Source organism: Microcaecilia unicolor, chromosome 3 (genome assembly GCF_901765095.1).
Source record: "Microcaecilia unicolor chromosome 3, aMicUni1.1, whole genome shotgun sequence".
NCBI lineage: Eukaryota > Metazoa > Chordata > Amphibia > Gymnophiona > Siphonopidae > Microcaecilia > Microcaecilia unicolor.
In genome coordinates this window covers 86,236,626-86,380,804 of record NC_044033.1, presented here as the reverse complement: position 1 = coordinate 86,380,804, position 144,179 = coordinate 86,236,626, and the positions used below count along the sequence as shown (strand labels likewise).

Here is a 144,179-nt window from a genome sequence, read left to right as displayed (position 1 = left end):
ACGTGCGAGCACCAGCCCTGAGAGGAGACCAGGAAGTGAGAGATAGATTCAAAGAATTAAAGGACAGTGTTAATGACATTCTGAATCAGAGAACTCTGAGAGATATCCAATTGTACAAACATAGACTCCATAGATGGGGAAACAAGGAGGGGAGACTGTTAGCAAGCTTAGTATGTAATAGGCTAGCGAAACAGGTGATTTCCCGTATCAAAATGAGATCAGAAAAGATGAGTGAGATGGAGTCAGAAATCCAGGCAACATTCGTGGAATTATATCAAATGCTATATGACGTGGGGAATTGTGATGTGGAGAAGCGTACTGATTTCTTTCAAGGACTCCAAATCCCGACACTGGCCCCAGCTCAGCTGGAGGTATTAAATGCGCCTATTCAGGGGGAGGAAATACAGGCTGCCCTCAAGAGACTTAAAATGGTGAAGGCGCCTGGACCGGATGGGCTGGGGCCCAAGTTTTACAAGCTTCTGGGGGCACACATGATAGGCCCATTTAGTGAGTTGGGGCAGGCTTTGCTCTCTCCGGGTCAGGCATTGGGCGATTTGACTCATGCTACCTTAGTAGTGCTGCCAAAGCCAGGAAGAGACAAGGAGCAATTGGGCTCATACAGACCGATTTCCCTATTAAACCAAGACATCAAGATGTTTGCTAGTATATTGGCCACTAGGTTGGGGCGAGTTCTTCCCTTGTTGGTTCATGGTGATCAGAATGGCTTTGTTCCAGGCAGATATGCCTCTACAAATATTTTGAGGGCTCTGAGCGCTATGAAAATCAAGGGGGGAAAGCCGGGGGAGGCAATTATTGCTAGCTTAGATGCGGAAAAAGCCTTTGACAAAATACTTTGGGACCATTTGTTCTGGATCTTACCGCAATTCGGCATATATGGGGAGTTTTTGTCAGGGGTGCGTGCTCTTTACAGTAAACCTACAGCCCAGATTTTGATAAATGGAACACTGTCCAATGCATTTGCATTGGAAAGGGGAACGAGACAGGGTTGCCCTTTGTCATCTCTGCTTTTTGTTTTAGTTATTGAACCACTGGCCTGCAAAATTCGTCAGCTGGTAGAGCTTCAGGGGATCCAAGTGGGAGAGCAGGAGTACAAGGTCAACCTATTTGCAGATGACATGTTAATTTTCCTGGGTTGCGCGTCCAGGGGAATCCCCCTACTTATTGATTTAATTCAGCAATTTGGGTCTTTTTCGGGACTCAAGATTAACTTTGAGAAGTCAGAGGCATTGGCGCTGTCTTCCGACTGTGTTTGCAGGCAGCTTCCGAATTTCCCCTTGTCTTGGTCAGCAGGTACATTGAAATACCTGGGAGTGTACTTGCACCTGGATTTCACTGTAATGTACAAAAAGAATGTCAGTGAGAAGCTGGAGGCCATTCGAGGACTATGTGGTAGATGGAAGGAGTATCCCATTTCCTTTCTGGACACAGTGCCCCTGGTGAAGATGGTATTATTCCCCAGGGTTTTATATCCGCTTCAGATGATGCCTCTATGGATAAAGGTTAGGGATGAGAAAGCATTTAGGGGAGTAATTTCTTCCTTTATTTGGGGTAACCGGAGGGTGCGTATTGGCTATAATAAGTTGGTGAGAGACAGGACAGAGGGTGGGGTTAAGCTACCGGATTTGAGATTTTATAATGTTGCAGCAGCACTAAGATGGAAACATGAACTGCATACGGGGATGAGGGTGTTCGCCCGTGTAGATATGTGGGAGAATGAGGCTGAGCTGTTTTCACTCTTTTCGGCCATTCATAACACAGGACCACCAGTTAAGGTGTCCCTGCTACTGCGTCCACTACACTTAGCCTGGCAGTGGTGGCGGGGGAGGGTGGGGGGCGGGAGGAATTTCCCCATTTGTAGAGGTGCGGAATAATCCTAGGTTTCCTGCGGGGCAGGGGAGATCGCATCTGCAAACATGGGTACAATTGGGTTGTTGGTACGTAGGGCAGTTGACGGAAGTAGGAGGAGGCAGGCCCCCCCCCCCGTCCTTTGCAATGTGTCAATCTAAGTGGCAGTTGCCACAGAAGCTATCCTTTTCTCATTTGCAGCTCGTGCACTACTTGCAATCTTTGAGAGGACCAGGTAATGAATATCCCACATTTATTAAACTTGATAATAACTTTATGCAACTGGCACCGGATCATAATAGGTTGTCATATTGGTATAAATTAGGATTGGCCTGGCGCACACTACCATTCTTCACCCAGCTTGCGCAGCAATGGAGCTCACTCATAGGGAAGGAAATATCAGAGCAGGAACTCTTCAGATGTTTTTTCTTGGCCTTTAAGATCACCCCCAATGTGGGGCTCCATGAAATTCAATTTAAAATACTTCATATTGCCTATGTCACTAGATGTAAGGGAAAGATGTGGGGTCTATGGGAATCTGATGGATGCGAGAAGTGCCAACGGGGCAAAGGCACAATAATACATCATTTTTTTAGAATGCTGGGTGCTGAGGGATTTTTGGACGGGAGTTATTGGGAAATTGGAAGGAGCTCTTCAAGCTAAACTAGAATGGTCCTATAGCATATTACTGTTAGGCTCTGATGCTGACCTCGCAGATCAGGGGCTCTCTGCTCAACAATGCAAATTTGTTCTTTTGGCTTTAGTGTTAGCAAAGAGAGTTATCTTGCAACACTGGATTGATAGATTGCCACCTCCCTTGGCCAAATGGCAGGCCAGTATGACACAGATGGCAGAGTAGGAACAGGGGGAAATGAACCCATTGAGTAAAAAAGACGCCACATACAGAGGCCTATGGAGGCATTGGCAGGCAATGGCCAAATAGGTGGCCATTATGTAAGCTCTCACAACTGAGAGAGGAAACCTACTAACACAACACAACACAACATAAATGGATTTAACATCAGTTCCGAAGGATAGGTGTGGGAGTGGTGTGGGGGGGGGGGGGGGGGGGGGAGGAGATGGGCAGGGGGGTGGATACATTGGAAGGATGGTCAAAAAAAAAGGGGGAGAGAAACAACCTGCTTAAGTAAAATGTTGATTTACTACTACATATACAGAATACAGAGGAAGTGAGTAGTGTATATTAGCAATGTTAAGTCAACGGATTGGGCTTCATGTCCATGAGTGATACATGCTTGTCCATGTATTATGTATGGTAAGTTTTCTGTCTGTAACTTTTGGCAATTTGTGGTTTTTGTTTTTCTATCTGTATGGTGTGTTTCTCCACTTAATAAAAACATTTTTTTAAAAAATCCTGTTTAGAAGGAATGGTTCCGTGGAATCTTAGTGGAGATTGAGTGGCGACGCCTGTACTTGGAAACAAAATGGGAGCTGGGCAGACTTCTACAGTCTACGCCCTGATCGTGACTGAATAGATAGGGATGGGCTGGAGTGTAAGTTTTAAGGGGCTTCGATGTTAGCTTCAGAACTTAGTACAAGAACAGTACTGGGCAAACATCTACGGTCTGTGCCCTGAGAAAGGCAAGGGCAAATCAAACTCGGGTATACATATAAAGTATCGAATACCATGTAAAATGAGTTTATCTTGTTGGGCAGACTGGATGGACCGTATAGGTCTTTATCTGCCATCATTTACTATGTTACTATATTATAAGGAATGGTGCACCGTGGAACTTGCCTGTATTTAGATTGTGCAGATTGGACTGCTGCATCAGGATTCTTTAGGACTGGCCTGACTCCCTGTTTATGTCCTGCAGTCCTGTGGTAGAGTCCTTTGGCAATTGTTTCTCCCAGGAATTGTTCCACAGATCTTTCCTCCGCAACCCTGAGCCTTAATCCACAAGTTTTGGCTTCAGATTGCTGAGCTGTCAATTCCGCAGGGGTCACTGCCAGAAGGGTGAGTGAGTTTTGCCTTTCCAGGGATGGTTGCTGTTCAGGGAAGACATGTAAAAGCTTGTTAAAACACATGGGCAAAGCCAGGCTACAGCAGCTTCCTAAGGATAAATCACAGAAGTTCAAAGAGTAGCCCATGATCAAAGGACTGGGGCTGCTTTCATGTTGGCCAAAGAGGTGCTTTGACCTCTCTTGTGTCGTGAGCACAGAAATGGCAGCACTTTTGGAGGGTTGGGAGGATGAGGGACAGTGGCCCCTTCTGTTGGAATGTATTGTATTTTTGCATGCATTGCCTGTCACCTATTATTTCTCTGTGATTACTCTGTGACCTCTGATGTGAATTACTTAGAGAGGTCACACAGCTATGTAACTTCCTGTGGGGGTTAGATGCAGCACATGCAGCACATGGAGCACATGGAGCTCATGATCTCTCCTAACCTGAGAGGATCTATGGTGGTGTGAGCATCCATTACCATCTAAGCACATGGAAGGAGCTGATAATACAAATGTATAGTAATATGTATATATAAGCCTGTCTGATTATAATCTAACTACAAACTGTGAGTAAACAGATGTTTTGTTACTTCAACTTTAAAGTGACTCAGCAGTGAATTATTCAGGGGTGAATGAGAGAGAGATGAAGAAAGAAATTAACATTTCTAAAGCTGAAGCTGTGTGTACTAAAATCTGCTAATTATTTACTACAAATAATCCAACAAAAGGGTTATGGGCCCAGGGCTCAGGAATTGAAAAAGAAGAGAAATATTACCAGGCAGAAAAAAAGGCCACATTTTCTCTTAAGTTTTAAAGGAAAGATTCAGTCTGTCTCTCTCTCCCCCCACACAGCAGACAGAAGGCTAAGAAAATGGCTGAGGGAGGAAATTCACCATTTTCTATTCTCTCAAGGTGCCTAGATTAACTGAGTTTAATTATCGGCAGTGGGAATTAAGATTCATATGTTTCCTTCGAGCAAAAAGATTAGATATATGCTTAGACCAAGACAGAACAGCTGAAAATATGGCTGAATGGGACAATGCAAACTATTATGTGAAGTGCATGCTTTTGGAAGCTCTCTCAGAGAAACAAGCCATATTAGTGGAGGGAAAAGATACACCAAAGGACATTTTATATAAACTGAGAACTATGTATGCAACTACATATGCAAAGCAGCAACCAATTTGGTTGGCAGAGTTGAATGAAACCAAATTAAGGGATAAAAGTAAATGTAATGATCACATTATGTATCTTATGTCTTCATTTCAAAAGCTAGAACTTTCTGGAATTCCCATGTGTGATGCATTGAAAAGAGCATTTCTTTTTACCTCACTATCAAAGAAGTTTGATGTTTTTAGGTCTGTAAATGAGGCCATTGAAGGGCAATCTTTTGAACAGGCAACATCAAAACTAAGGCAGGAATGCATAATAAATGATTCTGAGGAGATGTGTTCTCAAAGCAAGTCAGAGAGAAATGAAACAAATTTCTTGGCAAAGAACAGAGGAAGGCGGAGCTATGGGAAAACTCCACCCAAGGGCAAGCTGATTTGCTACTCATGTGGAAAGGAGGGACATGTATCTAAATGGTGTAAGGAAACACAAAACACTCCCTCTAGCTCACCTAAGCCAATGGAACTAAAGAATTTTCAAACCAGGAAATGTATGAAGGACAAAGATAAACACAAGGGCTTTCTAATGGCAGAAAAATCTTTGACTATGGTAAATAATAATTCAAATGAAAGTACTTGGATTTTGGATTCAGGGAGCACATGCCATTTAACCAATTGTAAGAATTTCTTTCAGGAAATGTGTCCAGAGGAAGGTATTCTTAAAACTGCAAACGCAGGGACTGCTAAGATCCAAGCAAAAGGTATTGGATTCTTAAAATGCAAAGTGTCTAATGAAGTTAAAGAAATTCCTGTAAGTGATGTCTTGTATATTCCCCAAGCAGTTTGCAATATGCTTAGTGTATCTACATTAGATAAGAAGGGATTTGTGATTCATTTTGAAAACAGTAAGTGCACAATCTCTAAAAATGATGAAGTGTATGCTGAAGCTTTTATGCATAATGATGTTTATAAACTGAGCATTTCAGGTGAAGCCTCACATCTGGCGCAAGTGGGGAAGAATGATGGTAAATGTAGTCTGGAAATCTGGCACCGCCGCCTGGGACATCGTGATTCTAAGGTGATCCAGGATCTTTACAGTAAGCAACTGGCCACCGGCATTCAGATAAGTGCAGATGCTGGTAAAATGGAGAAATGCATAGACTGTGTTACTCAAAAAGGTGTAAGACCCTCATTTCCTGCATACACAGGAAATAGGAGTAATAAAGTGCTGGACTTAATACACAGTGACTTATGTGGACCGTTTAATATCCCATCATTGGGAAATAACAGATTTGTGCTAATATTCTTGGATGATTTCTCTAGATATTGTGTGGCCTATTTGCTGAAAGAAAAAAGTCAAGTCACAGACATGCTGAAGAAATACGTAGCCATGGTGAGCAATAAATTTGAAAGAAAACCAAAGGTTCTTCAGACCGACAATGGTGGTGAGTTCACTTCACAAAGCATGCGCACATTTCTAGAACAAGAAGGCATTCAACATATCACAACAGTAGCTTATACACCAGAGCAAAATTCTGTTGCAGAGAGAAAATTTAGGTCACTTGTGGAAATGACCAGGTGTATGCTGTCAGATAGCAATCTCCCTAAAAGACTATGGGGGGAAGCCATTCTCACAGCAGTGTACCTACAAAACAGAATGCCAACTAAAGGCGCTGAGCGCACACCACATGAGACATGGCATGGTAGGAAGCCAAACCTGTCACACATAAGAACATTTGGAAGTACAGCATATGCTCATGTACCAAAGCAAAGAAGGCATAAGCTGGATTCCACAACAGAAAGGGGCATTTTAGTTGGCTATGCTCCAGGACACAAAGGATATAGAATTTTGAATCTGAAAACTGGCATTGTTGGCATAAGACATGTTACATATTTTGATGAAAACAAAAGGGTTGATAAAGGCTGGATTATCCCAGATGAGCCTTATCATCCAGAATATGAAACTAGAACCATAATAGACATGCCAGTGTATATAAATGCCATACCAAGGCAGATGTCTGAAAGCAACTCACCTGTATCTAACGAGGAACAGGCAGAGGAAGCAGACACAGAAAGGATCATTGAAGAAGACAGTACAGTTGGAGAAGGGGAATCAATTGGAGAAGGACTCTCAGATTTAGAGGATGCAGAAAGGTCAGACCAACCTGTTGTCAGACGCTCATCCAGGGAAAACAAAGGTGTTCCACCCCCAAGACTGTCTTACCTAACAAAGTCAGCAGAAGCTCAAGAGCCCTTAACATGGGATGAGATTGAGAAAATGCCAGCAGAAGAAGCTGCTGAATGGCATAAAGCTGCACAAGAAGAAATTGATGCATTGGATAAAAATAATACTTGGATTCTTACAAAATTACCTCCTGGCAAGAAAGCTATAGGATGCAAATGGGTATTCAAGTTAAAAAGGAATGCACAAGGAAAAGTGGAAAGGTATAAAGCCAGATTAGTGGCAAAGGGATATCTTCAAAAATATGGAGAAGATTTTGATGAAGTGTTTGCACCTGTAGTGAAACACACGACAATAAGAACACTTCTGAGCATTGCAGTCTCAAAAGGCATGCAAGTCAAACACATTGATGTGAAAACAGCGTTTCTTCACGGAGATATAACTGAAGACTTGTACATGGAACAACCAACAGGTTTCATAAATACAAAACAAAGAAAGCTAGTGTATAAATTAAACAAAGGTCTTTATGGATTAAAGCAAAGTGAAAAATGTTGGAATGAAAAATTGCATGAAATATTGACAAATTTAGGATTTAAGCAAGGTGAAGCAGATAAATGCTTGTACACTAGGTGCACAAATGGACAATATGCATACATTTTAGCTTTTGTTGATGATCTGCTCATTGCAAGCAAAAGTGAGCAAGAGTACAAGGGCATTGTAAAGTGTTTAAACCAGAATGTTGAGATAAAAGAACTTGGTAATGTGTCATACTATCTTGGTATAGAAATTGAGAAACAAAATGATGGTTCTTATCTTCTAAGCCAGAAGCAGAAAATAAATGAGCTTATTGAAAGTTTAGGTATGCAAGATGCCCAAGTTGTAAGCACTCCCATGATCACTGATTTTCTGAAGGATGAAACAGTAAGAGAACCTTTACCAGATAACATCCAATATAGATCAGCCATAGGTAAGCTTTTATATCTAGCTACCACATACAGGGCTGATATAGCAAATGCAGTAGGAATTTTGAGCAGAAGGGTCAGCTCACCTACCAAATCAGATTGGACTGCAGTTAAAAGGATGGTAAGGTATTTAAAGGGTACCATTGATTGTAAATTAAAGATTTCAGCCAATAGTAATCCAAAACTAATATGTTACTGTGATTCAGATTGGGCAGGGGATCATTCTGATTATAAATCCACAAGTGGATATGTGTTTATGTATGGAAATGTACAAATTTCATGGGCCAGTCATAAACAAAGTATTGTGAGTTTGTCTTCTACAGAAGCTGAATATGTGGCCGTATCGGAAGCGTGCAGAGAACTGATGTGGATTGAAAAACTTTTGCTGGATTTCGGAATAGCTGAAAAGAGACCAATCCAGATAATGGAGGATAATCAGAGCTGCATCCGACTGTCACAGAATGACAAGGTTCAGTCACGCACCAAGCACATCGCAACGAAATACCACAACGTGCGAGAGTTGGCGAAAGAAGGGGTCATCAGTCTACACTATTGTCACACCAGTGAGATGACAGCTGACATCATGACCAAACCATTACCCAGAGAACATTTTGTGAATCTGCGTATAAAGCTTGGACTTTGTATGAATAAATAATTGCATGACAGTTATACATGAGAAGGGGTTTGTTGGAATGTATTGTATTTTTGCATGCATTGCCTGTCACCTATTATTTCTCTGTGATTACTCTGTGACCTCTGATGTGAATTACTTAGAGAGGTCACACAGCTATGTAACTTCCTGTGGGGGTTAGATGCAGCACATGCAGCACATGGAGCACATGGAGCTCATGATCTCTCCTAACCTGAGAGGATCTATGGTGGTGTGAGCATCCATTACCATCTAAGCACATGGAAGGAGCTGATAATACAAATGTATAGTAATATGTATATATAAGCCTGTCTGATTATAATCTAACTACAAACTGTGAGTAAACAGATGTTTTGTTACTTCAACTTTAAAGTGACTCAGCAGTGAATTATTCAGGGGTGAATGAGAGAGAGATGAAGAAAGAAATTAACATTTCTAAAGCTGAAGCTGTGTGTACTAAAATCTGCTAATTATTTACTACAAATAATCCAACACCTTCTCCTCCTTTCTCTACTGCCAAGGGCCCCAATGAGGAGTTGTGGTCCCTCTCCAGGAAGGTGCAGGTGGGGTGTCACCTACACCTGTTCCACCAGGAGAGGTTTTAGAGGTAATTTAGCAGGGCTATGCCTTAGAGTTGGCAGACCTTGTGACAGATGCCATTATGATGTTGCTCTGCAGTTCAGTTCTCAAAAGGAAAGCTACCAGACACACTGCAGCAATTATACAGCTGGAAACTATCAAGCTGGTGCAGGAGCAGGGCCAAGGACATTAGTTCATCTACTTTATGGTCCTGAAGGAAGGGGATATGGTTCATCCCATTTTGGATCTCAAAGGGGTCAACACTTCCTTTCAGGTCCATGCTTTCAGATGGAAATCTTGTAGACAGTTACAGCATCAGTTAGATTGCAGGAGTTTCTGAACTCACTGGAAATCTCTCAGGCTTATTTCCATATAGTCATCAGGGATGCGCAAAACAGTTTCTGTGGTTCTGCATGCTGGGCAAGCATTTTCAGTTCAGGGCACTCCCCTTTTGGCTTGCTAGAGCCCCTCAAACTTTCTCCAAGGTTGCATTGAAGCAATTTTATTCTCAGTGTCACCATGCTTCTGCTTCAAATTAGTGACTTGGGCATCCAAGTTTCCTAAATTAGTTTGGCATTGCTCAGTCTTGGTGGCCAATGGTAGAAGTTCACCCATACATGGACCATTGGCTGATCCAGGCCAAATTGGAGGTGGATTTGCAGGTGGCAAACAACCAATTTCTGGAATGCATGAGCTGAGTAGTGAATTACACCAAGAGTTACCCACACAGGTACTGGAGTATTTAGGAGTGTGCTTTGATACTTGTTTGGGAGAAATCTTCTCCACCCAAGAGAGAGTGGATAAAATCCTGTTTCAGAAGAAGACCCTTTGTGCAAAGTGGGCCCCATGAGCCTGAGATTATCTCCAGCTACTCAATCCATGACATAATGTTGGACAATGCAACTGCAGTGGCCTATGTAAACAAGGGAAGTACCAGAAATGTAACAGTGGTACATGAGGTCAGCAGGCTGAACAGTTGGGTGAAAACCTACCTTTCAGCAGTCTTGGCAGTGCATATTTCTAGAGTTGCCAATGTCCATATGGATTTTCTCAATTATTATGGGAAATGAGCCCAGCAGCATTTCATTTGGTGGTAGAGCACTGGAGTTCTGCTCTTCAAGCTGATGGCAACTCAACATAATGCTAAATGTCCTCTTCCATATCATCTCTCCAGACCAGTCCAGACATATGTGTTTACCTTTCTCTACCAGTAGATGGAACTGTGAACCACTGACTTAATGACTTAACCCCACATCGTCCATAGCCAGCTCAGTCTCCTGCAGATGATATGCCTGTGCAGTCTGGATCTGGTCAAGTAAGACATCTGGGACAGAGTCATGTTGGGGTTCCTGGTCCCTTCCCATCAGGGAGGTAGCTTGAGCCCTTGTTCCTTCTTCCCAACTCTTGGGAGGGGACCCTAAGGAGTGTTAATACCTGAGGCAATAACATATTAAAACAAAGACAAAAAAAATGGTGCAGCAGGAGACAGTGGTTCTAGTCTCTAGAGGGAGGAGGGAGAGAAAGTGAGAGAATCAGGGCAGCTTGCACCATGGATCATAGTTTCTGAGACACCAAAAGCAGGAGCAAGATGTAGCAGACTGAACATGGTCGGCCCTGTGCTGCCTGTGACTCTTAATGTTTTAGTGTTTCAGTGACTGGATGGTACTGCATATGCAAGGGGGAGCACCAGAAGAGTACAAGCACAGTCCTAGGAATCAGTTCTTTGGGCAGCAAAGTGCTGCACAGCAATGGCCACTGTCATTTTGAATGGGGCTATTCTTTTTTTAAGTTTAACATTACATAGCCAAGCAACCTATGTTTATAAAGAAACATGTACAATGAGGCAACATAGAAGCAAGAAATAAAGATATAAAAGAAATAGTTCCTAAATTACATTGTTCCACTAAAGTCCCCAATATCACGTTATTAGCAAGAAATCACAGAAGAAAAAAGAAAAAGGAAGGTCAGTAGAAAGAGTTGCTCCTATGGATATTATCACAAATTATAGCATAACCCAAGTCAAGTAGGTGTAGATGCCACTGGGATCTCCACCTTTTTAGCTACTAAAAGGTTGGAAATCTGAAAGATATGAAAAAAATATTTAACTGACTTATACTTAATAATACATTTCCAAGGAATTTTTAGAAGAAATAGCGCACCCAACTGAGTAACCCCAGAATTTAGCAAGAAAAATTCCCGACTATTTGCTGAGTGTCCTTAATCACATCTGGAAACATTCTGAGATTCAAAAGCTTTTCCTACCGATGTTCAAAAAAAGTTTTCAATGACCAATCTCTATCATATTTTAATAACATAAAGACCACCAAGTTTGCAGAACTAGCCAATACTGTATTAGAATCTCCAATACATCAGTCAGATTGAAAGTCCTGAGAAACTTCTATCCCAGAAGCCTTGCCAACAGTTGTCTTTGCAGTTCGAACATAGAAAATATGAGAAATTGGAGGAATAAGGCTTTCTTCGATTTTCAAAATGTCAGTCAAATATCTATGAAATAGTTCTTGTGGAGACCTGAAGGGTAATTATGGAAAATTAATCAGGTGTAAATTAGTTGACCTGGCCTCATTCTCCAATACTTCTTCCTTAATCCATAGAGCCGAATTATCCTTAATGAAGGCAGCAGCATCTATACTTTGCGTTAACAATTTTAACATCAGCATCACAAAGCTTCTGCTTCAAATTAGTTACTTCTGCATCCAAATTTCCTAATTTATGGCTTCTTTTTTTAAGCTGTGCTAGTGATTCTCGTGCAGCAAATGAGAGGAAGCCCAAAGGAATTGAGGAGTCCTTTTACTAAGCTGCAGCAAAAAGGGGCCTGTGCTTTTTGACGTGCGCTGAGGCCCCTTTTTACCGCAGTGGGTAAAAGGCTGGGTTTTTAAAAAAGAAATGGCTGTGCGGCAACTGAAGCACTTACTGCGCGGCCATTTTGGGGGGAGCACTTACTGCCACCCATTGAGGTGGCAGTAAGGGCTCCCACACTAACCCGGTGGTAATCGATAACTGCCAGGTAAACACTGGCGCTATAAAAATAAAAATATTATTGTAGCGCTGGAAATGGCATTCACTGGGGGTGGGAACTACCACAGGGCTGCTGCGGTAGCCTGGTGTTACTTCTAGTTTAGTAAGCGGTAAGCCCATATTGGGCTTACTGCCGCTTAGTAAAAGACCCCCTCAATGAGCTTCCTCTCATTTTACCGCACCGGGAATAGTAAAAGAGGCCTGTAGTTTGACATTGCTCAGTCTTGGTGGCCAATGAGTTTACATGAGGTATCAAAGTTTGGCCCAGGTCAGTAACAGCCTGCCATCTAGGTTCTAGCATGAATTGCTCTGGATACATGAAAACTGACCTGTGGTCACAATTACAGCTCCCAACACAGCTCCTACCAATGATGTTCCATCTCCTCTGTTGGTCACCAAAAGAGAAATGGCATCTGCTCTTGAATCTGGTCCCCAGAATCAGTAGCGGCATTAACAGTCGCTTAACACAGAGCTGCCTGATTCCACTGGTCCGCTTTGCTCTCCACACCTCGGACTAACAAACCACCAAGGTCATCCATATGTGTTCTCTCAGTTTTGGCATCACTCATTGGTAACACACTAGGCCACATCGGGGGAATGCACTGTTCCAGACTGAGAGTTGTTTCTAAGCCAGGGGATTGAGTTGATCCTCCTATCTCTGCACTCACTCACAGTGACTGCAGACCAGCCACCTCCATAGGATCCCTGCATTCCACAAATTGGTCCACTGGACTGCTAAAGGGGGGATATCTAAGTTAGCTGATGTATATACCCAGAATTTCTCCATACATTTCCCTATGAGCAAGAAAAGAAGTACAAACACTCAGGAGGACAAGTAAAATGCGACCTTCACTCCACCACCATCTTGGATCTGTTGTGATCTCTTGAGTAAGACTCTTCTGTCAGTCAAGCAAGGGGATGGGATCCCTACCTTAAGCCTGACAGAAGACAGAAGTCATGATTTCAGTTGCAGCAAGGAGATGAACTCCATGGCTGAGGCTCATTTTTGCCATGCATTTATTTTATTAATGTACCAGCCCTTTTGAAAGAAGAAAGCCTGGGGACCAGTGGTTTTATAAGTGCCACAAGTGCAGAGCTACAGGCGAAGGAGGATCCCTAAGGGAGCAAGAGACTGTGCCTATTGGAAGACACAGGTTCAGCAAATTCCAAGGATTTCTTAGATCCCATTGATTCCCTAGGTTCATGGAAAACTATAGGGATGAGCCCCTGGGAGATGATGAGGGGAGGATTCTTCATTCATCCACTTCTTCCATAAAAAGGATCTGCTTTCCTTGACCTTGTAAGTGCTAGTAGTCCTGAGGATCTCCAAAGAGCGGCCTGTGGAGACCACAGAGCTAGAAGATCCACTTCTAGAAGGCATCACAAAGTCCACTAAATTCTTTTCAGTACATAGAGCAATACAGGATTAAGGCAGAGTGTATGTGGGCCTCAAGGTAGATAGGTAAATGGCAAGACTGTACCTACTTTCATTCAAACAGAAGGACATGCTCAAATTGGTGGTGACCAAGAAAATGACTATTACTCTGTGGATCTACAAGATTGTTGCATTGAAGACCCTGTTAAAGTAGGTTTCTCTTGGGGACAAAGTCTCCAAATGGGTTATTTTTGTGCATACTATGATAATACATAAGTGCATAAGTAATGCCACACTGGGAAAAGACCAAAGGTCCATGTAGCCCAGCATCCTGTCCACAACAGTGGCCAATCCAGGCCAAGGGCACCTGGCAGCTTCCCAAACATACAAACATTCTATACATGTTATTCCTGGAATTGTGGATTTTTCCCAAGTCCATTTCATAGTGGTTTATGGACTTGTCCTTTAGGAAACCGTCTAGCCCCTTTTTAAACTCTGCTAAGCTAACTGCCTCCACCATGTTCTCCGGCAACGAATTCCAGAGTTTAATTATGTGTTGTGTGAAGAAACATTTTCTCCGATTTGTTTTAAATTTACTACACTGTAGTTTCATCGCATACCCCCTAGTCCTAATATTTTTGGAATGCGTGAACAGACGCTTCAGATTCACCTGTTCCACTCCACTCATTATTTTATATACCTCTATCATGTCTCCCCTCAGCCGTCTCTTCTCCAAGCTGAAAAGCCCTAGCCTCCTTAGTCTTTCTTCATAGGGAAGTCGTCCCATCCCCGCTATCATTTTAGTCGCCCTTCACTGCACCTTTTCCAATTCTACTATATCTTTCTTGAGATGCGGCGACCAGAATTGAGCACAGTACTCAAGGTGCGATCGCACCATGGAGCGATACAACGGCATTATAACATCCTCACACCTGTTTTCCATACCTTTTCTAATGATACCCAACATTCTATTCGCTTTCCTAGCCACAGCAGCACATTGAGCAGAAGGTTTCAGTGTATTATCGACGATGACACCCAGATCCCTTTCTTGGTCCGTAACTCCTAACGTGGAACCTTGCATGACGTAGCTATAATTCGGGTTCTTTTTTCCCCACATGCATCACCTTGCACTTGTTCACATTAAATGTCATCTGCCATTTAGCCGCCCAGTCTCCCAGTCTCGTAAGGTCCTTCTGTAATTTTTCACAATCCTGTCACGAGTTAACGACTTTGAATAACTTTGTGTCATCAGCAAATTTAATTACCTCGCTAGTTACGCCCATCTCTAAATCATTTATAAATATGTTAAAAAGCAGTGGTCCTAGCACAGACCCCTGAGGAACCCCACTAACTACCCTTCTCCATTGTGAATACTGCCCATTTAACCCCACTCTCTGTTTCCTATCCTTCAACCAGTTTTTTTTTTTCAATTTGTTTATTGAGTTTCAATATTCAGAACAAAATTACATTGCCCCTAAACATCTTAATCTTATCAAGAAACTCATCTACCACTACCTAGAACACAAGAAAACTAGCTGGATGAAAACATTACTTACACTACTATAGTCCATTCCATATCTTGCCATAAGTTACTTGCATCTTGGCAGTTTGTTATCCTTCCTGCTAACCTAGAAGTCCCCCCTCCCTATCCCCTCCCCCTCCCACTCCTACCTCCACCCCTGCCCACCCCCGCCCAGGGAAAGACTCTCAGAGAATTCTCTTCTCATGTCCAAATGTCCGGTTTACATATTCAGGATGCGTCCTCTGCCCTTTGAGGGAATGGTCTGCCAAAATGGCGTCCAGATTTTATGGAAGTCTTTCTCCGTAAATTTCCGGTCCCCTTCACCGTCTGCCATTTTCTTTTCGAATCTCATATATTCTATCATCAGGCAACGCCACTGCTGTAATGTTGGCACTTTATTTGTAATCCATTCAGTGAGAATCAGCTTTTTCCCTACCAGTGTGGCCCTATGAGTAAAGCTTTTGAAGCCCCTAGGAACAGGACACACTAATCTCGGCCGCCCGAACAAAGTCTGGGGTCCGCTCTTCCAAGTTGCCCCCCACATCTTGGATGTCGATTGTATGAGGGAGTTCCAGAATCTTTGGATACCAGGGCATACCCAGAACATATGTCCAAGTGTCGCTCCCTCTGCTCCACATTTGGGGAAAGCGCCATCTGGGGAAATTCCCATATGGAACGCCCATCTTGGGGGGATGTGTGTTCTCATTACTAATCTGTATTCCATTTCACTGTACGCGACCATCTTGGATGAATTGTGTATCCTGTATATAAACTCCTGCATGTCTCTTGATGTCAAATTTGTGCCCAATTCCTTGTTCCATTTTTTGGATAAAGTCTCATAATCAGGCTCCACCACCATATCTCTGAGGTGTCGATGGTGCATTGTCAGAGTTACTGTATCCTGAGATTGTAGGGAATAGGCTGACGATAATTCTTCCTGCACATCCTCCGTAAGACACTCCCATGGCAGACTTTTAATATAGTGCCTCAGCTGCCAGTAGTGGAAACGATCCACTGATTGGAGGGAAAATTGTACCTGCAAGTCTTCAAATGATCTCGGTTGCCCGTCTGCAGTTAAAGCGTGATATAGATACACAAGGCCTTTACCCTTCCACCTGCGAAAAACTCCATGAATAGTACCTGGCGGAAAGGCCGGATTATCACAAATAGCCAAAAAGTGGGTGACCTTACTTTTGAAGTGATGATATCTGCAAACCCATCTCCACGCTGCTCGCGCCGCTGGTAATATGTGTGATTGTTGCAAGACCTGGGGAACGGGTCCTCCTCCCATGTGCAACAGGTAGCTGAAGTGTATTCCTTGAGTTAAAGTCGTCTCCAACGGAGTGTCCGAAAAATCTGAGGTTGCTCTATACCAGTCCGAGATATGGCGCATGCCACTGGCTACGGTGAGGCATCTTATACTTAATAGACCCAGCTTTGCGCCCTCTCCACAGGAATCTTTGTATAAGTTTATTTAGACGTTTTTCATCTGCTTGTTTGAGAAAAAGTGGGAGGGTCTGAAACGTGTACATCCATTTGGGCGCAATCAGCATGTTATAGGCTGCTATACGACCCATTAAGGACAATGGAAGATTCTCCCAGAGCCGTAGTCTAGTGCGGGTTGTCTCAAACAAAGGTTCCACATTCTCCTGATACAATCGCGTTAAGTTCTGCGGAATGGTGGTACCTAGGTACCTTATCTTGTCATCTGCCCTTGTCAGAGGGCCGTCCACTCCCGGCTGCGCTTTATCAGGGTATACTTCCATGACCAAGGACTTCTTGATGTTTAGGGTGAATCCTGAGAGTTCACCAAATTCCTGTATGAGCTACAACAGATGTTTTTGAGTGTCTATTGGACACGTGGTCGCAATCAGCAAGTCATCTGCAAATGCTAGCGTTTTAATGACTGCGCTCCCCACCCCCACCCCAGGAATTTTGTCTGTTTTCTTTAAAGCCCTCAGTAAGGGTTCTAGGGATAGTATGAACAGGGCCGGGGACATAGGGCAGCCCTGTCTAGTACCTCTGGCAATTTCAAAAAGCTGAGCGCTCACTCCATTCACTAGCACTAAAGCTTTCGGCTCCGTGTACAAAGTGGCTATCGCATTATAAAACCAACCCCCGACTCCCATATATCGCAGGACTGCGAACAGGTATCTCCACCCCACCTGATCAAATGCCTTCTCGGCATCCAAGGCATATAGAGAGGCTGGCGTTTCAGATATTTGAGCTGTGGCCATAGCTATTAATAGTCTGCGAACATTCCTAGCTGCCTGCCTAGACCGAACAAACCCCACTTGCTCATGGGCGTAGACTGGGGGGGGGGGGCGAGGGGGGGCTTTGCCCCCCCAAACGACGACGACCCACAGCGGCGAACGGGTGGCCGGCAGTAGTAAAAGAAGCAAGCAGCAGACAGGCTCGACTCCGCTTTCCTGCTCTCTCTGCGTCCCGCCCGAAAGGAAATGACACCAGAGGAAGGCGGGACGCAGAGAGGGCAGGAAAGCGGAGTCGAGCCTATCTGCTACTTGCTGCCTTTACTACTGCCGGCCGCCCGTTCGCCGCTTCAACTTCGGTACCAGGGGCTGTTGGTAGCGGCTCTGCAGCGATTACAACAGTCTGCCTCGGCCTTCCCTGCCACACGTCCCGCCTATGCAGAACAGGAAGTTGTACCAGAGGAGGCGGGACATGTAGCAGGGAAGGCTGAGGCAGACTGCTGTTATTGCTGGCTGGCTGCAGTGCCGCTACCGGCAGCGATCAATGCAAGTGAGTGAGGAGGAAGGAGGAAGGAAAAAGGAGAGACGCTGGAACCGGGATGGGGGGGTGAGAAAAGGAGAAAAATGGAGGTACTGTTCAGCTGCACCTTTGGGAGGAGCGAGGTGATGGAACCATGTGGGTAGGGGTGAATGGAGGGCAGAAGGAGGATCTACAGGATGGAGGGAGAGAGGTGCAGGTCTGCTGTGCTGGATATTTTTTTGGGGGGGATGATGAACAGAGAGGAAGAGGTGATGGATTTGGGGGGGAGAAGGGATTGTTAGATGTGGATTAGCTGGTAGGAGGGAAGAAGGGAGAATGGATGGTAGGAGGAAGGGAAGAGAAAAGAGAGTGTCAGGGAGACAGAGAAGCGAGATTGTGGTCATTGAGGGAGCATAGAGACAGGGACACAAAGGGACAATGCTGGACAGAGAGGGGATAAGGGCATACAGGGACAATGCTGGGAGGGAAAAAGGGATATTGGAAGATGATGGACATAGGGTGAGTAAGAAGACAGGGGAGATGCTGGAAATGGGGAGGTAAGAAAATGATGGGGGGTGTGTGCTAGACATTGTATGGGGATGGGGACAAAGAGGGGATATGCTGGACATAGAAGAAATAATGATATAATGGAGAAGCTGACATGGAAGGAAAGGGGACATGGAGGGATCCTGGATTGAAGTAAGGGAAGGAGGATATGCTGGACAGAAGAGGGTGAGAGAAAGAGAATATACTGGTCAGAGGAGTGAAAATAGGGAGAGAGGGTGCTGTATAGAAAGGAGGAAATAGAAAGAGAGGGTGCTGGAAGAGGGGAGAATTAACAAAAAACACAGGAATAACAGGATGAAGATTGGGGTGAGGGACACGTTGAGGGCAGATACTGAAACTCGAGGAAGGGTAGAGACAGGGCTACTGCATAAAGAAGGCACTGCATAAAACAGAAGACACTGGGACCAAAGCGAATAGAAAAACTAAATGATGAGACAACAAAGGTAGAAAAAAGTATTTTATTCAGAATTTATTAATTGGAATATGTCAGCTTTTGGAAATGTGTATCTGTGATATTTTGCATGTAAGTTTCAATTTTTCTGGTATTGCTGCATGCTGAGTCTGTCCTTGGAATTAGTGCTGTTATGGTTTAGTAAGAATATGAGTGTGTTTTTGTACAAGTTTGTGTATAGCGTTTTGCAGTGGAGAGATTGTGTGTTGGCCTTACTGAGGTGGCACCAAAACATCAGAAAGGGTGTAGAGCCTAAATCACGACACACTACCTCTTGAAGGATCTACATATAGAGCCTATGCATTTCTAAGGTCAACACTGGTATGGTATGGGAAAGGGAGTCGGGAAATACTACTGGAGATGAAGAGGGAGTGCTGGGTAAGGAGGAAAGAAGGAAGGAAGGGAGAAAGAGCTGGCTTGATATCTCATACATATTCATTATGGTTATTCCCCCAAAAAGCCAGCTCTTTTTCCCTTCCTTCCTCCATATTAGCATATTCATTTGCATATGTATATATGCAAATGAATATGCTAATATGCTCCACCCCATCCCTTGCCCCCCCAAATAAAACAGTCAAACTACGCCTATGCACTTGCTCCTCTCCTATTACCCTTGGTAGTATCTTAGCTAGTTGGTTGGAGAGGATCTTCGCTAACATCTTTAGGTCTACGTTAATCAGGGAAATTGGTCTGTAGGAATCTGCCTGATCAGCTGGTTTCCCGGGTTTTTGAATCAATGTAATGGATGCTGTGTTTTCATGTTTTGGTAGCCGGCCGTTATCAATCACCTGTTCATAGAAAGCACTGATCACCGGGATAAAGGAGGTGGGTAGAGCCCTGTAAAATTCTGCAGGAAACCCATCTGGTCCGGGCGCGGATCCCATGGGCAGTGATTTTATTACCTCCTGTATTTCTTTGGCCTCTAAGGGTGCCTCCAATTCCTCTTGTTCCCCCTCGGTCAATTTTGGCATCTCTACCTCATCCAGGAATTTTTTAACCTGCTCTTCATCTGGATCTCTGCCTGCTTTGTATAATGAAGCAAAGAATCTGGTGAGGATCTGGGCTATTTCTTCACTCTTATTTTGGATATGTCCCTGCTCGTCTCTGAGTGTCAATATTGGACGACGAGGGCCCCATGCAGTGAATAATTGTGCTAACATTTTCCCTGATCTGTTTCCATATCGACGGAATTTGTATTGCTGGGAAGCTAGGTATTTTTGCCCTCTCTCATGTATTAATGCGTTAAGCGTTACTTGAATAGCTTTCAACTGTTCTCTTGTCTCTGCAGTCTGCTGCCTAATATGTTGGGCCTTTGCTTTTCTTAAATCTTGCTCTAGCCTTACTATGGCTATTGTCTGTTTTTTATTTTTGGCATGCACATAAGCGATTATCTCACCTCTTATAACTGCCTTGGCAGCACTCCATAACAATTCAGGTTGACCCAAGTGCTCTCTATTATTTTGAAGGTAATCTTCCCACTTTTGTCTAAGAAATTCTCGGAATTCGTTATTTTGTGAGAGATAGCCTGGGAACCGCCAATTACGGGCCTGTTGGTAAAAATTTGGTACCTCCACGTCAATCCAGACCAACGAATGGTCTGTTATCTCCTCCGGTCCAATCTTAGAAGCCAGAACCCAGGGGAAGGCCGGTTGGGTAATAAAGATATAATCTATTCTGGAATATGTTCCATGGGCCCTAGACAGATGGGTGTAATCGCGTTCCACTGGGTGTAAACATCGCCATGTGTCAATGAGGTTAAGGGCTCTTTGAAAATAAGAAAGGGCGTGCGCTTTAGGCCCCCTTCTCGAAGCTGCCCCTGGGTTAGAGCAATCCTCACCAGGATCCATCACCAAATTGAAATCTCCCATCACTAAGAGATGAGCAGACTTATGTAAGAGGCACAACCGCACTAAATTTGGGTAAAACTTTGGGTCAAATGTGTTGGGTCCATATACCCCCAATATTAACAGTTCTCTTTGATGCACCCATAGCCGTATCAAAATATAACGCCCATTTGGATCCGCTTCTACCACCTCCGACTTTGTGGCCAGCCCCCTACGAATCAACACTGCCACTCCAGCTTTACGATCCCCTGATGACACGGCATGGACTTCTCCCACCCACTGCCTCTTTAATTTATCATGATCCTCAGGCGTGAGCCTGGTCTCCTGAAGGCAGCCTATATCGACCTTGTGGCGCTTAAGGCTTGCTAAAATTTTTGTTCGCTTGATCGGGGTGGAGACACCTCCTACATTCCAGGAGGCGAACCTTATAGACCTAATATTAAAGTTTTTCTGCGGGTGTATGTACTCCAGCGCTTCTTGACTGTGGTCTCCTCGGGCGCCCAGCCTCGCCCAAGGGTGTATTATTGCCTATTCCTTCCCAGATCCCCCCTTGCAACAAAGGGCACATCTCATCTTCGTGACCTACTCTAGACATTATCAGTGACTTCCCTATTCTTAAAGTCTGCATTTCCTTCTGACAGCCAAATCTTTCCCTTTCCCTGTCCCTCTCCCCCCTCCCAATCCCTTCACTTTCCCTCCAGTCTCCATTCTATCCCCCTCAGATGTCTATCGGGCGAACAGTGGGATCAATGACGTGAGGTCTCCCCCTCCCCCATCAATGATATTTTGATTCCCTCATACCTTCAATGGAAAATGGCAAACTCTCAGGCCCCAATTTCTTTTCTATTCCTTTCATCTTCCTCCTCACTTGAGCTTGCTTTGGTGGCTATTAGGGTCCAAATTAAGGTTTAAATTCTCAGCCATCCAGTCTTGCGCTTCTTTTGGAGAATTGAAGGCATGCCATTTACTCTGATGATTGATCCGCAAAGTGGCCGGATATGTTAACATGAATTTTTGGCTGGAGTCTGCCAGCTTTTGGCACACTCTCCCGTAGGCCCGTCGTCTCTCTTGTAAGGCCAATGAGTAGTCCTGGAAAATCTTAACGGACGATCCCTCAAAAGTCAGCGAGTCTCGTTTTATTCTCACTCCTCTCAAGATTTCCACTTTATGAACAAAGTTGTGAACTTTCACCATGACCACTCTAGGCCGCGGGTCGGTGTTATTCCTCCTACCGACTCGGTGGGCACGCTCCAGGCATACCGCTCCAATGCTGTCCGTCAGCGCAAATTCCGTCTGCAGCCATTTTTCTAATCTGTTAGATAGGGAACGATCTGGTACTGTTTCTGGGACGCCAATTATACGGAGATTGTCTCTTCTAGACCGATTCTCGAGGTCGTCCAGTAACTGTGATTGTTTCCGCACTGTCTGTTTCAAGTCTTCGAGCTCTGCTGCCCTTCCGGTCTGCTCATCTTCAGCGGCCGACACTCGCTGCTCTAACTCCCCTGTGCGCCTCATTGTATCCACCAAAAGGCTCTCCACTGCCGCTAGCTGACCTGAAAGTTGTTGTAGATCTGGTTGCAGGGCCAACTTCACAGCCTCCGCCAGCTGCTGCAGTTGTGGGGGGGAAAACATCGCCGCCTGCCCGTCCGGCGAAGTGCCCGCCGCCATCTTGGGATCTGAAACGCGGGGCTTGTCCGCCTCTTTTTTCCCTGTTTTTGGTGGCATTTTAGGCTCCAATCTTGTAACAAATTGGTCCATGCACTCGCGGGTCCTTCTTGTCGAACTTGTTCGGTATCAGGGGTCGGATCGGCACTTACGAGTGATGCGGGGGAGGGTTCGGCCTAAGAGAGGAGCTTCTCTGCTTCAGCTCCTCTCAACACATCACGTGATCCCCCCCCCTTCAACCAGTTTTTAATCCACAATAGGACATTTCCTCCTATCCCATGACCCTCCAATTTCCTCTGTAGCCTTTCTTGAGGTACCTTGTCAAACGCCTTTTGAAAATACAGATACACAATATCAACTGGCTCCCCTTTGTCCACATGTTTGTTTACCCCTTCAAAGAATTGAAGTAAATTGGTCAGGCAAGATTTCCCCACACAAAAGCCGTGCTGACTTGGTCTCAGTAATCCATGTCCTCGGATGTGCTCTGTAAATTTGTTTTGATAATAGTCTCTACCATTTTCCCCGGCACCGACGTCAGACTCAACCGTCTATAATTTCCCGGATTGCCTATGGAACCTTTTTTAAAAATCGGCGTTACATTGGCCACCCTCCAATCTTTTTTTTTTTTTGTTCTGGTACCACGCTTGATTTTAAGGATAAATTACATATCACTAACAGTAGCTCCGCAAGCTCATTTTTCAGTTCTATCAGTACTCTAGGATGAATACCATCCGGTCCAGGAGATTTGCTACTCTTCAGTTTGCTGAACTGCCCCATTACGTCCTCCAGGTTTACCGTGAAGTCAGTAAGTTTCTCTGACTCGTCCGCTTGAAATACCATTTCTGACACCAGTATCCCACCCAAATCTTCCTCGGTGAAGACCGAAGCAAAGAAGTCATTTAATCTCTCCGCTACGGCTTTGTCTTCCCTGATCGCCCCTTTTACTCCTCGGTCATCTAGCGGTCCAACCGATTCTTTTGCCGGCTTCCTGCTTTTAATATACCTAAAAAAAATTTTACTATGTGTTTTTGCCTCTAACGCAATCTTTTTTCGAAGTCCCTCTTAGCCTTCCTTATCAACTGACTTGACTTGACTTGACATTCCTTTTGCTGTTTCTTCTTATTTTCAATCTGTACCTTATTCCATTTTCTGAAGGATTTTCTTTTAGCTTTAATAGCTTCCTTCACCTCACTTTTTAACCACACTGGCTGTCGTTTGGTCTTCCATCCTCCTTTTTTTTTAATTCGCAGAATATATTTGGCCAGGGCTTCCAGGATGGTGTTTTTGAACAGCATCCAAGCCTGATGTAAATTTTTGACCCTTGCAGCTGCTCCTCTAAGTTTTTTTTTCACCGTTCTTCTCAGTTTATCATAGACTCCTTTTTTAAAGTTAAATGCTAATGTATTTGATTTCCTTTGTATATTTACTTCAAAACTAATATCAAATCTGATCATATTATGATCACTGTTATAAAGCGGCCCCAGCACTATTACCTCCTGCACCAGATCATGCGCTCTGCTAAGGACTAGGTCTAGAATTTTTCCTTCTCTCGTTGACTCCTGTACCAGCTGCTCCATAAAGCTGGCCTTGATTTCATCAAGGAATTTTACCTCCCTAGCGTGCCCCGATGTTACATTTACCCAGTCAATATCAGGGTAATTGAAATCACCCATTATTATTGTGTTGCCCAGTTTGTTTACGTCCCTAATTTCCTTTAACATTTCTGCATCCATCCATTCATCCTGGCCAGGTGGAAGGTAGTACACTCCTATCACTATCCTTTTTCCCTTTACACATGGAATTTCAATCCACAGTGATTCCAAGAAGTGTTTTGTTTCCTGCAGAATTTTCAATCTATTTGATTCAAGGCTCTCGTTAATATACAATGCTGCCCCTCCACCAATTTGATCCACCTATCACTATGATATACTTTGTACCCCAGTATGACAGTGTCCCACTGGTTATCCTCCTTCCACCAGGTCTCAGAGATGCCTATTATATCTAATTTTTCATTTAGTGCAATATATTCTCCCATCTTATTTCTTAAGCTCCTGGCATTCGCATATAGACATTTCAAAGTATGTTTGTTGTTCCTGTTTACATGATGCTTAGTACTTGACAGTATTAATTTGCAATCTTTTGTCTGATTTTTATTTTTATTTAAGGACACCTGATCTACTATGGTCTCCTTTGCAACCTCACTATCAGGATACCCTATCTTCCCTGTTTTGGCGATATCTTTGAAAGATACCTTATCCCAAACCATGCGCTTTTGAGCGACTGTCGGCCTTCCCCCCATTTCTAGTTTAAAAGCTGCTCTATCTCCTTTTTAAATGCCGATGCCAAAAGCCTGGTCCCACCCTGGTTAAGGTGGAGCCCATCCTTTCGGAATAGGCTCCCCCTTCCCCAGAATTTTGCCCAGTTCCTAACAAATCTAAAACCCTCCTCCCTGCACCATCGTCTCATCCATGCATTGAGACTCCGGAGCTCTGCCTGTCTCTTGGGCCTTGTGCGTGGAACTGGTAGCATTTCAGAAAATGCTACGCTAGAGGTTCTGGATTTGAGCTTTCTACCTAAGAGCCTAAATTTGGCTTCCAGAACCTCTCTCCCACATTTTCCTATGTCATTGGTACCCACATGTACCAGGACAGCTGGCTCCTCCCCAGCACTATCTAAAATCCTATCTAGGTGATGCATGAGGTCCGCCACGCTCACACCAGGCAGGCAAGTCACCAGGCGATCCTCACGTCCACCAGCCACCCAGCTATCTATATGCCTAATGATCGAATCACCAACTACAACAGCTGTTCTAACCTTTCCCTCCCGGGCAGCACTTGGAGACATATCCTAGGTGCGAGAGGATAATACATCCCCTGGTGGGCAGGTCCTGTCTACAGGAGTACTTCCTACTTCACCAGGGTGAGGCTCTCCTTCTAGGAGGTCTCCCTCCTCCAAGGTAGCACAGGGGCTACTAGACTGGAGGTGGGACTTCTTTACAACATCCCTGTAGGTCTCTTCTATGTACCTCTCTGTCTCCCTCAGCTCCACCAAGTCTGCTACTCTAGCCTCAAGAGAACAGCAACGTTCTCTGAGAGCTAGGAGTTCTTTGCATCGGGCACACACATATGACATCTCAACAACTGGGAGATAATCATACATGTGACACTCAATGCAAAAGACTGGATATCACCCCTCTCGCTGCTGGACTGCTGACTCCATCTTAGTGTTTTTGAGTTTTTCAATAATTTAAAACTTGCTACAGTATTAAGGATATTAGCCTAATATAGTAACATAGTAGATGACGGCAGAAAAAGACCTGCATGGTCCATCCAGTCTGCCCAACAAGATAAACTCATGTGTATACCTTACTTTGATTTGTACTTGCCTTTTTCAGGGCACAGACCGTACAAGTCTGCCCAGCAGTATTTCCCACCTCCCAACCACCAGTCCCGCCTCCCATCACCGGCTCTGGCACGGACCTTATAAGTCTGCCCTCCACTATCCTCGCCTCCCAACCACCAACCTCTCTTCCCCCACCTGCTCCGCCACCCAATTTCGGCTAAGCTTCTGAGGATCCATTCCTGCTGCACAGGATTCATGTCTTTTAGTTTATATAGTATATTGTATGATTTATTTAGTGTTTCCTTCTTAGATGGTAATGAAATGTATTTAAAACTCTGTAAGAGTACTCCTTGCTTGTTATCCTAATTACAATAACTGACTATAGATGAAGAGTTGTCCTAGGGGTGGGCAGGTATTGAAGAATATAGAATAAGCCTAAATATGGCCTTGTTTTGGTTTTGGCCTAAAATGCCAGTGCATATTCTGTGGAAACTGAAACTCCCTTTCCCGAGACCAAAAGCGGGTCTCACACTGCCTCCCCCTCCCTGACCAACAGCAGGCCCCACTCCACCTCCTCTCAACCAAAAGTGATCCCCACTTTTGACCCCCCCCCCCCAAACAAAATCAGCCCCTGTTCCCATAGGCCTGTCTTGGGCCTACCTTTCAATTCGTGGTGGTCTAGTGGCTTCGTGGGGGCAGGAGTAATCCCAGTCGCTCCTGTCCATGCAGGTTCTACAGTCAAAATAGTTGCTGCAACTTCCCATGGCAGCCTCATGGGAGTTTGTGGCAGCCATTTTGAAACTGTAGCCAGCATGGGCAGAAGCAGCTTAGATCACTCCTGTCTATGCCAGCTCTAATCTCATAATGGGTGCTGCAACCTTCTGTCTCTGTTTGTCTTCAAAGGCTGCTTCCCCCCTGCCCCTGCCTACATTAGCAATCTCCTTAGTCCATACACTCCTTCCTGCACCCTCTGCTTTACTCATAACAGCCTTCTTTTCCTCCCCTCGCCCTCCTCCTATTGCAAGAGCTAGTTACTAGTGTTGAGCAGGACCATGACAGGGCTCATGGTGAAGAAGCAGTAGAATTCCATTATAGAAATTAAGAGAAGTACTTTTTTAAATTAGCAGCCTGAATATGCACATAGTAGATTGGATTCTATATATCACGCCTATAAAATAGGTGCCAAAATAAAATTCACTTAATTTAGGCGTACTTTATAGAATAAGCCAAAATTTCTGTGCAGTTTATAGAATATGCAGAATACTGGTCCATGTGACTAAATTTAGTTACGGCCAATTACGCCAAGTAAAACCTGGTATAAATCCCAACGCCTAAATTAGGCGCATAGCAGGTGTATTCTTTAACAATGTGCATAGATTTTAGATACACCCATGTCCCACCCATTCCATGCCCATGGCTATACCCCCTTTTCAACTATGCAATTTAGAATTTACGTGCACCACATTACAGAATACGCTTAGCAAGTAGTGTGTGAAAATTCTAATTAATGCCAATTAATGCTGATAATTGGTTATTAACTGATATTAGCTGGATAACCAATTACCTCCTGTGCATTGTTATGGAATATGCTTCGATTTCCATGCAGAAATCTCGGTGTGGTATATAGAATCCCAGAGATTATGCTTTCTTTATTATTTATTCATTAATATATAATCTCCCTCCATATTTCTTTTAGGTCGACTATAAGCTTCCTCCATTTCTTCTAGTTTGACTACTGTCCAACCTCAGTCCTCGAGGGCCACAATCCATTCAGGTGTTCAGGATTTCCCCAATGAATATGCATGAGATCTATTTGCATGCACTGCCTTCATTGTATACAAATAGATCTCATGCATATTCATAGTGGAAACCCTGAAAACCTGACCTGTGAGTGTCAAGGCTGGACACCCCTGGTATAATGATTTTTTTATTTAGTGGACGAATGTCACTGTAAATCATTTCTTTTATGACTATATAAATTGCTTATTTTCATTATATGTTTGTTTGTGAACAAAATATTTCAATAAATTGCAAATTAAAAAAAATTTGTAGCTACCCAGGAAATGCTGTTTTAGGTAAGGACTCATTTGAGGCTGATCAGTATGCTGTTCTGAGAAGCTAGTCTTGTTGGTCATAGAAATGTCACATCTGGTCCCTCTGCCAATCCAAGTAAGGAGATCATTTTGGTATCTTCTCAAGGGAATGAATTTGGACCCATTCAACTGGGTGGGCATATCTACTGATGCATGGTTGTCAGTTGGGAAACTCACTGCAAGGGACAATTAGTTAAGGGTCTCTGGATGCGCCAAGATGTCACAGTCCTACAGCCACAGAAAGGAATTTTGCACTGCTTCAGCCATGGCTGTGGGAGGTTTTTTTATGTGCCCATAGGGTAGCAGGTCACCATCTCTGGAGATTATGGTCACTCTAGACTACCGCATACACCAAACTGTAGAGATTTCCCCAACCATTCCACACACACACACACACACACACACACACACACACACACACACACACACAACATCAATTGTATCTAAAACTGCAGAATTATCTGAAAATTCTGTGTTTATGCAAAAACTGAAGACCCCTTAAAATAATTCCTGGGCATAATGCAGATAAAATATATTCCATGACAACGATGGCAATTTATTCTCCTCCACTCTAGCAGTCAAATTCAAAATCAATATGTGATACACCAGAGTACAAAATAAATGGTTAGCATGTGCTAAAAGCACTAACGCGCTTCTAGCGTGTCTTAGTAGACAGGGCCCCTAATGACTAGAAATTTAATGTAAACCACAATCCACTTTTGTACTTCTTTTGCCCATAAACTGTTGAATTAAAACAGTGCAGAACTCACAACATTCTAACTAGAGGTTCTCCTACGTGTAGCTAAGCTCCTTCTTTTGTTGACCAGCGCTGTTACACAAACATGGCACTGGTGTTTTTTTGCTTGCTATTTAAATTGTCAGCTGGTTTGGTCCACCAATCACAGAGCTTGGTTCTGACGCTATCACAATAAGGAAGCCCATTCAATTTCAATGTTCAAACCCACAGGATTAATAATGACACCTAGATCTTGTTCTTGGGTGCTGACTCCTAAGGTGGACCTTAGCATCAGGTAACTGTGATTTGGATTATTCTTCCCAATGTGCATCACTTGGCATTTGTCCACATTAAATTTCATCTGTCATTTGCACGCCCAGTCTTCCAATTTTCTAATGTCTTTCTGCAATTTTTCACAGTCCGCATGTGCTTTTAACAACTTTGAATAGTTTTGTATCATTTGCAAATTTAATCAGCTCACTTGTCATTCCGATTTCCATTATGTTTATCATTGTGGTATGCTTTTAAAGGTTTATTTGATAAAATTATTCTGCCTAGCTTTCATTTCACTAGATGACTTTTACTCTGCTTCATTTGATAATTGCACCCATTGCTCTTTTGTGTATTTGCATAGAAGAGATAACCATTCAATAATGATCGCCTCTGTGCCAAAAGACGTATTACAGTGCCTTTCTCCCATTTATTTATTTTGTTGCATTTGTATCCCACCATATCCCACCTCTTTGCAGGCTCAAAGTGGCTTACAATACATCATGAGTAGTGGAAGAGTGTTAGTAATATAAACATTTAGTATTGCATGATCTTGGTTAGTATGATGATAAAAACAAAGTAGTAGTATACAAGCAGATTTTAAGAAACAGTTCTGAAATTAAATAGGCAAGTTGTGCAGTGTATATTTCACATACAAGTATAAGGAAAGTAGCATAATGGTATGAGAGCAGGTAGGAAAGTATATCATGTGAATATCTTTAAAATGATAAAACTTTCAAAAAGAAAAAATATAGTCAGTCATGAACCTGCTGCACAGATGCCAAGAATGGAGCATACTAAACAGGGGCGTAGCTACGGGTGGGCCTGGGTGGGCCCAGGCCCACCCAATTTCAGCCCAGGCCCGCCCAGCGCCAGCCCCAGCACCCATTGCCGGCCACTGCTGCTTTTCCTGTTGAGCAGCAGGGCCGGCGCTACAAAAAGAAGAAGCGCTAACGGCGCTAAGGACCAGAAATGTTTAAAAAAAAAAAGCGCGGCACCGGCAGGCACTGTCTCGGCAGCCTTGAGGCATTGGCTGCTGGCTCGCAGGCTCCTCCCGTCTGCGGGAGGAGCCTGCGAGCCAGCAGCCAATGCCTCAGCAGCCAATGCCTTAAGGCTGCCGAGACAGTGCCTGCCGGTGCCGCGCTTTTTTTTTTTTTAAACATTTCTGGTCCTTAGCGCCGTTAGCGCTTCTTCTTTTTTGTAGCGCCGGCCCTGCTGCTCAACAGGAAAAGCACCAGTGGCCGGCAATGGGGGTTGGCGCTGGCATGCAGGGCGGGCCTCGTCGAAGAAAAGAGGGAAAACATGGAAGGATGGGGAGAAAAAGAGGGAAAACAGATGGAAGGATGGGGAGAAAGAGGGAAAACATGGAAGGATGGGGAGAAAAAGAGGGAAAACAGATGGAAGGATGGGGAGAAAGAGGGAAAACATGGAAGGATGGGGAGAAAAGAGGGAAAACAGATGGAAGGATGGCAGAGAATGAGGGAAAACATGGAAGGATGGGGAGAAAGAGGGAAACATGGAAGGATGGGGAGAATGAGGGAAAACATGGAAGGATGGGGAGAAAGAGGGAAAACTTGGAAGGATGGGGAGAAAAGAGGGAAAACAGATGGAAGGATGGCAGAGAATGAGGGAAAACATGGAAGGATGGGGAGAAAGAGGGAAACATGGAAGGATGGGGAGAATGAGGGAAAACATGGAAGGATGGGGAGAAAGAGGGAAAACTTGGAAGGATGGGGAGAAAAGATAGAAAACAGATGGACGGATGGGGAGAGAAAGAGGGAAAACGGATGGATGGGGAGAGAGACTCTGGATGGAAGGATGGGGAGAGAAAGGGGAGAGACTGGAAGGATGCAGAGAAAGGTGAGAGACTGGAAGGATGTGGAGAGAGAAGGGACACTGAACAGAAAAGGGTAGAGTGATACAGAGACACTGGTTAGAAAGAGGGAGAGAGACATTAGATGGAAGGATCAGGAGAGAGGATAGATGGATGGAAGGAAGGATGGGGAGAGAAAGAGGGAAGACGCTGGATGGAAGGGTAGGGAGAAAGAGGTGACACTGGACGGAAGGATGCAGAAAGAAAGAGGGGAGACTACTGGAAGGATGGGGAGAGAGAGGGGAGACTGGAAGGATGGGGAGATAAAGAAGAGAGCTGCTGGATGGAAAAGGAGAGTAGTGAAAGACTGGAGAATAAGAGGAAGGGGCATGGGGAGAACAAGGGTGAGAAAAAGATGAAAAGCCATAAGTAGATGAAGGAAATTAAAGAATGGATAGTAAGAATGAATTAAATCAGGACAGAGAGAGAGAGGCAGAAAAATATTGAAGAAAGCAAAGAAAAAGGAGAGAAAAATGAGAAATGGCCAGGAAACCGTGGCAGAAGAGTTAAGCGAAAACGAAGGAAAGCAGAATCTAGAGACTGGGAGCGACACAATGAGAAAAAGTAAATGGCCATACAAGAAAGGTAAAGAAAATAATTTTATTTTTAATTTAGGATAAAGTAATATGGTACCTGTGTTAATGAAGTTTCAGAGACCAATACTTCCTTCCTTAGGTCAGGCGAGGATACCGTAACAGCATTATACTGACCTGAGGCAGGAGGTTTTGGCCTCTGAAAGCTCACTGAAAAGGGTGTTAGGCTATTAAATAAATTTTCTGAAATCTGATGCACTGAAAAGCAGCACTTTACCCTGTGTGACAAATGCATCTGATTAGCGTGACTAAATTTTGCTGGGGGAGGGGGGTAGAGAGAAAATTTTGTGCCCACCCACTTTGGGTTCAGGCCCATCCAAAATTGGCAGTCTGGCTATGCCACTGATACTAAAGAGTGAGATTGAAGGCCAAAGGGAGATTTTTTCAGATGGTGTGTTTGGGATATAAATCTAGAAAGATTTACATATCATATTGCTTTGCAAATGAAAAAAAGCAGCATAAAATGATATTTGTTTTTCTTTGGTACCCCTAAAAGAATATAGACAGAAAACAAACAATATGAGAATTTTCAAAAGAATTTGACCAGGAAACTACACAATTACCTGTGTAAATTCTTTGGGCTGAAAACTTTCTCTTCATTCTGTAATGTATTCAGACACTTTCTGGCCAGATAAACAGTCTCAACTACTTGCTTTACTACACATAGTATATATAAGTACATAAGTATTGCCATACTGGGACAGACCAAAGGTCCATCAAGCCCAGCAACCTGTTTCCAACAGTGGCCAATCCAGGTCACAAATACCTGGCAAGATCCCAAAAAAGTACAAAACATTTTATACTGCTTATCCCAGAAATAGTGGATTTTCCCCAAGTACATATAACTTACAGTAACAACAGGAAGTGATACTACTGTGCACCCTCCACTTCCTAGAGGGATCATAGCAACTTATGCAATAGCCAGCATGACCCATCACATCTCCTTGTCTTTATTTTTGGATTATCTTTATTAAATCAGAAAAGCCTTAAACAGTAGATAAGACAATGAACAAAATGCAATGAACAAAACTCATACAAATCTAATTGAACAAGTGATGACCACAATTTCCCATAATTCCCCCCAACCCCCCCCCCCCCCCCCCACTTTTTTTAAATTTTCCCCTAAGAAAAATACACCTACAAAAAACAAACAAACAGTATGCGTGAAATAGGTGAATACCAAAGAACGCTCTACTTTGGATCCTAACAGCACTAAAGTTCTAAATCATTCAACAAGACAGAATGAACTCTTATTTTTGGAGTAGTTAAATAGGAGTCCCAGATTTTTAGATATCGTTTTTTGTTGTTTTTTTTTTTTGCAGTCCGGCCTTGCAGAACTGCCGTAATCTTTTCCATTCTCAATAAATTATGTATTTAGTTGCACCATTGGACAATAGTATGTGGAACAGAATCAATCCATTGTAAGAAAATGCATCTTTTAGCTATCAAACATGCTTTTCATAAAAGAAATTCGTGTACCCTCCACTATTCCATCCATCACACCCAAGAGCGATCTACTTGGCATGGAGTCCCAGGTACAGCCACACATAGAACCCAGATAATTCCATAAGATTGTCCAAAATTCTAGAATCAGAGGTCACACCCAAACAATGGTTATAAGTAGCATTCTGGGTGGAACATTTCATGCATGCACCATCTCTGGGAAAGCCCATTTTCTGAGCACAGGTTGGATGAATGTACATTCTTAAAAGAAATTTATAATGTAGTTCACAGAGCCGGGTACTCTCCACCAGTCGTAGTCCAGCAATGAACAATCACCAAAACTCTGTATCCACCTGTCACTCACCTGTCACTATCCCCTGAAAGGGGTGAGAACAGAGTGCTTTTTATACCCCTTCATAATAGTGGCCTACCGGACCCTTGGTGAATGCAGACAAAGGCCAATATTCATCAAAACTCGAGTCCTTAAAATCAACATTATAAATAGTGGTTAAATCACACGTGTGGAGGGGCATAATCGAATGCAAACGCCTATCTCCACGGGTGTTTATCTCCGAGAACGGGTCCGTGAAGGGGCGGACCGAACTGTATTTTCGAAAAAATGGACGTTTTTGAGCTGGGCGTTTGTTTTTTTTAGCGATAATGGAAACTAAAAACGCCCAGCTCAAAAACATACTAATCTGAGCCATTTGGTCATGGGAGGGGCCAGGATTCGTAGCACACTGGCCCCCCTGATATGCCAGGACACTAACTGGGCACCCTAGAGGTCAGTGCGGTGGACTTCAGAAAAACCTCCCACATACATAGCTCCCTTACCACGGGTGCTGAGCACCCAACCCCCTCCCCCAAAACCCACTACCCACAAATGTACAACACTACCATAGATCTTAGGGGTGAAGGGGGCACCTACATGTGGGTACAGTGAGTTTTGGAGGCCTCCCATTTACCAGCACAAGTGTTACAGGTAGGGGAGGATGGGCCTGGGTCCACCTGGCTGAAGTGCACTGCGGTACCCACTAAAATTGCTCCAGGGACCTGCATACACGCAGGCCTCTAGGACTTGTTGCTGCTATATAACATTGGCACACCAGTTGACACCTGAAAATTAATCTCTCCGAAAACGTCCTTTATTGGAATAAGCATGCTTACTCACAGTTAACTGCAGATCAGAGGTTGTGCCCCACTGGCAACGAATCTCCCTGGTACTGAGATGAGCAGTAGGTCCGAGCTGGCAGAATGGTGTACAATGCTCTCTGTCAGCCACATTCAAGGTAAGAACTAAGTTCTGTAACGTGGCTAACACGTGAAAGGGATCTAAAACTGGCTTACAAAAATGGCCACTACCTCATGGACTACCGGAAACAAAACAGGGCACACTCTGACCCAGTAAGCAGGGGGAAAAGCACCATAGGAGTAGGGCCTACCAACTACCAACATCGTGAGCATTTAACACAGGCTAGTGGAATCACGGAGCCCAATACCCTACACCCACCACAATGCATTGCTGATGTGACTCTGCAGTGCGCATAACAGAAAAGGTGTCACATTCACCCGAGAGCCACATCAGAACCAGGGAAAGGCTGTCACAGAATAGAACACATTCTGCTGTCATGGAGGTGGGTACGGCATTTGAGGCTGGCATACAGGCTGGAAAAAAGTTTTTAAAGTGGGGTTTTTTTGGTGGGAGGGGTTGAGGTACCACTGGGGGAGTCCGGGGAGGTCATCCCCGATTCCCTCCAGTGGTCATCTGGTCAGTTGGGGCACTTTTTTGGGACCTGTTCGTGAAAAAAAAGGGTCCAAAAAAAGTGACCCAAAATCACGGTAAAAATGCCTTTTTTTTGTCGATTATCAGCTAAAGACGCCCATCTCTCCTCGGCTGATAACCACGCCCCAGTTCCGCATTCACCACGCCTCCAACATGCCCCCATCAACTTTACCTGTTTCCGCGATGGATTGCAATTGGAAACGCCCAAAATCGGCTTTCGATTATACTGATTTGGGCGCCCACGGGAGAAAGACACCCATCTCCCGATTTGGGTCGCAATATAGGCGTTTTTCTCTTTCGATTATAAGCAGGATAATGCCTCAGTTGCAAATAAGGAAACTAATCATGGCTACACAAATCATAACTTTTCTTGATAGTATCATAGATCAAAAGGTTAGGCTCATCATCCTCCAATAAATCAGAAATCAAACCATAGGCTCCACTATCAGTCATACTGGGCTGAAAATCTCCATTACCCACAATAGGAAGATACTTAGAACAGTGGGAATGGAGGCCAAAGCGTTTGCAGAGTATACACCATACCCAACACATTGGCTTAAGCAGCACATGTTTGTATACAGCAAGGAGCAACTGCCACAACCTTTCATGTAACAAGTAAGATGGAGCCAGTACCCTCCCCCCCCCCCCCCCAAGAGAGCTCTCTAAAAAGAGATCACAAAAATGAGACGAGCCACAAATCCAGTCACATACATAGAACAGCTGCAAGCTAAATTATAGGCTCTCTAATAAGGGAAGACCAAACTACCATCCCCCTGCCCCAACTGCAAATGCTTTAAAGCCAATTTCGGTTTCTTGGCACTCCACAAAAAGATACTGATGCTTCTATTCCACAGATGCACATCCTTAGGTCTCAACAGTATGTTGAAGGGTATATATCCATTTTGGTAAAACAATCACCTTCACCAATTGTATCTTACCCCATAATGGCAAAGTTGCCCACCTACAGCACTGGTCCTGAGTCATCTGAAGCAATGGGAGTATATTAAAAAAGTAAACATTTGACAAATCCAGGGGATCATCAAATCCAAACAACACAAATGCGACCCAGCCCACTTTAAGGGGAAGGACCCTTGTCATCTTTTTTCCAGAGTAAACCCTCTGTTAAACTCAAGGCCTCCAACTTACCAGCATTGATCCACAGACCCGAGAAGCATCCATACTGATCCAACGAAGTAAGGACCAGTGGGATAGACCTCTGAGGATCCATAAGCTTAGGCAGCAAATCATCAGGTTCTTCACTTAACTGAAAATGTTGAAGAAAGAACCCCATTAATCAGGACCTGCGCAAAAGGCTGCTGATATATCAATTGTATCCATCAAAGTATGTCCCCAGGAAACCCAAACCGTTGCAGTACTTCCCAAAGATAAGGCCACAAAACTGTGTCAAAAGCCTTCTTTATATTAAAGCTCACATAGCTTCTAAACCATTAGTATGTACAGCTTCTATAGTGAACAACAAATGTCGCACATTTGCCAGTGCATTGCGACCCTTCACAAACCCAACCTGACGAGGTGCCACCAAAGTAGGCACAACAGATGAAAGTTGATTTGCTAAACTTTTGGTGTACAATTTGATTTCTGTATTAAGTAATGAAATGGGTCTATATGACCTTGTAAGCAGGGGGGTCCCTACCCGGCTTAGGCATAGGAATTACAGTAGCTACAGTGAAAGGAAAAACTCCCTTTTCAAGTGAGTCATCAAAAACTGTCAATAAAGTAGGCACCACCCTGTGACCCAAGATCCTATAAAATTCCAAGGGGAGCTCCATGAGGTCCAGGGGGTCTTATGTTTAGCTGAAGCTTTAATTGCATACTGCAACTCCCCTGGGTCCAGGGGAGCATTAAGAAGTTCCAAGCCCACCTCCGTCATGGTAGACAGATTCAGCCCTGCAAAAAAGGAAGCATAATTTTGTTCCCCCAAAGGAGGTGCAGTACAGATTGTCTTATAAAAATTATGGAACATGCAACAAATATCAGTATTCTTTCTAAAAAAAAATCCCTCGAGGCATGCCTGAATACTGGAACAAAATGGGAGCCAGTGGCAGTGTGCACCAATAGCCAGACAGGTCCCCATCTTATTGCCATACTGAAAAAAATAGATGACGGCCCTTCCACAATGTGTTAAGGGTATGTTAATGTAACAACTCATTCAGAGTATGTTGGAGAGAACAATACTGAGCTCTATTTTCCTTTGTCGTAGTAAACGCCAAATCCCACTGTACCTTTTCCAGTTGGGCTTGCAACAACAAAATCTGGTGATTCAATCATTTGTAACAGTGCTTCAGATAAGAAATTATTTCTCCCCTTAACATCGCCTTCCCAGTTTCCCCAAGCAATCCAGGAGTAGTAGCATGCTGACTGTTTTTAAGAAGAAATTTGTGAAAACCCTCATCCTCCATAAGCCCCCGAGGCATTCCCCATAAAGGCGATCTATCATGTCTGGCCAGATGAAAATTCATCATGACCAAAACATGATCAGAAATGCCATAATGCAAGATGTCAGCTGACTCTACCTGCCCAAAGGAACTTTCAGAGACCAATAAATAATCCGATCTACTCTCTGTAAGGTAAGCCAGGGTCACATGAATACAAGTGTGATCTTCTGGGTGAAGCACCTGCCAGATATCTATTAGTCCTAAGCTTGGGCACAGCAAATGGCCTCCCCCCCCCCCCCCCAATTAAAAGCCCTTGCGGAAACAGGAAATGAGGGCGGGACCAGAGCTGAGAGAGAGAGAAGGGAAAACAACTAAGCACCGAGCCGAGCCTGCGTGCTTTTTACAGCTGTTGCTGCCCTAACCCAGACGAGGTAAAATAGATTACTTTTACAATTTGGAGGGAGGGGGCCTGGAACTCGATGGGAGGAGGGAGGGAGGGAACGAACTTCCGGTGGGTGAACAAACTTCCGGTGAGTGAAATATTGGGGGTGCTCGAGCAACCACAGCACCCATGGAGTCGGCGCCTATGATTACAACAGTAAAAATATTCAAATAACAATACAAAGTATGACATAATATATTACTTACAATGTCAACACAATCAGGCTTATTTTTGAAAGAGAAGAGCGCCCATCTTTCGACACAAATCGGAACATGGGCGTTCTTCTCCCAGGGTCGCCCAAATTGACATAATCAAAAGCTGATTTTGGGCACCCTCAACTGCATTCGGTCGCGGGAACGACCAAAGTTCCCAGGGGCGTGTCGGAAGCATAGCGAAGGCAGGACTGGGGCATACTTAACACATGGGCATCCTCGGCCGATAATGGAAAAAAGAAGGGCGTCCCTGACGAGCATTTGGCCGACTTTACTTGGTCCATTTTTTCTTGCAACCAAGCCTCAAAAAGGTGCCTGAACTAACCAGATGACCACCAGAGGAAATCGGGGATGACCTCCCCTTACTACCCCAGTGGTCACTAACCCCTTCCCACCCTAAAAAATTAACTTTAAAAATATATGCCTCTATGCCAGCCTCAAATGTCATACCCAGCTCCCTGACAGCAGTATGCAGGTCCCTGGAGCAGTTTTAGTGGGTGCAGTGCACTTCAGGCAGGCGGACCCAGGCCCATCCCCCCCTACCTGTTACACTTGTGGTGGTAAATGGGAGCCCTTCAAAATCCACCACAAACCCACTGTACCCACATGTAGGTGCCCCCTTCACCCCTTAGGGCTAAGGTAGTGTTGTACAGTTGTTGTTTTTTTTTTTGGGGGGGGGGGTTGGGGGGTTCAGCACCCAAGGTAAGGGAGCTATGCACCTGGGAGCAATTTGTGAAGTCCACTGCAGTGCCCCCTAGGGTGCCTGGTTGGTGTCCTAGCATGTGATGGAGACCAGTGCACTACGAATGCTGGCTCCTCCCATGACCAAATGGCTAGAATTTGGTCATTTCTGAGATGGGCGTCCTCGGTTTCCATTATCGCCGAAAATCAGGGACGACCATCTTTAAAGACGACCATCTCTAAGGTCGACCTAAATGTTGAGATTTGGTCGTCCCCGACCGCATTATCGAAACGAAAGATGGACGCCCATCTTGTTTTGATAATACAGGTTTCCCCACCCCTTCACAGGGACGTCCTTTGAGGACGTCCTCAGGAAAACTTGGGCACCCCTGTTCAATTATGCCCCTCCACATGTAACAGAACATTTTAATAGACAGCTTAGGGTATAGCAAAGATGGAACATATAGATAGGTAAGAGAGTAAGATGAGTTAGAAAATAAGGTGACGTCAGAGAGATGCTTAAATGTTATCTCAGCTAGAGTAGAAGTGGATAAACAGGTCTTGCTGCAGTTTGTTCAGCCTGTGTCACTCCTTGTGTGTGTGTGAGACTAAGAGATTAGTTACTTCTTCCATTAAAGGCCTGATTGAAGAGCCAAGCTTTCACCTGCTTCCTGAAGTAGAGATAGTCTCGTGTTAAGCGGAGCCTTTCAGGGAATGCATTTCAGAGTATAGGGGCTATTCTGGAGAAGGCTCGCTTGCGGGTATCACATTGTGTAATGTCTTTTGGAGAGGGTTTGGTTAGGGATACCCCTTGGGAGGGCCTTAGTGTCCTTAGAGGTGTGTAGAGGGTCATCCTGTTCTTCAAGTACTCAGGGCCAGTTCCTTTAAGGGCTTTGAAGATCAGACACTCTGGCCAGATAAACAGTCTCAACTACTTGCTTCATTATAACTCATAGCAACAACAGGAAGTGATGTATTCTACCCAGGTGCACCCTCCACATCATAAAGGGATCTTAGAGACTTATACAACAGCCAGCATGACCCAAAAAGTATGTACATAGGTTTCATGGCACCTGCAGTTTTTAAGTGCAGGGAAAAAGAATGGGGCATAGGGAGACAGTATGCAGGATGAAGTGCTCAGATTTCTTCCTATAGTTAGGCTACTTGGCTTTTCTTCTCATAGGCTTATCTCTCCTGAAAGTTCACTGGCACTGAGGATCTAATGAGAAAAGGAACAGGACTCAGAATGTGAGAATGAGATAGCCTTCAAATGAGTGTGGCACACTCCTGATGAATGAGACTTGGCTGCATATGCCTGCCCAGGAGGGGAGGGAGCAGGGCAGGTGTAGGCCATGACCATTAGATTAGGGTTACCATATGGCTCCAGAAAAAGGAGGACAGATTAAGCCAGTCCGGGTTTTACTTCCATTGCTTTCAATGGAAATAAAATCCAGACTGGCTCAATCTGGAGGAGTGGCCTAGTGGTTAGGGTGGTGGACTTTGGGCCTGAGGAACTGAGTTCAATTCCCACTTCAGGCACAGGCATCTCCTTGTGACTCTGGGCAAGCCACTTAACCCTCCATTGCCCCATGTAAGCCACATTGAGCCTGCCGTGAGTGGGAAAGCACGGGGTACAAATGAAAAAAACAAACAACCCCTACATTAGATGTCATTATCCCAGCTGCAAGCTCTCAATACAATGTCAGGTTACTTTAACAAAGCAGGAGTGATTGTTTTCTACTAGGGTTTGCTGCCAATAAGAAATGGTTAATTTGCCATGACGGGATATCATTTTGTCTAGGAATTTAACAATTGTTTTTGTATTAAAGTCGCAATAATGTGCACTGCATGTGCAAGCCTAACCGATGCAAATTCTCCTGTGCTCCCCTCAGTCTGAATGCAGGGAGGTAGAAAGTGGCATTCTATAAAGCTTACCACAGGAACACAGAAACTTGTACCAGCTGGAGAATCACTTTCCCCTCAACAATTTTGGAACTGACTGGTATGCTTCCTTTTTTGTTTTGAGGATTGCAAGACAGAACAGTACATACCACCCAGAGGCGTAGCCAGGTTTTGATCTCAGCACCAATATATCTACTATTGTGAAACTGGAACAAGCTGCACTGTTACACATTCCTACACAGATACAGTGATACCTCGGTTTTCGTTGATAATCCGTCCAAAAACAATCAACGAAAACCGAAACAGACGAAAACCTAGGCAATTATTTATTTATTTATTTATTTATAGCATTTGTATCCCAAATTTTCCCACCAATTTGCAGGCTCAATGTGGCTTACATTTGCCGTAGTGGCAATTGCCATTTCCGGTCAATAGGATTACAGATGGTATTACATTCAAGTGCGTACATACATGGTAGAAGAATACATTATGATATTACTTAGGTATCAGCATTATGTTGTTGCATAGGTATCGACATTAGGGTAGAAGTGTTCGTGTTTGTTCAGTAAAAACAATGAGGTAGGTCAGTCATGTAGTGAGAGGCATACAATGAGGTAGGTCAATGTAAATCCAATGAGCAGGAGAACACATCGGTTGCCCTTTGTTTTCGCAAAATTAGCAGCAAAAACTGAGGCAACCAACGAAATTCGAGACAAAATTTTCACTGAAAAAAATCAACGAAAACCGAAACCGACGATAACCGAAGTGAACGAAAACCGAGGTTTCACTGTACTACATGCTGGATGAATCCTTTACCTCAGTCACACATGCAGAACATGGACAGACCCTAATCTATATAACATAAGAGTAGCAATACTGGGTCAGAACAATGGTCCATCTAGCCCAGTATCCTGTTTCCAATGTGGCCAACACAGGTCACAAGCACCTGGCAGAAACCCAAATTGTGACAACATTCCATGTTACCAATCTAATGCAGAATAGGGAGCCACAAACCCCCCCCCCAAAAAAAAAAAAAAACAGAAATTGAAATAGAGACCCCACCCCTGCCCAAGGAAGCCAGACTCTAAACAGTGCGATACTGGTTAAAAAAAGAGACAGAAATGCATTTTCTCCTGTATTTTGCAAAATAAAAATAGAAAAAAAATGTACATTTTACAAAGCAGGTACATCTCTGTCCTTACAAAGTATTAAATAAAAATAATTTTTTCTACCTTTGTTGTCTGGGAATTTGGCTGGTCCCAGTCTTTTTTTTCCATGTTCCATGAGTCAGCCTTACAAATTCTTTTCCAGATTGGCCTTTCCATTTCTTCTCTCGCCTCTTGTCTTCTTCCTTTCCTTCTCTACATCTGTTTGGCACTGATCTTTTGTTTTATGTCCCCACTATCAAATAGCTGTGTATAGAGCTGCCAAGTGATCCAGTTCCAGAAGGGAGATTTTTCAACCAGTTCTAGTGTGAACTCACATCCCAAATTCATGTGGGATTTGCAGTCCCTCATTCTACCCATCAAAATCTGTGCTGCAGTACATCCAAAATGACTTAAGAAAATGCACTCGAACCCCTCTACTGTTGTTTGAACAATTTATTTTCTCATTTGCTTTGGTCCCACTGTATCTTTTCTGTTTTTCTCTGTTTCTTCTGCCTTTTCAGGGTCTCTTGCCCATCTGACATTTCTTCTGTCTCCAAGTGCACCATCCTTTTCTCCTCTGCAGCACTATTTGTCCTGTCCAGTATCTTCCATCCTGGTGTCCCCACCTATCCCTTTTTCTAAATGGCTGGTTCAAATCCCGCTGCTGCTCCTTGTGATCTTGGGCAAGTCACTTAACCTTCCATTGCCTCAGGTACAAACTTAGATTGTGAGCCCTCCTGGGACAGAGAAATATCCAGAGTACCTGAATGTAACTCACCTTGAGCTACTACTGAAAAAGATGTGAAAAAAATCTAAATCTAAATAAACAAATTGTCCTGTGTCCCCATCTTCCCCCTTTTTCCAGCATTACTCCTGTTACCATCTTCCCCATTTTCCAGCGTTACCTCTTTGTCTCCATCTCACCTCTTTTTCACCATTGTCCCCATATCTCCATTCCCCCTTCCAGTGGTGCCCCTCTGTGTCCCTATCTCCTCCTCCCCTTTTCAGTAGTGCCCTCTTTGTGTCCCTATCTCCTTCCCCTCCCATGTGATAATCTTTGAATAACCGTCTATACTTATGGCTATAATATCTGAACATGTGCTATCAATAAAGGACAAACTTTTAAATGCCCAGTTGGGTATATATGCTAATCTCAAGTTTGTTAAATGTTTCAGACATATCCATCTATTTATTCCCATGATATAACTAAATTCTATTATTCTGTCTCACTGTATTTTCAAATGTAAGCCACACTGAATCCGACTTTGCTTGGGATAATGTGTGATATAAATATTTTTTTTAAAATCTTTTATCTTTCACCTTTCAAGACACTGCCTATCCTGCTGGATAGTGATGGCACAAGGAAAGCAAGTTTGGTCCACTGAAGACTAACTCAAAATAACTTGTTCCTTAGCTGGGCCCTAGTATTACCATATTCTACCAGACACAATAATTTTTGACGCTGTTTTAGTGATATTCAACTGTTATTTCTTTACTCCTCCAGCTTTTAAGGCACTGCCTATCCAACTGAAACAGCTTTAGCATTGTTACAGATGGACCAACAATAAAAAACGACAATGTGTATGCAGCAGATCATAAATTTGCTTGCTTTGAACTGAACGGCAATGACAGCTGCGCGGGGGTGGGGGGTGGGGGGAGGTGGAAACAGATTAGTAGTACCCAAATTGGCTTCCTTTTTAAGTGGACTAGATAGGCTCACTTCCACTCCAGTCAATTAAACCACCCTGGGCAGCTTTCTCCCCCCCCCCCCTCCGAGCTTTGCATTTTTCACCTTCTCTTCTGCCCATCTCTCCCGTCTGTGTGGTCACTTTTTACTTCCCTGAAGCTTTCTCCCTCCTGCACAGCACCGACAATTCACAGTCAGCGTTCTGCCAGGGTTGGGGCCTCTCTCTCCTCAGGCGCGTCCCACCTCTGCGGAAAACAGGAAGTTGCAATACAGTAGGCGGAACGCGCCTGATAAGAGAGAGGCCCCGATGCTGGCAGAACGCTGACTATGAATCGCCGGTGCTGCGTAGGAGGGAGAAAGCTTCAGGGAAGTAAAAAGTGACCACACGGACGGGAGAGATGGACAGGAGAGACTGGAAAAGATTAAAGACTCGGGAGGGAGGGAGCAGAAAAAAATATTTATTGGCAGGAGGTGCATAGGTGCCATTTTTTCTAAACAGCTGTTTGGGGGAGCGACCGCTCCCCCTGCACCCCATCTAGCTACACCACTGTTACCCCATCTCCCCCGGCCGCTAGGACTGCACAATAAGAAACAGAAGGGTACAACCAGAGCCAGTGAAAGATGAGAACCTACAGATTGTTACAAGGTTCTCCCTGCATCTCGGCTGAAGGTTTGCAGTCTCACTGAGGCTAACAGCAAAAACAGAGCAGAGTACTATGTCCTGTTTGCTGTGTGCTGGCCTACATGCAGAAGGAAGCCCTTTGATTTCAACTATTTCTGTCCAGTGGCATAGCCACAGGTGGGCCTGGGTGAGCCAGGGCCCACTCACTTAGGGTTCAGGCCCACCCAACGGTAGCACATGTTTAGCGGTAGCTGATGGGGATCCCAAGCTCTGCCAGCTGAAGACTTCCCTCTGATGGTAATTAAAACGCTGCTCTCCATGATACTGGCACTTATGCATGCTCAGTTTTCAGCGCATGCCTGCTGCAGACTACCAAGGTGGAGAGAAGCATTTTCCCACCAGCTGAGATATTATTTTGGTAGTGGGGGGGGGGGGGGGGGGGGGGAGAACATTTGGTGCCCACCCACTTCTTGCCTAGGCCCACCCAAAATCTGCTGTCTGGCTACGCCCTTGTAAATTCTGTCAGAACTGTACTTTGTTTTTCAAAGCTTGTGCCACAAATTTGCAGCTTAGAATCTGCTTTTACCAGGTTACATTTCTGTTAGCTCCAGCACACTGTACCTTCCTTTGCTACAGACTAATTTAAAGCAGGAATCCAGACCCAGGATTCTATTGCTTGGGCCACCTAGAGCTGAGAATGCTGCAATGGCAATGTTCACAACCTTTAGTAATAGGGATGGAGGGAGGGTCTAAGCCAGTGCTTCACAATCCAGTCCTCGGGGCACATCCAGCCAGTTGGGTTTTCAGGTTAGCCACAATGAATATGCATGAGATAGAAATGCATAGAATGGAAGTAGTGCATGCAAATGTACCTCATGAATATGCATTGTGGGTATCCTGAAAACCTGACTGACAAGGTATGTCCCAAAGACTAGGCTGACAACCCTGGTCTATATAATAGTCTATTTTCAGGCTTGCATATACAGTCGCCAAACAGGTTCCAGTATGTGCAAAACACAGCAGCATGCATTTTAGCACAGGTAAAACTATCTGGTTGTATTTTTACAGGTACTGGAAGATTTATGTAAGTTGGCTATTCAGAAAAGGGTGCTTTTTGTACTGATTATGGTGACCCGTATGATACTTGCAGATCAGGATTCTAAGTATCTGTGGAACAAACTGAGTCTGTGTGTCCTAAGAAATAACTGAAATCCTTCCAAGGTAGGTTACCATCATTGCCTTCTGTGGCTGAAATCTAGTGTTATCATACACAGAAATGTGCATTTTCTTATGTAACCCCTCAATTATGGCATTCTATAGCAAAAGACGTGGTTGCCAGAAAATTATTTGTTAGCTTTTGATGGTTTTTCAGAGATAGATGCTTTACATTGAATATTGCTAGTTTAAGGTAGGGTAGGGCCGAATATAAGGTTAACAGAAGCAATTGGTTAGGATTGGGCATGGTAGTTCAAATGCTTGAGGGTTTTGTTCTTCTTTCAGGGATAGTTTAAGGGGTTAGTCAGTGAGGCATTGGCTCGGGACACCCAAGCTTATGGGCCTCAAAAGCCTGCTTCACCGGATTGCTCCTACATAGCAGTGGGAACATGTTTCTTCCCTCCTGCCACTGTGCTACATCTCTTCCTACTATGCCAGTCCAAGATATTTGGATGCTTCATTTTCACATCACACATCGGGCATGTGGGAGGGAAGCACTGGGGCCCCCAAGAGCCCTGGGCCCTCGGGCACTGCCTGGTTGCCTATATGGTCAGTTCGCCCCTACTAGCGAGCCAAAGAAATCTAAGAGGTAGATACTGAAAGAAGTTTAAGCGGGCAGGAGAGGATTCTACCCATTTAAACCCCACTCAGTTAGCTGACCCGAGATATTCAGCAACACTTAACTGCACAGTGCCTCTGAATATCCCCTCTGACTGCCGTGGCACATTGCAGTTAGTGCTGGAATGGTCTGGGGAAAGTCGAGGAGCCGGCAGTTATATGGGCACCAGTGATATTCAGTGCCAGTGCCCACTTAACTAACCTGTCAATAAAATGACACAAAATGGAGTCCTATCTTTGCCTGGCTAACTATGGATGGTTGGTGGATGGTTAGCATTATATGTTAAGGAGGGCCTTGAATCAAATAGATTGAAAATTCTGCAGGAAACAAAACACATTTTGGAATCACTATGGTTTGAAATTCCATGTGTAAAGGGGAAACGGATAGTGATAGGAGTGTACTACTGTCCACCTGGCCAGGATGAACAGATGGATGTAGAACTATTATCAGAGATTAGGGAGGCTAACAAGCTGTGCAACACAATAATAATGGGTGATTTCAATTACCCCGATATTGACTGGGTAAATGTAACATCAGTGCATGCTAGGGAAATAAAATTCCTTGACAAAATCAAGGACTGCTTTATGGAGCAGCTGGTACAGGAGCCAACAACAAGAGGAAAAATTCTAGACCTAGTCCTTAGTGGAGCGCATGATCTAGTGCAGGAGCTAATGGTGCTGGGGCTGCTTGATAACAGTGATCATAATATGATCAGATTTGATATTGGCTTTGGAGTAAGTACACACAGGAAATCCAATACATTAGCATTTAACTTTCAAAAAGGAGACTATGATGAAATGAGAAGAATAGTGAAAAAATTACTTAGAGGAGCAGCTGCAAAGGCCAAAACTTTACATCAGCCACAGATGCTGTTCAAAAATACCATCCTGGAAGCCCAGGCCAAATATATTCCATGCATTAAAAAAGGAGGAAGGAAGACCAAACGACAGCCGGAATGGTTAAAAAGTGAGGTGAAGGAGTTAAAAGAAAATCCTTCAGAAAATGGAAGAAGGATCTGACTGAAAATAATAAGAAACAGAATAAGGAATGGCAAGTCAAATGGAAAGCGCTGATAAGGAAGGCTAAGAGGGACTTTGAAAAAAAGATTGCGTTGGAGGCAAAAATACACAATAAAAATTTCTTTACGTATATTAGAAGCAAGAAGCTGGGAAAAGAAACGGTTGGCCCACTAGATGGCCAAGGGGTAAAAGGAGCGCTCAGGGAAAACAAAGCAATAGCAGAGAGATTAAATGAATTTTTTTGCTTTGGTCTTCACTGAGGAAGATTTGGGAGAGATACTGGTACCAGAAATGGTATTCAAAGCTGACGAGTCGGAGAAACTGAATGAATTGTCTATAAACCTGGACGATGTAATAGGGCAATCTGACAAATTGAAGAGTATCAAATCACCTGGACTGGATGGTATTCAACCCAAAGTACTGATAGAATTGAAAAATGAACTTGCAGAACCAATTGTTAATCGTATGTAATTTATCTTTAAAATCAAGTGTGATACCAGAAGATTGGAGGGTGACCAATGCAACACCAATTTTTTTTCAAAAGGTTCCAGAGGTGATCCGGGAAATTATAGACTGGTGAGCCTGACATTAGAGCCGGGCAAAAATGTAGAGACTATTATAAAGGACAAAATTACAGAGCATATTCAAAAGCATGGATTAATAAGACAAAGCTAACATGGATTTAGTGAGGGAAAATCTTGCCTCACCAATCTGTTATATTTCTTTTGAAGAGGTGAACAAACATGTGGATAAAGGTGAGCGGGTCAGTATTATGTATCTGGATTTGACATTTGACAAAGTACCTCATGAAAGACTCCAGATAAAATTGGAGAGTCATGGGATAGGAGGTGGTGTTCTATTGTGGATTAAAAACTGGTTAAAAGATAGAAAATAGAGAAAAGGGTTAAATGGTCAGTATTCTCAATGAAGAAAGGTAGATAGTGGGGTTCCCCAGGGGTCTGTGCTGGGACCATTGCTTTTTTACATACTTATAAATGATCTAGAGATGGGAGTAACTAGTGATGTAATTAAATTTGCTGATGACACAAAGATATTCAAAGTTGTTAAATCACAACAGGATTGTGAAAAATTACAAGAGGATCTTATGAGACTGGGCATCCAAATGGCAGATGACGTTTAATGTGAGCAAGTGCAAAGTGATGCATGTGGGAAAGAGAACCCGAATTATAGCTACATAATACAATATTCCACATTAGAAGTCACCGACCAGGAAAGGGATCTAGGCGTTATCGTTGATGGTATGTTGAAACCCGCTGCTCAGTGTGCAGCGGCAGCGGCTAAGAAATCAAATAGAATGTAAGGTATTATTAGCAAAAGAATGGAAAACAAAAATAAGGACATTATAATGCTTTTGTATTGCTCCATGGTGCGATTGCACCTAGAATATTGTGTGCAATTCTGGTCACTGCATCTCAAAAAAGATATAGTGGAATTAGAAAAGGTACAGAGAAGGGCGACGAAAATGATAAAGAGGATGGGACAACTTCCCTATAAGGAAAGGCTAAAGCAGCTAGGGCTCTTCAACTTGGAAAAAAGACGGATGAGGGGAGATATGATAGAGGTCTATAAAATAATGAGAGGAGTAGAACGCGTAGACATGAATTACTTGTTTACTCTTTCCAAAAATACTAGGACTAAGAAGCATACAATGAAGCTACAAAGTTGTAAATTTAAAATGAATCAGAGAAAATATTTCTTCACTCAATATGTAATTAAACTCTGAAAGTTGTTACCAGAGAATGTAGTAAAAGCAGTTAGCTTAGCGGGGTTTTAAAAAGGTTTGGATAGCTTCCTAAAAGAAAAGTCCATAAGTCATTATTAAAACGGGGAAAATCCACTGCTTATTTCTAGGATAAGCAGCATAAAATGTATTGTACTGTTTTGGGATCTTGCCAGGTACTTGTAACCTGGACTGGCCACTGTTGGAAACAAAATGCTGAGCCTGATGGACCTTCGGTCTGTCCCAGTATGGTAATATTTATGTACTTATGTAATTAAAGTCTAGTAACGACTTGTCCAAATTCAGTCAAGGGCCACATTTTCAGAATGTACCTAATGAATATGCATTCAGTCTTCAACAACTGTTATAAACATAACAAATCTTTATTTAACCAGTCTTTTACATATAAATAACTCAACATATGTCATCTAAAACACCCCCAATATACACCCATTCATTCAATCCATTCAATCATATATACACATACCATAAAACCTGTTACAACAACATGAATAACTTCAAATGATCCTAGTGCCCCAAAGGTATTTATGAATACTGTTTTACGATACTTCCTACACAGTTATCTGTTCTTGTCCTGTGTGAACTTTCTATAACCAGAATGTTCTTAACCGTTCATAAACAGTTCATAAACACACATCTCTTCCCTCTTTTCTTCTTTGTTGTTTCGTATTTATGTACTTCATCCTTCTTTCAAAAACGAAACCAATTTCAGTCTTTTAACTTCGAGGTGCAATCCCTTTAGGCAACCACACTCATTTGGTAGTCAAAACTCCATAAAGTGCTGATATTATCGGGCAACTTCCACGCCCTTAAATCGGCTTACTCTTGTCCATTGAGGCTGTATTACTCTGAGTGGATTGAATGAATGGGTGTATATTGGGGGTGTTTTAGATTACATATGTTGAGTTATTTATATGTAAAAGATTGGTTAAATAAAGATTTGTTATGTTTATAACAGTTGTTGAAGACTGAGTAGATATATACTACAATTATTTATAGAGAGGAACTTGAATTAGGGGTGTGTTAATGAATATGCATGAGAAATTTGCATGCAAATGAGATGGTGGGCTTGCAAATTTCTCTTATGCATATTCATTAGGGGTATCCTAAAAACCTGGCCTGTTTATGGCCCTTGAGGACTGAACTTGGACAAGCCTGGTCTAGATAGAGCACATTCACTACTCCCCCCTCCCCCTGAGTGAGTTTTGCTAGCTCATGCAAAAGCTCAAAGTCTGTTTGAGAGGATCTCTTTGTAAACAACTATCAGAGTGTTGCTCCATGGTGCTTTTTTTTCCCTTCAGTAAGTGCACCCATAATTTTGTTCGCTATTGAAGTTACATTGACAGGCCAGTCAGCACACGTCTCCTCCTGCTTCTCATGTTTGAGGCATAGAATCACATTCAACCTTTCCCAGTCCCTCAGAATCTCTCCTGGTTCCAAAGGCAAGTTTAACAGAGATTAGAGAGTGCAGCCAGCACTTCCTTGAGCCCTTTCAGGATTCTGTCATATACTTAGGTCTTGGTGCCCAGTTTCCTTTCACTGATCATAAATACTTTATGTACTTCTTTTCATGTTAATAGATTTATGCTAATTTCAGAAGACATTTGTAGCTCCCACCTCTGCCTTTAGGCATATCGCAATCCCCTTGCTCTGTCTATAATGACAACAAGATTTCTGCCTTCATTCCTCCCTTCCTCCTTTTCTCCTCAGCATACATCTCTTCCTTAAATAGCTAAAAGATGGGTTTATCTCTTTTTATTGATTATGTCACTTTTTCTTCTGCTTAGCCATTTGCTCATCCAACTGTCCATGGCGGTTGTACTCTTCCTTGCTTTGGGAGTGGATTCATGTTTGTATACGGCAGTTGCTGGCACTGAGTAATGGGGGGCTTTATTTCTCTGGAACCCCTAGTCCAGTGGTCGGCAAACCGTGGCTCGCGAGCCACATGCGGCTCTTTGGCCCCTTGAGTGTGGCTCTTCCCGCGAGTCCGCTCCCCACCACTGTCCGGCGCTCACAGTCAGTCCATAGGCGCCCGCCCTCAGCTCCCCGACAGCCCTCCGTCCTTTTTCCGTTCCTGCCGGTGGCCGACCAGCGTTTAAACTTCTTTATTTTAAGTTGCAGCTACGGGTCGACGGCTGACCTCCTCCAGCCTTTCACGTCCCGCTCAATGCCCCGCCGTCCTGATGAGGTATTTCCTGTTTCTGCGAGGGCGGGCGGGAGTCACTGAGCGGGAAAGGAAAAGCTGGAGCCTGGAAGTGAGCCGTCGGTCGCTGCGACTTAAAATAAAAAGGTAAGGTTTAAACCCTGGGTGGCCACGGTCGGCAGGAATGGAGAGAGGCGGGCTGTTGGGGAGCTGAGGGTGGTGGGCAGGTGGGGGCGGGGCTGGGTAGCAGTTCACCTCAAATTCATGCTGCGTGGGGTGGGGGTGGAGTTATACAGTTTCCTTGAATGGTTGGTTTTAATGCTGTAATTCTATTAAAAGTAGTGAATGGTAGATACTGTTTGCACAAGTTCCTTGCACTTTGAAATAGCCAAGACAACTGAGTGAGTTCAGTCCTACTGCACAATGCTGGCCAGGACTGAGTTTTAGCAAAGGCCAGCTTAGGAGTACCATAATTAAGTTAATAACAATGTACCTACCTATATAGTTTAAGTTTAAAAAATTTGGCTCTCAAAAGAAATTTCAATCGTTGTACTGTTGATATTTGGCTCTGTTGACTAATGAGTTTGCCGACCACTGCCCTATTCTAATCTGGTCAATTTTTTAAATTCTGTCTCTTTGCACCAGTTTTTCATTCGATCAGCTTTCTTTTGTCCCCAGACAGAGAATTGTTTTCAATCTCTTTACTATAATTCTAATATTCTAAAAGACAAATCAGGATACCCTACTCCAGGGTTGTCCAACCTTGGCTCTTGCCCAGTTGAGTTTTCAAGATTTCCACAATGAATATGCATGAGACCTATTTGCATACAATGGAGGCAGTGCATGCAAATATATCTCATGCATACTCATTGTCCTCTAACTAATGATAACAGTTCTAAAATTCACCAAATACTTTCAAAGTGTAAGCAAAAATAATTTATTCATATTTATTTATCTCTAAATCAAAGTACACAGTCCTAGTTACCCTGCAATTATTCACTCACTCTATCTATCATACTTCACTCTGTGCCAGTATACAATGGTGCTGCTGAATAACACATTTACATTCCTAATGACCTAAACTAATACGAATACAAACTAACCTCTGCCAAACTCTGCATTTACTAATTAATGCTTAGAAGCTTACATATCTAAGCTCTGTCTCAAGGCAGTCCACTTTGAAACCTCTTTATGAGTTCATGCAGACCAGTAAAGGTCACTGAAAACACAGTCTGTTATAAACGTCTCTCCAGTCGCTGAAAAAAACAGTCTGTTATAAATTTATTTATTTATTGCATTTGTATCTCACATTCCCCCACCTATTTGCAGGCTCAATGTGGCTTACATAGATTTGTAACATTGCCAATTCGGATAGTAAATCAGATTCGGTTAGTAATGTGTGGTGATTAGGAAGGGAAAAGAATAAGAAGGAGGAGAGTGAGGCCCAGATGCATCAAACAAACGTAACAAAATCTAAATCGTTAAAGTCCATAACGATTTTGAAAAACCGAAGCATGCACCAAAAAAACAGGTCAAACATGTTCGTTGCGGTATCCAGAAGTACAATGTATCACTGAATCGTAATCCCCGTCGTAATCGGCCCCTAAATCATGCGCAGAGCAGCCAAGCGTTATGCTGGCTGCTCTGCGCATGCCACAAACGTCCCAAAAAAACCCACAACACAAACATGTGGCTCCCCACTTCCCCCTGCACTAACCAAAACATTAAAAAAAATCCAAATAGATCGGGAGGGGGCAAAAGCGCTTGTCAGGAGCGTCCTGTATGGGCGCCCTTGCCCTCCCCCCGAGATCGCTGCTGTTCCTCGCTTCAGCCGGTTTTAATAAAAACAAATCTCCAAATTTTTTCATCCCCGGTCCCCCTCCCTTCCTGTGTTTCCTGTCCATTGCTCCAGGGCTCCACCTCCCGCCATCCTCCGCCTCCATCCCCGTGCCCCACCCCCTGGGATCGTCGCCGCCGCTCCCACCCTCCACCGGGCCCCCCCTCCGCATTACCGTCCCGTGCAGCGCCTCTCACCTATATGCGAAGGTGCTGCATGGGATAGAACATCTGATCGCCAATTGCTTCTCCCTTCTCCGTGAGTCTGTTGTTCCTGGGCCTGCCCTCCATTGACGTAAGTTACCTACGTTATCTACGTAGGTAACTTATGTCAATGGAGGGCGGGCCCAGGAACAACGTCGGAGAAGGGAGAAGCAATTGGCGATCAGATGTTTTATCCCGTGCAGCACCTTCGCATACAGGTGAGAGGCACTGCACGGGACGGTAATGTGGAGGGGGGGTCCGGTGGAGGGTGGGAGCGGCGGCGACAATCCCAGGGGGCGGGACACGGGGGCGGAGGCGGAGGATGGCGGGAGGTGGAGCCCTGGAGCAAGGGACAGGAAACACAGGAAGGGAGGGAGACCGGGGATGAGAAAATTTGGAGATTTGTTTTTATTACAACCGGCTGAAGTGGGGAACAGCGGTGATCTCGGGGGGGGGGGGGCAAGGGCGCCCATACAGGACGCTCCTGACGAGCGCCTTTGCCCCCCCCCCCCCCCGATCTATTTGAATTTTTTTTTTGTTTTGGTTAGTGCAGGGGGAAGTGGGGAACTACTGGTTTGCGTTTTTATATAACTTTTTTTTTTTTTTTTTACATGCCAGCTTGCATTTTTAAGGTGCAGGAGGGAGCGGGGAGATGACAGCTCAGGCCTGAATGACAGGTCTGAGAGCTCGCTAAATTTGTCACGTTAAATGATTCGTTAGAATCGTCGGTATGGTTAGTGCATAGCGAATTGTCCACATTTCAATGGTAGTTTCTGGTTTGCATTCCGTTTTCATTATCTGCTAGTGGCTTCAGAAAAAGGCCTATAATGCATGCAACGGCCGCAAATTTTGTCGTTAGAGGGTCATTAAAGGGTCGTTAGAGTTTTGTGCATCTAGGCCTGAATAGGGAAGTTAGAGAAGGTATGTGTTCATAATTGAGTGAGTTGGTGAGGTGACTTAGTGAGGCAGTCGGTTCTCATTGTAGGCCTTGTTGAAGAAGAATGTTTTCAGAGATTCAGAGAATGTCTCTCCACCAGAAAAAGATTTACATGTCCTGTAGATTCAAACTTATCCTCCACAGCGTCTTCACTCGTTGATGCCTGGTTGAACACGGGTAGCTGCAGACGTCATCAAACAATGCCAAAAAGCACTAACAAACAAACTCTTCAATTGCGTCTCAGCTTACTCCGTGAGCACTGCATACTTGCCCTGTCGGGAAGTGACACTAGATTGTGGATGCATACTCATTGGGGAAATCCTGAAAATTCGACTGGGTTGCAGTCCTCGAAGACTGAGGTTGGATACCCCTAGTCTTATGTGCCTGGGTGATGTCATCCGATAGAGCCACAGGCTCTTCAGCTTAGTTATAAGAACTTTTAAAAATGTTGCACCATGCATGTTTGCATCCTCTCCTCTGCCAGTGTCATGCAGGACCTAGCCAGTCCACATTTTTTCACAGAGACAGCGGTGGAATTTTCTGTGCTCTCCTCAGCTTGCATCAGAATTTGGTTATAGTTAAAACTGAAATTTTTCGTTTACCTAGTGTGCAAATCCTTGTGCAAATCCTGTTGGTCATCACATGAGGACAGTCTGTGAACCCTTTTCATTTCCGTAAAAAGGTTTTTCAGCCATTCCAAGTTTCTTATATTTTCCGCAGCCCGTTCAGGTCATATTTAGGCATTGGACTCCTGGTCAGGTAATTTTCAAAACCAGGTTAGGTGATTTTGCTGCAGCTATTTTCCTGACATGTCCCAGAAAACAAAAGTTCTCATGGGGCTTTAAAAATCATGTCAGGTGTAACAAGACCATATCCATTGAGGGTACCCATAACTGGTGCCTACAGTGCCAGGGATCTGATCACGATTCCCTTTCTTGGCTCCTGTTTTCACAGATGTCAAATACAGGAATTTGAGGTTGAGAAAAACAGCACAATTGTATTTTTGGTGCAGTTAAGTCTGGTCTATTGACATCAGGATCAGAGGCACCAGTATCCATGGCTCCAGGAACTGCATCAGACACTGAGGAAACATTGGTATTAAGAGTGCATTGATCACTCTTGATATCAAGCATTGATAGAAGTCATTGAGACTGGTTATCTTCTGATCCCGTCCCACGGAAGAGGAAGGATTCAACCTAATTGATAATGAGAGAAAAAAGTGATGGATGTTGGATGGAGGACAAGGCACACTGACTTTTCTCCCATTAAGCATGGTGCCAAAAGCATCGAGGCACCAAGAACACTAGTGCCCTTGAAGCACCCCTGATGTGAGGGTCGCTCATCCTCCTCATCATTGAAGAAGGTGCAACAGCCTCCAAAGAGCCAAGACATAGCTTCCAATACACCCCAAGTGTCTTGGGGGGGGGGGGGAATGAGGCCATTCCAACTGCATTATCCCAGTCTGTCACTGGTAGCCTTCAAAGAGCAGTTAAGAACATAAGAATAGTCATACCGAGTAAGACCAATGGTCCATCTAGCACGGTATCCTGCATTCAACAGTGGCCAATTCAGGTCTCAAGTACCTGGTAGAATCCCAAATAGTAGCAACATTCATGCTACTGATCACAGGGACAAGCGGTAGCTTTCTCCATGTCTGTCTCAGTTTCTTCCAGGAACTTGTCCAAACCTTTTTTAAACCCAGATACACTAACCACTGATACCACATCCTCTGGCAACGAGTTCCAGAGCTTAAACTATTCGTTGAGTGAAAAAAATGTTTCCTCCTATTTGTTTTAAATGTATTTCCATGTAATTTCATTGAGTGTCCACTGGTCTTTGTACTTTTTGAAACAGCAAAAAATTGATTTATGTTTACTCATTCTACAGCACTCAGCATTTTGTAGACCTCTATCATATCCCCCCTCAGCCATCTCTTTTCCAAGCTGAAGAGCCCTAACTTCTTAAACCTTTTCTCATATGAGAGGAGTTCTATCCCCTTAATCATTTTGGTCATCCTTCTTTGAACCTTTTCTAATTCTGCTATATATATATTTTTAAGATATAGCAAACAGAATTGCACACAATACTCAAGGTGTGGTTGCACCATGGAGTGATATAGAGGCATTATAATATTCTTTGTCTTATTTTCTCTCTCTTTCCTAATAATTCCTATCATTGTTTGCTTTTTTGTTTGCCACCACACACTGTCTAAAAGAATTCAGTGTATTGCCCACAATGGCACCTAGATCTGAGCATCAGGAATTGCTGGAGGAGTGGCCTAGTGGTTAGAGCACCGGTCTTGCAATCCAGAGGTGGCCGGTTCAAATCCTGGTGCTGCTCCTTGTGATCTTGCGCAAGTCACTTAACCATCCATTGCCTCAGGTACAAACTTAGATTGGAGTGGAGGAGTAGCCTAGTGGTTAGTGCAGTGGACTTTGATCCTGGGGAACTGAGTTTGATTCCCACTGCAGCTCCTTGTGATTCTGGGCAAGTCACTTAACCCTCCCCATTGCCCCTGGTACAAAATAAGTGCCTGAATATATGTAAACCACTTTGAATGTAGTTGCAAAAACCTCAGAAAGGCGGTATATCAAATCCCATTTCCCTTTCCTGGGACAGAAAAATATCCAGTGTATCTGAATGTAACTCACCTTGAGCTACTACTGAAAAAGGTATGAGCAAAATCCAAATAAATAAAGGCACTCTTCCCTCTTATAAGCCAATGCATTGAGGGAAAGAGGGAAGGGATTCTAAAGTACTTCCTGATCACAAAGAAAAAGGGCATCCTAGACCTAAGGGCCCTGAACAAACAAAAATTCAAGATGCTTTCCTTGGGCACCCTCATACCCATAATACAAGGAGGAGATTGGTCATGCTTTCTGGACTTAAAGGATGCTCATAGCCACATACAGCTATATCCAAGTCAAGGGGAAGTATCTGAGATTTGTGCTGTTTGGCCTTGCATCAGCACCAAGGGTAATTCACAAAGTGTCTAGCAGTTGTCATAGCACCTCTATGCAGACTGGGGTGCATGTGTTTCCCTACCTAGACGATTGCCTGGTCAAGAACACATCAGAAGGCGGCACAAAAGAATAAATGTGCATGACCATTCAGGTACTGGAACTATTAGGGTTCATCAAACTGTCCCAAATTACAGTCAAACCCATCACAAAAATTATGGGTTCGTACTTCCTGTGTCAGATAGCTGTAAGATTGTGGGCCATCTCTCAGGAGATGCTTCTCAGAGCCACATACCTGGTTGGAAAAGAGAACTGTTTGGTGAGCAGGCGAAGTCGGATTCTGCAGCTCATGAGTTGTTTTTGTGAGGCACTCCTTTAACAGATCTTGCCACTCATTATAACAACGTCCCTTAGGTCTGCTCCAGACTAGGATCACATGGCAGACAAGCCTTGGATGCCTTCTTCCTTCACGGGGGAGGGGGGGATCTCTTCTATATGCATATCTTCCAAAACCTTTCATAGTCAAAACTTTTAAGGAACTTTGTAAGTCTATGTGCTTTGAAAATGTACCTCAGTACTGTGTCTCAAGTCCTTTTGGCATCCAGAAGAGCTTCCACTAGGAGGTCATAAACTTTAAAATGAGAGACGTTTCCTCTCTGATATAAGGATAAGACCTTAGATCAATTTTCCTGTCCTACACAAAAACTGCTCGAGTACTTTCTACATCTGTCAGTCAGGTTTCAAAGCAGACTCTATTAGGATTCTCCTCAGAGAAATTAGCACTTATCACCAAGTAGAAGGTAAATACATCTCTGCTCAGCCATCAAGCCTTCTGCAGTATTATGGGAACTCAAAGACATTTTAACTCAGCTAATGAAAGCTCCTTTTGAGTCAGTAGATACCTTTCACTTGAAGTGCCTGACCTGGAAAGTCCTATTTTTGGTGACAGTCACTTCAATCTGCAGGGTCTGTGAGCTGCAGGACCTACTAGTTGATTCATCCTACACAACGTTTACAGTAGAGTGATCCTGGAATGTTTTTACGTTTGGGGAGCGTGCCAGGTGCCCTTGACCTGGATTGGCCACTGTCGGTGACAGGATGCTGGGCTAGATGGACCTTTGGTCTTTCCCAGTATGGCACTACTTATGTACTTATGTACTTATGTACTGTACACACATCCTAAGCTTCTTCCTAAACCATTCAATTTTCTTCTAACATTGTATTCATGGCCTCATCCCAATAAAGGCGAAAGCACACTGCACACTCTGGCCTGCAGGAAAGTCTTGGCCTTCTATCTGGAGAGAACTAAACCCCTTAGAAAGTTTACCAAGCTTTTTGTTTGAGACCAAAACAGAATGAGGGCTGCCATCAACAAATGCTTTTCTTGGAACTTGCTGGCAGACTAAATTTTTTTAATGTCCAGGCTGGGCTAACTCTGGAAGGTCATATCACAACTCATGTGAGAGGTGTATGGTGGTGGCAGTAGCCCACTGAGATCAGCTTCCATTGAGAAAATTTGCAGCGATGCAACATGGTCTTTGGTCCACACATTCACATCCCAATAGTCAGTGTGGCCAGACAGTCCTTCAGAATATCTTTGGGGTCTTTAAGCCAGTTCCCCCCTCCCCCAGCTCATTTATTTTCTGTCCCAGACTGCCTTTCAAAAAAAATGTTACAAGTTCATGCTGCAGGCTCTTCTGCATTTTTTCCTTCTTTTGTTGAAGGCAATCTGTAGCTAAGGAGTCCCAGATATCCGACTACAGTATCTTGCTCAGCTTCAGAGAAAACAGTTACCTGTAGCAGGTATTTTCAGAGGACAGCAGGATACATACATACTTTCCTTCCTCTCCTTTGGAGTTGCAATCCATAACCTAATTTAACTGGCTAGGTCCCCTACGACAGCATTGCTGCACAGGCTCCATCAGATGATGTCAACCACATATGTAAGACTATGTATCCTGCTATCCTTGGAGAACACCTGGGACAGGTAAGTAACTTTGTTTTCCATCTGCTGGAAAGAATAACAAGTGGGGAAAGCATACATAGCAGGGATTATGAAATTCTTTCCACCCCCCTGTGTGTCTGTACTTGTGTGTGTGCTTTCTGTGTGTCTGATCACAAGATGAGATGACAGGGGAAGGTATGGCAGTTAAAATGGTGCAGTTCTTTAATCACAATATTAGTAATATTACAGTGAATCAGAATGTCAGCGCTCACCAATTTTTCTGTGGCCACAGCCTCAATTCACTTGGCCATAGAAAGCGCATGACCCCATAGCTGGTGGGGATCCCCAAGCCTCATCAGCTGAAGACGTCCTCCTCCAGCAGCCAGAAACTCCCCGGCACTGGCAGTCAGCGGCACTTTCCATAGGCTGCTGCTGCTGCACTCCCCCCCCCCCCCCCAGTGCATTTTTACGCATGCTTAAAACTGAGCATTTGCAGGGGAGGGGGAGGCAGTGCAGTGGCAGATTATGGAATGTGCCACTACCTCAAGCATTAGGGAGTTTCCGTCTACTAGGGGACCTCTTCTACTGGCAGGGCGTCGGTATCCTTGCCAGCCATAGAAACAGTGCTGCAACTGGGGGTAGGGGGACAGCCCAAAATGAGGTTAGCCTAAAGTGAGGTTAGAGCATCAGGTTCACAACCAGGGGAGCCCAGTTCAAATCTTCCTGCTGCTGCTCCTTGTGATCTTGAGCAAGTCACTTAAGCCTCAGTTTACTTCAGGCACAAACTTAGGAACCCTTTTACTAAGGGGCATTAAGCCCTTATTGTGCAAAACAGGCTACCATGTGACTGTGTTGAGACTTTGCAGTAGTTTGCCCGTTTCTGCTCGTTAAAACGCAAGTTACTGCATTTTTCAGATTTATTTTCCGCAGGGGGTGTGGAATGGAGAGAGTGGGCATGGAAGCATTAGCTAGCTAGCAAGTTACACAAACTCTACATTAGCCGGTGTGCAGTACCACAAGACCAGTTACCACCACCTAAATAGGAGGCTGTAAGTGGTCCCATTAACTCTCAGCATGTACCACACGCTAATGGGAGCATTAATGCACAACCTGCAATCAAAATAGTAGGAATGCCCCATAAGGTGCCGTGTAAAATTTGCAGCGCCTGCCCACTAAAATCCTGCATTAAGCCACGGTAACTGCAAATTTTAGTAAAACAGCCCCTTAGATTGTAAGCCCTCGAGCCACAGGGAAATACTTAGTGTTCCTGAATGTAACAAACCTTGAGCTACTACCAAAAAAGGTGTGAGCTACCTCCAAATTTATAAGTCATACATAGTAAATGCTTAAGTATAAGCTCCAAACCAGAATGAAATCCCTTCTAATTTTTCTGAGCCTTCAGACTGGGGCAAAGAGGAAGCTCTAGGATAAGCAGCTCCAGTCCTGATATCACCCTATTGCATACCTGGACTTAATAAATCTGATCACCGTAAGATAAGCACGTCAGGTCCAAGGGTGCAGAGTACATGGGTGGAAAATAAAACATGGCCCAGATCACCCTTTATTATGAAACAGAGCCAGTTGGGTTTCCCTATTCTCGGGCTTTTGTATCGGTCCCCCCCCCCCCCCACCCCATCACCCTGCATTTCCATCAGTGCATCTCGTACCTCTGCACTCCCCCAGCCATTTGTCAGCGGCAGTCAGACAGATACAGTATTAGCAGCAGCTGCTATGACATAGCAAACTTTCAAAATGGAGTGTCCTGGCACTGCTGGCTGAGAGTACAGTAACCTGAGCCTGTTCCCAGTCCTGGAGATACTATACATGGCATGTTAAGACAGGAAAACTTGCTGCTTCATTTTGACTTTTTGAGTCCCAGCAAAACCAGCTTGGTTAACTCCTGCATCTAGCTCTTCACTGTGGTGCTAGGAAAATGTCAGCACACAAGTGAGTGGACCAAAGGTGGTCTCTTTTTATACTGCAGAAGCAAACAGTAACCATATCTGGAGCGTTTTCAAAATAAAAACTTGCAATTTAGATAAAGTGGATTACAAACAAATCATTAGCAGTCACAGGGATAGATCTTAAGTTTAACATGAGACCAAGGTGAAGTATAAACCTATGATTTGCAGTGGGAGAAATCCCATAATGCACATCTTAATCCCCTGCTCTCCCTCACCCCACTACAAAACCCAGGGTATTTATTCTTTAAAACAGGTTTTACACATTGCTCGATGGATCCAAATGGACAAATTCAACTGCAACACATATAATTTTCTTTTTAACTGTTTATTGTATAATATAAAACTACAAAAAGACTGCTCATTTCCAGGTACATTTGTCCAAATTGTTTTGATTACAGCCCATACCTACATGTGAATACAGTAATCTGGTTTCAGATGTACATGTCTGTAAGATTGCATAGAAAAAGCACAGCGCTAAGGTCTGTGGGAGGGAAAAATACGGCCTCACTTCCTGAAAACAAAGTCACCAACGACCATGCACTCAACTCCTCACTTCATTTACAATTTTTCTAGAATGGCTGCCTAGTGAGTACGGATTGCACTTGGCTGTTGTTTGAAATACAGCTCTCCCCTTATCCAGAGTTTGTCTCGGTTTCAAGCCCAGCAAAGGATTAATTCAGATCAATCGCATAACAAAACAAAGAGGTTATTGATAATAAATACTGCACCTGATTGTTTTACAATAACTTGCGCCCACTGAAGTATTAATTCTCTGCACGGGTAAGGTGACTTATTTCTCAAGCAGAACTTCTCAGGGGTTCTTTTCTCGTGCATAATGCTGAACATGGTCCTGAAGTGTAAAATGGAGAAGCTGTTCCCTTTCATAACCTTGCTAGGGTAGGTGTAAGTATTGTTTTGACTAAAAGTGCAGATCAAGGTCAGGACAGTTTAAAGAGTGGATTCCAGCACGGACACTTCACATACTAAAGTAGTAAAAACTTACATTTAATATTTTGCTACCCTTATGCTTTCGAGTGGAATCCACAAGGCCACCAAAAGACATTAATATGCAACCAAATATTCAATCATTGCAACAACGTTTTTGAGTTTTTAAGTCTTCAAGGGAATACTTAGTATTAATTCTTATTGGGACCCTTTTACTAAAGGGTTGCCATGCGGCAGCCCGGAACCACTGCTGGCCCACCACAGCCGCTGGCAGTAGTTCCGGCTCGAGCATGTGCCGTTTCTGATGCTACAGAAAATAATTCCATTATTTATTTATTTAATTAATAGGATTTTTTTTGCCGCCTTTTTGAATGAATTCATTCAAGGCGGTGTACAATTTCTAGCGTGGCGCTAATCCGGCAGGAATTGGACAGCGCCACACACTGCTCGGTTACCGCTGGGTTACCGTGGGAGCCCTTACTGCTACCTCAATGGGTGGTGGTAAGTGCTCCCCCTCCCCCAGCTGGCCACGTGGTAAGAATAAATCTTACCGTATGGCCATGTCTTTTTTTTAGGGGCTTTTTACCTGCTGCGGTAAAAACGGCCCCCCACCACCACTGCAGGGCCCTTTTTACCACAGCTTGGTAAATAGACCCCATTGTGAATTTTAGGAAAAACACAGTGAAATTATAAATGTAATCAATACCTTAAAGATTTTTTTTTTAAATATTTCTGAAGGTAGAGGTGGCAAAAGGGGAATACTCCAAGTACTTCTGTAACAGAGCACCCATGTTTAGGGAAAGCAGACCTAACAGATGAAATACGCCCCTGTTTAAGCACAAACGGTCACGCCAGCTGTAGAGCTGGTGTACAATAACAGTTTGCACCTAAAATGGCAGAGATGTGTGTGTGGAACTCATAGTAGTCTGTAAGTTATGCCTGTAAATGTCCCATCCACTCCGCCTATGAGTATGTCCACCTGTCAAATAAACGCTATGGAAGATGCGCATATTTCCAGACTAGTACTTAGGCAGAATTTTGGCATTTACATGCGTAACGTTAGCGCCCAGTTTACAGACTTACCCCCCCCCCCAAACTTGGAATTCTTTCACAAGGGTAATCAGGTTGAAGGTTCGTCACACTGGACACATCAACTCAGAAAGCAGTAATCGTAACAGCCCTTTGGTAAGCTTAGCGTGCGCTAAACGCTGCGCATCCTAATTATAGCTAAGGGCCACATCAACGTCTGTTAGCACACGCTAAGCTTTAGTAAAAAGGTCCCATAGCGATCGCACTTGTACAAAAGAACCCAAAGTTTTGGGCACAGTAGCACAACCTCCAAAAAACATTAGCTGTGTTTGTTTTTACCTTTGGGATGAATGTCTGTGTCTCTTGGATGAATGTCTACATATCTTATCTAACTCTTGGGAGTTCCTTTCTTTTTTACTGTAATTTTTGTTTATTTTAACTGTACACCGTTTAGATCCATCATGTGTGGCATATACGGTATAGTAAATTGAATAAATAAACATATGCAAGTTTTTTGTTTTAAGTAGCTAGCTACTGGGGGCAGAGGTGTAGCTAGGTGGGTCGCCAGGGAAATGACCGCTCCCCAAAATGGACTTCCGTTGACACAATCTATCGCGTTTAAAATATGCACCGGCAGCAGTCTGCTCTCCACTCCCCCCCCCCCCCCATGCCCTCAACCTAGCTATGCTTCTGGGGGGAGGCCCCCGCCCCCACCCCGACCCTGGGAACATTACTCTTTCAGTGCCATCATGCCATTAGACCAGATTTTCAAAGCTGAAATGGTGTTATTTTATTGTTTTGCTCTTCCCCACATTATCAATTTAAGGTGGTCCTTTTACTGAGGTGCACTAACCAATTTAGAATGCACAGTGCACTAAGGGGCCCTTTTACAAAGCGGTGGTATGCCTACCAAGGGCTTACCTCATGCCAATTTGGAGCCACCGCCGGCCCAATGCGAGCACCAGCAGTAGCTCCAGCCCCAGTACACGCCATTTCCCACGCTGGGGAAAATAGGGCTCAATTTCTTTGCACAGCGGTTACCCAGCGAAGCCCTTACCGCCACCTCAATTGGTGGTGGTAAGTGCTCCCACCCCCACACCGTTAGTGAAGTCTTATCACATGGCCATGTATTTTTGCAGCCTTTTTACACATTGCAGTAAAAAGGGCCTCAGCACGCGGCAAAAATGGCCACTGTGGCTACCACACGGTCCTTTTCCCGCAGCTTGGCTAAAAGGCCCCCAAATGCCGTACAGCTCATTGTATATCTATGGTCTGCACTTATTTATTTATTTGGATTTTGCTCATACCTTTTTCAGTAGTAGCTCAAGGTGAGGTACATTCAGGTACATTGGACATTTTTCTGTCCCAGGAGGGCTCACAATCTAAGTTTGTACCTGAGGCAATAGAGGGTTAAATGACTTGCCCAAGATCACAAGGAGCAGCAGTGGGATTTGAACCGGCCACCTCTGGATTTCAAGACCGGTGCTCTAACCACTAGGCCATTCCTCTCCACTTAACACACACTAATTCTTGGGATTTAACACACAGTAAAGAATTAGGGTGTGTGTTAAGTGCTATGCAGCCCATGAGTATACAATGGGCTGTGCAGCATTTAGCGCATGTTAACGGTTAGCACATCTTGGTACAAGGACCGTTAAATTTATACTCATTTATTGATGATCACCAAATCTCTTGTAGGTTTTTGTTTCAAGACCTAAAAGTTTAGCACAATCCTTGGCATTTTGAATCCATATTGTTTACAGGCTTGCCTAGAAACGTGAGAAATTGTATGAACCGTGCATTTTGCCGAGACACAATCAGGTTATATTTACTCAAAACCAGAGTCTTATCCCTCTTCTCAAGCAGGCTAATGTCCCTACCATACATTCCATATATATTACAATCCAGATAATGATGTTAACTTCACAATAAAATAAATATATTTACAAAGGAAAAAAAAAACAAAAACAAAGGAATAAATAACTTAGGAAAATAAAACAAAAAAGGAAAAAAAAAAAAAAAAAAGGAAAAAAAATCACTTCAAATCCAAAGCTTCTTTATTCTGCTCTCCTCTTGCCAGGTCATTGCACATCAGTGACAAGCAATACAAAGTCACTGTGGCACATCCTGCGAAACCCACCCCATGTTACACTGACCCCCCCCCCCTTGAAACTTCAATCTATGCTATGAAGGTTGGCAGGTATGTAATTTTGTAAGAAGTGGATTGACCTTCTCATGTGTATCACCAGTCACGTATGTTCTTCACATGCTCCCTGTCCTCACAAAAATATGATTTTTTTGGAAAACAGATAAAAGGACAAGCGCAGATGAAAGAACTGGAAATTACCATCTAGTACATTTCGAAATGAAAGGGACTTCAGCTAGCTACTTGGAAACAAAAGAATCTGATGATCCGAAGTTAGTGCCTGTCTGCAAACATACAGAAAGGCATGAGGTACTGCAAGAGCTCCACAGTCCAGGTGAAGAGTACTGGGACTGCAGCAAGAAAATTAAAGTGGAGGGGGAGGGGAGCAAGCAGTAGAGGGTCTTTGGATACAGCTGCTGCCTGCTGTCTTCAGATCAACAGTTTCAGACAAGTAGAGAAGCAGATAGGGAAGTAGAAAGAAAATCCTTAGTACAGATGATTCATTTGCAAGTGAGCAGCTAATACAGAAGAGGGTGACTAGAAAATAGTTCTGGAGGAGGCTGAGGTTGTGGAGTCTGTGAGGATCGGTTACAGCAACCTACAGCATGCCACACACTAATTCAACAGAGGATGAAATTCCACTAAACGCAGCAAACTGCACCAGTATTGCCCTCTACCAGGCAAAGAAAACAGAAGGGGGCCTTTTACTAAGCCCCTTAGGTGCCTACTTGTGGCCAATGCACGCCAAATTGGAGTTACTGCCCGGTTACCGCGTGGCCCTTGCGCTAATTTAGCGCGTCTGCTACGCTCGTCTGAAAAATATTTTTTTATTTTCTGGCACGCGGCAGCATTACCGCCCTGTTACCACGTGATAACTTATCACCAAGTCAATGGCTTGCGGTAAGGTCTCAGACCCAAAATGGACGTGTGGCAATTTTCGTTTTGCTGCACGTCCGTTTTCAGCAAAAAAAAAAAAAAAAAAAAAAAAAAAAAAAGGCATTTTTTGCAAGTGCACTAAAAAATAATTCTGCACGCGTCTACGCTACTGCAGGCCATTTTTCAGCCCACCTTAGTAAAAGGACCCCTGAGTTTAACTACGTGTTTTACGCATGTAATTCAAAGTGATAAATGGTCCCTAATTGTAGTCAGTAAGAAATACGGAGGTCCTCACGTCAACCTATTCCCAACACAGTTGGACTGTTTCAGTGAACTAAAAAGTGTACTGAGGTTGAGGAGTGCAGGAAGCGTTGGCTGATTGGACATACATCATGATGTGAAAGACTTTGATCCATTTCAAATTGATACAATTCTGTTACTTGGATTAGGTGTTCTTTCACTGCCCACACTCTCTCAGCTGTCCATGTACGTACTGCAAGAAATACTTTGCTTGCCTGCCTTTTACCTCCCCACTTGGGTTGCAGATTATGAGATGCCATACGCAGAAGGCAGGGCATATCTAAAGTGACTCCGATTGCTGCCTTCTCCCAGACAGACCCCCTCCTGTTCATGGCAAGAAGTGAGCAGAAGCTGAATGAGTATTGCAGAATGACATAAAACATAATTTAAAATTTTCTTAAATAAATTAATATAAAAGTTATTTCTAAAGAAGCTATATATGCATTTCAACAATATAGGTTGCAACCTGCACTCAGACAGCAAAAGTACCATTGAAGAGATAAACACCATAGCAATTTCGGCAGCAGGTATGATACACATGGCCAACATTTTGCTTCTCAAAATTTAAAAATAGGTACACCACATAGAGGGTGGGGAAGAGGGGGAAGCCTTCCTGGGTGGCACAGGAAGAAGCGTGCAGAGAACCTGGGTCTGCATAGCCACCTTCAACAAGCAAGTGTAAAGCAAACCCAAGCACATTTGAAGAGGCTAAGTGGTGCACAGAGACAGACTCCAGTTTGAACGGCAATGGATATTTAAGTAAGTCCATCCAGTGCTGACAAGAGATGAGCTTCACTGCAGGTAATACTAAAGCTGCCTTCTTCAGCAGAAAACACAGTGACAAGAAATGCTATGGCAAAGGCGAGTGGAAACTCGCACATACTTGCTTTCAGATACTGCACGTAGTTCTCTTATAAACCAATTAAAAAAAGGAAAAAAAAGAAAAAAGAACAATGAAATCGCTTTGTTTTCCAGAAAACGCAAAGCTAATGAAATGACTAAAAAAGGTTAGTGATGGTTTTAAGTAGCACAATGATGGTGTGTCACCAGATGAACTTTTTGTTCAGTTGATCCTCTATTCCCACCCCTATGAATAAAAAAAGCCGACAATGTGTGGCATTTACTTGGAGAAATACACTTGGAAAGTTTTAATATCAGCAGGCCTTCTCCTTAGCCCACACTACCAAGACAGTGGTTCTAGAATGGGATGCATCAGCTACTCAAGGGTTAATTTAAAAATTGGAAGAGTATGCGGGTTCATAATACAACACCACTCTTTGGAAGGTGCTTGGAAAACGCCGACATTGAAATGGGAGAGAGGGGAGATTGTGGGCATGTGTCTGCCAAAATCCATCTTAGCAGCCCACAATCAGCAAATGGAAAAGCAGTCAACCTGCACAGAGTTTACTGGCCTTGAAAAGGCAGCTTCACAACTACTTTCCTACCAGTAAATTAAACATAGACCCAAATTCTCAAAATCACAGTAATGGGCAAAGTATCAGACTGAAGGAAGAAAACAGTTGTGAACTGATGGCCAGATCTCTCAGCCCTTTCTTAAAGTACTGTTTCTATTTGGGGGAACCTGTTGCCAGGGGATTTGTTTCCAATTAATTCTTTACACCATTCATACATATAAAATTGTTACTACTCCATATAAAAAATGTACAAGCTTTCTTTCCTTGTACATCTGAAGTATTATACAGGAATCAGGTGAGCAAATTCTATCAAAATAGCTATTTTGTATGTAAAAACATTTGCATTTTGGGTTTTTTTTTTTTTTTTTTTAGAAAAAGATCATAAACTGCAGAATCTGTACAAAAATATAAAATAAATTTGGGCAGCTGTTTCTAAACAGCCATGTAAATGCAACACTTAAGAGGAATAGTTAAATGTCTCCGTGATGGAATAACAACCTAAAAATAAGGCGGGGGTGGGGGGGGGGGGGGGGGGGGGACAGACACTGAAATTATCCAAATAAAAATTTGTTACCTCTTGCAATAAAACTTATAGAAAAAATAGACAAATATGCACACACAATGTACAGCTTTCCCCAACATAATCCTTGTGCTTAGCATTTACAATTCAGTTTCTTGTTATGAAAACATAGGAAAGCTCGTTTCCATTCTGTACTTTTTCCTCTAGTGGGATAGTCCATCTTCTTCCATGAGCCACTCAAGCACACATGGACAAGTGGCCGTACAGGAATGAAGGCACTCCAGCTTTGCTAGAAGCAAAGCCTAGTGTGGGATCTTTTCTTCTCCAAAGGCAAGCTAGGGTACAACATGCACAGTGCTGGGACTCTGGGCGGGCTGAAAATACTACCATGTGTATATATGGTACATTAAAAATTACAGTGTTCTAGGACCCAACAAGAACCTCCATTATGTGGTCTAGTTCTGTAAGGTCCATTTTAAAAGGCTGATTTTGGGTCACTGGCTGGCTACTATAGGGGGCTAATGTTTTTAGAAGGTCATCTGCTGTGACTGGAGCCAATTTTGAGGGAACTCCAGCAGCAGAGGTGCAGGGATCAAAGTCATACATAGATGTATCAATGTCAGCAAACAGGATGTCATCCAAGGTCAAGTCTGTAAGAAAACCCGTGGGAGTAGTTATTTCAAAATTTCCAGGTAGAGCATCCGTTAATTTGGATTCACTTGTTCTAATCTCTTGGGTTCCCCCTTCAGGTTTGTGAAGATTTGACTCGGGGTTATCTTTAGAGTCTGCTGAGGCCTCTGTAGAGGTAGGTGTTGGGCAGAGATCCTCAATTTCATCCAAGGCTGAGGAGAAACTATCCTTTACTGGCTGGACAGGTGAAGGTGGTATTTTGGTAGGAACGCTGTGATGGACAGTCTGGGAAGTGCAAAAAGAGTCTTCCTCAAGTAGAGAGGCTGGGGTGAGGCAAGACTCTAGTGGTGTAGTGCTTATTAAGTCAGTGGGGTGAGTAGGCTGTGAGGCAAGATGGCTGAAGGCAGGCTGAGCTTCCTGGTAACTGTCACCAAGAGGGTCAGCTGGCTGTGCAGTGGTGAGGAACACAGGTCTTAAGCTGCCTTCTTGTTTGAGCTCCTCCTGGATTCGCCTCAACATGTTATTAATTAAAACTGTTTTTTGCAAACTTGGCTCCGTTAATGGCCTGTGGTTATAAAGTTTCATAAGGGAAATGTTGAAGATAGTCTGGCGCTGTAAGGTGTATGACACCTTTGATGGACTGTCACTTGGAGACACCACTTTGCCTTCCAGCCCATCTTCATGCTCGTCAAACTTTCGTTTTCCTCCTTTGCCCAACATATATCTGCAAAAGAAAAAGGAAAGTGCTAAGTTCCCAAAATATTTTTACATTAACACCAATTTATTATATTCAAACAATATCGTTCGTATGCACCTCTCAAATCTGAAAAAAATAAGTATATGCACAAGGGGAAAAAAACCCTTTGTTGTTTTTTGGATTTCTGGACAATTTTTTTCAGTTTGTTTCACACATTTTTGTTAATAAAAATTTTTTCAATGCGCACAAATCAACTTTACACATTAAATCTATTTTGCATATGGTAAATTTAAGGTGCGTTAATGAATGCACACATTCAGCTTTTTAGTGCAATCCTTAATGAAACCACGTTAGAAAAATAGGGATTTTGTGGGCAGCAATGCCCTGAAGGAACTTCAGCTTCACACCAAATATTACTACCATGCACAACAGACAGATAGCATCAGAAGGGCACCAATTACATGACACCTTCTCCCAATAATTAGAAAAGAGGGAAATTGTAGTATCTACTGGACTGAAGCACAAGTCAGAACTCCTCTTGGGACCCAGTTACCTTCACTTCTGATGTTTTCAAGACCTTGGGTAAGTCACTATTTCTATTGCAACAGCTGAACCAACTACCCGAGTAACAGTAATAACCGTGTTTTGTCTCCCCTCTGAAAGGTAGTATATAGCATGCTATCAATGGGCTACCAAAGTCATGCATCCCAGGCTCAGATATGCATGTACACAATGGCATATGTTTTTCAGCAACACTGCACTTGGACATCCTGGTAGAGTGAATACACATTTCTCTGACTCTGAATACGAAGATTTCATGATGACCACACATTTTGTATTTCCTAAATTTCTTGAAGATAGTTTTCGAAGAAAACTATTAACGGGGCAAGCTACACTGTTGTTTTAAGGATAAAAGACATCCCTAGTTTTCAGAGATTGTCCTTGATTTAAGAGCTGTGTCCCCCACTCCTTTTTGAGCAGCAACCTTCTAGCCCCAATTTTAGTAATCGTGACTGAGGTGCCATAGTATAGGTTTTGAATGGGTTTACTATTGCTCTGCCCGCTTCCCTCGACAAGATATTGCATTTTCCTTCTTGTTGCCACCTTCCTGCAGTCAGTCCGTCTATCCCCTCAAAACTCCTATTCGGCTCCCGGCACCTTCCCTCCAGTGTCATTACAAAAATGCTGCCGCTTGATATCAACCCTCCACTTGCCTCTATGGCAACAGAAAACATATGTCAGAGACGGCAGGGCCTGGCAGAGATGTGCAGCATGTGAGTAAAGTCCAGCATCACATGACTGTGCTTCGTAATGCTGATCCTGGACTGGCGGGAAAGAGTTGCAAAGCATGGGATGAAGGAAGGATGGGCGGGAGGAGAAAATTTGATGCACCTCTCTCTTCTATCTTTTCCTCTTTCTGGTTCTGCCAGTGCTGGACTGGGTCAGGAAATGGAGATAGAGGCAGACTGGAAGGGGGCAGAGGACAGAAAGAGAGGCAGAGATGGCTGGGCTGGAAAGAGGAGAGAAGGGGAGGGGGGGGGGGGGGGGGTTCAGAAGGAAGAGACTGAAAAGCAATGAGAGTACCCACAGGAGGAATGGGGAAAATGTGGTTATAAAATGCTGGAGAAAGAAGATGAAAAGTGAGAGAGACAGAGAAAATAGGAAGAAGAGAAGAAGGATAGAAAAAAGGGGAAAGCATCAAGGAAAGGGGTAGAAACATATGCAAATACGCACTGATGAAGGAAACAGACAAGGAAGGAAGAGACTGCTGAAAATGGAAAAGAAAGGAGGAAGACATCAGAGAGAAAATAAAAGGAACACATAAGCCCAGAGCAGGAAAAGAGAGACAGACACCAGGTTGGAGACAGATATAGATATACATATAGATATCTATAAGGTACCTGGCGGTGTCGGGAGGGGGGGGGGGCTAAAATGTGCCTCCTCACCTAGGGCTCTGGAACCCCCTCCCGCCGAAGTCTGGCTACGCCCCTGGTACAATCTGCTCTAAAACCTGCAAAGACTAATTGCATTTGACCCCTGAGGCAGGCGCTGTTGAGTGCTGAAACACGGCCCGTGTCGGGTCCACTCTATTAAAGATTGTACCATTGTTCCAGTTCTGGAGGTCCTTTTGTGCTTTTTTGCTGTGCAAAACAAGCCCACACTGAGAAACCTACCCTTGAGAGAAATACACAACCATGACCAATGGCATCAGATACACGGTAAGACAACAGACACAAGATTCTCCCAGTGGCATCTAGTTCTACAAATCAACTGCCAGATGACCAAAACACGGCTGCAAAACTGGTTATGGGGAGGCAGGATGCTACTAGTCCATCTGCTTTGGCTACCCACTAAAGCTTGGGTGTACTTTACATTTTTGACATTCCTACATCATGTGCTACAGGGCAAAGGGTCCTGGTTATTTAGCAAATAGGTGAATTGGTGGCAGATAGGTAAGTGGAGGACTGACCTAATGGTTAGTGAAGCGGGTTGTGGACCTGGGGAACTGAGTTCAATTTCCGCTGCTGCCTGACAGTCATCAGTGGGTTGAGATCCTGGGGAACCAGATTCAATTCCCTCTGCAACTCCGTGTGACCCTGGGCAAGTCACTTAGCCCTCCATTGCCCAAGTACAATATCAGGCTCATCTTTCAACATAAATCACAAGATGGGGGCGTCCTTCTCACAGGGTCGACCAAATCGGCATAATCGAAAGCTGAGTTTGGGCGTCCCCAACTGCTTTCCGTCGCAGGGACGGCCAAAGTTCCCGGAGGCGTGTCGGACACGTAGCGAAGGCGGGACTTGGCCGTGCCTAACACATGGGCGTCCTCAACCCATAATGGAAAAAAAAGGGCGTCCCTGACGAACAATTGGACGACTTTACCTGGTCCTTTTTTTCTTACGACCCAGCCACAAAAAGGTGCCTGAATTGACCAGATGACCATCGGAGGGAATCAGGGATGACCTCCTCTTACTCCCTCAGTGGTCACTAACCCCCTCCCACCCTAAAAAAAAATTAAAAAAATATGTTTTGGCAGCCTCAAATATCATACCCAGCTCCATGACAGCAATATGCAGGTCCCTGGAGCAGTTTTAGTGAGTGCAGTGCACTTCAGGCAGGCAGACCCAGGCCCATCCCCCCCTACCTGTTACACTTGTGGTGGTAAATGTGAGCCCTTGAAAACCCACCAGAAACCCACTGTACCCACATCTAGGTGCCCCCGTTCACGCATAAGGGCTATGGTAGTGGTGTACAGTTGTGGGTAGGGGGTGTTGGGGGGGCTCAGCACATAAGGTAAGGGAGCTATGTACCTGGGAGCTTTTTCTGAAGTCCACTGCAGTGCCCCCTAGGGTCCCCGGTTGGTGTCCTGGCATGTCAGGGGGACCAGTGCACTACGAATGCTGGCTCCTCCCACGATCAAAGGGCTTGCATTTGGTCATTCCTGAGATGGGCGTCCATAGTTTCCATTATTGCCGAAAATCAGAAACGACCAAGTCTAAGGATGACCATCTCTAGGGATGACATAAATGTCAAGATTTGGGCGTCTCCAACCGTATTATCGAAACGAAAGATTGACGCCCGTCTTGTTTCGATAATACGGGTTTCCCCACCCCCTTCGCCGGGACATCCTATATAACTTAGGGACAGTGCAAAGTACCTGTAAAAGAAGTGTAAAGCGCATAGTTGCCTCAGGGGTCACTTGCGGTATATCAGGTGCTGAAATAAAATAAAATAAAAACAAGAATGTCTCTAAGATCAGAACAAGAGGCTCTATTAACCATGCCCTCATTTTTGGTGATAAGGAAGAAAAGGTTAGAAGCTAGAGCTTTTTTTTTTTGTTAAAGGGCCAGAGTTCTGAAATTATATTGCTTTTGGAATCAAGGAGTAAAGATGATCATTTGACATTCTTTAGATTACTGAAGACTTGGTTGCTTGCTGAATAAATGGGCTGGTTAAGATCTCTTTTGCTTGGGGTGTAGGTAATTGTTTTAGAACTTTCTTTATTACTATTATATCTTTCCTAGGTTTCGGTGTCTCTCTCTGTTTATTGGGGTTTTATGTTTTTACCTAGTTATGATTTTTTTTTTTTAATTGTAATGTGTAAACCGCACCAGGCAGCCGACGATGGGAGAACTGTATATAAGAAATAAATGGAATAGCATTTAATGGGATATAGCAGACACATCACAGCCTGTCTTCCTCCTGGGTTCATGCTGGCTAAAACTAGTTTGAAAAGTAAAGGGAAACCCATGCGTATTATCTTTTCTCTCCACTGTTTAAAATGCTTCCCCCCCCCCCCCCTCTACAAAATACAGTTCACATTTTTTGCTGATAAAAAAAAAATGTTTTCATAAAACAAAGGGGCAGAGAAGGAAAAAAAAAAAAAAAAGATTCTCTGGCAATAATATAAAATACTGCCAAAATCTGCCTTGCAGTTACATTAACGCTATTTCTCACTTTGCACAACTAAAGCAAAAATTACATCCATACTTCTCCAGTATGACTTTCCTGTTCGTGAATCCCCCAAATGTTTTTATAGTTGCTACTGTCAGGCACCAAGTTGTCCAAAGACAGATAAGTAAACAGTTTTTTTTTTTTTGGGGGGGGGGGGGGGGGGACGACAGCCAAGAGCTGAACAGGGGTTTTCTGGGGAGCAGGCGCATTTCCGGCCCCAGCTGCCTATCCTGGCAACCAAGGCCACGCCTCTCAGGTTTTTCATACTTAATATTAAAATACCAATTGTCTTAGGGATTTGTAGGCAGCTATCCAAATGTCTGGGCTGACTGCCAGGAGTCTCCATGTCTGAAATCTTTGCCTAACTAAAACTCAGCAATTTAGTGCTGCTCCATGCAGATAGATATATATATATATATTTTTTTAACTGTTAGTCACATGGTACGTTGGTCTTGATTTCTCTCGTCTCTTAATTATCTCATGGCAGTATGCACCAAGATTACAGATACTGTGCAGTGTGCCAGTAAAGGAACATGACAAACGAAGCTACATTCTCATATAGTCCCTCGGGTAGAAACAAGCCAAGATATTTCCCTCAGTTTCTCCTTCATATATTAAGCTTTAATAAAGCAGAAAATACTTTTTTTTCAGAAAGATATGCTTCATTGTTTGACTTCAGAAATGGCATTCCGACTGTAGAGCTTAAAATGGGAGCAGAGCAGAGCTGATCCCCCACCCCCGCCCTGCAACCTGATCGAGATCTCCTATACTATCTGCTTAAGGAAGGACCTGCACCTCCACCATGGGATGAAGAGCTGAACATCTCACCACATTCAGAAGAATTTCATAGACGGATAATCTACATATGTTCTAGAGAATTCCATATGCCTATTTCCCTGATCAAACTGGTCAGACCAGCAGGAAAGCAAAATTAAGACGTTCCACAAAGGAACTAAGCACACAAAGCAAAAAAAAAAAAATATATATATATCTGGATTCTCTTGAATCTCTTGATGTATCTTAAAAAGTGTGGTACAGATCTGGCATCAAGCACAAAAATTATTTGGGAATGGGGGAAGGAAAACAGAAATAACACATTGATAGACACACTCTGAACTCATAAGCTTTCTTCCCTGGCAGCTATTTCAACCAAATTGTCAGAGAACAAAAAGTATATAAACACCCAATGTAAATTTCATCTCCTTCCCCTCACAAGCAAAAAAGTGTGATGTTTTTAAAATTTCACCAAATACATTATTCATTACTGCCTTTGTGGGGGTGGGTTCTCACGTTTATGAATTTTTTGTAATATGTTTTTAATATTTGAGTTGTAACACGGTCAGACATTTGGTGAAGTATGCTATCAAGTCTTGAAAAATAAATAAAATAGGAATTTGAACAAGGTGGCAACCGCAAAGCAGTTTTTCAGGCCACTTTACGTATCTCTCTATATAAAAGGCAACCCCAACGTTCTAATGAAACCTCCACGGAAGTTGAGGCGCCGAGATATCCGGTGTGCCCCTGAGTGTCTGCACCGCCCTCGCGTCAAAACGTGATGACGTCGAGGGTGGAGCAATGACACTCGAGGGCCGAAACGGAAACAGCACAGGCACGGAGGCGCAGCAAAAAAAAAAAAAAACCTCTCCCCACACAGAGCGAACCATGAACAACGTCCGACGGTCACACGGAGGCAGGCAAGCAGCTCGGAGGGACGGGGCCCCTACCATTATAGAACCTTGCTAGCGCCCGTTTCATTGCGCTGAGAAACGGGCCTTTTTTCCTAGTATATGCTTCCATCTCTGTACCTTAAGAACCAGAACTAGCCATCGTTGTCAGAGATTTACCAGTAACTACACAGGAGTCATAGGTACATAAGTATTGCCACACTAGGACAGACCAAAGGTCCATCAAACCCAGCATCCGGTTTCCAACAGTGGCCAATCCAGGTTACAAGTACCTGGCAAGATCCCAAAAAAGTACAAAACATTTTATGCTGCTTATCCCAGAAATATGCAGTGGATTTTCCCCAAGTACATTTTAATAATGGTGTATGGACCTTTCCTTTAGGAAGCTGTCCAAACCTTTTTTAAACTCCGCTAAGCTAACCCCCTTTACCACATTCTCTGGCAACGAATTCCAGAGTTTAATTACACGTTGAGTGAAGAAAATGTTTCTCCAATTCGTTTTAAATTTATTACTTTGTAGCTTCATCGCATACCCCCTGGTCCTAGTATTTTTGGAAAGAGTAAGCAAGCGATTCACGTCTACCCTTTTCAAATCTGCTATATAACAGCGGTCCTATTAATTAGAAAGCCCGATCAGAAATAGCTGCACACACATTCAGCAAGGCCATTAATTTTGGGGTTGTGGGTAGGCGCAAAGCTGGGGCATGTGATCTGAGCCTGCAGACCAACATTTTGTGCATCTAAAAGTCAGGACTGCGGGAGCACTGAAAGTAGAGCTTTTTGCTTTGCTTAACTTATTATCTGTATATTTTTTATTTTCTTTATTTATTGCATTTGTACCCCACATTATCCCACCTTTTTGCAGGCTCAATGTGGCTTACAGAGTGTTGTTATGATGCAGTCATTACATGATCTTAAATACATAAGCTGAAAGTAAATGAATTAGATGCAAGGTCATTACATGATTTAAATACATAAGCTGAATGTAGATGAATTAGATGCAAAGTGCTAGAAAGGTGTTGTGAGAGGCGTTTTTGATGCACCTGAGTGAATTGAGGAATGATTTTATTAAGGATGTCTTTCGTAGGCTTTGTTGAAGAGGTGTGCCTTCAAAGATTTGCGAAAGCTGGTTAGATTGTCTATATTTTTCAGGGCCATGGGTAATGCGTTCCAGATCTGTGTGCTTTTATACGCAAAAGTAGTAGCGTATGACTGTTTGTATTTAATTCCTTTGCAGCTGGGGAAGTTCAGATTGAGGAATTTGCGGGCCGATCTTTTGGCGTTTCTAGGTGGTAGGTCCACCAGTTTTAACATATAGTGTGGGGCGTCTGCGTGGATGATTTTGTGGACGGTTGTATAAATAAATGCAGTATTGACATATGCATAAAATGCGTGGGCTAAACATAAAGGAATCCTGTTCAGAAGGAATGGATCCTAAGAAGCTTAGCAGAAATTGGGTGGCAGAGCCGGTGGTGGGAGGTGGGGCTACTGCTGGGTAGATTTCTACGGTCTGTGCCCTGGAAATGGCAGATACAAATCAAGGTCAGGTATACACATAAAGTAGCACATATGAGTTTATCTTGTTGGGCAGACTGGATGGACCGTACAGATCTTTTTTTGCCGTCATCTAGTATGTTTCTATGTTCTATTGTGTTGATTTAATGGTGCACTTTACTGACACTATCATATTATTTCTATTACTATGATTTAAGTAGATATTTCCAAGTTTACTTCACAGTTCTAATTGTGAATTAAGCTGACATTTCATTATTTTACTATCGTTGTGCTGTTAGCACAATGTAAGTTGTCTACACCTGCCAAACACCGCTTTGGACAAATTTGTTCACGAAAGTGCATCAATGAACATATTTCAAGAATCATTAAGTTTATTTATAAAAGCTTTTATATCATCAAATTGACTAAGGTCATTCTAAACAGTTGACAGAAAAATATTTTATATTAAAAACAGTCACTTAAAATAAAGCAATCAAAATGACAATTCCATGGGATTAGATGTATTTTGGCTTCAACAACTTTGAATTCACTTATCCAAACTATTCTACAATCAAGGGTTATGTCTACCTGCCTCCAAAAGGAACTTTACATTTTCTTCTACCCTCAGTTTTCTCAGCAGCTGGTTCAAATGGAAGGTCTCTTTTTCTCCCCAGACAAGACCCTCCCCACCTCTGTTTTGTTCAACTTGTATTCCATTAATTACTTATTCCACCCCATCCTGTTTTATATCCCATCCCCTATGTTTTTCTCTACTCTGCAGTGACTGTCCTCAGCCAGGGGTTTTTAGAAACCTGCACAGAATCCTATATAATAAAACACACCTCCTACATTCTGAAGCTGACTGCATTGCTGAGGCATTCCTGCTCTCTGTATCCATCTCCTGAATTGACATCACATACTTCCGGGTTTGTCACAAGCAGAAGTGACCAACCACACGAGGTTTCTCGGCTTCAGAATGTTGGAGGTGCATTCTATTAAATAGGATTGGTCAGTTCCTTGAAGCACAGCCAGAGCTCAGCGTCCTGCACAATAACGCTCAGACACCAGAGAGAGGGGGGGGGGGGGGGGGGCATCTCTGTCACACACTCTCTCTCACAGTCAATGTCTTTCTCTCTCTCACTCACTCTCACACACTGTCTCTCACACACTCTATGTCTCACACTGTATCACATTCACTCTCTATGTGTCACACAGTCACTCACACACTCTCTTGGTCTCATACACTCAGTCTCACAGAGAGTCTGCGTCTCACATACACTCTCTCGCACACACTGTATCTGTGTGAAACACACTCTCTCTCACACTGTGTCTCACATACGCACTTGCACACACTCTCATTCTCGCACAAACACTCTCTCTCTCACAGACACACTCGCACCCAGACCCGCTCTCTCTCTCTCACACACACACTCGCACACTCTCTCTCACACACACAGTAACTCTTACATACACTCTCTCAAACATACACACTCCGAGGAAAACCTTGCTAGCACCCGTTTCATTTGTGTCAGAAACGGGCCTTTTTTACTAATATTATAGAATACCACAGAAGTGCACCCAACTTGAGTGCCAGGATTTCACCTGGTGTAAGTCCTCCCACTCAAAGTTGCTATCCTATAAACATCACACTGGAGCCCCCTTTATAGAATAGCGCTGGGTGTGGAGTTTTTTTTACAGGAGACAGTCTACTGCAGAAGAAGAACAGATAACCAAACAGCAGCAGCGATCCAAGGAAGGACAAACACAGCAAGAGCATATCCAAATGTCAAGTTGACGTGGTGGTTAACTGACCTTTGGAATTGGACCAGAGCTTTTTCAGTGCAGGTATTGAAGTTCATGCTTTGAATCTGTGAATGTATTGTGGAAACCTATGTGACCCCTGACAAAGGTTTTTCCTAAATTTGGCCAGGTTGGGTCCTGTTTCCACTGAAGTTTGGATCGATGATGCTGTTTGGTTGTGTGCCCATATTTGGGTGTATTTACTGAATCTAGTCCTATGTGTCCCAGACCCCGATGATCTATTTCCCATGCTGTTCCAAAACAGCGCCCTAAAAATAGTGGAGCAGCGTGGGGAATTAACTCCCCAATGATGAACGCTAATAACATGCAAATTTAGGTGCGTTACTAGCGTTGATCATTGGAGAAAGTGCGGGAGGATTGTGCTTAGAAATGCATTCAGGCACAATCCTCCCGGACCTGTGAAACACAGGAGTTGGAGGTCCGCAGGACCCCTCCGGGACCCCCCACAAAAGCAAGGCCCTGGTGACCAAGTGCCCCCCAAGCCCACACACCCCCTGGACACAAAGGCACAGGGGGTCTGGAGGTCCCTAACCCCCCCTCCAACACAAAAAGTAATTCCCTGGTGGCTCAGTGGACTACATATTCCCACCCGCCCTGGTGGTCTAGCAGCCCCTCACCTCCCCCTGTATCTTACAGTTAGTGACGAGGAGGGAGTAGCACTCCCTCTTCCTTCCAGCGCCGCCTTCAAAATGGCCTCTAGTGCTCGAATTTACTTTTCATCATCGGGCTGCCTGCGACGTCCTTTCAACCCCCGAGACTGAATACTGCCTCAAACTGGGAAACGATTCCAATTTCATTGAGCCATAGGGCTGGCGCTCAAGTATTAAAAAAAGTCTGAGTGGAGGGAGTGAGTGAGTGTGGAATTTGACACCACTTTGATTTTTCCCAACCCAATGGATGCTGGAAAGAAATTACATTTGCAAGGTTAAGAATGTCTGCCTGGGGGCAAAATAACTCTGAAAAACTTTTGATGGACCAGGACCAAATTTGGCATGGAAGAAAAACCTGTGAAAAGAGATTAAAAAATGGGTGAGATTGAGTTCCAAAAAAATAAACTCCCCCCCCCCCCCAAAAAAAAAAAAAAAAAAAAAAAATGGGCCAATGCATTTCTATAAAAGTAATTCCATCTTTTGCAGCATGGAAACTTTGCTAGTGAGCAGTTAGATCATTGTTTCTTTCAATCTGCCTCCCCCCCTCACTCCCCCAATTATATGCATAATTCCATATGAATTTTTCACATGCTTTCTCCCACTATTCACCCCTCTACTCCCCCCCCCCCCCCCCCCCCCCCCCCCCCACTGATGGGCTGCCTTGAGTGAATCAGATTTGTACTTCATTTTATTGTTTATAAATTCTAGCACAAAACCAACTGACTGAGCTTTACAGCTTTTTTTTTTTTACAGGTTGCTATGTGTACTGCCAAATAATAGATGTTGCAATCAGGCTTCTTTAGATTTTTGCATTAACGTCCAGAACTGGTCCAAAGATATGCCTGAACATAGTATAAAACCAGTGTTTACAGCTCTTCGATCTTCCCCTGCCTGCTTCCAGCACCACCAGCAGCCGAGATTATGAGTAGGACCGGCCAATGGGAAGGCACAGGCAGACAGGAAGGTCTTCACTTGGGGGGAATCCTGGGCTGTACAAGTGGGATGAAGAGAGAGAGAGAGACAGAGGGGAATAGAACGATTAGGGTGCAGTGGGGGGTGGCTGCTGGTTGAGGAAAAGAGGGCTGAAGAGGGCCCTTGTGCATACTAAGTGGAAGGAAGTTTTAAGTCTGTAGAATTTATCCAGGTAACTATTTAATAACCCGGGCAAATTCCTCTGGGCTAGTGCTTGACCAGAACAGACTGGTGCTGGAAAATTGTGTTTTGGGTCATTGAATAGAATCTACCTAAAAAGCCACACTTTTCTCTGTTTGGTTTTTGTTTTGCCTTTTTTTTTTTTTTTTAGCAACATGGATGCACAGATAAACCCCTACTTTCCTGATCCTGGGAAAGCACACAACTGCCTCAAAAATAAACCCCTAAAATTCCAAACAATAAACACCTGGGACCAGAAGCCCTAGATTATTATTACACTGGGTTAAGTTATATTACACTTTCCGCCCCATCATTCAAGCCACCCCCTCCCCTCTTCTCTCCATGTCAAAGATATACACAATGTTCTACAAGCTTTCACCACGTGTTTAGACGGCAAAAGATATTTACCACTTCTAATTTGGGTTACAGGACACTGGAAAATTGAGTTTAGAACATTGATTAGGCTTTCGCAGGTACAGCTCTAAGGCAGAAGTACTAAACTAGAATACTATTCATTTCTCTATTTCTGGGTTCTACTGCTTACTATGGTGGGGGGGGGGGGGGGGAATTAAAATTCAGCACGCTGGTGTCTTCCACCCATGGAAGCAATAGATCAGGTTGCAGAAGGGGAGAAAAGTTGGAGAGGAGAGCAAATTATATAAAAATATATGAGTACGCAGTTGTGGAACGCACTACCAACCGACTTGAAAACAATCAATGAAATATCCAACTTTCGTAAATCCCTGAAGACGTATCTCTTCAATAAAGCCTACAAACAGGACCCATAACTTAACTTTAACACCTCACCAATCCACCTCAATCTGAAAATCATCTTTCCATATCTATTCTCTTAAAACTTCTTTCCCATCCTCAATCTCTCTGCATCACCAATTGTATCTGACACCCTGGAATGGCAATGCCATAACAGATCTCTGTAAGCCACATTGAGCCTGCAAATAGGTGGGAAAATGTGGGATACAAATGCAATAAATAAATAAAATAAAATAAATAAATAAAAGGAACATTTAAAAGCTCCCAAGAATTTTAACTGGTGCCAAAGTTTTCTCTGTTTGCCTTACTTCAAGGTTCCCTTTCTTTTTGCCCTAAATATTTTATACTCATGCATGTAACAATGAAAGTGACAGGCACAACAAAATTTTACAATAAAAGGCATAAGACCACATTTTACACTGGATTAGGATGTGAGAAGCTGCATCTGATTTATTAACAGTTATAACGGTAGACACCACTAACCTGACACAGCCTTCAGCATCACCTAAGGAATGAAATAAAATTAATGACGATGCTGTACCATTCACCCAAATTGTCTACTGCCTTACAAGAAACCAGAGAGCTCAGGGGGCAGATAATGTGATAATGTGTTAATTCATCATCTGGTCCTGGGCAAAAGATGTACTTTTTGTACTTTCATAATGCACTTTGAGATAAATGTTCCATTTGCTAGTACAGCAATGCTTTTGAGTCTGCCTCCTGGTGCAAGCAGCAAAGGTTCAAAGACTTGTTCAGAACTGCCCTGGCAAGCAGACTGCTTTCTGGCACCCCATGCTATAGTGTACAAAAGGAAGCAACACATCTGGCCACCAGGCTTTCACATGTAGCAACACTCCTGCAGAAGTGGTCCTAGCTATAGGTGTCAACCAGCAATTAACTTAGTGGAAGGTGAGCAGAGTAGTTAAAGGGGGAGGGGGAAAATCCCTTCCCTCCCTATCTGTTGGATCAGAAACTATAAAATAATTGTGCTTGGTTTTTGTTTTTTACCCTGGTGAAAAAAAAATTGGTGCAGACTGAGTTCCAAGCTGAAATATGCTTTAGACAAAAGACCTCCGATTTCTTGATTCTACAGAGAAAAGTTTCCATTACAGATCTCATTAGATGAGAATATTCTTTTAATTAAAAATATCTTTTAGGAACATTAACATGACAACACTTGTCTTTTATAAATTTTAGTTTTTAAACTAAATAAATCTCCTACAATACTACACACCAGAGTACTAAGGGTGAGCTGCCAAGGGCAAAGGTCACTGAACAACTCCGATCATCATCTGCCTGGGAGGAGGTGCAGAAAGACCTCAATTGTTGTATGGCAGAGCCCTGCTATCCATGTCAATGGTGTATCTTCATTCATCTGATTTTGCCTCTCCCCCACCTTCTGTGCTTCTAAGAGCCATCTTAATGTACGAAAAGTCTATGCACGTGGTACCCTGATGTGCTTTTTGTTCTGTGAGAAAAGCAAACTCATTTATTTGCAGACTTCTTCCTCATGTCATGACCGATGCAAGGAACGATATATAGTACAGTTAAAAGACAATGCAAAGTGTTGTAATACCTAATCTCAAATCACATCAAAATCCAGCAGTAGGAAAGCCAATAAGCACATTATAGTAAAGTAGACTAATATTCTGGCAAATGAAACCAAAACAAGTTCAGCTTAACAGCATTTCCTAAGGGGCCCTGTTTACTAAGCTGTAGGCGTGCAAACTTTTTAGCATGCGCTAACACTAGAGACATCCGTAGGAATATAATGGGTGTTTCTATCATTAGCATGTGCTAATTTTTAGCGCACGCTAAAAAGTTAGCACGCCTACAGCACAGCTGAGTAAAAACATGGCCCTAAATAAAATAACCCACATCTACAACATTCCATAAAGAATTACTCCCCTATAGCTTCCCAGAGAAGTCAACTAGTTAACCTCTGAGGCTTTGACCAAAACAACTTGTGCAACGGGCTCAAATTTAAAAAAAAAAAAAAGGAAAGAAATCTCAAATTTGGTAGCAAAAATACCTTCCAGACAGAAATTCACACACCAGCTCCAAAAGACATTTTCAGAGAACGGTAAATATGAACAGCAAGTGAACAAATTACTTCATAGGCCTGCTGCTCCACAATAGTGGGAGAACACAAGAAAAGGCAACAGCTGTCCTGAGATGGGCAAATATGGAAAATGCCACTCTTGCAAATACACAGGGCCTACACTATGTAGTGCCTTAAAGGCTAAACATAAGTCCTGGAACTGCAGCCTAAGGGAGTAATTTCATACGGAGCCACCTAGAATCAGGCACTAAGAATGGGCATAAATGCCAGTATTCTAGTTATTGTACAAATGTAAGTGCTCATTTAAAGACCTCATAAATGACCTCATAAAATGGCAACTGGTCACCACTAGACAGGATCAGCTTGTTTCGGATGGCGATATTCCCTCAGTGGTTGTATATGTTACAGATCCTTACTATCAGTCTGCTCAAAAAAGATTTGAACACCCTTCACTAAATAGTCTCTAAATTTTGCTGAGAAGGGAAGAAGCCTAAATTGGAGTTGCAATTTTTTAATGGGAAATTGGCAAAATGCAGGAATGGGATTACCTAAGAAAATCTATCATCAGGCCCATCTGTTAAAGCTTGTAAGGGACTGGCAGTTGAATCGACAGAACCATACGCCAACATTAATGGAATTGGCCTTTTTTTTGCCCCATAATCAACTGTAGAAGTTTGCCCAGCACTTTTCTTGTACTAAAAGTTCTGAAGCTAATGTCGAAGCTCCTTAAAATTTATACTCAATCCCATCCATATCTATTCAGTCATGATCAAGGTGTAGACCGTAGAAGTCTGCTCAGCACTGGTTTTGCTTCCCAATTACCGGCGTTGCCACCCAATCTCCGCTAAGATTCTGTGGATCCATGCCTTCTAAAGAACAGTGCTATGCAGACTTCTACGGTCTGTGCCCTGAGAATGGCAAGGACAAATCAAACTCGGGTATACATATAAAGTATCAAAACCATGTAAAACAAGTTTATCTTGTTGGAAAGACTGGATGGACCTTACAGGTCTTTATCTATTGTCATTTACTATGTTACCTGCAGGCCATCCCTTACAGAGCAATGGGCATAGGACTTCTTGTTTCTTCCTTCATCCTCCTGGTAAAGAACAAGTGATATCAGATGATTAGAGCATTGGGCACCAAGGATACAAATCTCTGAGTTCTGTGGGTTTCCTAAAAAATGTCAGAGTGGTCTATTTGTACGTTTTTAAAGACAAACTTCAGCTAAAGGTACCTTTGAAGCTGAATGCTATACAAAACACTGGTTTTACCACCCCAGTGTTAATGAAATGACACCAGCACCCGGAAAGAGGCTCTGTGCAGATATGATCAGTTTGGGGTATTCTAGAATTTTTAGGCACAACTGAAGAAAAGAACAGATGGGGAAAGCATGCAGATCATGAAATCCGTGTAGCTGTGTTGTCTATGTGTTTGACCTTTGGGGGAGGGCTTGAATGGTGTAGTACCCATTGCACAGATTTTACAATTTAAAATCACGTGGAGGGGCATAATCGAACGCGAATGCCCATCTCCATGGGCGTCTATCTCTGAGAACGGGTACGTGAAGGGGCGGGACAGACCGTATTTTCGAAAACAATGGGCGTCCATCTTTTTTTTTCGATAATACGGTTTGTGCCCGGCAAATGCATCGGATTTGTGTGGATTTGAGCTGGACAGTTTTGTTTTTCAGCGATAATGGAAACCGAAGGCGCCCAGCTCAAAAACGAACAAATCCAAGGCATTTGGTCGTGGGAGGGGCCAGGATTCGTAGTGCACTGGTCCCCCTCACATGCCAGGACACCAACCGGGCACCCTAGGGGGCACTTGTAAAAAGTTAAAAAAAAAATTTAAATACCTCCCAAGTCCATAGTTCCCTTCCCTTGGGTGCTGAGCCCCCCAAATCCCCCCCCAAAACCCACTGCCCACAACTCTACACCATTACCATAGCACTTATGGCTGAAGGGGAGCACCTAGATGTGGGCACAGTGGGTTTGGGGGGCAGTTTGGAGCGCTCCCATTTACCACCACAAGTGTAACAGGTGGGGGGGGGGGGGGGGGGGGGGGGATGGGCCTGGGTCCACCTGCCTGAAGTCCACTGCATCCACTAACAACTGTTCCAGGGACCTGCATACTGCTGTGATGGAGCTGGGTATGGCATTTGAGGCTGGCCTACAGGCTGGAAAAAAAAGTTGTTAAAAGTTGTTTTTGTTTTGGTGGGAGGGGGTTAGTGACCACTGGGGGAGTCAGGGGTGGTCATCCCCAATTCCCACCGGTGGTCATCTGGTCATTTAGGGCACTTTTTTGGGACTTGTTTGTGGAAAAAAGGGTAAAAAAAAAGTGACCCAAATTTGCGGTAAAAATGCCTTTCTTTTTTTAATCGGCCGATGGTGCCCATCTCTCCTCGGCCAATAAACACGCCCCAGTACCGCCTCTACCATGCCTCCAACACTCCCCTGTCAACTTTGCCCATTTCCACGACAGACTGCAGTTGAAGACGCCCAAAATCGACTTTTGATTATACCAATTTGGGCGCCCACAGGAGAAAGACGCACATCTCCCGATTTGGGTCGAAATATGGGCATCTTTCTCTTTTGAAAATAAGCCTGATAATGTCACTATCCCACAGGCAGGGTCAGATTTGCATTATATTAGGCCCTAAGCAAACATATATTTGTAGGCCTTACCACGTACCCTGATTTCTTTCTTTTCTCAACCCTCCCCTCAGAGACCCATTCACTCTTTCCCCTTCTCTCCCCTCCCTGCTACAATCTTTGTTTATGGCTTTTCCCTCTCAGAAGTACTTATTTATTTATTTGGATTTATCTACCGCCTTTTTGAAGGAATTTCACTCAAGGCGGTGCATAGTAAGAATAAATCAAACATTAGCAATAGGCAATTATAGCGGTAAAAATAAACATTCAAATAACAATACAAAGTATGGCATAGTATACTACGTACAATGTCAACACAATACGTAATAGAACATTTTAACTGACAGTAAAGGGTATAGGCAAAGATGAAACATATAGATAGGTAAGAGTAAGAGAGTAAGGCAACTAATTTAAAGAAAGTTGCACATGAGGTCAGAGAGATGGTTAAATATTACCTCAGCTAGGGTAAGAGTGGATAAAGTAGCACCGGGAGAACTGCAGGGTCTAGGTCTGGGTATGGCAGCAGCTTGAGAGCAAGCATGGTGTCTGTGCATAAGTACATAAGTATTGCCATACTGGGAAACACCAAAGGTCCATCAAGCCCAGCATCCTGTTTCTAACAGTGGCCAATCCAGGTCACAAATACCTGGCAAGATCCCAAAAAAGTACAAAACATTTTATACTGCTTATCCCAGAAATAGTGGATTTTCCCCAAGTCCATTTAATAATGGTCTATAGACTTTTCCTTTAGGAAGCCATCCAAACCTTTTTTAAACTCCGCTAAGCTAACCGCCTTTATCACATTCTCCGGCAACGAGTTCCAGAGTTTAATTACACGTTGAGCGAAGAAAACTTTTCTCCAATTCTCTCTTGCTTCTTTGAGCGGATAGTGCTGTATTGAGGAGTTTGGACCGAAGATCAATATGGACTTAGAGAAACATTTAGCAATGGAACTGTGAGACAGACGATTTTCAAGATAAGTGGAGAGACTCTTGTACTCCATTAGTGGTTCCATTTTGAAAGCTAACTGATTTGTTGCTGTTTGAATGAGTATGGGTGTTTGATGTTGTATGGTTGTGTATGTAAATTATGGACAACAATGTGTTGCCATTTATAGAATTTTATTCATTTTGTGGAAAAATAATTTTGATATAATAAAGATTTATGATTTGATATAGTTGTTATAATAATTGTGTTGGATGCATGTAGTACAATATCTTTTACCCTGATATTTAGATCTTATGTTAGGAGGGAGAGAGTTCCAATACTGGGGACCAAAACAGAAGAACCAAGTAGGTCTACATGATTCTAAACAGTGGGTTGAGGGGAGAGGGAGAGTTAAATGGTTTTGGTATTGAGGGGGGTCAGTAAGTTGGAAAAACACAGTGGGATCCCGGTGTGTAAAAAACTTTCAGCCAGACGCACTAACTCCACGGAAAGAGCCCTTGCTTTACCAATCCCTTAGCAAATCGGTAAAAAACGGGCATGCATGAAGGAAATTGCATGCAAATGAGCTGCTCGCTGTTAGCTCATTTGCACATGATTTCCTTCCTAAGGAAGGGAAGCCAGTCGGCCAGCTGAGCATGCGCAGAGCAGCCAAGCGTTATGCTGGCTGCTCTGTGCATACCACAGACGGCTTCATACACGCAGACAAGCTGCGCGTATAATAGCCGTCAATAAATTGCCGGGCATTTTGTGCAGCAGAGGGAGAGAGCGGGAGAGAAAAATCGGGGATCGGGACATGCGAGGATGCCCAAATCAAAACTATTCGGACGTCCCTTTTGATTATGCCCCTCCAGGTCTCTCTCAGCCAATCACAGCGCGTTTAGCTGACACCAGTGACAGCTAAACGTGCTGTGATTGGCTGAGACCTGGAGGGGCATAATTGAAAGGGACGTCCAAATAGTTTTGATTTGGACATCCTTGCACATCCCGATCCTCTCCGGCGGTGGTCATTTTGACACCTTAGTCGTAAGAAAAACGCTTCCAAGAGAAGGGCACCCATCACAAAATCTGAAGAAAAGAAACGTCCAAGCGTTCGTCAGGGACGTCCCTTTTTTTTTTTTTTTTTTTTTTTTGAGTGAAGGACGTCCAAGTGTTGGCACTTGAAAGGACGTCCCTGACGAGCACTTGGACGTTTTTTTTTTCTTCCAAGTTTTGCGATGGGCATCCTCCTCTGCATGGGTCCTGCTCACAGCAGCCCCAACGAGAGGTGCAGACCTCCTGTTAGGTTTTCCACGGTGCATGGGGTTGGAAACGGTAGTGCATCGCATCGCATCGCATCGCATTCACATTATAATAGTAATTAGCTCATTTGCATTCCATTTTCATTAGCTGCTACCATGACAGGAAAATGGCTCGGGGAACCCTTTTGTGCATATCCCGGTTTACTACTTGCGCGCTAAACTGGCTAGAACCAGTTTAAAAACCACGTTGCTGGCTCGTTAAGTTTACTGCATCTGGCTCTTTATATACTAGCAGGAGCACCTTGAATTGAATTCTAAAGGTTATTAGACAGCCAGCTAAGAACTTTTAGTACAGGGAGTAATACGGTCAAATCTAGTTCCTCTGTGAAGACTTGCAGCCAAGTTTTGTTTTGGAAAAGGTGTAATCTGTGAATAGACCATTGATTTAGACCATTATAAGAGAGCCGCAATAATCCAATCTGCTTAGTGTGAGACTGACGATAAGGATTTTTAAGTCTTGGAGATTAAGCAGTGTTTGAGCATTTCTTCCTCAATGCAAGAAGAGAACAGAACAGAACGGCAGCGATCTCAGGGTCAAATATTAGTAATGGTTCAATTTTGCAACCACAAATGGCAACATATTCATGAAGTGGCATTAGTGAGTTTCTGATTAAGGGAGGTATGCTTGGAAGAAGGGGGATGACATGAGATCCATATTGTCTTGTATTTTGAGGGGTTGTTTGCCCAAACAATAATAATTAAAAAAAAATACTTTATTTATAACCCACTATCTCTCAACAGTCTAAGTGGGGAACATAAAATACATACATAATAAAATCCAAATTAACAAAAATGATTGATAGCAAAAACATACTTTGTAATGACTAATACAAACTTACACAAGGCTGTAAAAATAAAAACATGCCATCAATCCCTATTAAAATGAAACTTTATCATTCATCTGATGATCTATATACACAACTAAACATATGTGTCCTTAAATCCTTCTTAAATTATGGGGTATGTTTACTAAGGTGCGTTAGCATTTTTAACGCGCCTTTAACATTAAGGCACGTTAAACGCTAACACGCCTATACATTTCTATGGGCATATTAGTGTTTAACACAGTAAACCATTTACACGTGTTAAAAACGCTAACACGCCCATAGTGCCGCTTAGTAAACACAGGTCTAAGTAATTTCTTGCACACAACCAAGTTCCATAGGAAATGCATTCTACAACTTGGGGCCTTTATTTTCAGTAAATGAGTAAACCACTGAGTCTCAAACTCTGAATGATGACTGCCAAAAGGCTGTAGGAATAGACTGAAGTTGGAGCATGAGGATGGTTCCTCACACACTCTCTTGCTCTTCACACACACTCTTTAAATTGCTGCTGCCTGCTGCTCACTCAGCTAGTGCTTCCCCCACCAGCAGCAGCTCTTCCCATCCCATCCTTTAAAGTTCTTGCTGTTTGCAGCCTGGCGCAGCATTCTCCTTCCCTTAATTCCTCTCCTGCTCGTAACCCTACTCTGTACCCCCACATTCACTGGTTATTCAAGGTCAGCCTATTGCCTCTTACAAAGGAGCTCATCTCCCTCCCCCACCACATGCGAAAGCTTTATTTGAACAGCACAGATTTCCTGGCTCACTTTCTCCCTTCCTGTGACTAGAACTGCCTTCCAATTGCCCAACCCTGGTACAATTTTATGGTTTATAATGGGCTAGAAAACCCAGATCTTTGTTAAGTCCTGTCTGGTGGGTGTCAAAATATTGAATCATTCTGACTTCAAAGATTACGTTCCTGTATTGTTTTAAAGTTCCCTTTCAGGATTCTTACCATGAAATCACTGATACAGTGTTCTGGTTTTGTAAAGTGCTGACCCACAGAGATGACATCCTGATTGGTACTAGCATTTTTCATATGGTGGCTATGTAAATTAAATCTCTTCTTTAGCATCTGACTTGTTTCTCCAATGTAGCAGCCTTCGTTGCATTTTTTACATGTTCCTGAAAGGGAACTTTATAACAATACAGGAACGTAAGACCTTTGAAGTCAGAATGCGTAACTATTTTGACACCCACCAGACAGGACTTAACAAAGATCTGGGTTTTCTAGCCCATTATAAACCATAAAATTGTACTGCTTTGTCACCCTCCTATCTCCATGCATATCTCCCTGTCCCTCATCCACCTGACTCTTCCTCTCACTTATCCACCCCATCCTGTTAGACTGTCACTGAAATGCTTTGATGTTTCACTTATATATACTGTCATCTACCAACATTTGCTTATTTCCGATCTGACGAAGGGCAACCTTCGAAAGCTAATCAAGAAATGTATTAAGTTATGTCCAATAAAAAAGGTATCATCTTATTTTCTTTTCCATGTTTTATTTCTATTAATTACCTTTTAAAGTGGACTAACATGGCTACCACACCTGTCTACTTTTGCCAAGATAGAAATGATACATAAGGGTCATGAATGTTTGTCTTTCTAACCTCTGTAGTGTTGGAAAGAGTAAAAATAAAATCTCTTTCTCTCTGCTAGGTAGCCAACACCAGCCTAAAACAGGTTTATGGTTTATTAATTTACATTCCACTTACACCTAAGTGGACCACATATCAAACGTACATAATCATAAATTACGTACAAAACAGAGTAAAAACACATCACAAAAGTAATATAAAAACTGCCTAATTATTATCCCATACAGTATCTGGTCCATATTTACATATACAGCTACTTCTGACTGCTATATTATCCTGTCATATACTTAAGCAAATAGGTGTCGTTTTAGTAGTTTTTTTTTTAACCTAGCAGTATCTGCCTTCAACTGCCTAGTTTCTTCAAAAGTGTATTTTCCTCAAAGCTGGAATATAAAGACATTACGTACTCTTTGATCTCAATGAACAACGTGGGTGATATATATTTTTCTTCCTGTGGAAAAGTACTGATCTGCATCCTGGTTTAATGCTTTTACGTATTAGGTTGATAAACTGAACCATTGAAGGCTGGTTTTCAGTAGCAATGGCCTGCAAGTTCCCCAGGCCAGTTCATGGAAATGTGTCCCATATGACTTTTGGCCCCTGTTGTGTCACAGCAGTAAACTCAGCAAGGTTCTAGAGTACTACAGACTGTTAAACAAAAATGCTCAGCAAAGACAGGAAATCGAGCAAGACTCCATGTCAGATAGGGGCTTTCCCATTTCAGGTAGACAAGTCAAAACTAGTAGGTAATACGTTTATGACACTTGGTCCAGTACGACGGTATCACTTTAGTCCACTGGGATAAATACAGTCAAACACACACAATAACTACATTCCCATTTCATGTCAATAAGAAATTGCTTATAAAGGGGGTGGAGGGAAGCTGTCAACATTCCTGGACTAAGTATACGTTGCATCAGGATAGGACTGTGGACAGTCAGTCGAAATTTCAATTGAGCAACTCCTGCAGTACAGGGTGACCTCAGGGAAGAAGGCGGCCTGCTGGCAGTCATTCCCCAATCTTCCCTGAGGGACCTCCCATTGTTGAGGCCCTTTTCTGAATGGCTTAGAGACCCTTAAATTTTAATATATGCCACCATGGACAGTGCTGCAATGTTATGGGATGTGCACCATAAAATGGCCAGTGCCATATGCCCAAAATCCTATACCTGACACAGAGAAGGAGGAAAAGGCTGCAATAGCCCAATGCAGGAGAACAAGAGCTAAAGCAGAAAGTCTCTTGGCTCACCTCCTCTCATAGCATTAAATGTTAGGCTCATTACACAAAGGACACGAGGAGAGAGTGAACCAAAATTGAGTCCCTGTACCCTATCAAGCCTTTAATACACAAGTTCTCAATTCAGCCCTTGGGACATACCAAGCCCATCAGGTTTTTAGGATACGCACAACGAATATGCACAAACAGATTTACAAACAATGGAGGCAGTGCATGCAAATCCCTCATGCATATTCATTATAGATACCTTGAAAAGCAGACTGGCTTGGTGTGTCCAGAGGACCAAACTGAGAACCCCTGATTTAACAGAAAGGAAAACTTCCTGGCTTTTTCTAGGGTGTGGACTCACCAGGCATAGAGGATTTGCAGTCCTAATCACATTAACCAGCTAACAGCAGCACGAGTCCCAGGAAAAAAAAAAATGAGGGGGGGGGGGGGGGGGGGGGGAAACTTATACCCCAAGTGATACTTGCCAAGGATCCTGTGTGAGGGAGAAGGCTTTGAATCAAGAATCTCTGGAATACATTTACCAGCATTTTTCTTAGCAGCACAAGATATAATAGGAAGCTGAAGTGAGTGAAGCCGAAAAGAAACCTTAGAAGCCACAATGTGTAATCCCTTTACTTCATCAAATTAGGGCTTTAAACCATGCACAGGAGCATTCAGATTGTTTAAGCAGAAACAGCCACACGGCATGTTTCTGAAGTGTTCACAGTAATCTCAACAATTCAGAGGCACAGATTTGCTCCTCAGAGTCCAAAGGTTTAAAGGAAACAGCCAGGAGGGGCTCTTGTGTGAAGCTGTCTCAGCGCTGGGCTGGCAGCAGTTACTTCCTGCCTGACATCCTGTGCAGCTTTAACCGCACCACTTCAACATTTTTCACATGCTTCGTTAGTTCAGAAAAAACCCAGACTTGAAAATCCCATAGCTTCAAGAGAACGGTCCACCTCTATAGAGCAAGGAGAAACCACCAGCACCAGGCAAAAAAGGAAAAAAAACCAAAACAATTCTCCAAGACACGACAAGTTCGGGATAAACGTCAGGTTTTACAAAATGACAAAATGATGAACAAACAAGGTGATCAGATGGCTGCCTCAAACCAGGTCCTTTCAGCTTGGTCCTGTCCTGAATCCCATGCTCAAAGTATGCTGGGAACTGGATTTGATTTTTAGATTAATTGCTTGCCTTTTCAAATTAGGGGTTAAGGTGAGTTACTTTCAGGTACGTAGGTCCCTTGCTTGAGAGGATTTGCAGGATTTGAACTCTGGCTTCTCTAGCTCTCTTGCTGTTGCTCTTAACAGCTAGATTACACCTTCTTTCCTTGAGCTACTCCACACACAGAGCACTCAGGTCCTACCAATTTTGAGAGAACAAGCAGCGTTGTAAAATTTTAGAATGAATTTTTAGGGATGAAAGCCAAGCACACACAAACTGAACGCTGAATATACCTTAATTGCTGTACCTGTGGAACTCATTACCAATTGAGTTGAGGTCTTCAACTAACCACCTGATGTTTAGAAATTCATTGAAGGCCTTTCTTTTTTGGAAGGCATTCCATGATATACTATAACTGCTGATACTATAGAATGTTATGCCATCTTACCCGAGTCGAGGTCCCCACTTGTAGAAAATCACTGAAGCTCTTTCTTTGGAAGGCAATAATTGTTAATACTACTGATATTGAAGACATATTACGACACCTCATAATTTTGATAGTATGATGATATTTTTGCTTTTATGTTATTGAGGTATTTTTGATTGTTTTATTGTTGATTTTCTTATTGAGTATGTTTTGTAATTCGAATTTTAAGATAGTGCAGACTGTAAATAAAATGAATAAAAATACAAATATTTGACTACTGTAACTCACACAGTTACAGTAGTAAAATATTTTTAGTAGCCCCTTTGTACAGCCTATGCACACAAAGAGACTCCAAACCGTGCAAAATACGGTTATAAGACTGATTTTTGGCCTCTCTAAATACGACAGTGTCTCTCCTTTCTATGGCAGACTTCATTGGTTACCTGTTGAAGCCAGAATCCTTTTTAAATTAGCTTGTTTTCTTTTTACAATCATTCAAAGTCTGGTTCCAAGTTATCTTATCATTTTCATTTTGCAGCCTCTCTAAGTTATAGACATAGCAATAGTGCAACTTTTACCTTCCCTTCTGTTAAGGGGAAAAACAGAATGTTAATTTTTGAGAAATCTTTGGCTGTTCAGGCTGCTAGATTATAAAAGGATATTGCTGGATTATTTTTCCTTTCCCATTCTTACCGTTATTTTAGAAAGAAAGTTAAAAATTTCTCTTTAAGAAATGTGTGCTCTAGTTTTCAGGTTATAAGTGGTTTAACGGTTATAATTCCCAGATAATTGCTCTGGCATCTTGATGAATGTAACCCGCTTCGAACTGAAAGGTAGTGGTGGGATATAAGTCATGATATTAATGTTCACATATCCCATGTCATGGCATGTCATTAAATAAAAAAGGAGTAAACCTCCCATACACACACATTTCATGTTTTATTTGCTAGTAATAGAGCACACTCTTCGAAAGAGTGCTGTGTGTGCAAACACTGTGTATTCTTTCCCCAATAGTGCACCCATTCACACCATTGCACACACATGCGCTATCGGGAAGGGAGTGCACCCTCTTTCAAAAGAGCACGCACTCAGGGATCCTTTTACTAAGCTGCGGTAAAAGGCTGTCTTTTTTTCTAGAAAAGAAATGGCCATGCAGTAAGTGAACCAGGGACGCAGCTACGTGGGGCCATGGGGGCACGGTCCCCCGTAGATTTGGCACTGCCCCCCCCCCCCGCTGCCAACCCCTGTGACCCCCCCCCCCCCACTGCCAACCCTCCCCCGCCACCATCAGGTACCTTTGCTGGCGGGGGTCCCCAACCCCCGCCAGCCAAAGTCCTCTTTTCCGGCACAGCCGCGTTGCTGATCTGCAAGGGCAGGCTTCACAGCCTGCCCTTGCAGATCAGCAACGCAGCCGCGCAGGCTTCTGTTTCTGTGAGTCTGACGTCAGACTCACAGAAACAGAAGCCTGCTCTTGCAGATCAGCAATGCGGCTGCACCAGAGAAGAGGACTTCGGCTGGCGGGGGTTGGGGATCCCCGCCAGGAAAGGTGCCCGGAGGTGGGGGTCAAAGGTGGTGGTGGCGGCGGGGAGGTAAAAAATGGCAGGGGGGGGGTCGGCGGCACCAGGCGGGGCTAAAATGTGCCACCTCACCTCAGGCTCTGGACCCCCTCCCGCCGAAGTCTGGCTACGCCCCTGAAGTGAACCACTTGCCACATGGCCATTTCGGTGGGGGGGGGGGGGGTGAGGAAGGAGTACTTACTGCCACCCATTAAGGTGGCAGTAAGGGCTCCCGTGCTAACCCAGTGATATGATTACCACTGGGTAAGCACCAGTGCTACAAAAATAGAAAATACTTTTGTAGCGCTGGAAATGGCATGCACTGGGGGTGGGAACTACTGCCGGGCTCCTTCCGTAGTTCCAGATTGCAGAGCGGCAAGCCTGTTGCCACAAACCAACCCTTTAGTAAAAGGGCCCCTCAATGACTTTGCTCCCATAATGGGCACCTACTATTTTCCTAATTAGGTGGCTTTCTGGGGACATCCCTATGGCTTTGCAGAGGTTAAAACTATGCAACTGTACAAATTATCCTTATTTAGAAGAGCCAATTAGAATAAAATACAAATTTAAGTCACTTTAGCAGTCCATCAAACTGGTGGCAAGTGCGGTGAACCACAATGCAGAAAGCCTAGATTTGATTTCTGGACCAAGACTCTGCTCTCTCCTGAAGGGGGGGGGGGACACGGGAAGAGAAGGGAGTGTGTCTCAGGGACTGTGCACCAGCGACAACCAGAGCCACAGCTTAAGGCCCACGTTATCCAGGTTCTAGAGGTAAGCTATGGTTTCTGAGCATGATAGCTAGGCTGGGCTGAGCAGGACAAGGGAATGCAAAGACAATGGAAATATTCTGGAACAGCTGTGAATGAAGCTTTGTGGGCTGTAACATAATGGAGGCTGGTCCTGATTAAGCATGATGCCCAAAATGGAACAGGAGAAAAGTCCTAGGTAAAAAGCAGTAAATCCTAGCCCAGGAAAGAGGGAGAAGGACTGTCACAGCCCAGTCTAGTCTCTGTCTGAATAGCTGTAGACACTCAAAAGCTGCGGGTCCCAAACCTGCCCCTAGGGACTCCACAGGCCTACTGGGTTTTCAGGATATCCTCAATGAATATGTAGACAATTGATTTTATACACCCTCTCAGACTGGCTAGGGATTCCTAAGGATAGTACTGGGGAACAACTGTGCTAGAGAAAGAACCTCCAGGGTAAGAACATAACATAGTGTCCAACTCCCCCCTCACAAAACTACACTATGGGCAACCTGGACTCAGATGACTCATGGGAAATTCACATGATTTAAAAGGTAATTGCCTGAGGAAGTAGCTACTCTGTGTACTGGGCAAACATCAAGTTGGATTTTAACATCCCCTGCATTTTCATGACTGCATCACAGTAGACACAGACATCATCGCTTTAAAACACTGAAGCACACTGTTCCTTCCTCTCAGAGGACAATGATTTCCAGCAAAGATTTATTTCTGCCCAGCACTATCTCCTCTCCTTTCCAAGTGAACATTTCTGCATTTAAGCCTCCATGTCTGCCCATTTTTGATATATACACACACAGATAGATTTTCTATTGGTAAGTTGCCAAGTCAGGCTATAGGCAGGACATAACCCACATAAGATACAAAACCATAACGCAGACCTACAAAAATCAAAGATACATTTTGATTCCAGATTTATGTAAGTACAAAACCCAGGAAATGACATCTAATAACCAGACTCCTGAATCAGAGCCAAGTTGTACATCTACACATAAGCACAGATTTCTATAGAATAGCCAGTTCAATACCTTCTCATCAGAAAATGAAGGTTTTGCATTACAACCCTTTCCAACGTCACCTTACAAACAAATACATCAACAATGTGAAAAGGATGCAGAGAGTTTCAAAACCAATTTTAAAAGATTTTTGTTAGGATGGAGAAAAGAGACATAACCGTGAATCACCAGCCTGCCCTTTGGAGCTCATTTGACACAACACGGCCTGCTGTTAAGTGGTCAGAAATCAGTGGCGGGCTTTCCTGTAATCCCTGCAGGAGAGGGAAGGCAGAGTCACAGCCCTGGCAGGTGAGTGGCAAATGAGCCTCAACACAAAGATTACAGGAGAGATTCTGAAGAAGCAGTTAACACCAGAGGCCTGGCTGTGATTGACAGTGGCAGGGGTCTTCTGAGAGTGCCTTTAATGACAAACACATTACTGTAAAGGGGCAACATGAAAAAGGCTGGGTTTGGCAGGGGGTGGGGGGGAAGAGGACACATGAAGATAGAGAGACTTCAATAATCTGTACCACATTTGCTTATTTCCGATCTGACAAAGAAGGGCAACCTTCGAAAGCTAATCAAGAAATGTATTAAGTTATGTCCAATAAAAAAAGGTATCATCTTATTTTCTTTTCCATGTTTTATTTTGTTTGATTTCTATTGATAACCTTTAAGAGTGGACTAACACGGCTACCACACCTCTCTACAATAATCTGTATAAACTGGAGCTGCTCAAAGAAAGGGAATTGTTGGTCGATGTCAAATGTATTAAGAACCCTGTAGTAATAACCACGGTAATTGGGAAATAATGCAAAACCTTCTTTAACAAGGAGCAATGCAGTTATAAAGCAAGTTAGTAGTGCAGAGCCAGCCAGTGTGCTACAGTGATAATCGGTATAAACTGGAGCTGTTCGTCAATGCCACATGTATTAAGGACCCTGCAGTAATGACCAAGGCAATTGGGAAGTAATGCAAAACCTTCTTTAACAATTATAAAGCAAGCTAGCAGTGCAGAGGCAGCCAGTGGTATTTTGAATCTGTAATCTGATACTACTGTTTCCACCCTCCTGCCTTGCCTGCTCTCCCTTGTTGCATACTGTACTATTTGAGGCCCAGAGGGTAAAAGGCAGCTTTTGCTGCTTATTAAATGCTCAGACACTGCACTTCGGCTGAGATCCTGAGGCAGCAGCACCACCCACGCTATCCTCAAGACAACTCAGACCTTCCTGGCTTGCTCTGGACAAAACCCCACCAAACTGGCTTTATGGGATCTCTTAACTTTTACGTCCATTCAGGATAAACCAAAGCGTAACTGAGAGCATGCTGAGTTTTAGGTACAACCTCCTGAGTGTCACACTTGGAAAGCACAGCCTTCTTGTGTCTAAATTTCTTGCGACACCAGCTTGGGTATTTGCAATATAACTGCAGTTGTCACACAAGGTCAAAAAAGGCACACGTTAAAAAAAAATCCCTTACAATCAAACAGGGCTGGTGCTAGGGTTTCTGGAACCTCCCTGCATCCTATTAGTCAGCGCCCCCCCCTACCCTTCCAGCATTTCCTATCTTTTCCCCTCCCCCTCATCTAGCACCTTCTCTCTCCCCCCCCCCCCCCCCCCCCCCCAGGGGCAGCAGAATGCTTTTTTTGTTTGGGGGAATCCAAACTCAGCTCCCAGTTTCACCTTCAGTTCCCACACTAATTTACATTTAGTCAATGTTTTGTAAATCAACACGTTATAGAATTAGGGTGTAAAGTTAGGCACCATTTGTGCACATGTTATAGAATACTAGCACATACACACATAAGTGTGCATTATACGCGTGTAAGTGTTAAAGCACTATTCTATAATTTACACGCACATCACTTTGCACATAAGTGCAAGGGGTGTGCACGTAATAAGTTTATATGCTGAAGTGCCACATTTAGCTGTGAATAAATCATGCCTGCTATAGACCTGGCGTAACTGTTCACATCTACATTTAGCTGCATCAATGTCGTCCACTTAGGCTAGCCTCTTGGTGCACAGATGCCGTCACAGAATTGGCGCTTGGTGTGCAGCATTAGCATGCCCAAATTGTGGCGCCCAGCTATAGAACTGTCCCCATGGAGCATTCCCAAATCAACCAATAAAATCTGCAGCAACAGGCACAGAGCAGAAGTACAATTACAAAACCATTCTGTTCAAATTGTGCTGTCACATCAGAGAGAGAGCAACACAAACTCCTCCACTACCAGACACTGAAAAGTAACACAAAACCTTGCAAATAGACACTCAAATTGCAATAACCCTAAAGTCAGCACTGCAAATATTCTCCAACGCCAAAATACCTCCACTTGGGAAAAAAGGAGAACAACCAAACACAAAATGTACATGTTAAAAGAATCCGTGATTACAATAGGAAAACACGCCATCATGTAGTTAAAGAGAGAGAGAGAGAGAGAGAGAGAGAGAGAGAGAGAGAGAGAGAGAGAGAGAGAGAGACTACAGATTAGAAACAAATATCTAGACAAGAAAATGAAAACCTAAGAAACCAGATTATCAGCAGTGGAAAACTGAGAAAACAGAAACAAATGCATTTCCTCCTACACAAAACAAAGTACAAGAAATCCACATTTTCAAAGCTGACATTTCATTTCTCTCAATGGTGAAAGAATTTTTTTTCTACCTTTTGTTTACTGACCATTTTGTTTTTCCACTTAGATTGGTCCTGGTCTTCTCCTTACTACATCCTCATGATGGTCTTCTCCCAAGTTCTTTTTTGGGATTTCATTTCCATTTTCTGCTTTTCACTGTCCATCATCTTCTTTATTATTATATTTATCTCCGACTCTGATCCTTCTGTCTCATTGTCTCCATTTCTCTCATCTGCTTTTTTTTAACCTACAGATAGTTCTAATTATTCCTCCTTCTCACCCCCCCCCCCCCACAAATCTTGTCTCTATCATTCACCTATTTACCAGCTTTTTACTTCTTGCACTTACCTCCCTAGTTCTTCCATTCCTACCTATATCATATTCCTACCTATCTCCTATTTCTAATATTTCACCCACTTTCAAGTTGCCCATTTCCACTTTCTGCATTCTCAGGCAGATGATCAAAAGCCCCGCGCTGTTCCAAACAGCACTCTAAAATAGCGCTGGAACAGCGCGGGGCGCTATTAGACCTATGATCAGAGATAATGCATGCAAATTTAAGCAGCACAATTATCTCTGATTATGGGGTAGAAGTGCAGGAGCATTGTGCCTCAGCATGCGCTCAGCACAATCCTCCCGCACTTGTTTGACAGGTCTGGGCTGGAGACCAATGAAAAGAGAAGGACGCCCATCTTTAAATCGGAAGATGGACATCCTCAACTGCCCTGTTGCAGGGATGGCCAAATTTCAAGGGGGTGTCAGAGGTATAGCGACGGGGCAGTTGAGGACGTCCAAAATTTGGACGTTTCTGTGATGGGGCAGTAGAGGATGTCCAAATTTTGGACATTTCTGCAATGGGCAGTTAAGGATGTCCAAAATTGGATGTTTCTATGAGAAAGACATCTTTCTCATAGAAACATCCAATTTTGGACATCCTTAACTGCCCATTGAAGAAACGTCCAAAATTTGGACATCCTCAACTGCCCCGTCACAGAAACGTCCAAATGTTGGACATCCTCAATTGCCCTCGCTGGCAGGTTTGCTATATGAGGGAATGGGGGCCTGCCAGCACGCAAATGCATGCTGGACAGGGTTCACCATTCCTCCCCAATGATCTGCAAACCCTAACGCCAGCTTGGAGCTGGCGTAGGGTTTGTCGTGGCCAGCAACCTAATCTTTGGCGTGCTGGTCGCTGATCATTGGGGATGAACACGTTAAGCGCTGATTAGCATGCATTTGCAAGCTATTTGTGCTAAGAGCCCTGTTTAGTATGCATTTGCATGCTACTTGCGCTAAGAGCCCTCAAGCGCGTTGTTTCACGCACTTGAGGGCTGTGATCATGGGGCATTAGCAAACGCCGGCTCTAGTATGCCACTATCAGCCTCTAGTGCCGGCGTTTGCTTTTGATCATCTGCCTGTCATTGCCTTCCCAGCTTATCTTCTCAGCCCTTACCACCCTCCAGCTCCTTTCCTGTCACTCATCCCCTCTCCAGTTCCAGTCCCTTTATGTCTTATCCCCTTATTCAGGCTCCCATTTTCCCCTTTAGCGTTCCTTATTTCCACACGTTCTCACCTCCTTCAAAGATTTGTACCCTTCCTTTATCCCTGCCTCTTCTCCCATACTTTCTTCTCCATCCACCTACCTCTTTCTCCAACATTTACTCAATCTTTCCTCCACCTTAACCCCAATATCCATCCCTCTGCCCACCATCTTCACCCTTCCCTGCAAATACCCTTGCTTCTCCACATCCCCCACACAATATCTACCCTTTTCCATCTCCCAACCCCATCTGCTCTTGTCAGACATCAGACCTCTTCTCCCACCCCCATCACCAACCCCAGTCTGATAACGCTGAGCTCCCCTTCTCTCTGCCCCAGCTCGAACATCAGTCTCTTCTTGCATGTGCCCCAAGCATCACACCACTTCTGTCACCCGTACCATCTAGCAGCATAAGCCCCATTTCCCATCCCCAGCCACCTTTTCAGCCCATAGTTCCAGTCTCCTTCTTCCACCTGTCTCCCTTCTCAGTCCCTAGTTCCAGTCCCAGCCCTCTTCTCCCACCTGCCCCTCCTTTTCAGCCTCCAGTTCCAGCCCCATTGTCCCACCTGTCCCTCCTTTTCAGCCCCCATTTCTAGTCCCAGCTCCATTTTTTCCACGTCCCCCCTTTTCAGTCTCAGCCTCCCTGTTCCAGCCCTAGCCCCATTCTCAGCTGCTAGTTCCATCCCCAGTCACAACCCCCAAACCCCACCTGCCCACCCCTCAGCTCCCGAGATAGCTTCCTCGTTCCTGCCACCCTGCATTTTAAAAATCTTTTACCTAGAATTGACAGCATCTGTGAAGAAAGCAGGCTGCCTCTAGCCTTCCCTCACTGTCCCACCCTCATGGAAACAGGAAGTTACATCAGAGGAGGGCAAGACATGGTGAGGGAAGGTTCGAGGCATCCTGCTTACTTCACAGAAGCTGTTGATTCAAGGTAAAAGATTTAAAAATGCAGGGCAGAATGAACAAGAAGGGGGTTGTCTTGGGAGCTGAAACCAACAGCTGAGAAGGGGGCTAGGGCTAGAACTGGGAGCTGCCAGTAAGCATGACGTGGCACCCTCCAGAGGTTGGCATCTCCCTGTCAAGCTTACCATGCTTACTGGGTTGAGTCAGCCCTGCAATTAGTAGTGTCCTATACGGTATAATATCTCCATGACCACCTACCATTCAGAAAAGCACTAAAAACCCATCTATTCAAACAAGCCTACCCAAAAGCCCCAAATTAATCTCATGAACCCATCTACCTTACATATACTGAAGAGAAAACGGCATTGACCCAGAATCTATCTCCCACTGTACCCTCCTCTATCACCTGTCTCTACCTACCTACCCATCCATTCTTCTATTATGTTATACTTAATTTCCTACTTTACATAACAAAATTCTGTGTTACCTATTACTATGTAAGCCGCATTGAGCCTGCGGAAAGTGCGGGAAATAAATAAATAAACAAACTTGGTTAAGTAGGTGCAAACAGCATGCGCCCTCTGCAAGGTGCTGGCAAGTTCTATTGGAAGATTAACCTGCTGATGCACTGAAGCTTCCATCATGATTCCAGAGTAGACCAACCCAGCATAGCACAAGGAATTCCCTTCCGTAGGGGAGAACATTTATTTCATTACAGAGGAGCTGGAAGCAAATGGACACCGGGCAGGTAGAAGGACTGCAAATCCCCAGCCACCCAAATCAGAAGCCTACAAGGTACTTGGACAGAATTCTCCTGTCAATTTGCTGCCCTGCTACAGCAGTTCCACACATGTATCACACTGCTCAGGAAAAATGTCCTTTTTGCATATCTGACTGGAACATGAATTTGACACATTCAGAAACCACTAAACATCAAAATAAGCTTGTGCTGTCTAGCTATACTTTTTTTTTTTACCCATATTTTATATCGGAGGGAGACACATTATTGATGAAGTTGATAGATAAATGTTAAATGTACACTAAACTACCTGCAATGATTTTGGAAGCAGGATAGAAAGAGTAGGACATGCTAAATTCTAAAAATCACTGAAACAAAAGGAGAAACTCCGAGCCTCACACATACAAAGCCAGCAACAAAGAGTGAGGAGATAAAAGACAAGGAATATTTATTTGCATATTCATATTAATTTACATATATATCTTTTTTATGTCATACAAGGCTCCTGACGAAGGCACACCACCCGAAACATGGCCGTGTTGAATCTTTTGACAATACATTTGCAGTACTTTGGAAGCAATGAAGACTCATTTATCTAGCTCTGACTTCCTCGTCTTTTGTCTCCTCACTCTTTGTTGCTGAAATTCTAAAAATCACCAGTCTAGATCAAGACCATTAAGAACAAATACTGGCCAATGACAGTGCAAGGTGTTAAATCAGACCACTAATAGGTCCAAGAAACAGCACCCCAAAATATATAAATTCTGTTCACTGGAGAATCACCTGGGACATTCCCAGTCTAACTGATAAATCTGAAGCCAGAGACCTGACAGCGGTAAAGGTGTGGGGGGGGGGGGGGGGGGGGGGACGACACACAAAAGCAGCATGAGAAATAGAAGTATAATAGGCCAGACAATTATTCTGTCAATGTATGGAGCAAGAAGAGGAACCCATGTTCCAAAAAATGGTATCACAAACCAAATAAAAAAAAAAATGTGGCAGATGGATACAAAAACTGCCCCATTTGTATTGGGCATTGTTGGCTCTATCTGGAGGAAAAGGAATCCCAAAAGCCTCCAACTGAGCATGTCATAGTAACATAGTAGATGACGGCAGAAAAAGACCTGCATGGTCCATCCAGTCTGCCCATGACAAACTCATATGTGTATACCTTACCTTGAATTTGTACCTGTCCTTTTCAGGGCACAGACCATATAAGTCTGCCCAGCAGTATTTCCCGCCTCCCAACCACCAGTCCCGCCTCCCATCACCGGCTCTGGTACAGACCGTATGTCTGCCCTCACCTATCCTCGCCTCCCAACCACCACCCCCTCTTCCCTCCACCTGCTCCGCCACCCAATTTCAGCTAAGCTTCTGAGGATCCATTCCTTCTGCACAGGATTCCTCTATGTCCATTTTACACACTGAACTTCAGAAAGACTCTTTGGCATGAGTAGAACTTTACACACTAGCAGTAAATCCGAGAGACTGATCATTCTGTGGCTTACAAACAGTCGCGTTCCTAGGCTGCCTGACACCCGGGGCGGATCGCCGATGCGCCCCCCCCCCCCTCACCGGCTAAATTACCCCCCCCCCCGGTGAAATTACACCCACCCCCCCGGCGAAATTACACCCTCCCCCCCCCGGGTGCATTTTTACCTGCTGGGGGGGGGGGGGGGTGCCGCTCGCCTGTTGGCCGAGTCCAGTCATTCCCTCCCTGCTGCTCCCTCTGCCCCGGGACAGGAAGTAACCTGTTCCGCGCAGAGGGAGCAGCAGGGAGGGAACGAGTGGACTCAGACAACAGGCATGCGGCACCCCCCTAGCGGCGTGCACCCGGGGTGGACCGCCCCCACCGCCCCCCCCCCCTTGGTACGCCACTGCTTACAAATAAGATCCATCCCTGATATGGTATGTGCCAAGCTACCCCTTTTGGACACACTGCAATCCACACCATGCCACAGAACATCCCTACAACGGCTGAGGGGAAATATAACAGAGGTCTATAAAATAATGAGTGGAGTGGAGTGGAAAGGGTAGACGTGAAGTGACTGTTTACGCTTTCCAAAAATACTAGGACTAGGGGACATTCGATGAAGCTACAAAGTAGTAAATTTAAAACGAATCAGAGAAAATATTGCTTCACTCAACTTGTAATTAAACTCTGGAATTCGTTGCCTGAGAATGTGGTAAAGACGGTTAGCTTAGTGGGGTTTAAAAAAAGTTTGAACAGCTACCTAAAGGAAAAGTCCATAGACCATTATTAAAATGACTTGGGAAAAATCCACTGTTTATTTGTGGGATAAGCAGCATAAAATGTTTTGTACTTTTTGGGGATCTTGCCAGGTTATTTGTGACTTGGATTGGCCACTGTTGGAAACAGGATGCTGGGCTTGATGGACCTTTGGTCTGTCCCAGTATGGCAATACTTATGTACTTATAGAGAAATGTTTTCCAAGTACAGTCCTGGACTACCCCTGGTCAGTCAGGTTTTCAGGATACCCACAATGAATATGCATGAACTTGATTTGCATACACTGCATTATATGCAAATACTCATGCATATTCATTGTGGATATCCTGAAAACCCGACTGGCAAGGAATACTCCAGGACCAGACTTGGGAAACACTGTTATACAGTAAGCAATTAGAAACATTAAAGGACACAGTGCAGGAGATTAACATACTAGCCTATGGTCTGTGCTCACTTGGCAGCGTGCTGCTCACAGCTGTGCCACTGATGAACAATGAAAAGTGGTAGACATTAAAACCTATGACCTTTCACCGCCCTCTCAGGCTCGACAGCAATGCCCTGTCCTCGCTGCGGCAGCCCTGTGGTTTATTTCAACTTGCTATACCGCCCTTGCTGGAAACATCACAGGGTGGTTCACAATCAGATATAATTAATAAAACAGAATGTGAACAAATTAGCCAAAGTCTTGGAAGTAGTGTTTCAGAATTGTGCGTTCAACTGCATACTAGCTTGATAGCTGGACGTCCACAGAGGCAGCAAACCATTTGTTAGGTGCACCCCCTGCGCAGAAGGACTTTGCATGACAATATAGACCAAGTCAGCTCATCTGAGCCCTCACTTCCAGGTTTTTAAGATGCCCGAAGTATAGAGTATACTTGCTATCAATGGATGTTTGAACTGTGCTGCAAGAAAACAACAGTGAGCAGAGACTTCCCTCCGGCATGCCAGCAAGTGAGACTGTCAACTTCCACCAGAATTACAAACTCTTTCAGCATCCAGTGGGCTCTGCACTCTGAAGTAACACGGACATACTTCTTGGTCTCCTTTTGGCTAAGTACACATAGGAGTTGAGTCAAGAATGAGCCCCTGTATAATACAGGCAGTTAAACACTGCCTCCTGACCCCACTGGGATCATGAAACAGTTTAACCCTCTCAGTTCAGCCAGGGTCCAAACGCCTTCTCCAACTCCTATTTGCTGGCAATTGCGTTTTAAGGAGAAGGATCCTATTTATGGAATCACGTACCAGCAGACATTTGAATTGAGCCAGATTATTTTCATTTTTGAAAAACACTTAAAAAAGGTCTGGATATTCACAAACCTTTAATGTATTTCCCGCTACCTGAGCCCAACAGGGTTAGACTACGAGTTTTACTTATAGTGCTTTATAATTTGTACTGTATTTAATTTTAGAAGACGGGGTGGGGTGTTTTTAAAGTTTTTTATTATGCTATTTTATTATTGGTTTGTTTTTGTTGTTTTGCTTTGTTATTTAGGTTTGAGTAGATTTTGGTGTTTTAACTTCCCTTATTTTGTTCTATTTTTATAGTATTTTGTTAAAAAGAAGGAGGCCATTTCACTGGCTGAAGGATGAGATGAAAAGTGACAGCATTCAGTGAGCTGAAGATGGCTCCTATCAAGGCCCTCTGCAGGGTCAAAAACAAAAAAATGTCTTAAAGAAACCACACTACAGCTGCAACTCAGCTGCTTCAGTGCCGGAAAGTGTGAATCACTGGCTCAAAAAAACAGGTGAGTTGCTCAGACATTAAAGCAATTCAGCTAAATGTACACCATCAGTGGGTCTTGAAAAGCAGGTTTCAAAAAAACATTTCAGCTGTCCTTGACTGCCAAGACTAACCCAAACAGACCACTGAAGAAAGAGACCAAGAGTTTAAATACCAGACTGCTCTATCCCTTGTTACTGCCTTTTAGTTTTCAATTACAAAAAAACACAGTTAAAACACCAGAATGTAATTGCACAGAAATTTAAGCAAGAAGAATGAACTTAGTAGCCAGGCCTCAGAGACCAGAATCGGCTGTCAGCTTCTAAACTGGCTTCAATTCCCTTAGATACTTTGGCCTGAACAGAGCCAGGGCAAGTGTACTGAGCTTTAGAAAAAGCTATGGTCTTTGGGCATTGACAACAAACCACTGCTGTAATCACTGAGCTAGATAGGAGTGGGGAGAAGTGTACACCCAGATTAAATACCAACAATGGGACTTTGATCTGGCTAGGCCAAAGTGACCAAGACAATACTAGGATTTTAATATATTGCAACATATATCATTTTTTGCCCAATAACACTGCCCTTTCTACCTACATTGAGTGGAGGAGTAGCCTAGTGGTTAGTGCAGTGGACTTTGATCCTGGGGAACTGAGTTCGAGTCCCACTGCAGCTCCTTGTGACTCTGAGCAAGTCACTTAACCCTCCATTGCCCCTGTTACAAATAAGTACCTGAATATACTATGTAAACCGCTTTGAATGTAGTTGCAAAAACCACAGAAAGGCGGTATAGCAAGTCCCATTTCCCTTCCCATCTATTTGTGGCCGAGTCATTGTGATAGCTGTATAAGAAGAAGAGGGTGCAGAGAGTTAAAATGAACACAGAATGAATAAGGATGCGTGGGCCTCACAGTCCCAGTTTGGGAGAAGCTCCAAGAACAAAGCTGGAAGGAACCAGCTGCTGAACAAAAGCATAAATTCTGATAGCTCCACACATTACATTTCCATTTTTGAAAGCCAAACTTGTACCTCATGTAGGTACACTCAATACTGTAACAAGGTGGGGTGAGCAGGGCACTGAGGGGGTGTCATTGCTGCTACCAGGCCCCACCCACTACAAATTCAGACATCCTGCTGCTGCTGCTACTAATTAATCAGAACAACAACAAAAACTTCAGCAAAGCTGCAATCAATCCCACCAGTCTCTAACATTCCTTTCTTGGCAAAACTTACAGGACAGACAGTCTGATTCAAGTCAATGGCTGGCTAAATAAAAGTAATTGGCTAGATACATATCAATCTGAATTCAGACCTAGGTACAGAACAGAGACCGTTCTTTTGACCCTTCTTGATGATCTGCATAGAAACCATGACGGGGGGGGGGGGGGGGGGGGGGGGATCTGCCTCGATACTAGTGTTGCTGGATTTCTCAGCAGCCTTCAACACTGTGGCTCATAGAATCACGCTTATGAGGCCGGCAGAAACAGGTATCGGCGGCACGGTATTCACACAGTTCAAATCCTATTTGTCAGACAGACAACAATCAGTTCTCAACAGCAGGAAATCATTTACCTTGGGCACTGAACTGTGGGGTGCCACAGGGATCCATACTGTCTCCCATTTTATTTAATATCTACCTCAAGCCTCTGCCTGAGCTGCTTCAGTCGACTGGCACAAAATTCTATATCTATGCTGATGATGTGCCACCACTTAAACCCACTGAACCAGATCTACCCACATCTCTGAGTAAACTGACTGCCGCTGCCTGCCTAACCGCAATTCAGGAATGGGCAAAAAAAAAAGGCAATAAGCTCTGCCTGAACCCAAGCAAACCAGATTCGTTGGGTACCTAATACAAGTGGACAAATACCTAACTTCAAAATACCTTTTGGGATACTGCTAGAATCATTACTCACTCTGATCCTGCAAATTCAAACAACCTTTAAAAATTATCTCCATCATCTGTGGCAACTACAAAATCTCTCTCAATATATTGAAAAGAGCGACCACAGTGGTCCATGCCATGACAACATCACAACTAGATTACTGTAATGCTCTGTACACTGGTCAGACCATAAAAGAGTTTAAATCAGCTGCAACTAATTCAGAATGCTGCAGCACGCCTGATAGAAGGCTGCCAGTGGTGTGACCACATCACACCCTTCCTGCAAAAGCTACATTGGCTACCATTACCTTACAGGACTAAATTTAAACCTCTCAGTCGCCTTCTCTCCAGGCTAAAGAGTCCTAGCCGTCTTAACCTCTCCTCATAGGGTAGTCGTCCCATCCCTTTTATCATTTTTGTCGCCCTTCTCTGCACCTTCTCCAATTCCTTTATATCTTTTTTGAGATGAGATGACCAGAACTGAACACAATACTCCAGGTGCGGTCGCACCATGGAGCGATATAACGGCATTATAACATCCTCATGCTTGGTTTCCATCCCTTTTCTAATAATACTCAACATTCTGTTCGCCTTGCATAAGTGGGGCCAAAAAACAGGGGCCATGTGTGAAAAAGATGAAGTGGTGGGCATACACAATAGCTGCAGTAAGCTTCTGACAAGATGCCAAACCACCAGGTGTGAACAAGGGGTGAAAATGTGATTTTAAAAATGCACTCCTTAGACTGGTGGCAATCTCATGAGCTGAAGGTTGAGGCTGCTTATATAGGCAGTAGAGATGGGCCCAAAGAAGAAGGGAAAGGAGCAGGAGTGGAGATTAGCAGAAATTCTGGGCCACGGCACAGCTTTTAGCTCTGCATCCCAGTCTCAACCCTGGTCTGCTCCCTTCTGACATAGGTCCTTCACTGGTACTAGCTGCAAGCAGCTACGGGACCAGCAGTGAACAAAGAAGCAAAGAGGTTCTGCTAAACTCCAGATCTGCCTGCACCTGAGTTGCCTTACCCAACACAGTAAGCTAGTATAACATTAAGCCCTGGAGGAAATATTTGTAATGTAATAACATTTCAGGCAAAACATACAGCACATCCAAAAAAGTACTACCAGAAAAAAAATTATGAAAAATGAGATACCCCCAAATATCATAATCTATGACTAGCCCATACAATGAAGGGGAAGAATATACAAAGTTAAAAATCTCCAGAAAAATGAAATACCCTAAATTTAGGCTGAAAAGACAATCCCGGTTTTGTTTTGGATTTTGTTTTAATGATTTAACACGAGTAGAAGCTAAGAAAATTTTCAGTAATCCTCCTCCCTCCACATCACTGTCAGTGGCAGAAAAATCCAGCATCACAATCCATGCAACCCCCCCCCCCCCCCCCCAATACCTTCAAATCTCAAGCTTGGCTGTGTGTGGCCTCGACTTACACACAGGATCACACCAATTTTACCCATTTTTAGTCCCAAAACTGTCCTTAATTTATAGTCGAGTATGTACAAGCAGATCCCCCCTCCCAACAGTGACAGTTTATACACACACAGTTATAGATATGAAATATGTTGTTTCTTTACTGGATTTATTGACCGCATCTATGAAGAGATTCACCCAAGGCAGTGTACAGCAGGTAAAGTTTAACATAAAACTTATAATTTGGTTAACAGCATAACAATAGAAAAATGACCAAATATAAACGTAAATACAATAAATGAGGTAAAATTTAGAAACTGCAAATTGAAACCTAATAATAAAACTAACATGAAACAGTATCAGAAATACATTTAAAAGCAAATGTAAAACAAATCACATAACAGAAATATGATAAATGTCGTACAATACAAAATGATACCATAACAATTAGGACAAATAGATAGTGGCTAACCTCAAAGCAAGTTCTTTGTATACTTAAACAAGATATGAGGAACTATGTTACAGGGTGTGCAGCACAGAGTGAGTGAATTTATTTTTACACACACACACACACACACACACACACACAGTAAATGATGGCAGATAAAGACCTGCATGGTCCATCCAGTCTGCCCAACAAGGAGGCTACAGCCACACCCGCCAAAGGCCCTAGTCACCCAAGCTTAAATGCTGGTCGTCAAGTCTCCACCATGGGAACCATATAGGCAGCCAAACATGATGGGGATGATATGTGGCTATTACCAAGTCTTCAAGTATTGCTGACAGTATTTAGCTTACCAGTCACATGCAGTTTTATCAACCAATAACTTTTCTGAGTAAGATCTGAAAAAGTGAATTTGTTCCCATGATGGAGGTATAAGGCATCAATATGGAAGCTAAAAAAGAAAAACTGCCATGGCAGCTCAAATGACAATAATCCTCCATGTATTATCTAAAAGAACCATTTCCTAAATTGGGTAGATCAGTGCTTCTCAATCCTTCCCTGGAGGCACACCTAGCCAGTCAGGTTTTCAGGATTACCACAATAAATATACATGACAAATTGTATGCAACTCTCTAATATGTTAACTGTGGTAAGCCTGAAAACAAAATTTGCCTTCAGGAGGCTTGAGAAGCACTGGGGTACATCACACTACATCTGCCAACTTGCTTTTTGGCCAGAAGAAACACAATATACTTAAAAGCAGAGATCTCCAAACTACGGCTTTGTGCATTTGTGGTTCCCACATTACAGAATGTCGCAGCCCTCTTGGCATAGTACTAACATTCATGTGGCCCTCTGTGTATAAAGGTTACCTGCCCCTGGTCTAGCACCTCTCCTTTTCCCTCCCTCCACCCCCACCCCCCTAAACCCCAACAGTCTAGCAACTCTTCTAAGATCAATTCAGGCTGCTTGCGCAACACAGTTTTAAGCAAAAAAAAAAGTCCACACAACTACAGTACTTAACATCAGCATCTACACATGGAGGTCATTTCCCCCTTGTAGCGCTATTTTAACCAAATGTAACTGCACTATTTCTTCAGTGGCAGGGAGAGGATGGCAACTTTTGACAGCTAGTCACAAACAGAAATGCTAAGTAGTAGTAGTAAGTTAGTCCAATACATTAAAAGTTAACTTGTTTGTTAACCCATATTTCTATGTATCCACATGGACTAACACAGGAACCATAACTGTTGAGCGGAAACAAATTTGTGTCTTCCTGGATAAGCTGTTTTGCTACATACTAAAACAGTCTTATTAGTCGCTTGGCTAGTCCAAATTCATCCTTAGTACTTTGTAGCCTTATGTCTAACACAACACCTTAAAAAAAGAGGGGTAGGGTTGCAAAGGAAAAATTATGTTCTTACCAGATAATTTTCTTTCCTTTAATCATACCAGACCAGTCCAGACTAATGGATTGTGTCCATCTACCAGTGGAAGGAGACAGAGAAAATAGTTTCAAGTAAACCACCCCTTAAGGGTATCGTGCAGCCTGGAATGTTCAGTATTTCGAATAGCCAAGCAATGGTGCTCTCAAGTCTAGAAGAAAATACAGTTAATATCAAACAGGCAAACTCTTGGAGCCAATATGCAGAACCTCATTGTTCCTGATTGGCCAAAGGCAATTGCAACCTCCCCTCACAGTAAAGTAAGCAGGAGGGAATGGTCCATACTGCGCTTGCTCAAGCACATAGAGATCTACCCCTGAATCTGGGGAAAGAACTCCATGATGCCAAGTAACAGGAGTCATACAGAGCTGGCACAACAAGTGGCAGGAAATTGAATAGAGAAGATGAAGTAGGCAGCGCTGTAGGACATCCCAGCGTATTGAAGCGTCGTGGAACAGCCAGGGATACCTAAAGGAAACAACACTCTGGCAGACTTTAGCCAGGGAGGGCATCTGGACTGGTCTGGTATGATTAAAGGAAAGAAAATTATCAGACAAGAATATAATTTTTCCTTCCTTGTCATCCATACCAGACCAGTCCAGACTAATGGGATGTAGCAAAGCAGTTTCTCAAAGAAGGGGGGGGGGGGGGGGGGGGGGGGAGAAAAGAAGAGTGCAGAAGGTTGAAAAATCAACAAAGCTATACACATAGCAAAAAACTGATCAGCAGAAAAGGATTCGAATATCCGAACCACCAGGCTACCAAAATGGAACACAGTTAGACACTAGAAAAGGAAATGAAGCCGTAGGACGTAAAACAAACGTCCTGAGCAAAAGAAAAATTACGTACCCCTGTCCCGAGAGTAGTAAAAGAAGCAGCAGAAGACACTCATGCCAAAGGACCCTCCCTTGGAAGGAAGGCAACAGTCGTATCCGAGCAACAAGGAGAAGAACTGTCTCTCCTAGACCAGGATCCACTTCTCCAAACCCTGGCAGGACAAAGACTAACTCCCAAACCTGCCGGTCTGCCTTGAGTCCAAGATGGTCAGATGAAGCGACCCTAACAAGTACTAGGAGTACGCAACCCCAAACAGTGCGCCACACTTCATAGAAGAAAGGAAGCAAGGCCCAGGAACCACCCAGACCCCCGCCTAGTGAGAGAATCAAACTCCACAGAACAAGAAGAGACTCCAGAATCGAGAGAACCAACTAACTGGAGTGCTAGTCTCTCCAGGAAAACCATGAAGAAAAGGGCAGCAGCATGACCGTAGAAAAAGTACTCCTCAACCAGCTCACTCTGGACTTAGGGACAAAAGAACAGAGCCAAGAGAACAAAAGGAGACAAAAAGAAAGAGTCGAGAGCCACACTGTCGAGAAAAGACCCCCAAGGTGCCAAGTAGCCACAAAAGGAGCAGAGACTAATTCAAACTCCAGCAATGGAGAAGCTTCTCGCCAGCCACCAAGAGGCTACGGCAAGAAAAGGTGCCACAGGAATGGTAGCTAACAGGAGACAAGACAGCCTTGTCTAGAAGACTAAACTGCGGTATGCCACAGCTGCTGAGAAGTTACTGTATCCAACCCGCAGAAAAAAGCTGGGGTTCACCGACAAGGTGAAACAGTGCCCAACAGGCAAAGGTGAAAATATGCTCCACAGCCAGAGACTGAACTGTGCTCAAGAGACAGAAAAAAAGCTGCGCTCATCAGGCAGAGTAGGATCCGTGCTCAACGAAAACAAACGGATTTGCACTCAAAGCACACAAACTGAGCCATGCACCACGGGCAGAGAAAGAGTTGTACACCTCTGGCAAAGATAGAAATGCACTGAACAAGCAGAGAAGAAGCTGAGAGTAATAGACAGAGGGTGAGCAGTGCCCCACTGAAAGAGCTGGATGTTAGAGGTACCTGCAGAACTGAAGCTGCAGTAGCGATGGAACCGTGTATAAAACGCAGACAAGGAGCTGCACTCCTGACACCAGCAAGGAACTGCGCTCCAGACGCCAGCAAGAAGCAGCGCTCCACACGCCGACAAGGAGCTATGCTTCCTATGCAGACATGAAGCTGTGTAGCACCTGCAGTCACAGAGCTGTGCTCCACTTCACCCAATTTGCAGAGAAGAGTTGTGCTAAACATACAGAGATGGAGCTACACTCAACAGGTGGTGGAGCTGCGCTCTGGATGCAGACAGGGAGCTGTGTTCCATACGCAAAGAGAGAGCTGAATGCCACACACAGGCAAGGAGCTGCGTTCCACAGGCAGACACAGGACTGTGCCCCTCGCTGAGACCTGCAGAGAAAGAAATACACTCAACATGTGACAATGGAGCTGCGTCCAACATGCAGAGATGAAAGGTTGCAGAATAAGTAGCAAAGGAACTTCACTCAACATGCCATGATAGAGCTGTCCTCAACATACAGCGATGGAGCTAAAGCCAACCTGGAACTGAGGAACTGTGCCCAGCATGCAGCGATGGAGCCGCGCTCAACATGCAGCGATGGAGCCGTGCTCAACAAGCAAAATGCATAGATGGAGTCTCGGCCCTCAAGTGGTCTCTGAGCCACAATGACCGCCCTCCTAGGCAACCGATACGGAGCAGCAGTCAACGTAGAGAAATAACTCCCGCCAAGAGGGAGGTAAGCATCACGGAGCTGGAATCCTCAGACCATAGGGAGCAAAATGCAGCCGTAAGGCAGTGAGGAAGAAACAACTCTCGCCAGGCCAGGAACAAAGAGGAAGATAGCCACTAACACCAAACTGAGAAAAAACCAGCTAAGGGAGAGTCAAACTCCAGACCTAAAACAGATCCACTTCCCTGCAGAAAAGTAGAGAAAAAGCACAGAGCTAATAGGCGATAATCCAGATGCACAGCAATAGATCTGCTCAGCAGGAAAGAACTGCGCCCCTTACAGAAAAGGAAGGAGTGCCAAAAGTGCCAGGAAAGAGGCACTTGAAACTAGAAAAGGCAAAATCCGCCTGTGCCAGGCTAAAACTCCCGCCCGAAAGAAAGGGAAGCAAGGAAGAGCTGTGGCAAACTAGTCCTAAAAAGGCACATTCCCGTAAAGAGACACTGAACTGAGTCCAAGCAAAAGACTGGCAAGAATGGCGCGTCCAAGGGTACTCAGAAGAGGGATTTGAGCTAGCAGTTGCACACCAAGGGAAACTCGGACCACCACCAGAAGGAAAGTACCCTGCAGACAAACCAGAGCAGACAGGCCCTAGGGATCCACAGGGACGAGAGAACCAGAACCTCCCTAAGGAAGGGAGGAAAAACTGCTGCCAAAACAAGAATCAAATAGCAGGGGCGTCTCAAGCAAGATGCCTGAAGCAGCAGAGACCGGACGGTCTGAAAAAGAACTGACCAACAGCCGCATAAGGCTGAAAGGAATGAAAAAATAGCCCTGGACTAAAAAGACCGACCCTGCAGCCAAACGGAGCCAGTGAGAGACTTTCCCCACTTTGGAAATGGCAGACTAAGACCTCCGAACCGCAAAGGTACAAGTTCCAGCAACGGGGCCGCCCTCTGAACCAGCCACCGTCTAGGACCGTGAAGAGGTGAAAAACAACTGAGTTTCGTGATCCAGACACGAGCCGTGCCCCACAAAATAAAATCAAAGCAACTGGTACCAGCTCAGAAGGGTGCAAGATAAGAATCAGACGCCGGCCAGCAAAATTCAAAGAAACTTTGCAAGCAGCCCCCTAGAATACATTGCCAAAGGCGGGAAAATAAATCAGGTAACTGGCAAGAGAAAGAAGGGAAAACAGTTTCTTTTTTTTTTTTTTAAACAATCTTCTTCACTAGTGACAGGAATAAATAAAGGCTTACCTCAGAGGCAGAAATTCAGATATACCTACCACCACAGAAGAGAAGAACCCCACAGGGGAGACAAGTTACTCCATGACACAATTAACCATCACCCTGCTAGAAAGACAGCTAGGGGAGGGGAGGGAACCAGGGTCACTGGATATCACCCTAGCTGGCAGATGAGGAACTCAGGACTACTGAGTATCATCTAAAACTAGCCCCAACATGGCTACCAGCACACCCCTGGCTCTACTGTCACCAGAAGAATCTGGGACAGGAGCTACCAGCCAGCAATCCAGAGCAGCTGCACGATCCGTCCACCATCCGCTAGGGGACAGAGAAAACACTGACCATTCCAGGCTGCACGATACCCTTAAGAGGCGGTTTACTTGTAAATATTTTCTCTGTCTCCTTCCTCGCTGGTAGATGGACACAACCAATTAGTCTGGACTGGTTTGGTATAGATGACAAGGACTATAAATTGCCTGGCCCCCTCCCTTTTTTTTTGAGCTGTTGGGCATAAGGCTACAGAGTAGTAGGGATGAGTATTTGGTGCAGCGGGACTGAAAGCAAGAACTTCAGCCAGTACAACATAGGCAACATGGCAGGTCTGTTTTTACCTCTGCTCATTATGAGAGAGCTCTGTACTAAAATTACATCTTCGTCAGTGTGCTTTACAAAGACTACGCTGTACTGGAACGAGACGCACATTACAATCTGATTTCGCAGAAGCAATCTTCCAAATTTCTGTCCTGCAAACTGTTTGTTTTTCCCTTGCATCTCTCATTACTTGGCTGAAGTCCTTGCTTTCAGCCCCTCTGCACCGTATTTCCTCCCCCCCAAAAGGTTGTTTCTCCCCTCCTGCTGTATATCCATAAAGAGGTCTCAACCACTAAGAAGACGCCAAGACATTATAGATCACAAACCAAGCCATAAATCAGTGCTGCAGCTCGGCTGTCCAGCCTCCTCAAACAAAGCAAAAAGCAGAAACCAGCAAAGAACCGGGGCAAGTCCTTTGGGTTTCCCCACCTTCAAGTGTTCACTAGTTTCTTACTGTTGAAAGCAGTGAACAAAACAGGAAGCGTCAATATTAATTTTTAAAATGAACAGCAATTAGCAGATGACTCTCTCTCTCTCTGATATTAATAACAAAAGATTAGCTCATGCTAAGCCTTCAGATTCTAAAAGTTTTTCTCCCTTCAAGCTTTGAGATGACCTGAATCCCTCCCCCCCCCCCCCCCCCCCCCCCCCCAACTAAGGTCTAACTGAACCCACTACAGGAAAGATTTCTAGTGATGGAGAGCTTGTAAAACCTTGGCTTTTTGACACAGTATTATAGCCCAAGCTGAAATGTTCACTGTGGTCTGGAGAGGTTTGCCATTTCATCTTCTCCATACTTAAACCTTGCAGCATCCTTCTGCCTACTACATCCACAATTTGGGTGCCAGGGCAGTAAGATAACTTTACATTCTCACAAATTTTATGTATTTGGAAGGCAACATGTTTGTTAACTGCAAGCTCTGGTGGGGGCAAGAGCTTAACTTAGAGGCATCTACATGCAGAAACACACACACATACATACACCCACACACCTAGGAACCGAAAGATGCTATAGGTAATAAGAAAATACATGCAAAAGATCATGGAATGCATCATTCAGCACTATAAACGAAGATGTTGGCCTGATGATGCAGACTGAAGTTTCCATCACTGCAATGCAAGTTCAGTGGTTGGACTCAGGGTGACTGGAGGGAGGGTTCTCACTTAACCCCTTCTGCAACCTGAAAAAAGTGGTGTGGTACTTTACAAATCCAGAACACTGCATCAATGATCTTATGGCGAGATTACTACAAGGAAAGTTTAAGACAATCCAGGAACGTTAAGACCTTTGAAGTCAAAATGATGAAATATTTTGACACCCACCAGACAGGGCTTAAAGATCTGGGCTTTCTATCCCACTATAAACCATAAAATTATACTGCTTTGTCACCCTCTTATCATCCATCCATCTCTGTCTCTCACCCACGCAGCTCTCCCTGTTTCTCACCTAACCCACCACACCCTCTTCCTGTAAGACTGTCATTGGAATGCTTTTGTTTTTCACTTATATATATTCTGAAATTTGTCAACATTTGCTTATTTCTGATCTTTGAAAGCTAATCAAAAGAAGTATTAGGTTAGTTCAATAAAAAAAGTATAATCTTATTTTCATTTCTATTTACAACCTGATATACAAACAGGTGCAAAACTAAAGCTCCTGGTCCCCAGAACCAAATAAGCGGAAGTCCAAAAGGAGAAGGAAAATTGCCAGGCCTACAAAAATATCCAGAAAGCTAGCCTGGAATTCAGCAAAAAAAGATTTTTTTTTAAACACATGATTCACACCGCTCTCAAAAACTATTTTACACATTAAATAAAATGTGATGCTCCTCCCCCCCCCCCCCCCCCCATTCACATATGGCTTGAAAGATTTTTTTAAAATTTTTCCCATAGGACAAGTGGCTCAGACAGTGCAACACCAACTACTGAGAGAAACTAGGAGCTATTTTGCTCTCTCCAGCACTTTTGCCATTTCCTTCACGGATGTCACTTCCTTCATAGCACCAGTCTATCTTGTACAGTCCTAATATATATTTTTACAGTATCAACCCATCAGCACACACACATCAACCTCAGTGCACAATTATAGATAAACATAAACATCAGGTCGAACAAGTGTATGGTTAACATAAAGCAGTTATCAGGCAAGGAACTATACTACATCTTGACCAACTGTACCCGTAAAGACTTATCAATGGTGCCACTATAACCAACCACTCTTGCCAAGGCCTAAGAGCTAGGCCCCAAAGTTTCTGCAGGTGATACACTCAGACAACTTTAGTTTCTACCACCCTGTTCCATGCCACAATATCTTCCTGGAATGAGGAAGCTCTGATTAAGTAGTTAGCAATGTAAAATTCCCAGTTGTTGAAGGCTTAGTGAAGGCCAAAGGCCAATGTCGTACAGAGAAAATGTACCTAATCCAACATAAATTAGAGAGAAGCACCCTAGAGGTGCAGAGAGTATAATGTTGGCAGTAAAACTTGTGCTCAGAGCTTCTGGTTCAATTTCTGCTCTCCTGACACTGGAGATTATGAGATCTTGTCCTCCATCCTTAATGTGTCAGAGGAGCTCTACCCTCCTACCCAAGCAATAGGGCTGAGTACATCTGTAGCTGTGGCTTACTCTGCTGTTCTTACAAGACGACTTTCTCTAGGTTGTCTCTTAGATGTAAAAACGCCACTACTCCCAAGAGACCACACAAGCCTTAGGGTCTGCAGAGGTGAGGACCTACCACTCAGGAGGAGAAAAAAAAAATATGATCACTATAACAATGTGAGTTATGGGGAAGGAGGAGACATACACATGACACCATCAACTGAAAAACACCTCTGGACCCGTGTGGCCAAAATCCTGCAGTGTAGAGAAATCCAAGATCATTCTCAAAACAGAAGTGAATGCGACAGCCAGCTCCATGTGTGGTCGAGCTCTAGAGGAAGGCCAGATTTATGTGCACTGTGGCCCCTAAGCTGTAACATTTAAGAGGCTCCTCTGAATTTAAGTAGGAACATAGTAACATAGTAAATGACAACAGATAAAGACCTGTACAGTCCATCCAGTCTGCCCAACAAGTAAGGAAGAAGGAAGTAAGTTTTAGGTCCATGCTAGTAAAGTGTGAGGTCCTAAGCCAGTGATTCCCAAACCTGTCCTTGGAGCTCCCCTGCCATTCAGGTTTCAGGATATCCACAATGAATATGCATGAGATTGATTTGCATACCAAGGAGGCAGTGTATGCAAATTGATCGCATGCATATTCATTGTGGATATCCTGAAAACCTGACTGGCTGGGCTTCTCCCAAGAAAAGCTTGGGAACCCCCTACTCTAAGCTATAGCTTGTCTAGCTTATATGTAAATCCAGTCCTCAGTGGAGAAGTGCAAAGATGCACTTGGCTTTGTTAGCCAGAGAACTACTTCCACGACTGAAACAGCCAATTTCCCACCACACAATGGGGAAAAAAAAGGACAGCTGCTTCAGTGATTGAAGAGCCAGAAAAACAATTCTGCATGGAACAACCCCCCCCCCCCCCCCCCAAAGTATCACAGGAAGTGCATTCTCTCCCAAACAGATCAGGGAGGAAGTGATGTCACTGGAGGACGTGATGTCACCAAAGAAAGGAAATAGCAATAGAAGCTTTTAAAAAATATCTTGGAAAAGTTGCCAGTCTCACCCTCTAGGAGGCGCTGTAACCAACAAGTCTCACATGAAATACAGCAGAATGGGTAAAATCCTTTCATAAACCACCAGACCTCAAAAATGTAAAAATTAGTCATGAACTAAGGATCAGGACTCACTACAGGACCGAGTAGCACTTTTACTATCAAGTAAAAATTAGAGCAAACTGAAAAAAACAGTTTAAGAAGCACTGCCTTTCATTATTGTTTTATAAACTTAGGATTTCATTATAATTCCCTTTGAAAATATGAACTGCATGTGTGCAGCTTTGAACTGTGGAAGTAATCCTGGTACAACGCCGCAGCCTTAGCGTCACAGCCCGGTGACATGCAAGCCATGAATACAGGGCACAGAGCTCCTGCTAAAGGCACACTAGGAATCTTGGGGGAAGTAGGGGCAGGGAAACTGAATACTCCCTTTGCGCCCTCAGCAAGCACAATGCCAGCCATCTCCAAGTCTGGTCTCAGAGATGGCTGGATGTACAATCTTTACAAATAGTGAGGGGAGAAAAAGAATGGGCATCAGTACACTGCATATCTGCCAGTGAAAGCGTTTTACAAGAGAATAATGTGTCCTAAAATAATTTGGCTATCTTGCTTTGTACTCAGGGAGGCTGGGGCTCCTGTAGTGACAGCCTGCAGATACTTTATTGAGCATGGGGTACTGGTAAGATGAGGTTAGACTGAAAAACAAAGCCACAGAATATCCACTGCAAATTTGCATTGGAATGATCTCTATTTCTGTGCCAAGTTCCAGGATTTTGGCAAAGCCTGTAAGTGGGTCCAGAACAGAAAAAGTATGAGAACTGTGGAACACTGGTGCAGAGATGTAGCTTGATAATTTGGAAGGCTTAGACATTTATTGCAAAACATTTTGGCACTTATGTAATAGTTATATTTTCAAATAGCCTAATGCATCTACTATAATATTCAGTCTGGGTTTGTCCTCTTCCCCCCCCCCCCCCCCCCCCCCAGGATATGTGCAGGGGTGATCCACAGCTGAGGAAGGAAAGTCCAGCCAGAATTAAATGAATTGCCAACCCTGCACGACTCTCTTACCTTGGCCAGCTTCCAAAATTAACTCTGCTGCCATCAGACTGGAGACCAACTGGTCTCCCATGAATTATACCACTGACTAAAATCAAGCACCTAGATCAGTGAGGTTCACTCCAAGTCCTTCAGGGCTTCCAACAGGCCAGGTAATGAGGATATCCCTAAGATACATGCAAAATTTCTCTCATACATATTTATTACTCTACCCAGTAACTTATCATGCACTTTTTTTCAACGTATAACACTGTTTTTATTTATAAATGCATACTTAGGTTCATTGAACAATTTATTAATCTTACATTATCCTATCCTCTCACCTTCACTCATACTCCACTCAAATTCCACTCATACAGTGGGGGAAATAAGTATTTGATCCCTTGCTGATTTTGTAAGTTTGCCCACTGACAAAGACATGAGCAGCCCATAATTGAAGGGTAGGTTATTGGTAACAGTGAGAGATAGCACATCACAAATTAAATCCGGAAAATCACATTGTGGAAAATATATGAATTTATTTGCATTCTGCAGAGGGAAATAAGTATTTAATCCCTCTGGCAAACAAGACCTAATACTTGGTGGCAAAACCCTTGTTGGCAAGCACAGCGGTCAGACGTCTTCTGTAGTTGATGATGAGGTTTGCACACATGTCAGGAGGAATTTTGGTCCACTCCTCTTTGCAGATCATCTCTAAATCATTAAGAGTTCTGGGCTGTCGCTTGGCAACTCGCAGCTTCTGCTCCCTCCATAAGTTTTCAATGGGATTAAGGTCTGGTGACTGGCTAGGCCACTCCATGACCCTAATGTGCTTCTTCCTGAGCCACTCCTTTGTTGCCTTGGCTGTATGTTTTGGGTCATTGTCGTGCTGGAAGACCCAGCCACGACCCATTTTTAAGGCCCTGGCGGAGGGAAGGAGGTTGTCACTCAGAATTGTACGGTACATGGCCCCATCCATTCTCCCATTGATGCGGTGAAGTAGTCCTGTGCCCTTAGCAGAGAAACACCCCCAAAACATAACATTTCCACCTCCATGCTTGACAGTGGGGACGGTGTTCTTTGGGTCATAGGCAGCATTTCTCTTCCTCCAAACACGGCGAGTTGAGTTCATGCCAAAGAGCTCAATTTTTGTCTCATCTGACCACAGCACCTTCTCCCAATCACTCTCGGCATCATCCAGGTGTTCACTGGCAAACTTCAGACGGGCCGTCACATGTGCCTTCCGGAGCAGGGGGACCTTGCGGGCACTGCAGGATTGCAATCCGTTATGTCGTAATGTGTTACCAATGGTTTTCGTGGTGACAGTGGTCCCAGCTGCCTTGAGATCATTGACAAGTTCCCCCCTTGTAGTTGTAGGCTGATTTCTAACCTTCCTCATGATCAAGGATACCCCACGAGGTGAGATTTTGCGTGGAGCCCCAGATCTTTGTCGATTGACAGTCATTTTGTACTTCTTCCATTTTCTTACTATGGCACCAACAGTTGTCTCCTTCTCGCCCAGCGTCTTACTGATGGTTTTGTAGCCCATTCCAGCCTTGTGCAGGTGTATGATCTTGTCCCTGACATCCTTAGACAGCTCCTTGCTCTTGGCCATTTTGTAGAGGTTAGAGTCTGACTGATTCACTGAGTCTGTGGACAGGTGTCTTTCATACAGGTGACCATTGCCGACAGCTGTCTGTCATGCAGGTAACGAGTTGATTTGGAGCATCTACCTGGTCTGTAGGGGCCAGATCTCTTACTGGTTGGTGGGGGATCAAATACTTATTTCCCTCTGCAGAATGCAAATAAATTCATATACTTTCCACAATGTGATTTTCCGGATTTAATTTGTGATGTGCTATCTCTCACTGTTACCAATAACCTACCCTTCAATTATGGGCTGCTCATGTCTTTGTCAGTGGGCAAACTTACAAAATCAGCAAGGGATCAAATACTTATTTCCCCCACTGTACCTACTACCCCACATCACAGTGAAATTGTGTGAACAAACTTTCTTAAAACCACAAGCAGGAAAATAAAACTGTTCTTAAAGACTGAAAAGTTCATGCGACATGAGTGAAGGTGAGAGGATAGGATAATGTAAGATTAATAAATTGTTCAATGAACCTAAGTATGCATTTATAAATAAAAACAGTGTTATACGTTGAAAAAAGTGCATGATAAGTTACTGGGTAGAGTGATTGATCAAAGTAACTAATTGAAGAGAGTTTTTCACGAGGGGAAGTGATACATATTTATTAGGGATATCCTGAAAACCTGGTCTGTTGGAAGCCTTAGAGGACTTGGCATAAATACTAAGGATCTAGGTTAGTGGTTTTCAACCCAGTCCTCAGGGACCACCTGGCCAGTTGCAATGGAAGAAGTGCATGCAAATCTCTCATGCATGTCCATTGCGGGTATCCTGAAAACCACTGAGGAATGGGTTGAAACTGCTAACCTAGATTATAAAACTGCCATGAAGGGATAGGTGTATTAAAGCCCTGCTACCCCCTCAAACTCAGAAAATGGGGGAAAAAACACTAGTATACCCAGTTCTAAGTGGCTATTCCAGATACAGTCTCATAAGCAACACAGGCTGATGCTCCAGGGGTTCTGAACCCAGTCATTAGGATACAGCCAACTAGTCAGGATTTCAGGATATCCACAATGAATATGCAAGAGAAAGATCTGCAGGCAATGGAGCCGGTGTATGCTTTATACAGTACAAACCCCAAGGTTTGTGCGCATTCACAGCCACTGGACACAGAGGTTTTCTGCTATACAAAGAAAGGCTGACAAGCAACAGTTAGGCCAAGTCATCTCAGGGTCCCAGTAGAACCAGTAAAGTTACCAGGGATTGGATCTTTGTACCATATTCTATCCTTCCAGTGCCTCACAAGCTTACAAGAGCAAACATTTACATATCCTTATTATGAAAACAATTAGGGGTTCTCTAAGCATTCACCTTATCTACAGAATGGAAGTTTTACAATCTTCAAGAGAAAAGCAAACTGACAGAGTACTGTGACATAAGAAAGAGAAGATTTTTTTCAGGTCAAACAACACACAAAATGCAAACTGTTTCAATGCAGGTATTCCTCTTGCTATATTAACTGCAGCCAACATATGTTTTTAATCCTAAATTCAGAGAATACATTGAAAGTATATGGTTTATTGGTTGACACTGTGCTTTTAGCCATAGGTGGGATGTACTGAAAGGGATCCAAAGCAGTCGTTTCTTAAATCAGCGTAATGCCAAGCAGGGCTGGTATAGCAGGGGCAGCATGCAAAAATATTTGAGGGTCAGAGATGCCTGCAACATCTCTCCAGGGTATGGACAGGCACACATCTTTCAAGGGCCACAAGGAGGTTGACTACTGAGACACAGCCAATTCATGTACATAAGTCTATAAAGAAAGGGTTAATAGTTTAATCCTCTAATGCATCTGTTCCTTCAGACTACAACCAAGCTTAATCTCTTGCTTACCGGCTAGGAAGACATCATTTCACATCTGGATTTTAAGAAATTAACTTTTGAAAGACAATGGGGCTCATTTTCAAAACAGAAAAACGTCCATAAAGTGGCACAAGGACATTTTTTTTTTCCAAAAATTCCAAATTGCTGTTTTTGAAACCCATGTCTATGCAGTTTGTCCAAACTGCAAGAGGGCATGTTGAAGGTGGGATTTGGTCGTTTAAAACTTGGACATTTTTCTGCCATAATGGAACAAAGTAAAAGCGTCCAGGGATAAAAGTTAGACAGTTTGGTCTAGAACTGTTTCAAACAAGACTAGGTCACAAAAAGGTGCCCTAAATGAACACTGGATGGATTAAGGCATGACCCTCCCTTCCTCCCCTAGCGGTCACTGACCCCCATCCATCCCCCAAAGATGTGAAAAACAGCACATACCAGCCTCTAGAACAGCTTCAGATGTTATGGTCAGTCTTATTACAGCAGCAAGCAGATCCCTGGAGTAGCCTAGTGATTAGTGCAGTGAACTGTAGAGAAGGGGACCCAGACCCAGATCCCACTCTGTTACACTTGTGGTGGAAAGTGAGCCCTCCAAAACCTACTGTAACCACAGTACACAGGTGACACCTGCAGACATAAGGGCTATTGTAGTGGTGTACAGTTCGCTATACTAGATTTTTGGTGACTTTTGGGGGCTCACCATACAATATAAAAGGGTTAACAGTGAGATGTGTACCTGGGACCTTTTACGTGAAGTTCACTGCAGCGCACCCTAGGGTGCCCTACTGTGATATCGTGTGTGGCCAGTCTACTAAGAATGGTGCCCCCCTCCCCCCCAAAAAATAATCCCAATGGCTTGTTTATGTGCATTTTTCCCTTGGACGTTTTTTTTTTTTTTTTTCAAAAATGGTCCAAAAAGATAGATGCACTGAGCACAAGAACATCTCACAAATGGCCATTTTTCAAACCAGAAAAAGGTCCAACTTTTTGTTTCAAAAATGGCCTTGTTCGCTACCGGATTTCTGGACGTTTTCCGCAAACCATCCAAAATTGGATTTAGAAATATCAAAAATGCCCCTTCACATGTCATATATGGCATGTGAAGCAGAAATAGTGAGAAAGATAAGGGCCCAGACAGTTTATGGAAGTGTCATCACTGCATCTTAAGAGATTTCCAGAACGAAATTCCCTTCACATCAGAGAAAACAATCTATTGCCAAGATTTTCAGGCTCTAGAAAGAACCAGTTTCTATGATAACCATGGGCTCAATTTTCAAAGTGAGGGCAGGAGAGCCTCCTGGATGGTTAAATCACCTATGCAGAATATCCACTGATATTCAGCAGCGATTTTGTAGGTGGTCTAGAGGTGAAGTTGAGACAATTAAGTGCTGATATTCAGCACTTAATCTAAGTGGACCTTTTACAAACACGCAGTAGCGTTTATAGCATGCACTAAACGCTAGAGACGCCCATATATTCCTATGGGCATCTCTAGCATTTAGCACATTCTAAAAATGCTACCATGCCTTTGTAAAAGACCCCCTAAGTTAACCAGACAAATAGGACTGCATAAAATTCAGTGCTTTTAAAATCCAGTTTCAATTAGGTGGTTAAGTGCTGAATATCACACGTAACCAGATAAGTGACAGCCAGCTGCATAAACCCGGATATTCAAAACCAGTGCCCGGACATGGCGTTATGTCCAGATATTCAAGCCTGGCCACCAGATGCTCCCCCCCCCCCCAAAAAAAAAAAATGCTGACCACCACCAGCTAAATATTTACCCCTAAGTTCCTGAAATTATTCATCAATGTGTGCTGACCGGACCCTAAGCACCACAAAACGGAGACCCTCTTCTATCTGCCTGTACAGTTCTGCATAGTTGCAGAAGGACAGTTGCTTTTTTTTTTTAGTGAGGGTTGGCAGGGGTGGCAAACAAACTAAGGGGATCTTTTACTCAGCCACGGTAGCGTTTTTAGCTCATGGTAGAAATCAGCTGGTGGTCAACGTCGAGATGCTCATAGAAATATAATGGGCATTGACCACCAGCTGATTTCTATCGCAGCTTAGTAAAAGACACCCCTAAATTCCTCAGTTCAGTGGTTCTTAACCCAGTCCTTGGGGCACAGCCAGCCAGTCAGGTTTGCAGGCTATCCACAATGAATATGCATGAGATAAATTTGCATACTAAGGAAGCAGTGCATGCACATTCTCCCCTACAAATTCATTGTGGATATTCTGAAAACCTGACTGGTTGCATGTGCCCTGAGGACTGGGTTGAGAAGCACTGTCTTCGCTGTGTGGAGCAGAAGTCTGTCAGGCACTGGCTCTGGTGGCCCTGCAGCTGAATGAGCTAGATTCCAAGTCATAAAATCAACTTGTCAAATGCCTCTCTCTCTTTCAGTTCTATTCCTCCAGCCATTTTTTTCCCCTGACCCTTGTGCATGTTTCTACCTTTTAGAAAAAAGTTTACTATTAACAGCTCTTATCTTTTAAACCCCCCCTAAACCGTAAGACCCTCTGCTACTGTGTGGTGTTGCTGATTCATGAGTCTGCATGTGATCTCTGCTCGCATGGGACAGCCTACATTAATTACAGCCATAGCGATGGGGACAGCTTAAAAAAAACAAAGAGTAAACAACTTTCAAATGCTCATCTTTCTTGGAGAATAAAACATAAATCAGAATGATAATGAGGGGGTGTAATCAGTTCTTCTGTTTCACCAGACAAGGGAATCATTTAAAAACAAAAACTGGGCTGGGGGAGCAGGAGGGGTGAAGAGATAACCAGAAGAATCAGTGCAGGCTAGCTGTTTGTAAAGTTTAGGGATTTTATCTTTTAAAGTCCACTCCCTCGAGGACTGGTACATTCTGGAAGGTTATACACCAAATTGAAGCTACTAGGCATAATTTTAGCTTTCCTAAGTAGCTAGCACCCTATGCAGCAATGGGTCTCAGGACTCAAAACAAATGCTTCCTGGTATGTTGGTCCCCCCCAGTACCTCCTACCTCTGTGTAAAGAGGACATGAAGTACAAAGCCTCCCACCGCTCAAATTTAAGCTGTGAAAATTTACCTTCACAAACTATGCAGCTACCACTTGGGTACAGATGGGGGCAACGTGCTCTTTGGGATGCCTTCTCTGTTAAAGGCACTCGGAGCAAAAGGGCAAAGCAAGAGCTGTGCCTGGGGCCCTGTAACCTCTCCTGGGAAGAACAGAGACTGCTAATGTGGCAATTTGCCATACAAAAGGCAGCCCTGAAGATCAGTCTTCGAGAAGACTTCCTTCCAGTGTTCACCAAGGGGGGGGGGGGGGAGAAAGAAAAAGCTCTGTAAACTAGAAAATGGAGGGAGGGAGGGAGGGAGGGGGGATAAAATCCACAGAACTAGACATTACATATAAAAATCAGCGCTTTCTGACAGTTCAGGGATGGCACTGTACAGGCCAGCTAGGTTGAAGAACTGAAGCTTGTACCTCCCCAGCACACAGCTGCCTCCAGGCAATTAAAACTAGTCAGACCTGCTGTGGCAGGCATCCAGCCCTCCAACCCCCACCCCACCCCCACGCATCCGCATAGTTATCTCCAGTCCCGGGCGGGCGGCCCTCTCTCTCTCTCTCTCTCCACTGAAGCTCACCCAGACTCCACAGCGAAGAGAGTCGGAGTTGCCACAAACACCTGCAAATGAACCAAAGGGCGGGAAGGGTCACCAGCTCAGGGAGTGCAGGGAAGGCTGCCGCTACCTACTTCAGCAAGGTGGCAAAGGCTGAAAGAAAAGCACCATGCCAGTAGTCTGAATACCTGTCAGGATTACTCATAACAATGGATAATTAAACCCTTGCCTTATGCGGAGTACAGGTTCAAATGGGGAGGGTTTACATTTCTCAGACAAAATAGTTTTTCATGTACATTGAAATGAAAAATTCTTCATGCCATTCTTTAAGCCAAAGACTATGCGCAATTTAACACTGCACCCCAGTAAAAACCAGCGCACAAGTGGCGTGAACTGCAAGCCCTTGGACTTTCACATTATGTAGAATAACTTCTAATGTTCTATACGCTGTACCTTACTTTCTGACCTAGCCTTCATTTAGCTACCGGTTCAGCAAATATTTGACACGGGTCAAAAGCAAAAAAAAACCAAAACTTATCTCTAATCAGAAAGCTGTCATCTTGCAGATTCAATCCTGTCCTCTCAAGAATAGGATTGTTATCTGTGCCACACTGATCACCACACCTAAGTGGAGGAGTGGCCTAGTGGTTAGGGTGGTGGACTTTGGTCCTGAGGAACTGAGTTCGATTCCCACTTCAGGCACAGGCAGCTCCTTGTGACTCTGGGCAAGTCACTTAACCCTCCATTGCCCCATGTAAGCCGCATTGAGCCTGCCATGAGTGGGAAAGCACGGGGTACAAATGTAACAAAACAAAAAAAATTTAGACAGTTATTAAAAAACGGGGAGGGGGGGGGGGGGACAGTATGGACAAGAGACCAGGACCCAGCTACACACAATAAACTGATCATTTATTTATTGCATTTGTATCCCACATTTTCCCACTTATTTGCAGGCTCAATGTGGCTTACATTATTCCGTAATGGCGATCGCCATTTCCGGGATGAGAAATACAAAGTGGTATTGCATTAAAGTTAGAGTTCTGTCAATCTATATTGCTATGCAATACAAAGACTCAACATTTTTTCTTTAGCAGCAAACTAGGCTAAAATGTCACTCACTTGAAAGAGTAAAATCTCTACAATGCAGTGCAAGAGGCAGGTATACTCTGAGGTCTTTAAATGGGAACTACACTTTGCCTATATTCCCCCCCCCCCCCCCCCCCACCTCAGGGTTCAATGGCAGTTTGGAGGATTAAAACAGTGTACTATTAGTATTAATGATAGCAAATTCAATCCTCCTCTAAATCCATAATCTTCAGATTCCAATTATTACTAACACCGGTAAAAGGTGGGAGGAGGCTCTGTAATGCTTTCAGGCTGTCTCCATTTAAACTGGACCTTGTTCTCTCTCTGGAACAGATGATCTTTGGACTCAATATCAGTGGCTGTTTCTTGCACAGATTTTCTTTTGCGTGTGTGTATGTGGAGGGCCAGCCTCCCATGCCTCACTCACAGTCCGATGCACTGCTGTTTGGGAAAGCGGGCTCCTCACACCGCGGATAGAACAGCCTCCACTGAACAACTAAAACCACTGGCATGCAACAGCAGTAAAACCGGAAAGTCGGAAAGCTAAAGCATATTATAACGGCATTCTCTAATCTGACAAGATATTTAAATCATCTTACCTTGAGCATTATTGACACAAAAATGACAGGTATATATGGCTGTTGAAATGTATCTGTGGATTAGTTCGTCCCTCATCCTTCTTGGGCCTCTAAACTCAGTCAGCATCAGGGCTGCCATCTGGTGCGGGGAGGTTCCATGCCCAACTACCCATGGATTCCCCTCCCAACCAATGTACCCCTAGCTCCTTCCAGAACCCTACAATCATGGATCATGAATCCAACCACCAGCTATGACTCTTAAGTAACAGTCAAGACCCCTCCTGCATTATAAGTACTCGGGGCATTTTTTGAGGGAGGTACTGAGTACCAGCACCTTTTCCACTGTCTGCTAAAATTGACCTATGGACCCCAAGTTTTAATGAAAGAGCTCAGGCTCTACATACCAATTCTGCCTTGTCATAGATTTTGTGACTGGTTGAAGGGGGCCTGGCCATTGTGGGGTGGGTCCCTTAGTGATCACCCCAACCCTGAAGGGTGCCTAGCATTTGAGTCCCGGCACCGTTTTTGCTAGAAAAAGCACACTGCAAGTACTGTACCCACAGTGTCCCTGACACAGAGGTCAAAAGACCCAACTCAAGAACCAAACCAGGAATTCTCCCGCATAGCAGTGCATAGCACTGACACTTAGGCACTGGATCTGAAATTACTCTGAGGGATAAATAAATAACAAGAAATAAGTATTTTGTTTACAAGTTCAACTGTATTAAAAGGACAGTTTAGAATAAAGCAGAAATGAAATGTTTTCTTTGCTAAAGAAAGTTAATTTTCACCAAATTTTGGGTACAAGCAAAAACTGTAAGTTGTAAGCAAGGTGCAGGCCTTAACTGAAGTGCTCAGTACACTAATGTTGGAAGGTGGGCAGCCCTTTGCAGCTCTTAAGGTGCTGTGATACCTGTCTGGGCAGGATACAGGCTCTAGTGTATCTGTCTGGCACCACAAACTGCTCATTCCCTCCTCCTCTCAAAAACAGAGTAAATAGGTTTAATGGTAGCTCTGGAAGACAAATCCAACTGATAAATACACAAATAGTATTCCCGATAGAGCATCAGGCATAAATGTGGTTCAAATCACTTATTTGCTCTCTGTTGAAAATATTAACCCCTGGCTTGATCTATACCTCAGATCATGGCTTGAAGTAGCTGGAGTTGAAGGCCCTGATACAGTATTTAAAAGATCTGCAACCTGCCATCGGAAGAGCACCTGTGAGTGATGAGGCCAGTCACTGCACACCCTTGAATCAGTGAGACTACTGTTCACCAAACCGATTCTTACCCAGGTATGTCTGTAGTGGTCCACTGAACACAGATGACTTAAACCGTGCAAGAAAAGAGTCAGAGCCCTAACAGTGAAAGATCACACTGCTTGCTCACAACCTAGCAAACACCAGATCACTAACAGTGCTACATGCTCTGACCATTCTTGGTCCATTTAATTTGGATGTGCAATCTACCTGCAAGCCTCTCCTGGGGGAAAAAAAGGATCTTGCTGGGCTGCAGCAAGATAAAAAGAATCAGAGCCAGTGCAAATGTCTGGGAAAAGACAGCTAGTCTAGGACAGGGGCATAAGGGAAAGAAGATGCAATCCACTAATCAAGTTACCCCGTTTCAAAGCAGACCTTAAAGTCTTTTGCATGAGGGGAGATTCCCATTTCAATATTTCCTTTATCATTTCAACATGACACTGGGTCATCCCTTTGGCTCCTAGGCCTCAGATTACCTGACTATAACTGGAAATTAATATTGTTCATGCAATCCAAAAAGCAGTAAAACAGCAGCCAATGTGCCTGGTTGGCAAGCTACCTGTACATCTTAAAGTAAAACAAGCCTGAGACAGAATATGGAAGGGTACAACTCTTATATTGAAGCAGAGACAGTACCAGAACCTTTGGGAGACGAAAACTGAGCCTGGCAATGAGCTTCCTTTAACATCCTAAAACATGGAAAAGAAAGCTACAGTTCTATAAAAGAAAGGATCAGCACCACGAAGAACTGCTGGGTGTTTTCTGCAGTTTTCCACAGCAACATAACGTCAAAAACACCCTTTGGTATGTCAAGCTCAAATACGCCTAACGGCAGGATTGATACGTCGCTATCACAGGCCTTTGATATGATACTGTAAACAGGGATAAAATAAAAGACCACTGCAATGTTAAGGAAGCTTTCAGGCCGCTATCTGCAGCCATGTCCCCCACTCCCCCACTCGTGCAAGACTGTTCAAAGCCTGGCCCTCTTCCCAAACTTTCCCCTAACTGTACCCCGACACAGGATCGACTCGAACTTCCAGGAAGTCACCAAGTGCTGGGGGGGGGGGGGGGGGCTCGGGTCTGCCTTGACGTGCAGTGCTGAAGATGGAAGATGCAAGGCAGGATGCGATCAGGCAAGCAGTTAAATACTTCCCCAGCCGATAAACACAAAAATGAACTTTGTCTGCACTGAAGGACTGGCTGCAAGTCTGATGCAAGAAGAGAAGTGGAATAGTTCGGGAGTCCCCAGATCCAGAAGTCTTTCCAATCCCACCTGCCCCTGCCCAGCAGCAGCGCCTTCAGCTTCGCACATAACATTTGGAGGAGGTCATTCAAAGATGTCTGGTCTTACTCATCTTTTCCATCTCCCTCTCGCTCCCCATTTACCAGCCATGAATCGGTTCGCCTGCAGATCCCCGACGACTGACACCCAACCGAGCCGAAGAAGAAAAACCAGCGAGAAATCGCTCCATCTAGAAATGTTTCCCCCCCCCCCCCCCCCCTTCCACAGAAACAACGAAACTTAACTCGCTCCATCTCCTTACTTGCAAGACAATATGTCTAGGATTTTTTTTCCCCCTGTGTAGTTTGCTTTTCTACACTACAGGGAGGACTTAACAAAATAAAATAATAAAACCAAAAGCTAGCCAAGAAACAAAGCTACATCGAGTTTCTGGCAGCTGGACAGCAATCGGCAGCCGCCGTGGTAGAAAAGGGAGCTGAACTTACCACATGCAGCTCCACCTGAGAACTAAAGCATCAGGGTTGCTCCTGATCTACACCAACTCCATATGTCTCTCGCTGCAGGCACCGGGCTGTGGGGCGCTTAAGCCTCTGCTCTCCTCAGGCTGCAAGCAGCAAACATTATAAGATGATGGTGGTGGAGGAGAGCAAGGAGGAGGAAGAAGCGGTGGCGGTACTGGAAGAGAGAGCAAGAGAGAGAGAGAGGAAAAAAAAAAGCGCAAGGAGCAGACCGCGCCCCCGGCCCCTGCCCTGGAAGAGTGACGCGGCCAGGCTCCATAGTGGCCCCGCCCTCTCGTGACGTTCCGACTCCCTCCCTCACCCACCTCTTCCTCTCCTTCTGCCCATTTTCGACCACGCCCCTGGCAGGCACGCACACGGCGTCCTGGAGCACTCACAGTGCGGCCTCACTGGAGTGGGTCGCCTACAAGTGTCTTTGTCCCAGGGGATCGGAACGGATATGCTAATACAAGGCTGCTCGTGAGGGTGGAGGCGGCGCATCGCGCCAGCAAGCAGTCGCAGGCGGGCTCTAACCTAGGGAGGGGGAGACTGACAGGCAGGTGGAATGGTTGGGAAATGGTCAATAGACAGTTGAGGGGTTGAAAGGGAATAGTAAGAAGAATAAACCTCGAAAACGAAAGCAGCGCTAGTGGTGACAAAAGCCAATTTTCTTAATACACAACAGAGCGAGCCCTGCTGAGTGGAGCAACCGCAAATATGACAACTATTTGAGCTATTCAGCAACTTGAGGCTGGTCAACAAGTCAAGCTCGAGCACTGCATGTTCCCTAAAAACGCCAGTTCTGATAGTGAATAGAACCAAGAGCACTGTGGGCGCACTAGACGAATCTAGGAAGTGACTAACACGGACAATATGCTAAGCAAAATAAACTGGGGCTTCTGTGTTTTATCTTAGCCAAAGTTTCAACATAAAATGGAGTTAAGCAGGTCCCTTGAAATAGAAAGAGTTTTATGTGTAGGACTGTACACACATGCTGTGACCTCTCTAGGTAAATGTAAATGGGGGGGGGGGGGGGGGAGTGGTGGCAGTAGGACAAAAGTGACAGGCCACACAGCCTCTGACTTTAAAATGCAGTATTCAAAAGGCTACAAGAAAAAAAAGTCATAGGGCCTTCTCTACAAGAAAGAAACCCCAGACATTTTATTCTACTTACTAAAACCATAATAGTATAATTCAACCCAATCTTATATATGGGAGTGGTCTGGAATCCGCACAGGATGCATGGTGTATATTGCAGTTCTATTGCATCTCCAGTTCTGTACCACATTCACCTAAACTCCACAACAAGGAGTGCAGAGTAGAACTAATTCAAATTCTGGTGTCACTTCTGTAACATCAATGTAAACTCTCTTTACTACAGAGGGCTGGTGCTAGGGTCTCTGGTGCCCCCTGCAAATTATCAATTGCCCCCCCCCCATCCCAGCATCTCCTTTCTCTTTTCTCCCTCCCCCTTTCTCCCACCCCGCACCCTTTTTCAACCCAGTGTCTTAAAAGGTGAAGAACAAAAGGGTTTTTTTTTACCTGACAGCTTTTTAATTTATTTGAAAGCTTCCCATATGTAAATGTAATTATCATGAAATAAAATTAAATATCGCTAAAACTGCTTAAAACATTATTGTAGCTGGTGGAAACAGCACTAATAAAGGCTATATTTTGTGCTCCTTTTTCTACACTGCTCTATAAATAGAGTAATATATGGCTAAATTTCAGTGGGGATATCCTGTTTACTGATGGGTTCATCTTAACTGTTGTAATCTGCCTTGGGAAGCCTGATGTTATAAAAATTAGAAGTAAAATTAAACTCTTCTTTCATTGGGGCACATGGAATTATATCTTCATCTCATCTCTTTTGTACAAATGGATTATTCTGTTTTTTAGCATGTTTCAGGGACAAGTGGTTTTCATAAGTCAAAATAATAAAAAATATTTTCTTTCATGCAGATCTCTCATTTGTTTTAATATAACTAAATGGGCTTTAAGCACCTAATGCAGTCCATTGGTTTCCTTATATTATGTCCTTGTGATGACTTATACTGTTCCAAAACTTCCCCCCGACTTATACTTTGCCAAAACCTCCCCCCCCCCCCCCACACACACAGTAATGCTGCCATCCCCCTCCAGTGTACTAGAGTCCTACCTTGCCACCCACCCTGGTGATGTAGTTGCCTCTGTGGCTGTGGGGGCAGGAAAGAATCCCACTCTTTCCTGCCCGCTACTCCGTCTCCGGCGTTCTCTGCTTTTCTGTGCCGTGGGTGCCACCGCCATGTTTTCCCAAAATGGCTGCCAAGACTTCGGCGGCTGTGCCGTTGGAAGCCTCGGCAACCATTTTTAAAATACAGCGGGGCCGTCCGCAGAACAGAAGAGAAAAGTGGAGAGTGCCAGAGACGGAGTAGCAGCAGCAGGCAGGAAAGAGTGGGATTCTTTCCTGCAGCCACAGAGACCACTACACCACCAGGGTGGGTGGGAGGGGGGATGGCAGCATTGATGTGGTAGGGGGGGGGGGGGGTTAGCATGGCAGTTTCTGGCACCCCATGAATGTTGGTGCCCTGTGCCATGCATAACTTGCTTACCGTGTTCCGCCAGCCCTGTGACTACAAGGCACTTCTGAAATAATACAAAACCTAGCAAGAAGATACTCCATGCTTAGGCAGCAAATCTGTCTTACCAAAACAGCACTAATTCCTAGCATTCCACTCAAAAACAACCCTAACTATGAAAAGGAAGTATTTTATGTTTTATTAAACTTGATATACCACATTTGACTTTTGACAGAACTCGGTGGTTTACAATAAAATTAAAAACAAATAATATAAAAGAAAGAAATGCCATAATGTATATAGGAAAGACCTAATCCAGGTCATCCAATCACAAGTAATTTACATAATAACACATTCAGAAAGAGAAATATTGTAATCATATTCTGCAAAGAACATAATGTATCCTTTCTACCTCCATCTACAGATGAAAAGCTTGTTTTAAAAATAACATTTTCAATAAAACCTTTAAGGTCCCTGTTTACTAAGCCGTACTAGATGCGTGTTATCATTTTTAGCGCACGCTAAGCAATGCGTGCTAACCATGTAGATGCCCATAATATTCCTATGGGCATCTACATGGTTAGCACATTCTAATTTTTAGCAAACGCTAAAAACGCTAGCGCACCTTAGTAAACAGGACCCTAAGGGGGTCTTTTACTAAAGCTGAGCTCCAGTTATCTGCAGCAGGGCCCATAGGAATAAAATGGGCCCTGCTGCAGATAACTTGAGCTAAGCTTTAGTAAAAGACCCCCTAAATTTCCTCTAGCCTGAAACTCTTTAGGCAAGGCATTGTGCTACAATGTGTATGCAGCATTTCACAGAGACACATAAGAGAAAATTGCTGCTCCTCAGCACATACAATCTAGGCAAGTGGACAAGACACTTTCATCTATCACATCTTTCTGTGCAAACATTCAAAACAGAAAAACTAAACTATATGGGTTACGTGTGTAATTAACCGAGGAAAAATCAGCTTTAAATGAGCGATGATACAAGGAATGAAGCTTCTTAGATCTCTATATAGGAGGAGGCAATGGGGTTGCTGGGACTTTAAGTTTGAGTAACAATATATTTTGACACCCAGACTTTTCAGCATTTCAAGCTAGCCTTTACAATTCCAAACAATTCACTAATCAAAAAATGATTAGTTGGGGGATCACTTGAAGACTGGAACTTTAAAAAAAAAAAAAAAAAAAATATATATATATATATATATATATATATTTATAAAATTTCATATATTATACTTCAGTAATCCAAATTGAATGACAAGAAATAGAATTAAAACAAAGCTGCACGGCAATGCCAACACAGCCCATTCACGTTGAATGGGCAGAGTCGGCATTAACACACTGGCAGCCACTAGTGCAGCTTTATAAAAGTGGGGTTAATATCATAGAGCAGTGGTTCCCAAACCTGGTCCTAGAGGCACCCCAGGCAGTCAGGTTTTCAGGATATCCACAATGAATAGTTATCAGAGAGATTTGCTGTGTGGCTTAGTAAACAGGGGTGTTAGTGAGCCTTCTCCATAATAATAATAATAAAAAAAAGAATTCTGAAGCTGTTTAGGGGCAAGAGAAAGAGAACATAATTCACTATATAGTACAAAACAGAAACAAGGAAATTAAAAAAAAAATGCCCCCCCCCCCTGAAGGGACACCACCTTGTAGTGGTGGAGGGGCTTCTATGTTTCAATGACTCAGAGGGCTATGCTGAAGGGTTACCCATATCAGACAGGCCTCTGAGGAGAAACCAGACAAAGAGTGTCCCAAACTAGGGAGAGTGGAAAGATGGTGACCTGAAGCTCATACGCTCAACGGCCCAGCTGTCCTCTGAAGCTTTGTCTTTGTTTACTTGAAATTTCTTCTCTGCATTTGCAGTTACCTTAACTGAGAGGAAGGGGACAATGGGGGGTCAGCCCACAGATGACTGGGTTAATGAGTCCTTTGATTAGCGCTGGCGAAGGAGCGTCGATGCTTTTGGACCTGGAAACAAATTCATCGCTCCCGAGTCATTTAACCACCATGTCCAAAGGAGTGGAGGAGTGAGTTAGGAGTGTATGCTGAAATGGAAGTCGTTTACAGCTGAACCCGTGTCGGCGGTGCCACTCCTAAACCTGTAAGAGCTATCAGCTTGGAGTTTTTGGCTCCCGTGGAGGTTACATTGAATATCATCTGGAAGGCGCTCCAGGATCTAACGGTGGTAGTAAATAATTTTGCTTCAGATATAATCTTATTAGTGAGCCACATGGATAATCAAATCGAATATTTTAGAATGAAAAATTGATACAGCAAATGAAGTTCTACAGGAGTAGGAAACGGTTAAGATTTTGAAAATGATAATAGACCAGAAAACTTTGAACAAAATGAATATTATTACAGATGATTAATATCAAGATTGTTGTTTTCCCAGAGTTCCGGGTATGACTCCTAAAGTTTTTTCCTCTGAAATGCTTCCTCTTAGTATATTAATTCAAAAGGAATGAAGCCTGTGAAACTGGGATTACCTTAATCAGTGGGAATTGGATTAGAGATTCAAGTGTTTGTATTGTTAAATAATTTCTGGTTTTAAAAGAGAAAAAAAATGAAATCAGGTGTATTATTTCCACTAATATTGGACAATAAGTTTGTTTCCAACGAAATTAATTGACTATACACCGACTTGGGTTTGAAGAAGCCAACCAGACGATCAATGTGGAATAATGATTCAGATAAATAATAACTGGGGATAATCAGGTCAATACCACGTTTTCTTTGTTTACTGTTGTTTAATTGATCTCTTTGTCTTGTTTCACTCTCCCTATTTATTTTGTGGTCTAAGAAAGAGAAAGATTGTATATAATCCATTTATCTAGTTGAGATTGTTTTCCTCTAATATTGTATTAATGTACAGTCATCTCTGTATTACTGTTTGCAAGTGACCCTTGTAAAATGAAAAATTATAAATAAATGATTAAAACAAACAAACAATAATTGTCCCACCCAAAACCAGGACTCAAGGTTTAAGACCCTTCTTCTGAGTTGGGTCCAAAAAAGAAATCAGGAAAAACCACAGAACCATGCTTCCGTAACACAGATCCTTCGCATGTCCAAGGCATATTTCCAACATCATAATCCAATCAGGTTCCAGCAGAAAGGTTAGCAAAAATGTTCTTAAGAAAAAACATCAAATCCAGAGTCACTTTATGCTGACTGTCATCCAGGCATACAAAGTCTGGATGCTCCCTCATATCATGATTGGCAGTAATACCGTAATTAAAAAGCAGATAATTAAAGAGGTCAGCCGTAGATAAGAGTCCATTACCTGAAAGGCGTATCATAGCCAGTCCAGCATGACCTCAGATCTTCCCACATGTAGACTCAGCTACCTGGCAGAGGGAATAAGATGACCCCAGGTCAATGACACTGTTTATTCCACTCAAACACTCCTCCTATTCCCCTAAACTGGGGAAGAGGCCACCAGGATGTTCCCCTCCATGGGAGCAGCAAACCATACTCCTTCTTGGACAGCGAGCCCTCCCAAGCTCTCAGCCAGAGTGATTCCAGGTTGAGGAGGTGTACCAATATATATTCCAAGCTCTGCCCCAACCTCTTGGGACCGCCCACAGTCATACTTCCTTCTGTTACTGGACGGACACCATGATTCTCAAAGACTGGCTGGACAATGTGGGGAGGGTCCTCAGGCACTGAAGGGCAAGTCTGGGCTTTTCCCTTCTCTTCCCCATCTCAGAACTGGAAGAACTCTGATGATCATGGAGCTCTGTCCAACACAACCTCTTATGGCACTAATCTTGGTCCTCCAGCAGGTTTAGGACACACTTACTTCATATGGTTTCTACTCAGAGGCCTGTCTGATATGGGTGGCCCTACAGCATAGCCTTCTGAGTGAAGGAAACACACAAGCCCCTCCACCATAACAAGATGGTGTCCCTTCGGAGAGGAACAGGAACCTTTTAATCTGCATCACTACATTATCTACTGCAGGGCTTTCCAATCTGGGAATCTCACAATCAGTCGGATTTTCAGGATAGCCGTAATAACTATGCCAGAGGGAAGATATTTGTATACATTGGAAATCTAGTATATGCAAATTTATCTTTTTCATTTTGGATATCCTGAAAAACTGACAAGGTCCCCAGGACGTCAGACTACTACAGATCTTTACACAGAAATCATACACTAGCAAGGGTGGGAAGAGTGGAGATTATGAGGGAGAGGGGATAGGATAGAGTGCGGAGCCCAAAGAGGAGTGGAGTAGGAGAATGCAAGGAAGAAAGAATGTGAGAAGGGGGCAGATAATTGAGAATACTTCAATAAACATGTCCACAGCCCACCATATACCCACCCAACAGCCAAACAACCCAAACCCACAAACTCTTTTTACTGTATTTTGACATAATTCATGTTAAACACTTGCAACAGAAACACAGTTTCAATATCATAAAAAAAGGAATAAACAATATAACAAAGTAATTATTAAAGCACTAATTATTGGACCACTACGTAATGGGTGGCACTAATTTTTAGACCACTATAGCTAAGGGGGTGGCAGGAATGTAAGGAGATACTCAAGGAACAGATTTTTTAAAAGCTCATAAAAACGAGCATTAAGGCTTTATGTTTAACTCTGTTTATTGGTAACACAACTTATACATTGTTCCAACATGAACATGAATGAAATCTTGTATTTAACATCATCTCCAACTGCGTCACCAAGCATTTTATTTTCTCCCCCCCCCCCCCAATGTTAATTCCTATCCCTTCCTTCCCCCCCTCCCACCCCCCTGCAGAAGAACAGGCAAGTATTCAAACATTTAAAAGTCTACTTCTAACTCCAGGTGACAACGATCTCCAGAAGGGGTTCCAGCAGTCCTGGAACTCTACCCCCCTTTCGGATTGCCAGTCCTGTATGTCTAGCCTTTCAAGTCTCATCAGTTCAATCAGCTTGACCCGCCATTGCTGAATATTTAGGCACTGTCCAGTAGTCCATCCTGCCAGGAGTAATTGCATTACTGTTAAAGTTACTTTATTTGCAAAAGATTTATAGCCTTTTGGTGTTGGCAGTCCCAGGCGGGGTCTGCCAAACAACAGCAACACATCATAGTACCACTTAGATCTCCACCAAGAGGAGACCTGGAACAGCACCTCCCTCCACAACTCTTCCACCTTCCTACATTCCCAGAACATGTGTCCAATTAATACTCCTGCTGTACCACACCTCGGGCACTCTCCCCAGGGGGAGGTCCCCATGTGGAATGCTCTGCGGGGTGAAATGTACATTCGGAGCGCAAATTTATACCATGTCTCCCAGTGCTCAATGAATCTGGACCTTTTGCGAATGCCCAGGATAAAAGACTTGAGGTGTTCCTCCTGAATAGGGGTTCCGAGATCCTTGGTCCAGGCCTCCGCTAATTTTTTATAATCCAGTTCTGAGGCGGAGTCCTTGATGTGTCTGTGGTAGAAGGTCATTGGCACTCGTTGTTGTGCTTCAAAGGAGAATGCCGTCGACAGTTCCTCCCTAACATCTTCCGCCAGGTCTGCCCAAGGCAGCCCCCGTATATAATGTGCCAGTTGGTAATAGTGCCAATAATCTTTGCTGGGGATACTGTACTCCCTTTGTAATTCCGCAAAGGGTTTAATTTTCCCTTCGTCATTCACTGCTTGTAACAGATATTTGAGTCCTTGTCTCTCCCAGCGTTTAAATGTTGGGTATAGATTTCCCGCGGGAAACCGCGGATTGCCACATATGGGTAGAAATGGTGTTACTCTCGACGAAAAATGGTGTAGCTTACACACCCAGCGCCACGCGGCCCGCGCCGCCGGCATTATACCTGACTGATGTAGTTCCGTAGGGGTCTCCTTCCCTGTCAGATGCAGGAGGCATCCCAAGTCCGCAACCGGGGACATCCGTCTTTCCAGAGGGGTGTTTGAAAAATCTGAAGTTCGTCTATGCCAGTCGTTGACATGGCGCATTCCGCAGGCGACAGTCACATGCCGTAAGCTCATGAGGCCCACCCCTCCATATTCCACTGGGGTGCACATCATCCTCAACGGGAGTCTTGGCTTCCCTCCTCTCCACAGAAATTTATTTAAGAGTCTGTTCTGTTGCCGTTCATCCGTTTTGGTAAGATAAAGGGGCACTGTTTGAAAGACGTATATCCATTTTGGAATAATAAACATATTGTATAGTGCCACTCGTCCAAATAGGGATATCGGGAGGTTCTCCCACCCCTCCAGCTTTGATTTAGTATCTGACAGCAAAGCAGTTAAATTAAGTTCATGAAGTTTCTTCAAGTTTGCTGGAATCTGAATCCCCAAATATTTGAGGGAGTCTTCTGCCCATCCGAGAGGGAAGGGACCACGCCAGTCGCCCTTCACCGAGGGCATCAGTGGGAGCGCCCAAGATTTATCATAGTTCAGTTTAAATCCAGAATAGCGTCCATAGGTCTCCAGGCAGGTCATCATGCCCCGGAGAGAGCGTGCCGGTTCCTCTAACACTAGGAGTAGGTCATCAGCATAAGCCAGAAGTTTGACTTGCTCCTGTCCCAGCGCAACCCCCCTTACCTCCTCCGCTAACAAAACAGTTCGGAGCAGGGGTTCCAAGGCTATAGTAAAGAGGAGTGGTGACAGGGGACAACCCTGTCTCGTCCCTCTCATTATCGGGAATCGCGGGCCCTGCCTTCCATTCACCAATAGCCCTGCCCAGGGTTCTCTGTAGAGTGCCCGCATCACCTCCATACACCACCCATCGAAACCCATGTGTTCTAGCGTCTGGAAAAGATACGGCCAAGCGACCCTGTCGAAGGCCTTCTCTGCATCTAGGCTCACCACCAGGGCGGGATTCCCCCCCGCCCGGCAGCGAGCCATCGCCAACAACAGGCGCCTAACATTAAATGAAGATTGTCTCCCTCTGACAAAGCCCACCTGTTCTGGGGTCACCATCCTAGCAAGGGGTGCTGCCATCCTCTCTGCCAGTATCTTAGCCAGTAGTTTTACTTCTACGTTTATGAGAGAGATAGGTCGGTAAGATGTCACTTGCTCTCTGGGCTTTTCTGGTTTCGGGATCAGGGTGATTAATGCTGTGTTTTCGTGTAAGGGAAATGAACCTGACTCAACTATCTCCTCAAAATAGGCTAGCAAGTCTCCCATTACTTCTATCGGTATGTTTTTATAGTATTCCGCGGAGTATCCATCAGGTCCCGGGGCCGAACATGTCTTTAAAGTCTTTATCGCTGCCTGAAGTTCATTAAGTTGCAAAGGTGCATTTAGGGATTCTAGTTCTATTTCCGTCAGTTTGGGGACCTTCGCCTGCTCTAGGTAATGTTGTATCTCCATGGGTGTCCCCGGCCCCCCCTCCTCTGCTCCATATAAGGAGGCAAAATATTTCGTGAACCGGTCAATTATTGCTTTATGATCGTTTATTGTCTGTCCATTAGGGCCTTTAATCGCTTCTATAATTCTAGAGCCTCCCCATCCCTTAATTAGCCTGGCCATCAGTTTCCCTGATCTGTTTCCAAAGCGCTTAAGTCTGTATTTCTGATAATTCATGGAGTGGGTTGTTTTCTCATGGATAAGAGTGTTTAGAGCGACTTGTGTCGCCCTGAGGGCCTCCATTGTGTATGTATTAGGGTTTTGGATGTATGTCCTTTTAGCTACCTGGGTTTGTTTCTCTAACTGTAGGATGCTATTCGCCATTTGTTTTTTCCTTCTGCACACATAGGCAATTATATCTCCTCGCAGCACCGCTTTCGAGGTTGTCCAATATAACTTGGGTTGGTCCCTATGTTGTATATTATATTCTTTAAATTCGGCCCATTTTGTATGTATATATTGATTGAAGTGGGGGTCCTTAGCCAAGTAAATTGGGTAACGCCAGCCTGGGCCACCCCCTCCCCCTTCCACAGCAAATTCAATGTCCGCCCACACTGGGGCATGGTCCGAAATCTCTTCAGGGCCTATGTGGACCGCCTGTATCCGGGAGAACAGGGAACGATCTGTTAGTATGTAATCTAATCGAGCCTGGGTATTATGGGCCCTGGAACGGTGGGTGTAGTCCCTTTCCCCCGTATGGAAGGTCCTCCATGTGTCCACCAATCCCAGAGTGTCGGCGAAAGTCTGCCACATCTGTGTTCTATACCCCCGATAGTATGGGGACGCGGTCGCCGAGCAGTCTAAGGTGGGGTCAGAGATCAGGTTAAAGTCGCCCACTACCATCAGCTCTCCCTCCCGGATTGCCAAACATCTAGCTATCAAACTTTGGAAAAACTTTTTATCCGGTACGTTAGGACCATATATTACTAGTAAGTGAAATTTTATTCCCTGTGCCCACCCTTGGAGCAGTATATAATTCCCTTGTTCTCCTCTTTCAATTATTGTAAACTTACAGGTCACTCCCCTCCTCACTAGGACAGCCACTCCCCCCTTCCGTCCCTGGGCCGAAACTGCATAAACCTCTTCAACCCACTGCTTTCTCAATTTTTTATGCTCTTGGTCTGATAGCCTCGTTTCTTGTAAACAAGCAATGTCTATTTTATGTCTCTTTAGTGCAGTCAAGATTTTTGTTCGTTTTATGGGGGAAGTTATTCCCCCTACGTTCCATGTAGCTAGCCTAATTGGCATGTTTGTGTCTTATGGTGCTGGATTGCATGAGTCTTAATCCTATGTATTATATCCAATTCTTTATCTATTCTTCCTCCCCCTATCCCTCTGGAACATCTGTCTTCTGTTATTAATCGTTGTCTCTCCTGCCCTGATGATTGGTTTTCATAGATCATTAGTTGTCCGTTCTTCTTGTCCCTCCCTCCCTCCCCTCCCCCCTTCACCCTCTGCCAAAACCCTATGTGCCCTTCCAGCGCTAGCTGAAAGTGGGGGATCTCTTGTGACGCTAAGGAGCTCCGACCCCCGCCTGCCCCCCCATTCCCTGTGCTTCCCTCACCTTACAATCTGCTTATGCCTCATGACCAGACTCCCGCGCCTGTCCAGCAACTCTCATTCTCCCGTCAATAATCCACATCCATTCAGAAATGCTCGTGCAGGCTGTACTGTGTCAAAATATTGCCATTTATCTTGGTAAAAGATTCGGAATCGAGCTGGATATGTTAGCATAAATTTAATTTTTTTCTTGATCAGTATTGTGCAGAGGGGGTGAAATTGTCTCCTTTTTTCTTGTATAATCCGGGAAAAATCTTGAAAAATTAGTACTCGTTTAGTGTTATAGGTCAGTGAGTCTCTCTTCAATTTGAATCCCTGCAGGATTTCTTGTTTATGCTTATAGTTCAGTATTTTTGCTATTACCACTCGGGGTCGATTAACATCTTCGTTTTTCCGGCCTACTCTAT

At 43.8% G+C, this 144,179-nt stretch overlaps 1 protein-coding gene across 1 annotated transcript; it reads right to left on the bottom strand.

Moving 5' to 3' along the window:
* Window positions 1-65,493: 65,493 nt before the first annotated feature.
* On the bottom strand, window positions 65,494-132,467 carry SERTAD2 (SERTA domain containing 2). Its single transcript, XM_030196138.1, has 2 exons — window positions 132,273-132,467; window positions 65,494-68,917 (listed from the first exon to the last, which is right to left on the bottom strand). The coding sequence occupies exon 2, from the start codon at window positions 68,911-68,913 to the stop codon at window positions 67,987-67,989; it is 927 nt and encodes a 308-aa protein (XP_030051998.1). The 5' UTR covers window positions 68,914-68,917; window positions 132,273-132,467; the 3' UTR covers window positions 65,494-67,986.
* Between the last annotated feature and the right edge of the window lie 11,712 nt (window positions 132,468-144,179).

Coding starts and splice junctions, on each gene's coding strand:
- SERTAD2 (XM_030196138.1), bottom strand. CDS start 68,913: ATGTTGGGCAAAGGAGGAAAACGAAAGTTTGACGAGCATGAAGATGGG.